At 45.7% G+C, this 125,048-nt stretch overlaps 4 protein-coding genes and 1 long non-coding RNA gene across 8 annotated transcripts; 4 read left to right on the forward strand and 1 right to left on the reverse strand.

Annotated features, from left to right (window-relative positions):
• Positions 1–1,670: 1,670 nt before the first annotated feature.
• DENND11 (DENN domain containing 11) lies at positions 1,671–12,997 on the reverse strand. Its single transcript, XM_035342954.1, has 9 exons — positions 12,706–12,997; positions 7,854–7,953; positions 6,639–6,797; positions 5,781–5,934; positions 5,383–5,521; positions 4,795–4,926; positions 4,434–4,584; positions 3,872–3,940; positions 1,671–2,734 (listed from the first exon to the last, which is right to left on the reverse strand). The coding sequence occupies exons 1-9, from the start codon at positions 12,950–12,952 to the stop codon at positions 2,539–2,541; spliced, it is 1,347 nt and encodes a 448-aa protein (XP_035198845.1). The 5' UTR covers positions 12,953–12,997; the 3' UTR covers positions 1,671–2,538.
• A 1,903-nt stretch (positions 12,998–14,900) lies between these two features.
• WEE2 (WEE2 oocyte meiosis inhibiting kinase) lies at positions 14,901–28,529 on the forward strand. 3 transcript variants are annotated; one of them, XM_035315729.1, is made up of 12 exons: positions 14,901–14,964; positions 15,357–15,728; positions 18,623–18,822; positions 19,691–19,739; positions 22,570–22,742; positions 23,387–23,508; positions 24,350–24,496; positions 25,206–25,307; positions 25,624–25,709; positions 26,606–26,776; positions 26,875–27,017; positions 27,743–28,529. In XM_035315729.1, the coding sequence occupies exons 2-12, from the start codon at positions 15,396–15,398 to the stop codon at positions 27,897–27,899; spliced, it is 1,683 nt and encodes a 560-aa protein (XP_035171620.1). In that variant the 5' UTR covers positions 14,901–14,964; positions 15,357–15,395; the 3' UTR covers positions 27,900–28,529. The 3 variants fall into 3 exon arrangements, with proteins under 3 accessions (XP_035171620.1, XP_035171622.1, XP_035171621.1); XM_035315731.1 differs by having other exon boundaries at positions 25,624–25,697; XM_035315730.1 differs by lacking the exon at positions 14,901–14,964 and adding an exon at positions 15,024–15,127.
• A 634-nt stretch (positions 28,530–29,163) lies between these two features.
• Positions 29,164–33,892, forward strand: SSBP1 (single stranded DNA binding protein 1). The gene is made up of 6 exons (XM_035314562.1): positions 29,164–29,223; positions 29,644–29,704; positions 30,792–30,932; positions 31,355–31,442; positions 32,276–32,364; positions 33,729–33,892. Exons 1-6 carry the CDS (start codon positions 29,200–29,202, stop codon positions 33,770–33,772), a joined length of 447 nt encoding a protein of 148 aa, XP_035170453.1. The 5' UTR covers positions 29,164–29,199; the 3' UTR covers positions 33,773–33,892.
• Positions 33,893–40,525: 6,633 nt separating this feature from the next.
• Positions 40,526–114,722, forward strand: CREB3L2 (cAMP responsive element binding protein 3 like 2). Of its 2 annotated transcripts, none has more exons than XM_035343107.1 (12): positions 40,526–40,721; positions 80,480–80,696; positions 95,100–95,266; positions 96,901–96,988; positions 98,787–98,968; positions 99,607–99,753; positions 101,452–101,510; positions 102,899–102,967; positions 110,123–110,222; positions 111,005–111,131; positions 111,819–112,044; positions 112,894–114,722. In XM_035343107.1, exons 1-12 carry the CDS (start codon positions 40,614–40,616, stop codon positions 112,967–112,969), a joined length of 1,566 nt encoding a protein of 521 aa, XP_035198998.1. In that variant the 5' UTR covers positions 40,526–40,613; the 3' UTR covers positions 112,970–114,722. The 2 variants fall into 2 exon arrangements, with proteins under 2 accessions (XP_035198998.1, XP_035199009.1); XM_035343118.1 differs by having other exon boundaries at positions 98,790–98,968.
• On the forward strand, positions 41,491–44,924 carry LOC118176248. The gene is made up of 2 exons (XR_004755315.1): positions 41,491–42,199; positions 44,668–44,924. It is a non-coding gene; the product is annotated as an uncharacterized LOC118176248 (long non-coding RNA).
• Positions 114,723–125,048: the final 10,326 nt, after the last annotated feature.

Here is a 125,048-nt window from a genome sequence, read left to right on the forward strand (position 1 = left end):
CTTGCTAGCAACCGAAGACCTAGTTTCTGAAAAGCAGAGGTTAGATAAATGCTAAATAATAAATTCAGGGGGTTTTGCTCAATGGGTTCTAGCAGTGCTGTCTTGTAGCTGTGATGTTCTGACAGCTCCTGAACATGGTGTTGTAATGTAGTTTGTTAGAAAAACTCTTGACTACTGAGGCTGTAAAATCTCAATGACATATTAAAGGTTTGTTCTTACTCAGTTCAGCAAAAGAATTACTGATATCAAGGAGAACAGAAAGTCATTAACAGCTGATCACAGCTAAACTGCATAGAAAATGTAGAGTTGCTAGAGACTAGTTTCAGTTGTTTTTTTAACTTCCTTCAGACATTAAGACACTACATTTTCCCAGGGGTCTTCACTGCAGACACCTTGTTAAAATTAAAGTGGATGTTAGAAGGCTTGGAGATTGTGAATTGCTTTTATACCAGAAGCATCAATTTAAAAACAAAGCCTTTCCTCAAGGGGAAACAAACAAACAACAAAAAAAACCCTGACCCTTTCATTACACAATGTTCAGGTCCCATTTTTCTCTCTGTTTTTCCCTAACCTTTTAAGGATGAACATGTTACAGTGGTGAGCAACTGGCAATACAAGCAGCAGCATGTTTTGCCCTGTAGGAAAACATTCAAAGCGCTGAAAAAGCAAGCAGGGAAGCAACTACTCAGATCACAAAACCATAATATGCTGAAGCTCATACCAATGAACTGTGCAATAAATCTTGTGAAGCCTCTGGTCCCACATTTCACTAAAACCTCTGAATCCAGAGCAAGCAAAAATACCCCTTTGCTGCAGCTAGCTGTCAAAGAATAATGCCAGCCTCCCTCCTTGAGTGAGAAAATCCATAGGGGGTCTTCCTGGATTAAAACTTGACCTGTTTTAAATAGAATTGGCAGGTGAGACTTTGATGGTTTGGGTGCTGTCTCATTCTATAAAAATGCTATGGTAAATGTACACACCAACTATAGCTTGCATTTCTACAAACTGCAGAAGGGCTCCAAAGCGCTGAAGTCTCTTACAGTAGAAGCAGCAGCTAAGTAGGCATGGTGAGAGTTCAGGAAGAACAGTTAGCTTAAAGCTGATGCTACTACTGGCCAGAGGATTTGGGACAAAGCAGTATGTCACACCTACAAGCCACAGTACCGTTCTTGGACATTGCGTGGCAAAGGGATTACCCTTTACAGATACTGCCTTTCTGGAGGGAACCTGGCCCTGTATCAGGTGATTCCTATCTTTTCACAGTACAAGACTGAGGAATGCTATTCATCTGATTCTACAGCTCCTCTGCTCAGGAAGAAAAAGGCTTGCTGTTAACCATCACTTCTAGCCAGTTAGGAACAACAAATTCCAAGGGAGCCGCCTGCAAACCGTAAAGTTGTCCCAGCTGGAAGGTCACATACTGCTGTCTGTCTCACACTGAAAGACAAGGACAGTGGCAGGCAGTGCCAGAGGCTGCTTGACAAAGGATTGGCAGACAGTATTAACTCAAAGGAGGGGCAAGTACTGTCTGCTACAAAGAAAGGGCTAGTGACGTTAGAATATACTTAATTCAATCCAATCCTGCCCAGCTTCATCTGAGCTGAGACCGGAGAGCATAGTGACTGCAAGGTGGCTCAGTGATGGTGGTCCCTCTTCAATGCGAGACCGTCTTGCTGGTTTGAAGATTTTAATCCAAAGCAGCAGGTTCAGTACAACTGAAAACCAGAGGAAGCGGAAGGAGGGATTATGTAGAGATGGTGCTCTTCTCCAGCCGAGAGATAGGGAGGTACAGTCTTTGACAGTTTATACCACCTCCAGTGCTGAAAGTGAAACCGTGCCGCTCTGGTAAGCAAAGTCATTAGTTCCTGTAGCACCCCCTCATCCCAGAATTGCTGATGCCATTGATGAGGAAGGGTGGCTTTATTCCAATTCAGCTGCTGAAAGCTGGGTGAGGGGTGGTTGAAGGAGTCCTATTCTTTATCATTGGTTTAACTGTCCCCACCCAAAAGCATGGTGGGACAGGAGATGTTTTATGAGACCGGGCCACTAACAACCTGTGCTGAAGCTCTCTTCGGTCCCCAAGTAGAAGAGGAAATGATAGGATGTTTTTTCCAGTCAAGTCTTGAGAGCTCAGCAACAGCATTTCACATTGGTCCCCATCAGACAAAGTGCTTTCCTGAAGTCCTCAGCCCTCAGGCATCCAGACTAGGCCAAAACTTAGCTATCACTGGCACCACTGAGGGTTGGTGCAGAGGTTCCACTGGTCCTATCTAAACAAAAAAAATACAAATGACAAAGAAGCGGAGATGAAAACAACAACAACAAAAAAAAAACAACTGGAGCAGGAACTTCTTGAGGAAATCGAGGTGGTAAAAATAAAATCACATTTTGTTGTAAAATTATAAATACTTTCCATATAAAGTTATTAAATAAAAAGAGATCTGTCCAGTGGCTGTGGTGAGTTCCAGTGATGCTCCTAAGCAATGTCTGATAGTCTTTAAAAAGTTATCTTTGTTCCCCATCTCTCTGGCCCTTGGTTTAAGTGCAGCAGGGGTTGTCAATGACTAGCATAACATCAATGCCATAGACTTCCAGGAGGTCCATTAGGAAACTTCGATCCCCTTGGGGATCCAGACCCATGCCTCGTGCGTGATCAGCTGTCAGTGTCTTGTCCTGGCTGGCTGACACTTCCATCAGGGTCTGAAATATCCGGTTGTTCTGCTCCATGAAAAACCTGTAGGGTAAAGTAAGCTGAGATGATGGCATTGGACCCCAAAAAGACAGCATATTTACCAAGCAGGCAGCAGAGCCCCAGAATCATGTTTAACCCACTTTAAGCACAGATCCCACCCTGTTAGGTGATACTGTAGTAGGTTTCTATCCACCCTATAACAAAGGGTAGAATAAACAAAGCCGTAACTTTTAATTTACAGTGGTGCTTTTGTCTGGTTGATTTACAGCAGGCATTTCACTTTTCAGAAGAAAGCCCCATTGTCAGCTAGAGCTGACAATTACTTTGTGGTAATTAAGTGGGTATATCAGACCTATAGCTCCGTAAAGCAAAGGAAGAAACAATGTTTTTATCCATCTAAGTAACCCGCTGGGTAAATAAATTCTCCATTATTGGAGCAGAACACAACAAAGGGAGCTACTTCTTACGTAGTGCTTTCCTAGGAACACAAAAGGCTTTTCAAAAAGGGTTCTGACTACATCTGTACGGCTCAACAGCAAGTTCTGCCCTGACAGTCCCTCAAACAATTTCATCCTATAACTTCTCACCTGCTGCTACAGCCTGTGAACAATAGCAATGGGCAGTGGAAGGCTTCAGAGGTGGTACAGGTGTGGTTTTCATCTCATTCTGTACCTCGCAGTCTACACCCAGTTCTGGTTCCTCTGTTTCCCAAGTACAGAGCCAGCTGCATCAATGGGCTAATCCTTCACGCTCAGGTCTTATCTCCATGCTGTACCTCCCCCAGTGCAGCACAGTGCCTGCTTCCCACAGACACTGCATTCCTGAGCCAAATGTTTCTCACAGGAAGAGTCCTACGGTGTTTATGTTTTCAAAAAATGGGAGGGTATTCCTGCATTTCTGCTTTTTAAGTTTCCTTTCCTTTTTCCTTCCAGCACTTAAGAGTCCCTAGTGGAGACAAACATGGCTGCCTTTGGCTTCTCAAATTGCAAGGGGGGTGAGCTGAAAAGAAGAACCAGCTTGGCTCTTGGATCCCTAGGGAAACACAGAACTGACTATGGAATTGTGTTAACCATGGTGTCTCATAATATGCTACAGTAGTGCAACTTGCAATCAGTGAAAGATGCTCCCTAAACACAACAGTGAATGGTGACCAACTAAGTGTTAGACGTATCCACTTACAAGATGAAAAGGTCCTCTTCACATGAGCTACAATCCTCACCCACTTCTTGAGAATACATTAACATCTGCCTGAGAGAAGGGAGACAAATTAAACGCACGTGCCTCCAGTGAAGCCCAAAGCATTATGAAATGATGGTTAACAATGAAAACCTCACATCCATTTCTTGGTGACAAATCAGATTAGCCCCATTGTCGCAGTATCTGGGGCAAGGGAGCCTTTATAACGCAATGGACTACAAATCAGGTTACAAGGGTAATGTTTTTGGTTCTGCTACTGATCAGTGTTGCATCAACAATCAGTCACAGAATCACACTGCTTCTCTTCCTGCCTTCTGTCTGCTCCACCAGTTCACTGATGGAATGATCAAATGTATGCAGAGTATTCAGGGACTCTCATACCAGCCAGCTACAGTGGAACCAGAATCAAAGAGATGAGTTGAAGCAGTGGAAAACTTGAGAAATATTAAGAGAAGGTGGCAAGTACCAAGGAGCAGTGTCCTCTCTATCCCACGTAGTACTGCTCTGCTAACAGAACCAGGACCACTCAGATCCCTAGTGTTACCTCTGGTCATTGAGCCGTCGGTACTTCTCCTTGTCAGCATTGTTAATTTTCAGGAGTGGTTGCAAATGCTCGTGATGTGTCTTCACATTCTGGTTGTCCACATAGACATCATAGAGATCCCGTTTCTCCTCAAAGATCTTTTCTGTTGTACCTGCCAAAATCAGAGAAGATTTTTCAGAACAGCATGTTGCTTTCCCTGCAGACCAACTGTTCTCTCCTGCCTTTGCAGACAGTCATTCCATGCACATCTTATCTTCAGTTTTAATTTGCAGTCCGGTATCTCAAGACATTTTGCAGCCTTAAGTTTAAAAAGTTTTAAAAAAAAAAGTTTAAAAAGTTCTGCCTAACCCATCATACTTACAGGCCACATATGATACTTCTGTCTCCAGCATTTCTATGTCTGCCACATTCACATAGAAGAACGGTTTGGACTCTGGGACAGTTCCTCCAAGACCAGGTAGAGAAACGTTGGCAAGGCAACAGCAGCAGTACACTGCAGACAAGAGGAGGATGTACTGAGATGCTTTCAGTAGTCTCTGCAAGGGCATTACGAACCCCGCTTACCCGGTTCTCCCACACGCTCCCATGTAAACAATGGTTAAGGCTTTGAAATACTTCTGAACACCAAAACTTCTCAAGTGGGAACATCTTATCTTGGATAGGAAATAACCAGCTCTCCCACAGGAATCTCATGTTCTGGATCCCACAGATTCATTCAGCAGTCTTATTTTCCTGTGTTTGACAGCCCCAGGTATGTCCTTACCCAAAAGGCCTGCAGAAAAGCATTCTGTAAGAAATAGGTAAATGCAGGCTAAACTGTATCTCCACAAGGAATGGTTGTGATGGATTTTTAAGACCTGCATGATGTCTGTACCCTCAATACCCACAAGCATTTCTGCAGTTCTTCAGCCTACTATATAAGAGCTCTGTGATGTCCCTGGAAACATACCTCTGTAGCAGACAACTCCAACTGGGGGCGGTGAAAATATCAATATGCGCTTGCGCAGCAGGGCAAACTTCCAGAGGACAAGAATCTGCTCACCAAAGAATTTGATGAACTGAGACATACAGCCAGCAGGGTGTGTGATCTGCAGGTGGAGGGAAAGGAAAGAAAACAGCTCAGAGGTGAGGCAGGGACACATGCACAGATGTCTAAGTCTGAATGTGGGAGCAAGACCAGCACACGGCAATGAGAGAACGGCAGCTTCGAACAGCCCAAGTAACAAAATCTCATCTAAAGCAGCCTACAAAGTGCTGGGGTGACTGCTTATGTAAAGAAGTATGAGACACCAGCAAAAAGCAGCAGCACACTGCACATTCCTGCAAGCCTCAGAGGCCCTGCCTCACCTTCATCTCGGGGTACATGTATCTGTGGATGGACGGCAGCCAGTGGACAGGCTGCTGGGATGTGGCAGTGCCCTTGCCATCAGGGAGAACTCCTTTCTTGTCATCATAGAATGCCTCTAGATGGGAGTAGTGCCCTGGCATCTCCAGCTGGTGTCTGGAAAAGGAAGGAAAAAGATTTGTAGTGTCTCCAGACTCTGCTTATTTAGTGCCTTGTCCCCAGGCAGTATCTGCTTTCCTACATAGCAAAGGAGCCCCAGGTGCCTCTGTTGCACAGACTGAACCTAGGAGGGCAGCCTGAGGGTCAGGGGTAACACCGACTTTCAGCCCAGTCAAAGAACATGGGCAGGACTGAAGCAGATGGTTGGGGATTTACGCATAGGACTGATCATGTTTCAAAGTACGTTCAGGTAGGAACAGCTTTCCTTTCTACCAGAACCATTTTCCTGGCCAGGCCCACTCAGCGCAGCTCAGGCATACACCTGGCCAGGATCACCGTGACAGGCTTTTTTGTGAGCCCTTAGAAAAATTGTTTTCAAAAGAAGAGAGAAACTTGTCCTCTCAACAAGAGGATGCTAACTTCTTGTGCTCTCTCCTGACAGTTATTTCCCCACTGTGCTTCAAAATAAGTAGGGTTTGGATAGCATTCCACTAGGCTGTTAGCAACAAACAGGCTGCTGCTAAATGGGTTCCTTTTCTCCTTCCCCACTGTGAATTGTAACCCTCTCTCCAGTGAGCCTGTCATTCACGTTATAACTTGACATTCTCCCCACGTCCTCACTCCCATCTAAAACCACTCTCCATCAGGGCAATGTTACCTTTCCCTGGGGAGTGGCCAGCCCCATACCCAAGGGAACTTACCTGACCTGATTCTCCAGGAAGTGCATGTACCTATAGAGCAGGGTATAAGAAGGGGACAGAATCCCCACGGACTTCATGCGGGCACCACGCTCTAACTCGCTCTCCACGGGCATGTTGGCAAAGCAGGCCAGGCCAAAACAGAGCCCTTTCCGGAAATAACTGGGGACAAACATTTGACAGAAGAGTTAATGTTAAAAGATGGGAATGAACGACAGGCATCTATCTATGTCATCACCATAAATACTGATTTGGGAACACTGTTCCTTCTTTAAGAAACCCCCTGAAATCCCACCTTGCTATCTGAAAGGTTAAAGGCTGGCCTTGGGTGTCTCAGCCTTCTCAGGAACAGGACAGGACATTTATGGCAGGAGTTCCCAGTGCCACTAAAGCCCCTAGCAGCCACGTCACAGCGTGGAAGCCAGCAAGGAAAGAACTCGGAAAGCCAGTTGAGGATGCAGGGCCCAATTAACACATTGGTCTTTTAAGGAAGAAAAGCCTGCAGTGCATGGAGTTGTGAGTAGTCTAGCTACCCAGTCGTATTTTGGGTGCCTGCACATGGAAGCATGCTCTAACTAAGCGCAAGGTTAAGTCTGTATGTCTTTGAGAAAGTAACTGTCATTCCTGACCAAAAGCAATGGTGTAAGTGCAGCTCATTGCAAAACCTTGCTGCATTGCAGCACTGGGCTAGCAAAAGCATGAGAATGAGAACTAGCCATCAGCCTTTCCACTGAAGGAGGAGAAGAAAGTAAGTGAGGACCATTTACCACAACATTTAAAGAATCAAAAGCACTGACAGAATTAAGAACCACAGCATTTCTAAGTTCTTTTTTTCTGCAAAATCCTTCCTATTTCAGTTCTGCCATTCTCTCTCCTTCACAGCAGGTCTCTGCTGACTGTCTGAAAGGTTGCAATGCAGTACAGTTTGCCCAATAAGCATTAAAATTTGCACATCACTGAGAAGCTGGCCTTCCCCATTCACTGGCTGACCTCCACAGCTCAAAGCTGTCGCACAGCAGATCCCACATAGCTCACTGTATTTCATACCTTGTTGAGTGAATCTGATCAGTATCTTCTGCTTAGCTAGATACGGGTTAGCTGCACGGCAGTGCAGGAACTTAACTTCATAGGTGGTTATTTTCCATGCATGTCCTGAATCAAGGGATGGTGGTGTAGCTGTTCAGCTCAGAATCAGCAGTACAGCTTCAATATACTCACATGAAGTCTGACTGGATCTTATGGGACCCGCTTGCCATGGATTTGAATTCCACGCCTTCCAAATCGATATCTTGAGGTAAACACCATTCCACCATGTTGCCTGCAAATAAGCAAATTTATTTGAGTGAAGGTGGATGCAGTGCTCATTAGTAAAGGGTCAACACCAGCAATTGCAGGTTACTGCTTTTACACCACTGGGATGCCAGTATCACGGAACCAACACAGCTCCTGAACTCCTTAACTACTCCACTCCACTCTTGCGAATGTTACTTGTTGCAGCACAACACCCAGACCTTGCAAAACTTTCCGAGTTGCTTTGGAACCAAGTGGTATTTTATGGGTTTATTCTTTATGCACTATCAGAGAGCAGCTACCATTCTGCCCCACCGGGCACTCCAACAGTGGACAAGGTGTAGCACTAATACTGTTCCCTTCAGGCTGTCTACATGAGTAGCTGATACAGACAGAACCCTAAGTATGGACTGCTGCTCTTCAGGGTGAGTTTGTTGATGTTGCTATGATCTATCACAGATCTCCCTTTGGCTATTACAGTCAAACAGGAACCCCCAAGCCAGCATCCTGATCGTCACTACTCCCTAGAATTTCTCTCTCTCTTTTTTTTTTTGGAAGGGTAGGAGGAGTTGGATAAAGCTTTATTTGGAGGCCGGGGAGTTCCAAGCACTGCAACATGTTTGTGCAGAATAACCACACAAAAAGCACATGAATTACAAACTAGATCAAAATTAGCAAAGGCCTGTCACCTGACAGCCCAGCCAGAAAGCATGCAGTTCTTCAAGAGAAAAGGCCACCTGAGGGGCCTGATCCTGGAACAGATGATACCAGAGCAGTCACAAAAGGTCCCTAGAGCTGACAAAGTCGTGCCTTGCCACTGGCAAGTTTACCACAGATGAAAATGGGCACTTTTCAGGCTTTTCCATACAATTCAGAGCCTAGCCTGCTCATCTGGACACAACTGCTGCAATGACGTGCACTAGGCTCGGCCCCTGGTATTTTAAATAGTATTTTCATTTCAATGAATTTGAAATAATGCAACTTAGTTTTAAAAGCAAATGGGAAAAAAATATATATATATATTTGGTATAAAGCAATGGAAGATGCAGCACAAAGATGCTTTCAACTGGCCCAGTCCTTCCTCCTGCCTTTAGGGATAAGCGTCTTGCATGGACCCAGCACGTACGTTTGAAAGGGCCCTGTGCTTAGCCCAGACTTTTAGAAATAGATGCCTCATGTTTAAATAGCTCTATTTCTGAGGCCTGCCTCTTGTGTTATTACTCATCCTGCATAAGTATATGCATGCAAACTCGCACAGGAATTGGGTTTAGCTGCTGACATTTAAAAAAGGCTATTTTTCTTCTCACACAGATATTGTATTCAGCAGACCTCCCCCAGCCCTGCCTGGCAAGGACTTCAAAACACAGCAGCCTAAGTGCGGCAACCAGAGAGAGTTTGCATCCAGCTAAGAGCTCCCAGTCCCCGAGCACACCTCTCCCACGGCGCCGTGCCAGCTGGGGGGCGGCAGCAGCAGCCTGGTGACCCCGGGCACAGCCGCGGGAAGGCTCTGCTCCGAGGCACCGTCGCCTTTAAGAAGTGTGAAAGGCTGGCAGAGAAAGCCAGTGACATCATGGCAGCCTGCACGGTCCCCTGTAGGCTTTGCATATTATATATAGATGTTGGCTTTTGTTGTGTGGGTTTGTTTTGTTTTTAAAGGCACAAGACCCTTCCTTGACAGAGCAAGGAAGTACGCCCTTAAGGCTGTCACCTCTTAACCGCAGAACTGGGGTTAGGGCTAGATCCTCTCTTAAGCCTTGCATCACAGAGAATCACCTATTGGTCATCGGTTATATATTAATACATCAGTAAGCAAGAGCACCACTGAGCACAGGAAACTTTGCCTTTGCTCAGTTTAGTCAGAAGTACTACTGCAAAGAGTTACACCATTTATTAGAGGCAACGATGTGGACACGGCTCAAGCACCAGGTGTGCTGCAACAGCAAGGAAGGAAAAGACGTCTTGAAACAGAGCCTTATCCTATGCATACCCATGAAACCTACTTGCATATCAGGTAGCTTTTTTTTTTTCCCGGGATCTGTCACTGGGAGCTGACATAAGCAATCCACACCTGTGCTCCTGGCAGTTCCTCACGCCACCTTGCCCTATGAATGTACTGGCGACGTGGCAGTCGGAGAGCAAACGCGGGGATAAAAAAAAAAAAGAAAGTCAGTGGTGAAACAGCAGAGCAAACAAAGGAGAGACTTCACCCAGATGCAATAACAACTGCCAGCCTGCATGAAAAACAGGAGGGAGGAGAGTAATGCAGAAAAACAGGAAGCATTTCCCTTCCCTGGGCGTAAAGCAGCTCTCGTGCGCACAGGAAACTTTCCAAGTGAGAGTCAAGCAGCGCTAGAGAGCTGGTGAGAGGTTGTGCCGAGAGACAAACCTGGAGATCTGGAGATCTCCCAGCACCAGGCCAAGTCACAAACTGTGCTCTTCGTTTCTGGTGTGCAAAGTTAGGGATGTTCTTCCTCTTTTCCTTGTCCCTTCTCTCCCCTGGACTTTTATGTCCTTGCAGAAATGATGACACTTGGTGGCTGCAGTGTAGTCATCACCTGGCTCTCCTCACCGCTAGGTATTTCCCAAGGTCTTTAGGGTCTCCAGCCGTGCAGTGCTACTGTGCTGTGCCAGGACAGGAGAAGCACAAAGCGAGACCTAGCAGTATTCTGGCTCAGTTTCCCAAATGGGAGAAATGCAGGACAGAAAAACAACACTTTTATGCTTCCTGGTGGAACATGAATTTCTTCCCTCGCTTCCTCCCCCATTACTCACATCACCCTGTAAGCCAACAGACTGTGCAGGACCTCCACAAGGTTGTCTGTCACCATCACAGAAAAAGGGATAAGACAGTTCAGCCTCTTTAACGGTAATCTGACAGAGAGGATGTGGCCATTGACTTCACTTCATCTTTCTTTATCTTCCCACAGCAAAATGTATTGTCCTGTTCTCTTTTGCTTGCTTTACCCAAGACAAATATGAGTCTAGCAGAGCACATGAGCTGGAGCCTAATGCCAAGTAGGTCACACTAGTGGATGTATCCCCACTGCTGCCCAAGATAATCTCGGGCCTCCGGTTACTCACTGCCCGAGAGAACGTGTGTACCAGGAAATTCAGTTTAAAGTCATTAAAACACCTTGTGACTGCGCTCTTTGTGGGGCAGCGTTTGCACAGACCAGGTGCTCACACTTTTTCAAGTCTCAGGACATTCCCAGCTCGTTATTCCCTTAAGGAGACAACTGCCAAAGGGCAGGGAGCAAAGAGAAGGCAGCGTGGCTGGCTCCCGGGCTGCCACCATTCTGCACTTAGCTCGCAGCACATTAATGCAAGAGCTGTCCTTGTAATAGCCGTGAAAAGAGCTCCCTCTCAAGTCCCACAGGTTTACCATGCTGGAAGTGGGGTGACCACCACTGATCTAGACGCTGCCTCTGACCCCTAGGTTCAGCCACTCGCGCAAGCAGAGCCCCAGCGACACTGGGACCGTAACAGTGGCCTCGCAACCCCACAACCGCCCTTTGTGAGCCCAGCACACACACCTGCTAGAGGCACTGAGCTTGTCTGCTTCAAGCCCTTTTAATTTGGGAGGGAACCTGTTGCAGTCTTTATTAGCTCAGTTACAACATCTTCCTCCTACAGTCATGTAGAACTGCCACTGCCCACCTGTATTTGAGCAGACATCACCCGGTGCAATCACCCTCCCAGCCACCGCCAGGAATTCTGCCTTCCTGAGCGAGCCACCGAAGGACGTCTGCTGTGCCTCTCGTGGGCAGGACCAGCCAGGTTTCTGGCTTGGACAATGAGCAGATGATCACCTTTAAGTCACACAGGGGGCCCAGGTACTCTGACACGCACTGCACAAGTCCTTCACGAGATGTGATGCAGTTGACCCAGGAATTCCTGCTCCCGGCCCAAGCAAGTTCATACCACTGCAGCTCCAAGACCTTTCTTCTGAGCCCACATCCTCCACGGGGTGGTCTGCCTTCCACCTGTGATGCTGAGATCTGTCGATGTGTTCCTCGCAGCCGTATCGTGCTCCTTACGTTCAGCACCGGTACCAAATCTTCCCGGACTTGGCTATTAGGAGGCCGATGACGCCCCGCACTAACTGCACATCAGATGTGCGAAGCGCTGTTTCCCAACTCTCCCTGGCCTTCTTTCAAAGCAACAGCTGGCTCAGACAAACTCCTGAGAAAGCTAAGCTTCCTGCCAACCAAGAAAATCTCACCATTTTGTAGAAGGCGCACGCTGTCACACTGACAGACAACCTGCTGCTGCCGCGGGCGCCCAGACCCTTCCTTGTTTTGGATACTTAGGACAAACACCTCTCGCTGGGGAGATGTCACCCACCTCATGTCAGGTGTGGGCAGGTCAGGAGCCCGTGACCCCCAGGCTGTGTGCCTGGCGCGGTACGGGACGGGTACGTTTGTGGAAGCCCCTTGGTGTTGGGGCACAGAGCCCAGCTGTCGGCAGCGCGGTGCTGACACTTGGGTCAGCCCTCATCACCGCTTCCTAGGGATCTTCGGGTCGGGACGGGGACGCGGTCGGCTCTTTCAGGGCCCTCCCTTCCAACACCCCAGCCCCAAAGCACACCAAACCACCCAGCTTTACACAGATCCCCCCTGCCGGGTCTGCCCCCGGAGGGAAGGGGCAGCTGCTCGCGGGGCTGGCGGGCAGCCACCCCCCGCACCCCCCGGCCGCTCCCCGGGCTGCGCCTTCCAGCCGAGCCCCTCGGGCAGCCGTGCGGCCGCCAGGCCCCGAACCGCCCCATCCCCGTCCCCCTCACCCGTGCGGGGGTCGAAGGTGACCACGAAGACGGCCACGATCTGGTCCGGGTCCTCCTCCGCCCGCGGCGGCCCCGCCGCCTCCGCGCCTCCCCACGGCGCCGCGCTCCAGCCGCCGGCCAGGCGCCGCCCGCCGCCTCCTCCACCTCCACCTCCACCTCCTCCAGCATCGGCCGCGGCCGGCGGCGCCCCCACGGCCGGGCCCTCGGCCCAGAAGAGCAGCGGCGCCTCGTCCGCCCGCTCCACCATGGCCGCGCCGAGCCGAGCCGGGCCGGGCCCAGCAGCGCCGGGCCAGCGGGGGGCGGTGGCGGCGGGGCGGGGCGGGCCGCTGCGGGCGGGGGATGCCGCGGGGAGCGGGCGGGGCCTGCCGCCGGGAGCTGCGGGTTCGGGGTTTGGGGGTTCCGCCCCTTTCTGCGCCCCCAGCATTCGTGCCCCGTGAACTGCATCTCCGGCAGCTCCCGTGCGGAGCGGGCGCTCGGTGTGACGGAGCCGAGCGCAAGGTTACCTGCCGGAGCTGCAGGCGGCGGGGGGCAGACGGAGGTGGTGGGCAAAGGGGAAAAACAGCCCTGCACAAAGAAAAAGGGGAGCTTCTTTCTCCCCTCTCTGGCACCCGCGCAGTGTACAGACACAGCTGCCTGGCCCAGTGGGGGAAACAAATCCCAGATACGAGCCCTGACCCACCCGAGCGAGGCGGCTCCCAGCCCGCTTTGCTCTGTGGTGCCGTCCAGCAGGAGGGAGCGGGCACGGGACATCGTTTGTTGGGGGTGTGCAAAGTTCAAAACCAAGGGCCACGTCCTCTGCTTCCTTGCTTCACCAGATCAAAAAGACCTCAGCTCTGAGGGAATATGACTGTCTGAGCAGTAAAACTCTATTTCAACAGAAAATGAGAAAATTTTCCTTCTAATCAAGGGCTAGGAAAATTGTCTCCATTATCTTTGAGTAGTCCTCCAGAAAAAAAAAATATTACGTGAAAATGTGGTGGCTTTTAGTTAGATGCAAGAGTAACGAGTAGAGCTTTCTTCACACTCAGTCCAACTTTCCTCCTTACACCTCACATTCCGCCTCAGAGGAATGGCTACCCGTAAGCCCCTGAGAACAACAAAAACAACAACAAAAAGGACAAAAAGGACAGCAGGACAGCAGCTGTGCCGTGGGAGAAGTGGGTCTGCACGGCAGCAAGAGCCTGGAAGAAATGCTGCAACCTCTGGGCCAGATGGGAGCTGTGAAAACAGTCTGAGTGCCTGGCACGTCCCAGTACCGTTTTGGTGGTGTGTATCAAGTGAATTGCTGGTCACGGTCTTAGCAGGCAACTTCAGAGACCTGGATGGCCACACTTTTAATTTAAAGGCCAGCATATGAGGGCTGATTGACCTCAGATTGAATGCCCCTTTATTTCCTGGAGGGAATTCCCCTGACCTGTGTACTGAAAACTACACGGCAATGCTGACAAGCCCCAGTCTCCTGGGCTGTGACTGCTTCCACTTCCTGCATGTCCTTCCAGCAGCTCTCCTGATGCTTAGAGAAAAGGCTTCTGTAACCTTGTTCCCAGCTCACTAAAGCTCGTTTAAAGCTTGTTTAAAATGCAGACTTCATCCTGCTCCTGCTGAGTGACAGCAGACCACCTGTGTGTGCCACTGGTATCGGCATGGCCAGTGTCCCCCTCCTCTCCCTGGGCACATACGTGACACCTTGAGATGGGAACCCACAACGAGACCCACCTATGGTCCCTCACGAAGTCTAGCACATTATAACTTAGGCTATGAACCTCCCAGTGCAGGCGGTAATGCTTTCCAAACTAACACGCGTCTAAACGCAGGAAGCCCAAATCCAGACCTGAGGGCCCGTCCCCATCAGACTGATCGTTTACGTAAGCTGAGCCCACGGAGACTGCATCCCCGTGGGATTAACACGAAGCAGCCTGGCTGTCAGCAAACATCACCTCCCCGCAGGGCCGGGAAGCTGGAGGAGGGAAGAGCGTGCAGAAGCAAGGAGATGACTCAGAGGGAGCCCTGGCTCCCTGCAGAGCTGGCTGCAGGCATGGCAGATCCAGACCCACGGCAGATCCAGACCCACGGCAGATCCAGACCCACGGCAGCCCCCCAGCAGCCCCCCAGCCACCAGCAGCCATACACAGGTGCTGCTGAGCTCCAGCTGCTTCCCATTAGCAGTGGGGCAGGTGTGGGGTGGTTATAAATGCACAGGAGGAGGGCTCGCTTTAAGGTGTTTGGTAACAGCTTAGGGATCCCTCTGCTTTTACAGCTGTAGGTGGATTGGGGTCTCCTTTTCTGCTTGAGGAATTTGGGGGGAGGGGGGTGAGGCTGTCGTGCTTTGCTCTGTAGGGTTTGGTAGCTCAGTCTCTGTGATGGCAGTAGTTGATGAAGTGCTGGTTGCTGGAGAACTTCCCTTGGAAGCTCACTGGGAAGGGTAGTGACTTCTGGGTTTTACTTGATTTGCGCCATCAAAGTGGAATTCAAAGCTGTTGTTGTCCTATGAATGATAGCTGAAAGGATTTATAGTTAGGAATTCTGGGACAATCCTTAATCAATGCAGTCAAATGTTAGTTATGTGTGCCCTGAGGGAGGGGACAGTTACTCTGCTTGTGTAAATAATGCTGCCTTCCTCTCCCTCTGCCCTTCTCCCTCTAACCAAACAGGCCAGGATCAGCTCTATCTGTTCCATTTCATATGGTGAAATGGATGACTGGGACAGCAGCGATGATTTCATTCAGAGGCTGGACTTTTCCAGTTGTGGAGAGGAGGGTGAAGACAGAAGTCTACATGAGGAGGATACCCTGAGCTCCAGCCCTCTCAGGAGCTGCAACTCCCAGAAGTGGCAAGGGGAGAGCCCTCTCCCTGCGACCCCTCACAGGAAGCTCAGTGAGATTTTCCTGAGCAGAACAAAAGCCTGGGTGAGTCCTACCCTGAAGTCTTCCATGGGTGTGACCAGGAGCTGTGGAAATGCTGAGACACCGCTGCACATCACCTGGAAGAAGCTGCAGCTCTGTGACACCCCACATACTCCCAAGGTAATGTCACCCACCTCTTTGTCTGGGTGGGCAGGGTCTGCGGCATCCCTGGGGTGGTGCTGAGTGTGTGATGTGGGGAGTCTGTTCTAGCTCTGTAGAAAGCATATTTTTAGTGCTAACCCTTGTTGGCCTTCTCTTCTGTTAGAAACCTGGACCGTGGGCTCCTTAGCTATGGAGTGATTATTCTGCAAGTGTGAACACAAACCTGTGTGTGGGAGCAGGTGTTTTGACTCTTTCCAAGCTGTTGTTGAAACTACTTAACTGGTATTAGTTCAGCCAGACTTTTTTTTTTTTTTTTTAAAAAAAAGGCACCCATGTGCTTTGGCTTCCTGTGCGTCCCTCGTGCTCTGCTTAGGGCACTGGACATCTGTATCATCTCTGTAGAAAGCATGCACTGTGCTCCCAGAGGGACAAATGCGCCTCTTCGAGGTGCTCGTTGCCCCAGGGGGAGCTTGGAGGCAGGCAGCTGCCCACACTGCATGCTCTGTTCAGCTCATTTTGGGATGAAAGTGGATTTTCTCTTGAAAGAGCACGTTGAGAGTGATGTTGCTGCTGGGGTGTACTTTGTCTACTGAAGCTGGAAGACTTCCAACCAGCTCGTTGTTCATTGATGTTACTTCTCTCTTCGTGTGTAACTGAGCTGTTTGGTGATCTTGGGGAAGGCAGGAATTTGTTCTCAGGGCAACAGATCAGTGTGTGATTGTGGAGGAAGACTAGTCCATCTTCCTCTGCATTGCTCTAAGATGTCATTTATCTACTTACCTGGCTTGTTGGGATAATGGTCTCAGCCCCCTACTTTCCATGAAGCTTCTTGTATAGAATATAATACAACTGATCCTGTCTTCTGTGAGTGCAAGTGTGGACTTGGAGCCAGCCTCTCTATTCCTAAATATATCTTGTGTGTGCTGGCTTCTAGCATTCAAGATGTGTGATGAAATGGAGCTCTTTCAGGCCTCACAACATTCCTCCTCTATTGGTAGGCCGGTTGCTCCTCTGCTGAAGTAGCACGTGTCCCTTTAATACTTCTGAGCTAGGATTTGACTTCTCACTTCCATCAAAGGGCTTCTGTTTCTGCTCCCCTCCAGAAATGTGGCTTGGCGGAGAGACGGGTGGCCCTATGACCACACATGACCAACTACATGGCCATAGGTACTGAGGAATGCCCTGCACCTCTCCAGGGGGAAGTGGCTCTAAAGGGCCTCACTCCACTTTGGTTTCTAGTAAGCTGCAGTAGACAGGCTCTAAGGGCCTCAATCTGCCTGTGAGGGTGGCTGGGAGCACTGATCATGGAACATTTGAAGGTGGGAGAAAAGGTATGAGCAGAGCCACATCCAACTGTGTGCAGATGGGCCCTGGAGTCCCAGCTAAGGTGTGTGGCAGAGCAGGCACACAACCACATGTTGTGTACATACCCAATCCTCAAACACATTGCTAGAGATAGCGATGATAGCTGCCTTGCTTACCCTGTGTGTTAGCAGCTGCTCTTAGATGGTGTTACAGGAGACAAGTCTGGTTATGGAATAGAGCTCTAGTAAGGCAGATGGAAACTGCAAGCATGCAACAGCAGGCTGTGATGGTATTCTATGTACTCTTCTTGACTTGTGGCTAGACCAGATCGTAGCCACAAGCCTATAGAGCTTCTTGGCTCCTGGGTAAATTGGACTTAACCATATACTGCTTTTGATACATCTGTATGCAGAAGCTTTCCAACCAAGAACAAGGGTATATAGATTGGAGCTTGATAAAGTGATCAAGATGGACTTTAGGGTTATAATAACCCAGTAGCTGAAATTGCCAGTATGGTACTGAAATAGAGGAATGTCCCAGAAGTAACTATATCCCTCAGTGCAGCATCAGTTAGGCCGATCCACAATACTGAGTGCAACTACCTTTTCTTTAGAAACATCAGGACATCAGGGAGGGGTGGGAGGAGTTCTAGATATCAGTGAAGACGTGGCTCCAGAATCATAAGAGGCAACTCTATTGGATCAAAAAGACAGGTAGAGAGTTCTGGATTCAAAGGCCTTTCTAAAGGCTTTCCTCTAGGAGAAAGAAATGTATTAAAAACTCATTTGGACTTTTTACTGCCACCTTAAACTGAAACAAGTCAGATGCAAACTGAAAAACTAGGCTTATTTCAAAAAAGCTGGTATCAACTGAAGGGGTCAAATATCACAAAGCTGGTTGATTTTTTTTTCTATTTTTGGATAAAGATAGGTGTTTTTCTTAAGTTATGCTTTACTTGGGGGCAGGATTTTAACCTGGTAGACTGAAAACTAGTGGCCTGTCTTTTGTGGGAAGCTGGACTAGACTATACAGAGGTTCCTTCTGAATTTCACTTCTAAAACTTTAGTTTTGTTTCTAAAGGGGACCTGTTCTCTTGTCACTTTGTCAGTAGCGATATCAAAATATTTCTAACATCTTTCCCATCGTAATGCTGCTTACTGCTGAGGAACCAGAAGGAAACTCAGGTTGTGTCCCACCTTATCTTCCTGGCAAACCCGTCCTGACCAAACTGATGCAACAGTCCGGGTTTGATGAAATTGTGTCTTCCGTGTTAATGCAACCACGGTGCAATTTCTGTGGCTCTGTAGGTGGGAGAGATGAACAGCTGGTTCCTCTTGAGGACTGAGCTTGTAGAAGCGTCTCTGCAGCCCTCACCCAAGACAGCAGAGAACAGTGAAATAGCTTGGTGAAGATCTTAGCATTTTGTGGAAGAAGAATAAAACTGTCAGGGCTAAGTCAAGCATGCAGAGTTCTAGAGATTTCCCTGTCCTGAGGAAGGGAGCAGAGTTCTCCTTTATTTACAGGACAGCAGTAATTTTATTCTGACATGGTAGCAACAAAACACACTTTGGCTCATCTACTGTTTTTTTTTTCTCCCCTCAATACAGAGCCTGTTATCAAAGACAGCTTTCCCTTCGTCTGGGTCAAAGGTCCCACCCAAAGGCTTCCGACATCTGAGATTTACTCCTGGCGCTGACTCAGATGACTCTGCCCAATCTTCTCTTGTCAATATTAATCCCTTTACACCAGAGTCATACCGGCAAATGCTCTTTCTTCCTAATGGCAAGCGGAAAGTGAGAGGAGACATGTAAGTGAACTGTTCTTAAATAACAGGTGGGAAGGAGTCTGTTTGAAGGAGATAAGCAATGAAGGAGACATCTAGTACCCAGACTTATTTGCTAATGATGAATCATCCACTTCAGTAGCACGTACCGATGGAAAAACCAACATCCTCAGACATGAGAGTAATAGAACAGAAATATGAGTAAAACCAATAGTTTCACTTATTCAGAAATGTAAGTGAGGGCTCAACAATTAACCTCAACATTTTGGCTTTAGAAGAAAACTGCACCTTTCTTCTGACCATAGGCAGGGGGGAGTTAGATTGGTTTCTGCCCATATGGACTCAGAAGATGCACGTGTTTGTATGTAATATCGATTGTTAAGGTGGGAACTTGCTATCATTGACCTGCAAAAGCACTGGTCCAAATCTGGTTTGAGTTAGCCAACACACAAACTTAGTCAAGTACATGTGTACTACAATGTTTATCTTTCATAGCCCCAGCTATAAGAGCACAGAGGCTTCTCCCTACCCCCTTGAAAGCACAGCAGGGCAGTTTTTTCCATCACCTAAGAGCTTGTTGTGCAAGGTTGTTTTCCATGTATCTTCACCAGAAATAAGGTAGCCGGCAGAAAGGTGCCCTGAATGATGCTTGTGTCCTGTGGATACTACAAAAACTGATATATGGAGGATTTTTCAATGGAGACTTCCTAGCATGAGTCTAAAGTCTTTCAGGCTTCACCTAGAACCTCACAGCATACCAATCCTTTGCATCCTTTACAAAATACATCTCTGGGATGGGATTTGATTGTTTTGTGAAATGTTTTTATGTCAAATCTTAGTTGGTTGTTGGACTGAAGTGATGCATCTAGACTTTCCTAAACTTCTCTTATAGGAGGAATTCTGATCCAAGAAGCCAGTTAAAACAGGGTTTATATACCAAGGTGAGTGCTTCTGCGTAATCTCCTACAGAGAGCACAAGATGCTAGCAAAGATTTGGTGCTTTAAATTTATTCACCTATTTTTAAATCATGGCATTGTGACAGAAGATGGGTACCTCTGATAGAATCATTCCAAGCTGGATGTATGATCTTAACATTTAAGATAGCAAACTTGGAAATAATTCTGGAAGGAAACTTGCTAAAGCAGATCTGAAACTTTGACAAGTGATCCTAAGACTCATCTATTTTGGTCAGTAGGTCATTCTGGGAACTATAACTTGGGCTCCTTGCCTTGGGGGTAAAGTAATTACTGTGTTGCTATATTACTGAATTACTGTAAATAATGCCAGTACCTTTGTGGTTTGAAGAAGCAGGTGTTTTACCATAGTTATGAACAAGTGTACTGAGCATCCTCGGCTGTAAAGGTAACATGGGTTCTATATTACAAAGAATATATGTACCTGTACTACAAAGACTTGGGCTGAATGGCTCTGGTGTGGATGAGTTTTGAGATCTGAGTTTCAACTGCAGTAGTCACAATGGTGAACTTCTGAAATGAGACAGCAAATTTTTTATTCACCTTCCATAGGCAAATGTTGCTGTAGTAGCTCTCATCAGGTGAGCTAAGACAATACTTCTACTGTTTGAATACCACAAACAGCATATTGTGCTAGGTAGCAACCTTTGCTACTGTGTGCAACCACTGAGAGGAAAGCTGAGGTAGAGGAAAAAAGGGACTCATCTAGAGACAAGGGATAGTGTCAGTAAATGCTACCTACATCCATGGCCCTGTGTACTTTGCTATAGCAAGTATGAAAAACAAGGTTTCACTGGCTGAAAATCCCACTCTGACCAGTGCACAAATGAGGCTCTAATGAGGCCAGCTGTGAATGGGTGTTAATCTGGCTCAACACTGAAGCTTTGCTGGCAGTGCTGGAGAAAGAGCTCAGCGTACCCTTGCTGGGCCTCTCCCTGCTGCTGCTCTTTGCTCTACTCCTGCTGGTCTTTGGTGTGGTGGGAGAGCTGTGCAAAGGGCTCTGGGCTTCCCCTTGCCCTGGGCTTCCTTGTCCAGCAGTGTCTGTGCTTCTCAGTGTCCCTGATAAGACCCCACTATGGGTTGTGTAGCTACAGAACAGCAGGCACTGCCTTAAAATGCAGAACCAAACTGCCTTGCTGTTGCTGATGCCTGTGCTTTGCTGACAAACCTCTGTGGCAGGCTGTGTTGGCCTGGCTGCATGGGGCAGGAGCAAAGTCTTGTGTGCCCCTGGCCATGTTGGCAGAATTGGGTACAGTTGTTCTTCCTTCTCCATTTTATCTGGGAGAAAACCACTCAGCCAGGTGGCTTCTGGATCACATCTGTATTCAGGTGTGGCAAGAAGCTCCATTTTCCTCAGCAGCACCTCTAAGTAAACATCTCTTGTGCAGGTAGGTGGAACTGTTCGTTTTAACTGTGAAATATTTAGGCTTACTGGAAGAATAATGGTACCCTCTAGCAGAGAAATCTGGTACTGCAGAAAAACCGTAGTTCTACCATGCGATGTCTGGGGCTACCACAATTACTGTTTTCTTTAGATAGAAGCCTCAAATAACTTGACTTACTGAAATGTTAATTTGCTTCAATTATTAGAATGAGCATGTTACAGGTATAAAACTACTAGGATTTGAATTTATTTCCTGAGTTAAGGCAACTGTACATTACAGTATTTTATGAAATACAGCCTGTTGTGAAGACTTACTGCTTCATATGGGCCTCATCTTACTGGCTGTAGGAACCAACTCTTTACCTCTTTGCTTTAAGGTCATATCAGTCTAGCAGCAATCACAGCAGTGCTTTATTTGGAAAGCAGTCCAACACGAACCCCCATCCCTGTAAGGGATGCAGGATGAGGAAGAAAAAACAGCCCATTCTCTTGTTCACTTCATGCTCCACTGCTTATCTTTTCTTCTTTGCTTACCTCCCCGTCCAGTAGACATGACTCTACATGCAGTACCAGCATCTTCTATTTCCCTGGGGACTATAACTGTAGCAATAATGTTCCAGCTGCTCTGCAGGCTTTTAGCCCTCTGTGGAAAAGTGGCTCCTGGTGAGGAAATAGCTGGAAATACAAATACTGAGACCTGATAATATGCAGTTAGTCACAGCTGGTACATCAAGCCTGATGAGAGCCTGGACTGATGCAGAATGCCCTTGCTGCAGGCATTCTTGCCTAATAGAGTAAAGCAGCTCTTGTGTTACTGGGGCTGCATTAAACTAAGGCACGGAGTTTCTCCTGAGCCTAGAGTAGTCATACCTCTTACTGAAACCCAAGCTCTGTACGGGAGTCTGGCTAATTCAGCAATAGTGGATGTCCACCTATCAAGGCTGGTAACAGCTCTTCAAGGCTGCAGTACGTGGGCTAAAGACAAGTACTTTGTTCCCCACTGTGCTTCCCTGCCTGACTCCATCAGCCATGGGTCTAGGAACTGGGCAGGGCTGCAAGGAGAAGAGATGATGGCAATAACCCAAGGGTGCTTAGGTGTGTACAGCCAACTGGATTCTTTCCCTACTCCTTAGCTGTGACTTCTAACTATGGCTAGCAGGTCATGATTTAAAAATAAAACAAAAATCTTGGCCAAGTCAGGTCAAGGTGGCCTTTGTTAGGTGGCCAGAAAGAGTGCCACCTCTTTGAGTGGAAGGACTGGAAGCATATCTGCATGTGTATATAGAATCTAGAATGGGAGAGGGGGCAAAATGGGAGCTCTGTGTAGGTAAATGCTACACATCTCTAAAAACATGGCAAATGTTATCTGACTTTCAACTCACACTGTCTCTGCTGTTTTTATGACCTTCTAGAGATGTCCTCTGAAAGAGAGCAATATGGTTTCCCGCTACAAGAAGGAATTTCTGGAGCTAGAAAGGATTGGTGTGGGAGAATTTGGCTCCGTCTACAAGTGCATCAAGCGCCTTGATGGATGTGTTTATGCCATCAAACGCTCCAAGAGGCCTCTGGCAGGATCCTCAGATGAGTGAGTGTGCTAGCTAGAAACTGTTGGTTGAAATGATGGATGTGTTTTTGGGAGTTGTGATGGGAAAGGAGGGAGTGTAGACCTAAAGCTATCTGAGAAGTGTGGTAGGAACAAAAGCTGGCTGCTGTCCCACTGACAAGTGGGAAGGTGGAGAAAGTTACCGCTTTAGGTCTGAATGTGAATGTCAGAAGAATCCCCAGGCATTGTAAAGCAACATGGCAACTTACTAAGCTCCTCCGATCCATACAGCCAGTCTGTCTTTAAAAAACGTGTTAAACAGCTCATCTGTGGCATTGCCCTCCCCTGCTGTGCAGCCTTCCTTCATCTGTATTGACCAGGCAGTTGTCCTGCATGTTGACATACTGAAGCAATGGGTTGAAAGCTGCCTCTTTGTCTTCAATAAGACTCATTCAGTATTTCTGACAGCTACTCAACCAGTTTGTGGTGTTTCTGAACATCCCTTTTAAGGGCTGGGTTTTGCTTCAGTAGGTGAAAGCTAGTCAGTCTGCCAAAGCCCAAGGGAAAGTCCAAAATACTTCTGCTTTCCCTCTCCCAAGACAGGCTACAACGTAGGGCTCTTTTCGTGGTCCTGAGCAGCCCCTGATGCCCTGTCCCCAGTACTTTTTCTGTGCATGCTTCTCTAGGCAGCTGGCGTTGCGTGAGGTTTATGCTCATGCTGTCCTTGGACACCACCCCCATGTTGTGCGCTACTACTCAGCATGGGCCGAAGACGATCACATGATTATCCAAAACGAGCACTGTAATGGTAAGAGCAGCGCTATTAAAGGCTGAGGTGTTGGGACAGGTGCACTTGAGATGAGTATCTTTCAGTCCTCTTGGCTAGGAGAAAGGCCTCATCAGCTGCAGAGGGCTGGAGTTAAATAATGGGGTGAACTGTTCACTGGTGCTGCGAGCAGGGTGGTACACTCATCCAAGTTTGCTCTGGCCATGTAGCTTGTTGGGAGATGCTGGAAAAGACACCTCTGACTACCAGAGGAGCTGTGAAAGGCGGTGTGTAGCTCTCCTTGCTCACCTGGTGTTGCAGTCTAGCAGCTGTGATCACTGGTGACAGCAGTTTGGGGTAATAACTCTAAATCCGGTGGAGGTAACCATTAAACATGGGGATCACTTATGTATTTTTGTTCTAGTGAATGAACTTTTGAGACTAAAGGAGAAGTGGTGAAAAGAAAACTGATGGGGAGTGAGGCAATGGTATTGGCTAGTTCTGTGAAATAGCCAAGCTGCCTTAATGGAGACCTAGAGAATTTCCCTGCTTTGTCAGATGTTGCGCTCTTTAAATTACCACTAGAGGATGTGGGATTAATTTCATTGCTCCGCTGTTCATATACCTGCTTTATGCCTGTAAAGATGACAAAAGTAATTAACCTTTCCTCTGTAGACTTGCAGCAGCAGCATCAGGGTCAGCCCTTCTGGTGCTGTAAGTAGAACTGCAGTTGCTTAGTGCCTGGCAGGCAGCAGGGTGCTCCAAGGCAGTGGGAAGGCTGGTGCCAAGTGGTGATATCCAACTCTGAGAAAGTGCTTTGGTCAATAATTTATATTCTAAACATGCTACTCCATAAAGTCTTTGTCTGACTATTTTCTCCTAGGTGGAAGTCTCCAAGATGCACTGCTGGAAAATGCAAAACGTGGACAGTATTTCCCTGAAGCAGAGCTGAAGGAAATCTTGTTACAAGTCTCTATGGGGCTAAAATACATCCACAACTCTGGCCTTGTGCACCTGGATATCAAACCTAGTAAGTGTAGCACTCTTCCTTTGCACTGAGTGCTGCGGGCTGGATGCATTAGTGCCTTAAAAAAAGGAGTATCTTGCCCTAGAAAGTGAATGTCTTCTGGATTTCTAAGCTTTCCACCACTGTGGCTCTAAACCAGAACCTTTTCAGATAGTTGGCAGGCTTTAATTCTTATGATCCTCATAATCCTGGTTTGTGGGAATCACTCCCACTAGTGGAGCAAGTAGGATTGCTAAAGAAGATGGGAACTTTATTTGCTGCAGTTGTGTTGCACAGTGCTCAACCTCTGTGAGAGCTGGAGTGAAGTGAATATTTATTTCTTCTGTATTACACTGGGGGACAGAGTTTCTGCAAAGTATAGTAACAAGCTTTCTTCTGTGCAGCTGAGTATGGACATATCCACAGCAATGTTTCCTTCGCAGTTGCATAGCTACATCCCTACAGAGGATCTCCTTTTTTGTGCTGAAATCATGCTCCCAGCTCATGGAACAGAGGGAGGGGCAGAAGAGTTGATTGTCCCGGGATACTTTATGCATAAGATACAACTGTCCTGTCAGTTGTACTGCTGAATATATAAGCAGAAAGCACATGCATGATTTCTCTGGCTGCAAAGCTTAGCTAGGTTGACAGGTGGGATTTCTACAGAGCTGTTAGACTGACTGCTGCAGTCAGATTGCTCCAATAATAGTTGCTAAACCTCACTGTCTTGCAGGTAATATCTTCATCTGTCACAAGCTGGCAGTTGAGGGCCATGCTGGGCAGGAGGAGAGTGACAGCGAAGATGAATTCTCTTCTGGTGTGATGTATAAGATCGGTGGGTTTTTTGCTTACTTCGACTTAAAATTAGGGCTGCCCATTACTGCTTGATATTGCTATGTCCTAGTTGCTGAAGAGATCTGCATGCAGAACTGATAGCATCATCCTAAATACCTCTTGTACTTCCCAGAACTAATTCCTCTGAAGTGACAAGTCTTGGAAAACTTGTTGGCTTGTTTCCAAACCCAGATTCCTGTGCAGAAGCAGGCTTGTTCTCTTACTCTGTTTCTGATTACTCTGGTGCTCTTAAAAAGCTGGCTTTTGTTGGAGATCTGCTCCTGACTGCTTTGTTGGTAACTCTTTTTTTGTTTTAGGTGACCTTGGCCACGTGACATCAATAACAAACCCCCAAGTGGAGGAAGGAGACAGACGGTTTTTGGCCAATGAGATTTTGCAAGAGGTAAAGTTGCTGGTGGGAGGACAAGGCGGTGAGCAAGTGGAGAGATCAGCTATAGTAAAATCACTATTCTGATGCATTCCTCATCTTATCTCCTCTTTCCTGTGCTAGGTCTGGTTGTGAAATCAGTGAAGTTAATTGAATAGTATAGGCTTGAGTATTGTCCTAACATACTTCATACTGTTCTAATGTGCTTCAGAAGTGACTTCGGATTATCTCAACTATTTTACCTGTAGTGGGTAAAGGGGACAGAGTCCATTTCCCGTTACATATCCAGCGGACATAAACTGTTGGATGTGACTACTGAGTAATGTATGCATCCAGGCAAATGCTTTGCATAACAAACACCAATTAGGTAGGTAGTTTGGAGAGGTAGGAGGCATAGCTGAGGAGTTACGCACGTCCTCTTCTTAAACCTGCAGTAGTTCTGTCACTCTGGCCAGTGAGCAAAAAGGGAGTCGGTATGTAACAACCAGCTTGGATGTGTTCACCAGCTCAGGTACTTAAGTAACACTATCTTCCTGTGCTGCAAGTGGATGTAGGAACGGTTTGGTCAATATATCACATGCAGCCTTTGGTTTGACTTGGGTATGCCTGTCTTACTGCCTTGTGGTACAAGCAAGAGGCACGTATTTGTTAGGTGTCTGTCCCCTAGGTTTGCTCTGGTGATTCTAGTGTGGGCTGCAAGCTCCTCATGAGTGGGTGAAAGCTAATGTGCCATTAACAATTAACCAACAATATGACAAAACTAAAGCAAATTACTGGCCAAAATTTTTATCCTAAAGAGGAGGAAACTAACTGGGACAGTGAAGGCAGTATCATATACTTGTTTAGCTGCTGTTTTTTGAGCTGGTATCCCAACACCTGTGGGTATAATGAGTTTTTTCTTCTCTCTGCAGCAATACTGCCATTTGCCAAAGGCAGACATCTTTGCTCTGTCACTCACAATAGCTCTAGCAGCAGGTGCAGGACCACTGCCTCACAATGGGGCCATGTGGCACCACATCCGCCAAGGGAATATCCCATTGATCCCTCAGAAGCTTCCCAATGGCTTTCTTGAACTCCTCAAGGTGAGTAGGTAGCCTTGACAGGGTGGGGATTTTTCCAATTCACATGTGATGGGGGAACTTTTAAACCATGAACTCCTCTGAACTCCTTTGCCTTCTAGCTCATGATCCATCCTGACCCAGTGGAAAGACCTTCTGCCACAGCTCTTACTAAGCACCCAGTTCTCCGTCCTTCACTTGAAAAAGCCGTGCAGCTTCAGAAGCAGCTAAATGTGGAGAAGTGTAAGACTGCCATGCTGGAAAGGTAGGGCTTGTGTGGGCATGAGGGAGAGAAGACAGGTCTGATCACCAGGCTTGAATGTAGGGAGGCAGTGCTGGGAGACAGCATGCAGGAACACTCAGTTAAAGTGCCTGGAGCTGGAAGGGCTGTGAGGCTCTAGCTAGGGACTTGCAGTGCCAAGGCAGCTGTGGTTCACATCTGGTTTTGAGATGGTGGCTGAACTAGAGCAGTGAACTTGCACACTTACTACAACCATGAGTGATGGAACATACTGATACCATGTGAGGCCAGATAAGAAAACTCTACTGAACAGATAGTGGTCTTGCACAGCAAGCTGAGAAAAGTACATGCTCTGGGAGAATGGCAAGCATCAGGGAAGGAAAGCAATTGAGAAGAAGCATATACCTTTATTAGATACCTGCTGCTTGGAGTGACACTGATCTAAGTTTTACCAATGCAAATACTGAAACAATGTGGAGGGGGAAGATTGAGGTAGGGATTCTTCATGCTGGTGCTGGTCTGTGTGTTCAGTGACCTGAGGCATGGGCTACTTAAACCTTTAAAGTTGATCCAGTCAGGAACAGAAACTGTGGAGAAACCTATAGTACTCTTTATGTCAAACCTGGTGTCAAAAGTAACCATTCAGCAGAACTGCAGTAACCCTACTGTGCAAAATTGTTCACAGATGATGGGGATTCATACATAATGTAGTTTTCTTCCTTTCCTCTTTTTTTCTCTCTTCTCTGCAGGGAATTAAAAGCAGCCCGCCTTGCCCAGACCCTCATGAAGGACAAGCCCTTAGGAAGTGCCAAGCTACCAGAGTCTGAAACCTCTTCTAAGCGGAACAGCAAGCGCCTGGTGGGAGGGAAGAACAGTCGCTCATTTAGCTTTACTTTGGGTTACTGAATTTCTGTGTTGTCCAAGAAAATTCTGGCTGCTGAATGGCCCTGTGAAAGCAGAGGGTCTGCCCAGACCAACACCCCATATTAGCTCTCCCTGTTGTATTTCTTGTTTCCCTCATTGGCTATGATGAGATGTTGGCTGAGGAAAGGGAAGAATGACTAGCTCACAAATATAAGGTGTGATTTAAGAGTATTTTCCTCAGTCTTACCTGTTAATTTCTTGTGTAACTGGTCTTGTTCTAGACTATTTTCCCATACAAGGGGAAGGATGGCATTTACTTCTGCTTCCCTTTGTTTAGATGGACCCTATTATTGATAATGTTTCTGTGGTCTTAACACTCTGGCCACCTGTGTACCTTTCAAAGGAAATCTGGTTGTACAAGGAGTACAGCATCATTGAGGGAGGTGAGAATAACAGAGCTTTAACTACATGTCAGGAGGTAGACCTGTTACATAGCAGTCCTGATGGACTTAGGGTGAATTTGGAGCTGCATTTCACTGAGGGAGATAGAGTGAAGGAAGTGCTTTTAGTTAAGTGGGCATTGCTTGAGGAAGCTGAAGGAAACTTCCCCTCCCTTAACTTTCAGCAACAAGCATGAAATTGTGGAACTGAAGTCGATAAGCTTTAGCAGAACAGCTTGTGAAGCACGATGTGACTTATGTTGATTGGAAAGGACTTTTTGCTTGAAGTGGGGGGAATGGCTTCAGTGTGTCCTGGCAGGTGGATCTGTATCACTATTGCCATTCTGGTCTCTCACATGGAGCCAAAACCTGCCTGGACTATCCAGCTTGCTACCTAGATGGGGGAAGTTAGAAAGCATTTAGTGTTGTCAGGCTTTCCTTTGTTTTGGAGTTGCCTATGTGAAGTGTGCATTTTAATGTATAATAAATCTCATCCCCCTGCTAAATGTAACTTCCTGAATTCTTCTCAGTCGCATGTCTAGCTGAAACAGCTTGATGTAGGTGGTGTCCTGCTAGGAGGGAGAGCGTGAAGCGATAACCCTGTCACTTTCTGGCTTCGCTGAAGCCAAGTTTGTGCTCAAGTGCTGGTACAGCCGTGCCTTTTAACCTCTTGTCCCCCTTTAAAAACCGAAACGTGCAAATAAAGATTTTAACTCTTCCTTTTACTCAAGACCGAGTGACTATTTTATTTCTGTTATCTTGACTCTTTGGAGGGCAGGGGGTGGTGCTGCGGGCCGGCCCCCTCACGGCGAGGCCCGGTTCCCCCCGGATGGCGCAGCGCGGCCGCCCCGGCTCCTTTCCGCTTCCGGGCCCCATCCCGCTGGCGGCGGCAGGCGGGCGGCATGCTGCGGCCGGCCGCTTGGCAGGTACGGGGCGGGGGGAGAAGTGGAAGAAGGGGGGGCCGTGCTCCGGGAGAGCGGGCCCTGGCCCTTGTTAGCCCGCGGTTTGCGGCCGCGGCGTGTAAGGGAAGGCCTGCCTTAGGCGTGGGACCGCCTCGGGTTGTCTGCGTGCGAGTCAAGGGGGCGGGCAAGCACAGCGACTAACTCTGCTCTGCAGATTTTCCTAGGCGGCTGTCAGACACTAGCTTAACAAAATAGTCTTCGAATTAACAAAATAGTCTCTGAATAATCCCACTGGCTGCATTTGGTGGAGCTGAGCTCTTCCCCCAGCCGCCCCCTCCCACCCGCGTTGCTGGAAAATGTGATTGCAAAATCTCTGAGGGCTCAAACTGTTGTATGGTGTTCGTACTTCGTGTCTTGGAGACTAATACCTGTCTGTGCTTTCAGGTGTTTCGCCAGTTTGTAAGGCATGAGTCCGATACGGTTGGCTCCTTGGTACTTGAAAGATGTAAGTAGCTCCTGTGTGTTGAGATAATGCTTAGCTGGTACTCTTTGGTTTTTGGCTCAGGTTTAGAATCCCTGAAATATGCCAGGGAGTAACAGGAATGAATGATAGCTCGACCGTAGAAATCAAGAATTGGTCGTTTCAAACAAAGTAGCTTTCTGTTCTGGCCCATGTCAGGTCAAGCAGCACTTGATGGGGAAAACCAAAATGCCCTGACAGAGTACAACCTGAAACAGGAAGGTGACCTTGCCTTATTAGTGGCAGTGAACGGGGTACGCTGTTGTGCTTTCCAGCACCTGCCTCGAGGTGCATCCTGTGCTTGCTGCTTGGTCTTCCGTGTGTCTGGGATGCCTGTCTGGGTGCTGCTGCCGCCACACCAGGCGTAGGTTTCAGAGGTTACTCTTCAGTTCACATGTTCCTTGTGTAAGAGTGGTGCTCCAGCATCTCCAGCTTTTTGCCTTGAACAAGGAGGAATGCATTGTGTCTATCCACCATCTTTTTGCCTTTGAGAAGGAGAAGGAATAACCTGTGTCCATCCAGGCCTGTGTTAAAATTGTTGATCCCATAATTCAGAGGATGTGGTGTAATAATGCAATGTTTAAAATAACGCTGTTTTCATTATGAAAAGAACAATGAAATACTATAGTTAAATAAAAATCAAGATATTTTTAAATTAATGCAGAATAGTCTTAAGTCACTTATGGGTGTGTCTGTGAAAAAGATGACTAGAAAGAAATAAAAGCCATCTTCCTAAATGAGGTTATTCAGCAGTGATAACAATAATGAATTAGTAGCCACTGCAGAGCCTGATTTGTCAAGGTGACAAAAGCTGGAAAAATGGTCAGAAATTGCAGGAAGTGATTGTTTAGTGATTGTTTTGTTCTTTGACAAAAGCTCCTGATCTACAACTTGCTGAGATTAGAAGGATCATAATTCACCTGTGTAAACCTCTTTGAAGTCTTTAATCTCTTCCTAGTACTGCAAATGATTGAGTCTTTAGGGGGTTGTCCCATCCTCAGTAGTGCATCTTCTCTTGCATTTACTCTCTTGTTTCAGCCATGAACCGTGTTCATTTACTCTCTTGTTTCAGCCATGAACCGTGTTCAGTTACTTGGTCGGGTTGGACAGGACCCGATCATGAGGCAAGTGGATGGAAAAAATCCTGTCACCATATTTTCTCTTGCGACCAATGAGATGTGGCGAACAGGAGAAAACGAGGAAGCCCAGGGAGGTGAGTCTGCAACCTGCTTCTGCCCTGGTCTGTGGTCACATTTGCATGTTCAGTAGCGCCATGCTTTGTCTTCAGGCTGCTCTGTAAGTCTCTCAGGTGCAGAGAAGTTGCTCTGAGGTCAGTGAGGATGCTGGTATGTGTGTATGTCCCAGACTCATCCTCAGCAGCATGTACTGAATAGGGGTTTGCTTGTTGACCCTCGCCTGGAGGAGAGGAAAGCACTGACTTAGCAGTTCTTCCTCATTGGGGTCGCCAGAGGTGCTTCTCTTCGGACACAGATGAGTGGAACACTGAGTGCTAGTGTACTTATATTCATTAAATCACTTTTCGTAATTTGAGAGCACCAACATGTTGAAACTAACTTCTGAGGCTTGCCTGAAAAAGAGGATGTGGCATCCGACTGTTATTTTTCTGTACCTTAGGTGATATCAGTCAGAAGACAACATGGCACAGGATCTCTGTCTTCAGACCAGGCCTCAGGGATGTTACGTATCAGTATGTGAAGAAAGGGTAAGTGAATGCGGTTGAGCATTCAATGCCTTTGTAATCAGTTGATCTAAGAATTCATAGAATCACGGAATCATTTAGGTTGGAAAGGACCCTTAAGATCATCAAGTCCAGCTGTCACTTAACACTACCAATACCACCACTAAGCCATCTTCCTTAAGTGCCATATCCACACAGCTCTTAAATACCTCCTGGGGAGGCAACTTCACTGCTTCCCTTGGCAGCCTGCTCCAATGTCTAACCACCACCATCTGTGAAGAAATTCTTCCAGATACCTACTCTAAACCTCCCCTGGTGCACCTTGAGACTGTTTCCCCACATCTTGTCACTTTTCACCTAAGAAAAGAGAGACACACCTCACTGCAGCCTCCTTTCAGATAGTTGTACAGAGTGATGAGGTCTCCCCTCAGGCTCCTCTTTTCCAAACTGAGCAGTCCCAGATCCCTCAGCCACTCCTCATAACTCTTGCACTCTGGTCCCTTCACCAGCTTTGTTGCTCTTCTCTGAACATGTTCCAGCACCTGGTGTCTGTCTTGTAATGAGGGGCTCACAACTGAGCACAGTTCTCAAGGTGCAGTCTCAGCGGTGCCACGTACAAGGGGACAATCATTTCCACGGTCCTGTGGACCACGCTATTTCTGATACAAGCCAGGGTGCTTTGGGGCTTCTTGGCCAGTTACGGTGACCCGGAGCCATACTAAGATCGAAGTGCCTTGCAGTAAGCTAGCAAACATGCTATTCACAAGTGATGCAAAAGCCTGTGGATTCAGAATCAAATATGAAGGAGAAATGAGTGGTTTGTTTTTCTGACCAGAACCAAATTCTTGACTTTTCAGTTCTCGACTCTACGTTGAAGGGAAATTAGACTATGGTGAATATACAGACAGAAACAACGTGAGGCGGCAGGCAACTACAATTGTTGCAGGTAAGGAACAAGACACCGAAGTCCACTTTGCATCTTTAAAATGGAGAGGGAGAGGGTGGAAGACCTTTGAAATAGAGCTTAGTTTGTCTTCATCTTCAGAATCCATAGCTGGAGAGTGTCAGAGAATGAAGAGGCTCTCTTCAGTTTCCAGTGTGTGCCACTAGATGTCCTCTGGCACTGCCTGTGAAGAGACCAAGTGAGAGCATCTAGTTGCAGACTATTGCATAGTTTGCTCACACAAACCAGTTGGTGCAGCAGGCAATTACTGTGTGTTTTAAGAATGTTGGCGTGTAGTGCTGCAGGTCAGGCAGATTTTTTTTTCTAGCCAAAGCAGAGCTCATCTAGTACTTTTCTCTTAGGTTTGCTGGGGAATTTTTTCTTCCTCTAAGATAGGAGGCTTTCCTGACCTTAAGGGCCCCTGTTTGTGAAAGATTTTTCATTGAGAGGTAACAGAATTTAAAAAGACCTCAGTATCATAGCCAGTAGTGGTAAGAGCACAGACTGGACAGAGTAGTGTTGTCCCTTGGGTAAACAAAGTGAAGAATAGAACTGGGAGACTGAACTTTTTCCTTGAGTCTTTAAATAGCATGAAGATAGCCAAGGACAGTTTGGTCCTACTCTTCTACTGTTGGTAGAGCAACTGTCTCATGGCTTTTGAAGGAGGGCTGAAATAACAGAGTAGTAAAGCAAACACTTCTGTTATACAGTTGCATCTAAAAAAAAAAGTAGCCAGAGGAGGAAAAGGAAAAAAAATATTCAGGATGTTTATATAGTTCAGTGTCTTTAAAACAATAGCAATCAAAGTTTCGCATGAGCAGTTCCAGCTAGCAGTGCTATAGGCTGGAGGAGAGAAGGAAATCCTCGTTGTTGTTGTTGTTTAAAATTAGTGTTTACCCTAATGATTTCTTGTTAGTGTTCACAATCCCTAGTCTCAAGATGCTTCAGAAACTGGGGCTTGATGAAATATTAGTACTATAAATAATGATGAAATAATACTGTAGTCCCATGGGCTGATGATATGATAGTGCGTAATGAAAATGAGAAAATAAAAACAAAAGCTGTGACTGATAGAGATCATCGTTAAAGAATTAAAAAGTTATTTTAAAATGTTTTTGATAACTTTGTTCAGCAACTTTTTATCACATTTAGCAGTTATTTCATAGCGTGTGGTTATCTTGAATTTTCAGCCTTCTGGGGAGGTAAAACAGGAACCCTGTATTGGACAGGGTTCTATTTTGTGAAATGTTCTGTTCTGAAATACGTGTCTCTGCAGCTTATTTTTACAGAAGTAGGTTGTCTTTGTGGATGTGCAGGTGTGCCACAGGGCAAAACAATCTTGAAGTATAAATTCTCTTTCTTTTCAGATAACGTAATTTTTCTGAGTGATAATGTGAAAGAAAAGGCATGAGGTCATTAGTGCTTGGACTGAGGCTATTTCATTCCTTGTGCATCACAGTGCTTCATAATTCTGCAATCATGTATATTGCTGTAGTTTCTTTAAAAAATAAATAACATGTTTGATACCCATTATGTGTGTGTTCTGTTTTGTTTTCCTGTGTGCTTTCTCTCTATTCATCATCATCTCTACTTGGGAACTTTTTGTTCTTAAAGGATAACCTAGGAAGCTATGTTAATGCTTGAGCTGATGAATATGTAAGTTGAAGTTACCTCTCCGAATCTCCACTTTCAAACCTTATATCCTCATCTGCCTTAATCATTATTCAGCCTTTGACATACTGTGAGTCCAGACATCAGCACTCCCAACCCAGTACTGTGTTAGGGTGCTATGCCTGCCCTTTGCCATCAGGCAGAGCTGGCAGAATGACTGCCTTGTCTCTCCCTTAAGGGAGGCCAACGGTACTGTGAAAATCATTCCTGATCCAGGGTTCTCTTACTGGCAGAGTGGTGGTTATTGTGCTTTGACTTTAAGTATCAGACTGAACATTATTAGTGTTTCTATTAAAAAAAAAAAAAAAGGCTAAAAGGTGCTTCACTGTATTACATGGGGAGTGGTAAAATTCCCACAGGGAAATGAACAGGGAAAGGAAAACGTATGGGGTGACAATTTCCTGCCTTCAAAGCTGTTGGGATTTTGTATCTCATCTCTCCTTGATTCCAGTACAAAGCATGCTTGTGTGTTTTTTCAGCTCTTCCCCCTATAGAATGGTCTTATGCTCCTCTTTATGAGCACTGGCAGTACTACCAAAAACTTTCATTTTGGCATTTACTTCTGGATGACGTTACTACTTCAGCTAGTATCCTGGTCCCTATCGCTGGCATACTGAGGCGTTAGATGTGCTTAGTTCACCGTATTATCCACATGAGAATGTGGTATCGTCTAAAATAGAAAGTTCAGATTTGAATTCCAGTAACTACTCTTTGTTAGATCTGAGCCTGCTGGGAGGCTCCGATCTGTACTGATGGGGGAAGTGCTGCCTCTTCTCTTAGTGCAGTTGTCTGTGAGAGGAGTATGTCAGCCTTTTCAGAGGCTGAAAAGAGCAAACATTTTGTGGTTAAACCTTCAGCATGCATTAAAGCATAACTGTCCCAAGGTTGAACCTGGCAATGAACCTGGCAATTCCCACTTCTTGCTGGTTCTTCCATCTCTGTACAAAGTTGGTTCAGCATAACATACTGCTGTTATTTTGGTGTGATCCCATGTTGCTCTCCCCCCTTCAAGCCAGGCCAGCAGAAGTACAGTCATGCAGGAATGTGATACTCATTTCACTCTCAGATGATATATTACAGAAAAGCACCTAAGGTGAGGGACAGATCTTTATGAGAGAGAGATGCAAGCTCAGCACTTAAGTATCAGTCCTAAAATCACAGGACTATTTTTTTTTTTTGTCTAAAGGAAGTGCTAGGCAGAAAATACAAGTCCTTGTGGTGTAGGTAAACCCACTGTCAAGTCCTAATAACACAGACCTCCAGGTGGTTCTAGGGGTGGCAGGTAGTAAACTCCTCCAAGGGTGCTTGTGGTGCTTGATAACAGGTTACTGCAGCATGCAGTACTTTCTGAAAAGGGTGACTAATAGCAGGGTTGAGTACGGATGCTGGAGTAGAAAGTGGCATTGTTGTTTTCCTCCTCTTACAGGCGAGACAAATGTGAACTTCCATGGGGTTATTGTGATGCTGCACTTCTATAGTAGTCATCCAAACACAGCTTGTGTTTGGTCCATGCAGAAGCTTCCTGGTAGCTGAAAGCTGAGCTTCCTCTTAAGTTTTCTGAGCTAGGAGGCCTGGAGTGAATGTGCTAAGCCTCTGTTCATTTAGCAATTGCCTCCTTATTTACACCCTGCCGTGACAGTGGAGCTCAACACTGCTTATGACTGCCTGCTTTGGAGCTTGGGAACTGGCTTTGTGCTCTCAACTTGGAGTACTGAGGTGGCAGTAATGGTTACCTTCACTGCTGCACCTGCAGGTCCTGGTGAGTGCTGAAGGGCTCATCCTAGTCTCTGCCCGTGGCTCAGGATGGAGACAGAGCTGAGCAAACACAAGGTATACGACTGGGTGCCAACAACAAAAAATATTTGCTCAAGAGCTTCAACTTTTCTTGTTTTTCCAGTTCTTCTACTTAAAGTCGCTGATAAATTTTTAAAGATTGCTGTGTTGTACCTGCTACAAAGACAACACATCCACCATGAGAACGTGGTGTTTGAGAGGCCACACACTGCCTTGATTGTTCACCACTATTTTGCAATAGGGTAGATTTTCCTTAGAGACACTACTAGCAACTAACAGAGCAGAAAGAACTGGTGGCAAATGTTGTACATTCATACATTCAACCCTGCCTTGCAGCTACTGGGCAACTTTAATATGTAAGTGAGTGATTTGGGTTATGAGAAAATAAGGGGTGAAATCAACATTCATATAGCAGCTGGGTCTTTTTTATGGCTAGTTACTTTCTCTGTGAGGAAATGTTAGAGTGGAGTGGTATCCACCAATTTAAATACAATGATACCTTGTTTATAGCTCGGCAATATTTTTCCATGCTGTCCCTTGGTGAATGGCATTCAGCTTTTGATTGTCCCTGCTAACCTCTTGTGTAAACTGGATCAGGTAAGCCCTGTTTGCTTGCAACAGCTGGGGCATTTAGGTATGTTTGACCTTCACAAGGAATTTATGTATTTATAAAGGTAGATTGGAAGAGGTAAAAAATAGAGATTTCTTTTACATATTTGGAGCATTTCTTAAGAGAGCTGAGGCAGAGCTACTTTGGTCAGTGAGGCACCTCTGTGCCTCTGAGTTATTTCTGTCAGTCTAGTGCAAGGTGTAGGAAACCCTCTTCTGTGCTCATTTCAGTGGCTGTAGTTGTCTGGTTTGAGGAAAATACCACAGGCATTGTGCCTGTTAAGAGCTTTCAAAATACCAGACAGCACAGAACATATTTAATTGAAGTGTGACATGCATTTGATAATATAGATACAGTCCCCCCCGCCCCCAATGTACATGGTACCTTGAGGGCTGCTTTGTGAAGCAGGACTGGATGTCTTTGGCTGAACCAACTTCTCTTGCTTCTGGTTCAGGACTCAGTTTCTGAGGAGAGGATAGCAACATGATTAAATGTGACGGAGGGCTTGGACTAGTACAGAATTGCTAGAGATTTTTACCAGTGGGTACCTACTTTGACTTCTGTCAAAGCCAAAAGGTGTGACCGGTGTCTTGTGTGAAGGGGTGGGTATTTGGGTCCTGTCCCAGGGCTGCCATAAAGACCGGCATTGCGTGTGGGAGCCTGGTAAAAGCTCATGCAGAGAGAATTGCGAAGGCAGGAAAGCTGAATTAGCGCTTTGAGAAATCCCTAGGTAGAGGAGGGAGGAATATTCTGGTAAAGGGATCTTGTGTTTCTGTCAGTGTACCTATTATGTGGTTTCAGCAGTGGGCTGTCTCCCGTACTGGCAATCCCACATCTTTCACGAGTATTCATGTCAGGGAAAAAAAAAAATATAATGCCAGGATTGTGGGAAGAAAACTTCGCTATTCTCAAGCACACCTTCTATTTTTAACTGAAATTTCTGTGGTGCGAGCACTTTTGCAAATAGTTAAGTATGTCTGTACACACAAGTGAAAATTTGGTGGCTGTTCTGACCAGGTCCTGTCCTGTCTTCTCTTGGTGATAGTGAGTTTCTTCACATGGCAGATCTCACTTACACAGTAAATTGCTTTGTTAGTGTCAGTAAGTAATGTGTTTGCAGATGACAAATATGCAAAGAAATCACCTTTCATGGTACTTCTATGAAGACATCCACTTGTGGGAAATGTGTGTTGGTGCATGTAAAATTTTTCTTCTGCATGTTGCTTTGTCTCACCTAAAAAATCAGCTTGTTACCATACTTTGCAATTTCAGAACAGTCTCCAGAAAACATTGTGATTAGAAATTGATAGCCTGGTTGTTCTCTGTGTTGTTCTTAGTCCTGAAATTTGGGCCCTATGCTCTTTGAGAGGTGTTAATTTTGCTGAAGAAACTCACCTGTTCTACATATGGCCATTTTCTATGGTTTTTAAGGGGTAAGATTTTTCATTTGTAGATGTTTTTTTTTTTTAAAAAAAACAAGCATGCAGTTATTATCCTTTTATAGGATAGGCTCTGTTGCTATTTGTCCTTTTCTTGTTGGTTGACTTTTCAAACTTACCTGAACAAAATGGCTTTAGAAAATGGATGGTTATCTTGATCCTGGTTGTCACAAGTCAGAAAAATGTCACTTGTAAATATTTAATGAGCCTTTGTGCAACTGACCCGATCAAGAACTGAGTAATGATGCAGTCACTGGAGTGACTTCTGTAACCCGGATCTGCAATGGAAAGAGAGCACCTTTGCTTTGCCAGGCTGAGACTTAACTTACAGGCTTGTATTGTTGCTAGATTTTTTTCTTTGATATTTAAAGTAAGTCATGTTTGTTTGGAGCTCTACCTTCTTAATAGTCGCCTCCTTCTCAGCTGGTTTAGTTTTCTGTGTGGCTTTTCAGTGTGGGTTTTCTGCTCCTCACAGAAAGGCAACAGAAGAGTGAGTAAAATAAAGTTGAGCTCTCCTCTCTTCCCCTCAGCTGCATCTCTGCATGCAATAAAACCCCACCTTTCCTCTTCTTGTAGCTTGATGGTCTGGTTCTCTATTGTCCCCCTGTGTTGGAGAGTAGGTTTGAACAGAGTTCAAAAGACTGTGGTGAGGAAAAAAGGGTCTTATGCAAAAGGAGAGGCTGAAATGCTCAAAGAATTAACTGGACTGGAATTTAAAACTGCTGCTAAATCTGCCCAAAGAGGAAAGTTATGAAACACAGAGAAACAGCCTTGATTTTCAGCATGCTAGTAACTGTTGAAATCTACTGTTGAAAATCCTTCAAGTAGTATGGGGAAAAGTTAGGAGTATAGCTGTGTCTGTATAATGTTCTTGATGTTTCTGTCTTTCTGTTTCTGTTGCTGTCTTTCCAGTGTGTGTGTTTTCAGGTACAGAGTCAGTTTGTGACCAGTAACGCACAAAGCATTGGAGTGCTGTCCCATGTGTTGATTAACTAATATCCTCTGGACAGGATTACTTTTCCTCCACTTTTATCTCCTGCTTATTGATGCCCTGTACGTGCTGCCAATTTTTAGCAGAAACTGTCTAGTACACATTTCTTTTCCCAAGGATAACTGGTTCTGCAGCACAAAAACTTCAGTGTGGTCTATATGTTGTCACCCCACTGCTGGGCGAATTGGCCATGGTTCATTACGAAGTTCCAGGGAGTTGTTTTAGAAACACTGAAGCTCAAAAATATACTCTTCAACACTAATTTCAGTAACATGGCAGGCACAGGACGCCTAGTTACCAATGTCTAGTTATTAGTTACTGATGTCATGTTTTAGTGTGCAGCCCCACAAATGGGTAGTCTCTGTGTATTAAAATATTTGTGGCCAAAAGAAAATCTTCCATAATGTTTATGAGTACTTGGCAGCATTGTGTACCACAACAGCAGCTGTACCAATGTCTCTTACAAGGGAGGCCGTAGGCAGTTGCAGAGGGGAGAGGGACACACTTTGTGGGATACAGGAAATCATTGGAAAAAGCAGAGGGCTGCTTGTCAGTGCTTTAACCAAGGGGAAAATGATGGAGGTACTTACGGTGCAACTTTTAACTATTTATTCCTGAGACATCTTAGGATGAGACGCTTCACCCCAGTGCTCCTGGTCAAAGCCTGTCCTCATGAGGCCCTTGGCCATCGCACGTGGAGCAAATGAAGTTGCAGTCACCCAGTGAGCAAGTTCTTCCTTCTCTTGAGGCTGCTTTTATTTTGCTGGCTTACTAGGCAAACACGCCTCTCAGTAATTTAGGAGGTTTATCGTGTCAGCCAACAGGATGGGGGAGAGCCTCTTGTCCAGCCGGTTATCACCAGGCCCCATAAGCTCTGAAAGTAAGAAAACATTAGATGAACGCAGGGAGGCTTCTGGACAAGGAACTGACCTTTACAGGGCTCACCGCCGAGGGCTCAGGGCTGGCACAGCGTAAGTTCCTTGACAAAGTGCCAGGGCACTGGGGCTGTACCTCCGGGCTGTACCTCACAGCTTGGGGGTTTGCCTTGGGCTGTGAAGGTGCTCCTGGGCCGCTGTGTGCCACCAACGCTCCCAGTAACTCCTTTCATGCAGGGACCTCGGGCTGTGGCTGTGAGGGGTTTCCCTTTGTGTTCCTGCCCGCACAAGGCGGCTGCTGTTAAACTTTTTTGTTAATCTTCTGTTGTTTGATCACGTCAGAAGAGGATTGATGAATCTCGTAGCGTTGGCCCCCACCACACCGCCCTTCCCGCTGGGCGCTGTGACCCCCCCGCTACTTTATTTTCCTCAGGGGCTGCCCCGGCCCCCCCCGCGCCCCCTCCCGCTGCCCTCAGCCGGGGGCGGGCCTCTGCGCGGCGGCCGCAGTCTTGTCGCTGTCCCATTGGCTGCCGCTCCCGTCGCTCCCACCACCCCCTCCTCTCCATTGGCCGAGCTGGGCCGCGGGAGGCGAGTCTCCGCACCCACGCCGCGCCCTGCGGGTCCCCGCCCACATTCCGCAGCTGGAGCCGTGCGGGCAGCCGTGCGGCGATTGGACCGCGTCCCTCCGCCCGCCCTCTCCTTTGGCTTCCCATTGGCTGCTTCCTCCGCGGGGGCGGGGCCGGGCGGGGGCGCGGCGCGCAGCTGGCGGCACGGCCCCGCCCCTCCGGGCACTCCCGGCAGCGGCGCCGGTGGCGGCGGCGGCGGCCCCGGGGAGCGGGCGGGGGCCGGTGGCGGCCGGTGGCGGTGCCGCCATGGAGGCGTGCGAGGGCGGCGAGCAGCCGCTGCTGCTGCTGCAGTGGGACCGCAAGCTGAGCGAGCTGTGCGAGCCCGCCGACCCCGACGCCCTGCTGGGACACACGGTGAGCGGCAGCGGGGCCGGGGACGGGAACCGAGCCGCGGGGCTCCCCCCGCCGGGGGGTGGCTCGGGGAGGGGGACGACGGCGGCCGGGGCGCTGCCATGGGGATCCCGGTGTCCGCAGCCCCGCGGAGCCCTCTTCGAGCTGCTGCCTCCCGTGCTGGCGGGCTGACATGGGGCTGGGGAGGTCCCCTCCGCCCCCAGTTAGTGCCGCCCCCAATTAATGCCTTCTTAATTAGCGCCCTAAATGAGCTCTTCTGCTCAGGCTGCAGCACGCGTCTTCGCCTCGCTCCGTGGAGCCTGCGGCGTGGTCCGGGTGCAGGTGACAACGCGCGGAGCCCCGCGGGCCTCCTGCTTTTCCCGTCGTTTCTTGGGGTCTTGGCTTCGAGCGCTCCCTCCCCAGCCGCGTGGCTCGCAGGAGGCAGCGCGTCGCGGGCCGCCCGCGGCATGGTGGGCTTGCTTTCGTCGGGAGCAACGTCCTGCCCGCGGCTCGGTCGGGTGGCGTGCTGCTTGGGTTCTTTGGGCGCTCGTAAAGAAAGGGCCGCCTTAAAGCCTAATAAAAAGCGTGGCAGCAGTTTGCCTTCTGTGTTGGTTTTGGAAGCACTCCAAATGAATCGATCGGTAAAGAAAAGTAAAAGCAGCAGAGAGCCACAGGTGAAGTAAGCGTAGCGGGGTTTTTGGGTCTTCAATGGGGAAAAAAGTTTCTGAAGTGATCGCTGTTTGGGGAAGAAAAAGCACGTGTTTCTGCTCGTTGAACTTCATTTCTTTTGGGAAGTGCGTCCTGCTGTGTGTGCCGTCATGAAACAAACTCTCTGTTTACCTCTGCCTAAGAGTTCACAGGATCACTTAAACAACAGCACCAAAAAAACCCTCAGCAAGCAAAACCAAAACAAAAAAAACCACCCACCCAAAAAAACCCTCTGCATGAAACATGTTACCCCCCTGCCTGACGCTCCCCGCCTGGGAGGACCCGTCTGCCCCAGCTCTTTTCTGCTTTTCGTGAGGATCCCAGCCTCCTGCCCTCTGCCAGTGCTGTCGCCATCGCAGCCGAGGAGCACGTGCCCTGTGGCACCCCGTAGCCACGACTGAAGCTGTGAAGTTGGTTTCCTACCATGGATGAGCATCACCATACGGGACAGACCAGCACCATTGAGCGGGTCCCTTTCCTTTCGCAGCCAGACCTGCCATGTGCAGGCTGGCGAGGGTGGAAGTTCCGTGCCAGCTGCCTTTTGTGTATTTTAAGTTAAATTTTAACCTTTTTTTTTTTTTTTTTTTTTTGCGACTGCGAAGGCTGCTCGTGGATCTGGTGAATTTGAAGCTAGCAGGCAAGCGCAAAAGTATGCATATGCTTAAACACACAACCTTTACTTTAAACTGTTCCAGCCCTAATTGCCAGGGCTGAAGTCCAGCCTCCCGGGGACTTAAATTTCTCTTTTAACAGCTGATGACTTCACCAGCGCCCGCAGCAGCCTTGCTCTGCCGGTGAGCTCATTGCCAGTGCTGGGAGAAACCGCTGCCTCGGGGGGCTCCGATCCGGGCCAGGGTGGGCAGCAGCCCTTCTGGCAGCTCGTTGGAGTCTGCGTGCTTTATGGTGGTCACCTGGATGCCAGATAGGTTGCAGCAGGGTGTTTTTTTCCAGAGCGGTTGAGTTTCGCGTGGAAGAAAAGGCTGAAAGGCTTCCCCAGGGTGTGCTCATGGCACGCGTGGTGTATCTGTGTATAATCTTCATCTGGCCCGTGGCTTGCTGGGGTTGTGTGCTGGTAATGCCATACCCTAGCATTTTGCAAGGCATTATAAGTTTTTTTTTTTTTTCCTGGCAGTCAACCAGAAAGGAAGCACAAAGCCTGCTGCAGCCCAAGGGGAGCAGGAGCACGGCCAGGCTGCAGGCTCCTCACCTTCTTGCCTGCTTCCCTTGTAATGCTCTCTGGCTTGATCTGGCAGAGCTGCACGGCTCCTAGGTCTCTGCCGGGGCTGATCCGTGGCTGTACGCGTCCTGGCATCACCGGTGGAAATGCCACGTCTGGTGCAGATGGAGAAGGCTGTTGACAAACGCGCTGTGAGATGTCAACTACCGGTCCCCTTGCTAGAGGGCAGCTGAAAGGCAGATGCTTCTTACGAGCTTTGGACGCTTAAAACCTCTTTATTTAATCCTGGAGAGGCAGGCTTTCTATCCTTTCCCCCTCCATTTTCATGTTTTTTGGTGTTTTTAAACACATTAGCTACTTGCTGCTTCAGAGTAGCCCAAATTGCTCGCCCGCTGACAGGCCTGAACATTGCGCTGGCGGCTCATCATCAACAAATTGAAATTCCCCAAACGCCACGGTGCCAGTGCCGTTTTCTGAGCGGTGTTAGAGCTCAGTAAGCCCCTTCCCATATCTCCAAAGGTGCTTTGGGAATCCCACCCTCAAAGCACACGTGTGCCACATGCTTCAGGGTGGCTGCCGCCTCGCAGGGTGGCACACCTCGTGCCGTCGGTCCCGCAAGCTCGTTGTCGTTGCCTGTGCCCTAAGATAGGTCAGGGAAAACCTCGAGCTGGCCTTCTTTCTTCAGATTATAAACTGCCCACTGCAAGCTTCCGAGCCCCACCGGGAGCCTGCGGTGACTCATTTCCTCTGCCACAAAAACACTGGGGGCTGTTGCTGGCTGTTGCTCTGCGTTCTGATGATTTCTGCAGAAATCGGGCGTCTGCGCGAGCTGCCGTGGATTGCCTCCAGTTTTCAGAGCACGGCAGTGGCAATATTTAATTTAGATGGGATACAGTGCTTCATTTTTATGTGCTGTGTGTATTTAATTAAAAGCTGTGGTTATCGCAGCGTGTGTGGATGCAGAGCTGGCTGTGCCTTACTCTGTAGTGGTTGCCTGTACATAAGGTGGCTCTCTGTAAAATCTGGCGTTGATACAGGCTAATCCTTTTTTTTTGGAGGGGAAGGTAGTCTGTTTACTTGAAAGTGGGATTAGCCTGTTGCTTGCTCATGAGAAAACTGAAATCTCTCTTTTTTCTTCTATATATACTTGCAAATGGAGGATCAGATATAAATTTTTCACCTCAAATTATCTAAAATCAGTACTTTCAGGGATTTTTTTTTTTGCCATACTCGTCTAGCAAAGAGGGGAAAACATGAAAGTGGGATTCCTTTTTTTAAATAGTTGTATACAGACTTTGCACAAAGTGTTAAGTTTTGAGAATAGCTCTCCATATTAAAAGCTTCAGGGTCACAACTGATCAACAGCAGAACTGGTTGTACTTGGTGCTTTGCGCTGAAAATCATTTTTTCCCCCATGTTTTCTTCCTGAATTTAAATAAGAAAATCATTCCTGTTTGCCAAGGGCCATGCCAGGTCCTCAGAATGGATTTAAGCAATCCACAGTTCCTCTGAAAGCTGAGATAAACACACATGTGATGCTCTGAAACTTTACTTTTTGTACCCTTCTATTTTCTGTCAGTTAAAATTAGAAAAATAAGCGTATCGAGTTGCTGGCTGGTTTCAGTGAAGAGCTTGATCTGCCGTGAGGACGGCAGCTGGAAAAAATGTTAGTCTGTCCCAGGACTGACTTTGGAGCATGGTCGACAAGAATGAGCCAGTGTTTAGTGTATGAAAACACTACTTTTTGTTTCCCCCCTTGTGGAAGTGGCTGGTCTGTGCTGTCCTACGTAAATGTTGCCTTACTTTGGAAGGTTGGCTGCTGTTAAGTGTGGGGCCGATAGTGTGTGATAGCCGGGGTGAAGGAATTTCATTCACGGTGCTACCAGACAGTGCTTTCCTGTGTCTGGAGCTGCTGAACTTTCCTGCACGGATGGTGGGAACTTGTGCTCTCTGCAGATCTTTGTTCATGCTGTCAGGAGTCCCTTCTTAAGGGCTCTTTCATAGCTGGGGTTAAGTAAGTTTCTGCTAGCCTTTGGGGGAAAAAAAATAGTTTTTTATTAAAGAAGTCTTTTCTCACTCTTTTAGGAGCATCTGTGCCTGTTGAGGAGGCCAACTAGCTGCAAATCCCGGCTGGGGTGGTGTCCTCTGGTCGGATCTCTGTCCGTCTGGCTTCCCATGCATGGCTCCAGCCGCAGCAGTTAGCGTGCTCCTCCTCCTCCGCAGCTCTGCCTTCGCTTTTGCTTGTGCTCTGTCAGAGCTGATCACCTCGTGCCAACAAAGACAGACAAAATAAAGATACAATAAATATGAAAATAAAGAGGCCGCTGGCCGGCATACCAAAAGCTCTGGCAGTCTCTTTCCTTGTCCTTGCTTCTTGCTGTGTGGCTGTCACCTGCACCAGTGCCTGGCAAAGGCGCTCTGTGTCCCGTCTGTCTGACAGATGTGGAAGGGAGGTAGCTGCTGCAAGCATTGCTTCTGCTCCTCAGGAGCTGCTGTCTGTGGCAGTTCCCTGCTGCGGTGCTGGGTGGGTGCCCTAAGTTTCCCGTGAGACTTTTTTAAAGTGGAAGGGCTGAAGGCTTACTCCCTGCTGCCAGCCCTTCATTTCTGACCACGCTCCTCCTTCCCTGCATTCCATAAAGTTGTTCCCTACTCACTCTGTAGTGCTTGGTGTAAACAGCCATCACCTCTTCCCTCTGTCCCGGGCTGCTTCACCCCCTTTTGGAGAAGGGTCATTTTGTAGGTGAGGCTTAGTGACTATGGGTAGCCACCTTTCTTGATTTTCCTAGCACTGTGACATGTTTCACAGGGGGATCAGCCCATTCAGACTGAGTTTACAGGGTCTAACTCCTCCCATTCCCTGCTGCTGCTTTTTTTTTTTCCCCACGAGATATGGACTTGGGGTGCATCCTCCAGTGATTGTCTTGTAATAGAACTCTGCACCTGGCTCTCCAGGGAAGGCATGCTCATTTCTGCTGTTGCTCCCTTTTCATCTCTCCCTGAATCATGCAGGTGAGAAATCAGTGCTGTCTGGATGCCCTTTGGCCGTGTTTTCTCTGAGTGACAAGACCAGACAGTGCAGTTCTGCACCTGGACGTAACTGCAGGCTGTTGTGGCAGCTCCCTGGGAGCTCATCCAGTTGAAAAATGACTTACTTGCAAGAAAGAAATTAGTTTTCAGTGGTATCAGTTTCCCAATGCAGCTTGCCTTGTAGCAGCCCAGGTCCTGGTGCTGAGGTGAGAGGGCAGGTGAGAATGCTTGGCTGGGGACGAGGGTGGTGGAAAGGTGTTTTGGGCTAAAGGAATGTGCAGTGGGAGTCGTCTGGCCAGCTTCAGGAGCGTGTGCCTAGGTGTCGTCCTGGTTAGCATAAGACGTGTAATCCTGATAAGAGTGTGTATATTTATTTGATACCAGCGGGCTGTTTGTGTTTAAAAAGAAAGGGGGTTACCTGGAGGAGGCAGATGCTCAAGGGTCAGTAGGAAGAGAGGTTGTGTGAGAAGAGCAATGGACAGGAGGGAGGTTCAAAGAAGCACTCGTCTTGGACCTGGCCGATGGCACCGCCACGGTGCTGCGTGTTGGTGAGAAGCAGAGGCTGCCGTGGATGCAGCATTGTTTGTCTTGCGTAAAGGCAACAGAAACAAACAAGGCGTGCAAAAAATAATCTTGGCTGAGAGCCATGTTTTTCCTGGCAGACTTATTGCTCTTTCATCTCACTTTGAGTAATAGCCGGTAAGGAGAACAGGTCAAAAATGGCAAGGTTTAGCAAGGCTCAGAGAAGGTATGGAGTCCGCTTTCTGTCGCCTGAGGTGCTGAGCTCCCCGTGGCTGGGGCTGCTGTTCTCGCTGTTAAGTGTAGTTTGTGACCACAGAAAGCTGAACTGGGTTGTAATCTCAGTGCTAAGTGCATGCAGTAAGGAAGTGAATGCTCTGTGAAATAAGGACTGCTTCCTCAGGAGGGTGGTTTGGGAAGCAGGGAAGGCAATGGGAGAAAATAAGGAAAGGTTAAATGGGATAGACCTGAATTGCTAGAGCTGTCCCCAAAGCTGACACCTGTCTAAACTTGTAGCTTACTAGTGCCACTGACGTTCTTGTGCCTCTGCTGCGTCTTGGAAACTACTCCCTTTTTTTTTTTTTCTCCATCTGCCCCTAACTAGCTTTCAATCTTGTGTGTATGATCCGGCTCTGCTGTGGTGACAAGCAAAAATCTGAAGGAAAAATGTGACACCCACTTCATCTCTTTCCTCTCTGCCAAGAAAAAACATTCCTCCGCAGCAGTCGCGCTGGGGCTGGCCTTGTCGTCCTGCGCAATGTTTGTTGTATGGGGTGAGAGACCAGGCCGCTCTTAGGGCAGGGCCTGGGCGCCAGGAGCTTCTGGCCTCCTTCCTCCGCCAGGTCTGATGTGTCCCAAGCGAGGGGCACGAGGGAAGTGAACTGGTGTTGGTGGAGGCTTCACCCAAAGCTTAGGGGTGAAGAGCAGCGTCGTTGATGCTCGCTTGGTGCTGAATGTGCTGGGTGAGCTCCCATCGTGTAGCTCTGCCAGGACAAGCCCTGGCTGTCTGGAGACACCTGGCAGCGCTCATCTCCCAGCCCTTGCTGAAGGTGTGCTCCCTCGGGCAAGATGGGCTGATCTTGAGCACAGAGGGGACGTTCCTGCAGCCTTGTTCTGCACCAAGGGTGTTGAGAGTGCTGCAACGCAAGCAGGGGCTTCAGCCATGGCAAAATGCTTTCAAGCGTGCGTTGGTGTGTGAAACAAGGGAAGTATCGTGACATTGCTGAGATTTGGAGTATCCTGTTTGGTCTCCCTCCGCCAAAGTTTGGATTCTGTGATGGAAAGGTCTGTGGAACAGAGTGGAAAAAGAGCCAGACTCTACACCAGCGCATGGCAGGATGAGAGAAAATGGACATAAACTGAAGCGAGAGAAGTTTGGACTGGTAGTAAGGAAAAGCCACTTCACTGTGAGGGTAACTGAGCACTGGATTGGGCTGCCCAAGAGGTGCTGCCACCTCCATCCTTGGTAGTTTCCCAGACCTGGCTGGATAAAGCCCTGAGCCACCCGGGGTGAGCTGAGTGCTTCCCCTGCTTCGGGTGGAGGCTGGGCTGGAGGCCTCCTGAGGCCCCTTCCAGCCTTTACTTCCACAACAGTCGTGAGCCCAAGGGACTGCGTTATCAAGGTACTGCCTTGGGAGGCAGGAGTCTGATCCCCAAGTTTTCCATGTCTTCATTAAACTACTAACCAAAGGAGACCACCTGGTTTTGCTGTTTTTTCATTAGGAAACTGATGTTCCTGATGAACATGGTTTTGCAGAAGCATTGCTTCAGTTGTGGTGTGTTTGCTTTTTTGCAGTTCTAATTTGGGTTCACTGAAATGGGAGGAGGAAACTGCACCAAGTTCCAGCTGCCCTGCACAAATGACTGCTCTATGTGTATGTTTTGCTTCTGTGTAGCAAACGTGACATGCAGGGTTGTGTGTTGGACTTGGGGTTAGTTTATGCACCTGTAATTTTCTTCAAAATTTTCCTGGTAAAGTTTTGTGCACCATACCTCCTTGCTCCTCTGTTGTATGATATGGCTGTGTAAGAGCCTATACCATTTGCTTCAAAGCTCTTTGTCCAACCTAATATCTGTTAGGATCGTCTTCTACCTGTGTTGTTTCCTTGTCACGGCTAACCCAAAACGCTCGTTGCGGGCAGAGACCACGCCGCATAGTAGTGCATGTGACTAGCTAACAGGGATTTTTGTAGACATGAAAAAACAGCTAACTGAAAAAAAATAAAAATAAATCCAAATACTAATCATGTCTCTGTTCCTTCTTCCCCACAGTCCAGCAATTACCATCATGCGCAAGGGGAAGCTTATCCCAAGGCTGCTTTTTTCCCAGCCTCCGATAGGTTCTGCTGTGAGCCTCGTTAATCTGCTTCCCTCTGACTCTAACTCTGTGTGAAAACGTGTGTTCTCATTTCTGGTGCTTCTAGCACACGAAGAGGGGTCTGCCTAAGTGTTTGTAGAACCAAAACTTAAGAGCAAAATGCAGTGGAGAACTGATCTGCTCCTCCTGCCTTGTCACAGCAGAAGCAGCAATGGGGCTGGTGCCTGTGGGGAAGGCCTCTGATAGTATGGCCGAGATGCGACCTTCATGAGGAATCAAGGCTAAGAAGGATGTTATTTCTAGACAGCTGACTTTCTTGAATCTGTCCTTGCTAGCAAAAGATGAGAACAGAGGAAAATATGGTATCTGAACTGTCTGTTTTCATACCTTGTAATATGAGGCAGCTGCTGACCTTCTACAAACATCTGCCTTTCTCATCTCGGGTGTAACTGGCCTCGTCATCAGCGCTGCCTTTGTGTCTCACTGAGCTCCTGTCCCTCACCCTCTCTCCTCCACGTTCTCCTCTCCGTAGTCTCCCCTCGTGCAGCAGCACAAGTGGTCTGGGGTTGGGGATGGTGTGGTGTTTGGGGGAGGCTGGCAAGCTGCATTTTTTTTCAGAGAGCAGGCACAAAGCATAAATATAAAGGAAAAGCAAGCTGAACCTGCCCATGCAAGGCTCTGTTTGGGGGCTCTGGTGCTCCCTGATGCGCTGCTGCGAGGGCCATGTGTGCTGCAAGGGATGTCCATGGCAGCTGGCCCCGTGTCCTCTGCCTGGCCTTGGGGACATGACTTGTCGAAATCATTTCCCCCTCAGCTCTGGGGACCCACACCTGCATCTCCTCCTGCCCCCTTCTCCCCCGGCACCCCGCTCCTTCCCTCCTCCACACGCAGAAGGAAATGAAGCTGGGTACCCAGGGCTCGTGTCCCCAGCCTTGGAGTGACAAAAGCTCATAAGGGAGCAGGGAAGGGAGCGAGCTGTTGCCTGCACTGCAGAAGGCCTCCAGATGTGCGGTTTCGTTGTGCCTCAGCCCTGCCCTCGGGGTGCCCAGCTGGCTTGCGCCGCCGGGAGCTGGAAGGCTGCGCTCAGGCACGGCTCCCCAGAGAAGCCAGTGTGGCCGGATTTGCCTTGGCATGGCTTTTAAGGGGCGAGCTGTCTGGATGCACAACTTGCCTTCCTCTCCTGCCTTGGTGCCTTGCAATTTTGTTTGGTTTTGCTCCTCAGAGCTTTCGGGGGATGCTTTTCATTTACAAACAAAGAGGACCAAAAGAGACAGAAAAGTCTTGCTTTTGTCCTTGCCCAGGGTGGCTTGTGGCTACTGCTTCAGCTGTCCTGGTTTTGTGCAAAATTTCAGCTGGTTTCCTGTCTACTGTGTTTATCTGCTGAAAAAGTTCTGCAGGGAGTCTGCTCGGGGAATCGGGAGCGTTTTCCTGTGGCCGTTACTTGATTGTTGGGTTGCTACAAATATTTTGCAAAATCACAGGGGAGAGGGGGACTCAATTTATGCTCCTTTTTTTTTTCTTTTTTTTTTTCTCAAATTCAAACATATCTGCAAGACCAAAATCAGAAGAAAAGTGGCACTATAATACTGAAAACTGTGTAGTAAATGCCTTATTTTTTAAAAAATAAATTAAAGGCTTTTTGTGTCCAGAACATCTTTTTTTAGCTTTCATGAAATAGATGTGGAAGAGAGACATATGGACAACCCCCTCCTCAGTAGCTTGCTTGGAGCAGCTTTCTGGCAAGATTAATTGAGGATAATAAAAACCCTACTTGATTTTAAGATGGAACTTCGGTATTTATGAGGGACATTATGTGATGTGGTGGGGTGGGGCTCCAGGGAATCTCTGAAAAAAATGATTTGATTTTGCATTTCAAATTTGCAGGCATTTGAGGGAGAGGAAAAAAAAGGAGGTTGGAAACAGAGGCAAGAAATGGGAATCTGCAGAAACGTGCATTGCTGAAGACCAAGGGAAGAGACAACTGAAATGTTATTCAGTGCAGGAGGTTGTAAAATCTGTATTTCAAAGGAGCCTGGGTCGTAACTGTGGATGGCCAATTAACTACGCCACTGCCACAGTGGTGATTAAGGCCTTGAAAAGTACAGTTTGGGGAGATGCATGGAAACCTGCGTCTTGTAGGCGTTAGTATGTGACGGGTTGGCTGTGGGTTTTGTAGTTCTCGACACCTGGATATCTGAAAGAGAGACTAATTTGGGGGAACTTGAAGAACAGCAAAAATAAGTGGCTAAAGTAGCTGGTTTGTGAGGAAAGATTAAAAACATTCAATATGTATTGCTTTGGCAGGTGTTTGGACGAGGATGTAGAAGTGATATGATGAGAACAGTTTATGTTATGTTCACACTAATATTATAGAGGCTTCTTTCTCAGTTTCATATGAGGGTGAAGTATATACAATTTTCGGTATCAATACCAGAATAGAGAATCTGCAAAAGCTTTGGTTTCAGATGGGGTTCTTGTAACACAAAGGTAATGAATATCATTGTACTCCCAGGAAGATCTCTTCAGAGCTCTGTGCTTGGAATAAAATTACCGTTATTGTGAAGGGGTATATGAATCTTAAGCTATCATTATCCTGTTCTTTTTTTCTGTTGATGTCCTCTGAAAATATCTTTCCTCTTTTTGCCCCAAGTAATACTCACAGGGTAGAGAAGAAAGGAGTAAATAACAATCAATGTAAGGTAGACTTGGTGAAGCAGAGAAGAACTGATAACGATCAGCTAAGAAAACCAAAGGGAAAATGCAGTGCTGGCAGGTGTAAGTGTAGAAGAGGGACTTTTTTTTTTTTTTTTAAATGAAAATGAACCATTGCCAGTAATCAGGTTACAGAACTCCTTGAAACCAATGAATCTGGAAATCCAAATAGGCTAAAAGGTCCCAGAGGAGAAGTTTGGCTTTTCCTTAGGTCATGCCATCGTGGCGGAAAGTTTGAAAATGTTAAATTGATTAAGTGAAAGAGTAACGAGAAGGAAGTAAAAAATATACACTGGGAAACTTGGTACCAAATGTCTTAAAATATAGAAAAGCTGTTGTAGGATCCTGTAGTTAAAGTAGAAGGATAGAGATATCCTGCTGTCCGGGATTAAATCATTTTATGAAAAGCACATACAGTCAGATGAACGATGTCTTTAATTCTTTCAGATGAAAGGTTTGAAAGCAAATGGAAACCCTTTGGAAGTAATTGGATATTTATTTCATCGTATTTTAAAAGCTTAATGTAAAATATATATGAAATTAAAGGACTGACTCAAAGTAGTTGCTAATAGACGGTATCAGAGGATAAATTTGTTGGGTTCTGCAAAAAGATACCAAGCAGGAGGTATCTTGTGAACCAATCTTGTGAAAAACATGGAATGAGAATCAGCAGCTGGACTTCAAGGACCATCGCATTCGAATAAGAAATTAGGCTGGCATTTTAGCAGAGACAATCACTGCTGAAACAAACTGCAGGGATAGCTAGTGGAATGGTCATTTCTCAATCTTTGTAGTTCACCCGTGTGCTTTTCTGGAGGTTATATTTCAACAAAGGGCAAATTATCAGACTCTATAAGACATGTTGGAGGGTCAGACTAGGAAGGTTTCATAGTCCTTTTCTGGCTTTACATGCTATAAAACTTTACTACTGTACCTGTTGACTCTGGGTACTGCAAGGCAGAACACAGAGCAGCAGCACACGTAGTGACTCCTTTTATCTGTCCAAATGTATCAGCATTTGGCCATTCACCGAGACTGCACTGACTTCGGTGAAGTTCAAATAAACGTTTTGATTGCTTTGAGCTGTTTAGAACTGCTTCTGTTTATCACGACATCTCTTGGCACATAAAGAAAGGGGACAACACACAAAACATCTGGGAAAGGGTAAAATGTCGTGGTAGAGAAAGGTGTTTGTCCCAGAGGTCACTTATACGTATGCTCCCTTGCTGGAGTCAAGTACCAACTATGGCCTTGTGTTCCCCGTACCTGACTCGGACGGACTTGCTAAAATACATCTGATCCGTGTCAGTCTGTCCAGGATCTTCAGCCCTCACAGGTGGAAGAAGTCTGTTCTCGTAAAGGCAGAGGAAAGGAACAAAGCAAGTACGATGAGAAAGAGGAAAAGCCAGTAGGTTGAATATATGAGGAGGTGTGGGTAAATACCCAGACAAAAAGAAGGTTTCTAGCTTTCATTTTAAAAGTAAAGCTAGTGGAAGGTGGCTGCTAATGTGATCACAGTGGTACCAACTGTACTGACTTTTACCCCAGTTTATAGCAGTGGAAGATTGTTGTTGTCCCTCCACCTGTTTTGCTGTGATACTTCAAGCCTATGCTTTGCTCCACCACCACCTGGAGGGGACTTAAAATCCATTGCCTGTGGCAGATTTTACCTTATTGCTGCCTACCCAGAACCTTTGCATTGTTTTTGTGAGTCCAGTAGTTTGGTTTTCTGATGTGGAGTCAATCTCCCATATTTTGTAGGGGACTCTGTTTTAATTTTGGCATGCAGGTTGAGACAGAAGGAGGAGAGTGCCCTGGATGTTTGAGAAGGGTGAGAACTTTTTCTTCCTTGACATGCTCTGTATTTAGAGAGCTGGCAGACAAAAGCTGCTGCCTTAAACTGCTTTCATGGTATGGCATAATCTTTTCTAGTGGTAGTGCTGTTTTGTTTAGCTTATTTATTTGAAATGTGGTAGTAGAAAAAAATACTATATTTGATGTGGACAGCAGGTATGGTTTGAAAAACTGTATGAAATCTGTCTTGGAAGTACAACAGTCACCAGAAGCATGCTCAGCTTCTTTAATGCAGTGCTGCTGCTTCTCTGTTTGGCACTTCCAGTGCACCTGAGAAGTGTTGGTGTGGAGGGAGCTAAGCTCATGAAGCCCTTCCTGGCTTGCTGCTGAGCATCAAGTGTCCTGCAGGAGAAGCACTTACAACAGGTCTGCTGGGAATGCAGTCCTCAGCTTGGAGATCCTCTCAGTCTGGCCAGGTTGGCATGCCGCTGGGAATCACCGCTTCCACCCCCTGGAGGACAAAACAGATGAGTAACCTGAGTCCGTCAGCACTAGTTAATCCGTGGAGCAGAGGAGTCGTTGTGCCATTCTGTGCCATTCTGCTGTGAAGCAACGACCTGTGGCAGCAGGGCAATAAGACAAGATGGATGCAACACCTCACCTCTAGATGCCTGTAGCCTCCATGTGTGCTTAGCTTTCTCCTGCTATGGACACATGGTAGGTTTATCTTTGGTAAGCTGCCTTATCTCGTTCCTGCTTGGCATATGTAGTGGAGCTGAGTACATCACAACAATAGGAACAGCACTGCATGGTTGGCAGATGAGGAACAGATCTCTTTTTGGGCCACATGTGCCCACACAGAAACCATATGGTGAGGCTGCTGCCGCCTTCACCGCTGAAGCACCCACTTGGGAGCTGGGCATTTGAGCTACAGCCAGTGAAACGGATCAGAAAAGATGGAAATAAAAGCAGAAGATAGTTGTAAAGTTCTCTTTTATTTTTCCTCCTTCCTCCTAAGAACAGGAGTGATTTTAAAAGACTCTGACTTCTCATAGTACTGCTAGAATGCCTTAGAGGGAAACCTTTTCAACTAGTTGCCCTCTTAATTGAGCCCTTTTAAGGCGCTTTCAGGCAGGTGTCCCAAAAATCTTGATTCATGCTTCTGCAGAGATGTCTGGCTAGAGGTCTGGTGTCTGAGCCAGGCAGACTGCGCTGCACCAGTTTAGTCTAGCAGCAGGGAAGGATTGTGAGTCAAAGGCCCGGGAGGTGATCAGAAGTGAGCGAAACAGATTCCAGAGTTTTGGCCCAGGCAGGGGTGTGAATAAACCAGACCAGGCTGTAACTCCTGTGATGTGCAAAACATACCCGAGAGAAATGGCCGTGCAAAACGGGTGCTGAGAAATGGCTTGCTGAAAAGGTCTGTAACAAGAAGATGCTGCAGTGTCCGTGAGCTTTGAGGTCACGGTATAGTTACCCAAATGTGTCTGTGTGCCGCCTTGCTTCAATACTTGCGATAAGCAGAGTTATTTGAAACGTATCTCAAACTGGAGAGTTTTTTCCTCACTGTAAGTTGTACGCATGCAGACGCTTTTCTTTTCCTTGGGACTTTGGAGTGGAGGGGGCCTGGAGCAGAAATAGCCCAGGGGGTTATTTATAGCTAGATGCAGTGTCTCGTAGCAACAGAAAGGAGGTAGCCCTCATGGTTTTCTGATTTCTAAACAGATTGTCAAGAATCTCTGTAAAGTGAAAGAGCATGAGTAACGTAACCAGTGCTTTCAGGCTTCTGACTGTGGCTGTACAGCAGTTCCATCTGCGATCCACAGAGACACCTAAGCCCCAGCCGTCAGTAAACACACAGACAAAATTATATCACTTTTCCCTGAACATGCTGCAAGTCAGTTTAGCTGGGGACTTGATGAAGGCCCAATTCCTTAAGCATTCCCTGTTTCCCCCCTGGTTGTTTTGAGGGGAGGGTGCCTGGCGTTGCATCATTCCTCCGAGCCTGTTCTTGGAAGCTCCGTGCAAGCCCGGCTGCTTCCAGTTAGTGACGCGGCGCTCCGGGAAGCCGAGCCAAGCCAAACAGGGATGTTCCCCACATACGGACTGAACGACAGGGCCTCTATACTAGGACCTGGCAAGCAGTCTGCAGAAAGGCATTGTATTTAAATGCTAAAGACCAGCGTTAACTTCTTCGTTTTCCTTTTAGTAAGTAATCTTTCCTTCCTAGTGGTGATGCTCATCAGAAGAAAAAGAAAAAGGTGGGGAAGGAAGGAGAGAGTTTTTCTCTTCCTCTCTAGGGAACACAAAGATATAAAATGCTCTTCATAGTTTTATGTGAGAAATAGCTCTGCCCCATTTAGGTCTTTTCTCCACTATTACCTAACACATTGCCTCAAACTTTTGAACAGGCTTGCATAAAGAAGTGCCAGTGTAACAAGTCCAGGGAGCAAAAAGGGCTTCTAGTATTTCACTAGGAAAGGATTTAGCTGTAGGACATGGTGAGGGACACCAGGGAAGGGCAGAGAGAATTGAAACAGAGACTGAGAAATGTGCATTGCGTTAGCCAACTCCTGCCCTAGATGCTGTGACATGCAGGGGCATATTTGATACCATACTGCAGAGGGGCATCGCTCCTGTTCCTGCCATTGGTACACATTTTGTTTAGTGTTACTGTGCATAGCAGCAAGGGAAGGTGAATACTTTGCTCATTAATATTGTGGGGTTCCACTAGATGGAAGCCTGTCTGAAGAAGAAAGCATGGAGGCATGAAATACTTTGCAGTCCATCCTTATATATGCAAAGCTTAAATTGTGATGTAATAACTGTTTATTAAAATCATTCCTGTTATGAGTTTTTGGTTGTTGGTAGCCAGTTCGGATCCTATAGCAAGCTAGAACAACATGGGAAGTACCCTGCTGCTGAACAGAAGGTGCTATCCAAGTTGCCTGGCTGTTTTTCCTTAGGCATTGTGTAGATAAGCCCTTGCTCAGAAGACACAGATTTGGTATCTGGTGAGAGGGCTGGAGCACTAATGCTGCAGCAGCAGTGACATCCCAGTTTGTCATGCCGTGTAAATAGTGAGGGAGGGTTTTGTTGCTTCTAGGGTACATCTGTGGTGTGGGAGGGTGGTTACAGACTCGGCTGGCTAGGGGAGGGCGGCTGAGCGAATATTTCACTGCAATTGTCACAACTATATATGGAATACCAGAAAAAAACACTGCAGTGGTCAGGCTGCTTACCAAAAGAACCTCAGCTGAATTTTCTTTTCTAATTGCTTCAGCATGTCTGGATCGTTTCTGTAGTAAGAAACAAGTCAAGTACGTTGTATTTGATGGATTTCAAATGGTCTAGGGACCAGTAGATCGTTCAGTTGGAGGCTCTCTGTGTTGATCATAAAGTACTTTGCCACCTAGTCAAGTCTTTTCCCGTGGCATTTAGGAACATCATAGGCTGGAAGCAGATGTTCCCTTCAGTAGGGAGGGATGACACACACGAGTGCTCACACTTCAGAGAGGCATTATTGCTAGTGTTCTCCTCGGGCTTGTGGTGGCAGCCTTGTAAATACAGCCTGCCGGACTGATCCTGATGCTTTAAAGGAGTTCTGACAGCTCCACCCATCAGGGGTTTCAGGGTTGTGGTAAGTAGCCTGCAAAATCATACTAGGCAGTTAAACGTCGTTGTTGCAACATTTTAAGAGATGGTATGTTCTGATCAGGATGCACCGCAGCCTGAGAAGTTTCAGGCTGATCCATGAGCTCACGAGGAAAGGGAACCACGCAGAGGTCTGTACAAGAGAGAAGTTCAGCCTGGAGATGCGTTAGGATTACGCAACACAAACTTGGACAACATGAAATTTCCTCAGATGATCATGGGATGACAGTGCAGTGAAATTGGCCTTTAAAGTTCATTTTCACACACAGAAATTTTGTGAAGTTGTTGACAGAGCTCAAATCACTCATCCTATGTTTGTAGGAATTTATGAATTGTAGGGAACCTGTAAAGATATCTACTCTTTGTACTAGTTTTGGTTCTTTTTGGGGCTAGAGAGGACATCTGGGTTCCTGCCTTATAGAAATCAATAGGTCGATTTACATACCCTGGTACAGGAATATTCCAGTTCTTGTTTCAATTCCAACACCAAATACTGCTCTAGTTTGAGAAAGGCACTTGAATTGCTGTATCCGGAAAATAAATAAAGAAGTTTCTCAGTGTTTTGTTTTATGGAGTAAATACAGAAAAAGAAGGGTTGTCCAAGTTGTTAAGAAAGATATGTTGCAAGAATATGGGTCTTATTTTTGCTTTCCTTTACTGTGAAAAATGCACTTTGAATAAATTCTGTGGAGCTGACCTCAGCCAGAATGGGCTAGTTGTTAGAATCATGTCACAAATTACATCATTCTTAACACCTGTAAAGGGGGCTGTGCTTTGTGCAAGGCAGTGCTATTTGTAGGGAACAGCACCAGGTTTGTAGCAGCTACAAGGGCATTTCCCGTGAGATTCTTCCCATCCACTGATTTTACTTCTTTTGGAGGAAAACTCCTTTTGATTAAGTGATACGCTTGTTAAGTAGGTCTGCTACTTGTTTTGCCTTGGTGGGAGCCAAAGCCTGAGCAGAGCAAGACAATTGTGTATGTGGAAGCTGGTTTCTTCTGATAGCAAACTGATGTGGAGATGGTGCCCATGCAGGTAGTGGGTCCAAAAGTGGATGTGGATGAGCATCTACTTCCAAGGAGAACAAGCCCTACAAGATTTGACTAGATTTTACCCTGTTGTCAGTTGATGAATATGTGTGTTTGCAACACTTCCCATGAGTCAGAGCTACAACTCTGGCTTATTATGAATTTGGTGACATAGCAATGAAAGCTTGCTGGAAGGGTCAAAGGCTGTGGGAATGCCTACAGCTAAAAGACAGACCCCAGGTGCTGAGAATTTCTGAGAAGAAATTATCTGTGAGGCAGGCTGCCACTGTAAGCAATGCAGTTTTGAGAGGTGGGTGAAAAAAAAAAAAAGCCTGTTTTCTTGGAAAAGCTTGAATTAATGCAGCACTCAATGCTTATGTTACTAATGAGCAGCTGTGAGAGATCTGAGATGCAGGCTATTGCATTGGCTTCTCAAGTGAGGTTTGTCCTGATCAGCCACACAGGTCAGAGAAGGCAGGAATCATCCTTGGGAAAGAAAGCAAAGAAACAACCAAATAACTTTGATCAGGTGTGCTATTCTGGGAACACAGGACCCCTTGTTGACCCCTTTAGATCTGCTGACATAACTGAACCTGGATTCATACTGCTCTGCCAACATGGTCTATGCTACCTTGAATACTAATCTCTGCAGATTATGCCTGTTAAATAATTTTATCTCAGAATTTCAAGTGACATAGCAACACTGGGATTTTCTTGGTGAACCTCTTTCATGAGGAGTACCAGTGCTGCAGGATGTTGAAAAGGACTGGACCACGCCAATTGGTGAATAGATCCTCAGGTCAGGATGTAAGAAAGTGCATGTGTATCAACCCCTTCAGTATCTGAAGTATGGTATGATGGCTTCAAACCCAATACCGGAGTTTGAACATGCCTCTTAGTTGTGTTCAGTCTGAGTTTTGGTTACAGAGCTGGAGTATCTGAGTAGCTTGCATGCAACTGCCCAGACTTGCTTGGTTTTCATGATGAGCTCTCATGCACTGCATCTGGGCTGTGTTAAGCCTCTTGAGCTGTAAAAGACTGGTTGCCAATGCACATTGTGTAGCTTGATACCATTATAACACTCCGTACATGCGAGATTTTCACGTACATGAGATTTTTCTGAAACGTGTTCTTTTGTTTTTACTGAGCTGGTCTGTATAGCGTGAGAGCCCTGTTTTTTCCACCACTATCAGCAGAGAAAACCGATTTCTCAGAGTTTTAAAAGGAGACTGTAACACAAAAATGAGGGTTAGGTAAGTCTGTGGTCAAACAGGATGGAGGGTGTCCTACCAAAGCCCCCAGGACTGGGCCTAAGAATAGGCTGGGGAGTGTGCTGCGGCCTGCCTTATAACTGCTCCTCTCCCCCCTCCACAAAAACAAAGCACGCGCACACACCAAAAAAAAAAAAAAAAGACAAAAAGAGAAGCCTTAAAAAACCACCCAGCCGGGACAGACTGAGCCAGTGAGCCTGCAATTTAAAAAATCTGCGTGCTCGGTCCCAGACATTCCTGTAGCTGCAGGCTCGCGGGGTGGCTGGGCCCCTGGCTGGGGAGCGCGCATGCCTGGGCCCTGCCGTGGCCAGGCAGCCCTGGGGGGCTGGCAGGCACTCCTGGGCTTCACCTCCCAGGGGTGTTGTTCTTTCTCTGTGAGCAGTGAAATTGGGTTTCCAAACTCCTGGCGCTTCTCCTCTCCCCTGGCTTTTGGTGCTGACCCCAGCTCTTTGCACAAGGCACATGCGAGCCATCTGTGCCGGGGGAAGCTACCTCAGCGTAGGAATTTCACACTTTTTCTCTGTGTGTACTTTATAAGCTAGGGCCAGGCTGCGCTAACGAAAGAAGGAGCCTCAGAAACCCGTGTGAAGGGGAAAACGAGCGCACCACCCCGCGCTGGGGGGGGCTGGGCCTGAGGCGAAGCCCCCTGGGCTGCGTGCCGCCTGTGCACAGCCCCTGCTCTGTGTGCCGGCGGCGCTGCCACAACAAATGCGCCTGTGTTTCCTTTTGGGTTGGTGGGGAGGGAGCAGAGCTTGCTGCCAACAATCAGGCTTTTCAGATCCTGGGGCCGCTGAGCCTTGCGTATGTGTGTAGCTTTGGATGATGTAAATCCAGGGGGGTTTAGCATGTCAGGTGATGTCAGTTGGACATAAAGCACGGAGTGGTGCAAATAGGGCTGGGGCTCTGCTTGGGGCTTCCGTGCGGTGAACTGTGGGGATGCTCCTTGCTCTTTCTGAGGACAGTAGCTCTTTTTGTGTCTGTGCTCCAGACAAAATAGCTCTGAAGCCACTCCGGTTGCATTCTGTCCTGGTCACTCTGCTGCTTTCCAAACCATGGATTCTCCTAAGGGTGGTGTTGAGTGTGAGAGATGTTGTATTTACTTAATTTGTTAAAAGAGATGGCTTCAAAATGGAGCTATTGGTGTTGCTCTAAAGACTGAGCAAAGGTGAATGACTGTATCATTTTGAGTATGGAGATTTTTTAATTCAAAATGCACTTTTTAAAGCATGCCTGCTGATGGCCATAGCAGGGGAGTTTTGCCACCACCTCTGGTTGTCTGTCTTTCATCTCTGCTGGAGACTTCCCCGGAAGAAGGTACCTAGGCCTTATGAGCTCTTTTTTTTTTTAGTTTAAACCGCTGAGGAAGATGAGTTGGGCACCTTGTCCCATCCTGTGTGCAGAAATGACTGGGGTGAAGATGTGCTTCTCCTTGCGTGGGTGTGATAGTTCTGCAGGCAGTAAATGGAGCAGGGAGCAGGAGGGCAAAGTCATCTTGAACCAGGGCTGTTTTTGTAGATGTTTTCCAGAAATTGTTGGTGTTCTTTGGCAGAGATGGACGGGTGTGGGTATCCCAAGGCTGGGCAGGTATCATATACAAAATGCACCTTGGGTGCCTCTGGGTGGCTCTTAGCGAAGCGTCATCCCTGTCTCCAATATCCCCAGGGCTCTCCCCATCACAAGTAGAGTGCTCTTGTGGCATTATTGGCAGAGAGGCTTAAGGAGGTGAATGAATGACTGCATGATCTCTTTGCTGCTCCAGGTTATTTTGCCCATGATGAAACTTGGGTATCTCAGCAGAGGAGTTTTGCCTGTGGCTGTTCCTGTGCTAGTAATGCAAGTGGTGTCTGGGTTAAGAAACAGTCATTGCCAGGGAAATTTAATCATTGAACAAGATGATAAGGAGCTGCGTGCATTCCTTAACTGCTCTTCTGTTGTGCCTTTTCACCTCTTTTTTTGCCCATCTCATCACCAATGGCCTTAGCCAGGTCAGTACCGTGGTTCTCACAAGTACTAGCAGGCAGCTTCTTTGTAGTCCTTCTTAACTGCTTAATTTCTTCCCTAAACAAAACATCAACTTCAGAGTGTACTAGGAAAGCATCTGAATACACATGGTATTTGTCTGATGGGCATCCCAGAGCAATGAGAAATTTCACACGGTTTGGCTGGGTCAGTAAGCCAACTTGCTTATTACTGCTCTGGTTGCACCTCCTGGAGCTGTATGGTAGCAATGCTGCCTGATAATAGGAAGCTTTATTTACAGTGCATTATATGGTATGAAAAATCAAATTTTTATTCCTGCAGTTTTAGCTTTGTGTATGGCAGCTGTCTTGCCAATAAAAAAAGCCATGAATACAGATTTCAACACATGAAAAATGTCTGCTTCTCAGTGTGCATCTCTATTTGCTTCTTGAAATTTTGAACGTTGGTTACCATCAAGATCAGAGAAATTGCTTAAATAAAAATGGCTAGAGCACTAGACCTTTAAAAGCATATCAAATTGTCATGGTTTTATTTGATATTTGCATTTTGGGTCAGGAATATGGAGTTTGAATTGCTATTAGCATGGACATCTAGTCTAAATCTATTTCCAAGTTTTAGCCTAACCTCTCGTGACTGGCCTAGCAATTCCTTTCAAGAGGGGTATAGTTTTGGTTGGCACTGTGTGAACCAGAGACTGGAGCAACACCAATGATCTCTTCTATTCCTTCCCTCCCTCCCACTAACCTGGCAACTTCTAAAATATCACATACGGTCATTATACTGAGAGCTGGATGGTCCATTTAAATTTCTATTATCTCCATCTGTTTGCAGGCTCTTTGCTGTATGGCTGACTTGTCTCCATAAAGCTCAAACTGGAAGCCGGTGTAACTGGATCCTTTTGTGGAATGGAACTATTAGGCCCTTCTGTAAAATTGGCTTGTGGGCTCCCTTCACAAAGTGCTGCTCTGCTGCCCCTTCTGAAGTGTTACTAGATACTGTTTATTGAAACCTTGGGCAAATAAGTATGATTGGTAGTGAGGAAAAGAAGGGGAACTACCCTTTCTAAACACGAGTTGCTATTCCTCTGCGTTGTCCTACCCTGGAATTCCTGGTGTCTATATACTCGCATCCCGAGACTGTTACAGAATAAGTACGATTCAGCTTATGGAAATCCCAGAAATGCTGAATTTCCGTTTGGCATTAGTGCCAACTGTAGTCATTTTGACTCCTGCCAATGACCTGATCTTCCCAAGCCACCTGAAACTGCAGTTCTCAGTAGAACCAGAGCAGTGGTTTTCCAGCCCTTTTTTGTTTTTGTATGCTGAACACTTTTCTGGGGAAGTTTGCGGACTCTGCAAACTTGAACTTACTTGATGTTGTTTAGTTTCCTTTGTTATCCTTTGTAGATCTTGTAACCACAACAGCAACAAAAAACCCAGAGGAGAGTGCTCAGCAGTACTGAAAATGAGAGGGTTTTAATTCTGGCATGTCTAAGGGTCTTTGTATTGGTTCTGCACAGACGAGGCATGGTCACTGTGGGCCTTGATTTATAGCATCTGGCGCGGTTACTGAATTTAGCTGTAGCCTTTGGAGAAGACTACAGCTAAATAATATCTCCATATGTGTTTGTTAATTTAATGTAATGAATAAAAACACTGTTTTTTATGAACTTTTTGATGGAAGCTTAAGATACTCCATTGTGACCCATTTAACTTCAAGTACCATTTTCCATTCTTTGGGACAATCCCTGTCTAGATCTTCTGCCATGCTGATGCATGCATGCCCTGAGAACCTGATTTTGTTTCTTTTAATGATGCTGAATTTCAGCAGTGTGAGATCACAGTGAGATTGTGAGATCGCTGAATGTCTGCAGCCAGCTCCAGCCCCAGCAGAAAGTAGCAGTTTCAGGATCACTTTTTTTTTTTTTCTTTTTTTTTCCTCTTCTGACTACAAGAACCTTCCTGGTATCACACATTTGTTGGTGTACCTTACGCAACGACTTTGTGTAAAATCCACAGCAAGTTTCAAATTCCTCAGGAGTCCTGCAACGTTTCGCTCTCGTTCCCTCCCGGCCCAGATGGTCTGTAGCAGATGCTCGCTGGAACTGTTCCGCAGCCAACGGTGCCGTATGAAAAACGAAACTATATTTAATATACACAGAGAGACATGCACACACAAGTATATAGCTCTGTGTGTGTGTATGTATGTGTGTATGTGTGCATAGCTTTAACTGTTTTGGGGGTTGTGCATTGCAGATAAGCAGTGCAAGGTTCCCTCATGTATTTGTCTGGCTATATACCTTTCTTTTCCTAGAACCAGACAGACTCATTTGGTTCCAGGAAAGTGTTTTCCCTCCGCCAGGTGCTCTGTGCTTGAGCTAGCAGAAGGCATAATGCCGGGGGCTGTGCTGGTTGGGTGATAAACAGGGTTTCACATGGCTGTGCGTTGCAGCTGGCTCGCAGAACGCATGGAAAAAACATGACGTCCTACACTGAAATGAGAATTGTGTTTTGGTTGTTGGTGTTCGGTCGGGAAAGGGGCCTGTTGCTTCATGGTGATCCTTTCTATGTGTTTTGGCTGATAGGCGAGCAGGGGTGCCTGCCCCCTCTCAAATTCAGCGTGGGTTCGGGCTGCAGATAAGTGAGTGGGATGGGCTGGGAGGGATGCTGGTGAGGGGAGACGAGACTGGTGGCTCTGCAGGCCCGGCAGGGCCAGGCTGGAAAAGGAAAAGAACACTATTTTCTGCCTTCTGAGCCTTGGGATAATCACTACACAAGCACAGGCCGAAGGGTCAGCCTGTGGGGACGTGGAGCCAGCGCTTGCTGGATGCTGGGGTGGACGTCTGGGAGGGCCGTGTGTCCGTCCTTTCCGCACGGGCTGCGCCTCTCGGTCCCTTTCCTGCCTGCTCATCAGGCGCTGAGTTGCCTCTGAATGGCTCGAGTAGCTTTTGGCTACAGCTCGCACAGGTCTGCATTTGCGTTGGCTGGGATAACGCCAGGGAGCGATTACATGTGCCGGTGCTTATGCAATGTCTGAAATTTCCCTCCGCCCGTCTCTATCCCCAGGACTCTGGCAAACTTTTCTGGCTGTCTCGGGAGAGTCATCCTCTGCACCGTGCGGTGCGCTCGCTCAATATAGCCAATTAATTAAATCACAGCACTGCAAGGGAAAGTGCCTTTGTTTGTGCATTAGCATTTGAGGGATGTGGATTGGGAAGGGGTGCGTGTGTGTATGTGTGTGTGTGTGCTGGCTGGAGGCGTTGGCTAGAACGCAGTTCTGCTTTTAGTGCCAGAAACTCGCATTGCCTGGTGGAGTTAATCCTGTAATTAATCCCTGAAACAGGATGAAACTCCTTATTCCCTTAAATGCTCCCTCTGCTTCCTCTCTGTCACTTGTTCACTTTTTATTTTTATTTTTTATTTTAATTTTTATAAAGAAAAATGTTAAGGAAGCTTTATTAAGCTTTTATTTATTAAAAGCCCAAGGTATCTTGTTCTCTAGGTGCTTGAATTGGGGATGCTTGCATTTGTGCTCTCAGGTTCAAAGCAAAAATAAAATAGCTTGCCTCGGATGATCTCTGCTATGGACAGCCTTCTGATGCTGCAAACTCAGCGTTTGGAAAGCAGGAGAGGCTGTTAAAGAGATGCCCAGACATGTGCAGCTTTGCTAACTAGGAAGTGTAAAGGAGACTTTGAAAAGAGCAATTGCTGAATGAGTTCCTTTGAAATCGCTCCCTCCACGTGGAAGCTTCCTTTTAATTCCCCCACATGCCCCGGCATTGCCCTCACTCGGCTTGCTGGGAACTCCCATTGCCACTGAAAACAGGCTTCTATCATGCGTGGTGTGTTTGGGAATTCACTGTGGGATCTGAAAACGATCACAAAGCAATCTGCTTGTGAGTCCTTGCAGGTTGTCGCAAGTGTTTACTTATGCTTTGGTACAACCGCAGCTGCCCCTGAGGACAAAATCCGTATCAAAAGGGTAAGGAACAGTTTGTATGTGTGGGTGTTGCTGGCTGATTTTGTTTTCAGTCTCTTTGATTGAGAAACCCTGAAGTCCAGTGCAAGCCTGCTGAATTTCTCATCTGTGACCCTCTCCCAGCTCTTTTTTGGGTTGCTGCTCGCAGTGCCGTGGCCAGCAGCCTGCAGTGGTGGAGGTGTCCGCAGCTGCGGGGTGTCCGCAGCCGTCCACCAGACCAGCTCGGGTGTGGGGAGCAGCTCTGAGCCACTCCTACAGCACGGCTCGGGAACCCAGCCTTAAAAATAAATGAAGGGAGAAGGCTTTCCATGGGCTGGTGCCACTTGCCTTTGCGAGTTGAAGTGCTGAGTTTATCGAGTGCTTTGTTGGGAGCTTGCTCCCGAGTGGGTGGGTTGTGTGTAGTGAACAACCTTTGGTCTTAAACCTTGGTTCTTGAACTGTGTTACCCGGCTGCCTTCCTGATAAGGATAGCGAGTTATCTGGAGTGGAGGAATGCAAAGCAGCATCAGCAGGTTTCCCAGCTCTGAGTTTGCATTGGTTTCTCCAGAACGTGCTGCTGCTCTAGTAAACAGCCTTGTTTTGTTGCAAGAAGGCCAAAGGAAATGATTATGATTAATTAGTTTAGTTTTATGTAAATTATGGATTGTAAAACTTCCCCAGATTGTTTCCTGTTTGAATTCCTGCATATCTTAGTGGGGAAACCTCCAGTCTTGGATTAAGGATGGCTTGGGTCAAAGAATTCATGTTGTTCCTTGATGGTTATCCTACCCCACCTTTTTTTTTTTTAAATATATATATATATATATATATTTAGTGCCCCTTTATAACTACTATGAATGGATCTGGCTTCAGCTTATAAAGTCAGTGGTGACTGATCATCCTTCCTTTTTCTTTTTTCTTTTTTTTTTTTTTTAATGTTGTGTTCCTTTATAAGCACTGTGAATGGATCTGGCTTTAACATGTAAACTTATCTGCAAGCTGGTAGGGCCATTCTCCAAGGCTTACTCCCAGTTTCAGTAGTTAAAGTTCATGTTCTGCATTCATTTCCTCTTTGACAAGCTAAATATATTGGTTTCTTCTTCTGTTACTTGTTTTTGCTCTGAGGCAGGATTTCCAGCTCTGCAGTGATTCTGATGGTCCTCTGGAATTCCCTGGCTGACCAACATCTTTTTTTTTTTTTTTTTTTTTGAATTTGGCAGTACAGGACTGGAGCATGGCTGCGGCCAGTAGCAGCTTCATTCACAATGAGCATGGAGAAAATAAATTCCTCCTTCATATGCCTCTGACCTGGGAAGTCTCTTAAGCCCATGTGGGTTGTGTGCTGGGCGCAGACGTGCAGCACGTTGTGTGACTGCTGTAAGGCTGTGGAGCAAAACTGTAGCTGGGGATCAAGCCTTATGGGGGACTTCTTTTAAATATGAAGCCTCATTTAATATAAGAAAGAAAGAAAGAAAAGGCAAGAGGTTTGCATGTTAGGCAGTACTGTTACGTCCCTCCTGTTCTTTGGCTATGGGGGCCAGGCACCGGTCTCCATCTCAGGATATCTGTGAGCATCCCAGGGCTGGTCCCAGCACTGCGTAAGGCAGCAATGCTCTGGCTCTGGCCTAAGGCATGAGCTGGGCTGAAGGGAGGGGAGGGCTCTCCTGGTGCAGGAATTCCTCCCCAGGCCCCAAAGCTTGCAGTACCTGCCCAGCGGGTGCTCCTTTGTCCACTTTTCTCCTGCGATCCCAAGTCCTTTTTGAGATCTCCACTTCTGATTGTCCACTCGTCCATCAGGCGAGCGTGACTGGGGGCCTTTCTTTCGTAGCAGTAGTATTTTTACCTTTGGCTTTATTTAAAACACGATGCTTGTTTATGGCCACTTACCAAGTAATCTGTGTTTTGTTTTTGTGACCTGACCTTCTCATTACTCACTGCTCCTGCTGGAGCTGTGTTATCTGCAGAGTTCAGTGGTTGTGACTTCTCCTCTCAGGTCACTGATAAAATAGGAGAGTCTGGGGCCAAGAGCTGATCCCTGTGGGAACCCACTGAAAACATATGGCGCAATCTATTGGTTTATGTTTCACATTGAAAGATTTCTTATTTATTTATCCCACTGAATGTGTCATCTTGACTTCATGTCGCTGTGCCTTCATTTTCTGTAGAACCATATGAGTTGCCGTACCAGAGGAAAGGTATATTAAGCTCGTAAGATTATTACAAAAAGAGATAACGTTTGCAAAGCTGGATTATAAATGACTGTGGAATTATAAGCATAAATTAGACTTCCTTCCCTTTTGTTCTTGGACTCTAACTACTCTCTTCCATCTCCATATCTTCCCTTAGTCAGGAATGAACAGCAGGTAGGTTAATTTGCTGTTACTTCGGCTGCCTTGTTTACACTTAAATATTTTTGTGTTTCTACCAGTCCATCAGTATTGTCTCTTGCTGAAAATAGTTTCAAGAGCTCCTTAGCAGCTCTGCTCAGACTTTTCAGATGGAGGCTTTCTAGGCCTGCTAATTAAAATGGTCAGCTTTGAGTAGCTGTTGTTTTTATCTTCTCTTTCGTTGTTGTTGGGCTGAAAATCAGTTCATTACCATCCTGTGGGATGGCTGTATCATCTGTTATTTCTCATATAAAGAGCAGTAATTCAGAACCGCCCCCTCCCAGGAGTGTTCAATTAAACATTTTGGTCCTCTCCCCTTCCCCCACATAACTTCAGCCAAGCAATTGCCCGACATATAATTAACATTCTTCTAGGGCCTAATGAGCTCAGAAGTGGTCTTGTTTCCCTCCGAATTGTATTTTCTGTTAACTCTTTCCTGTTTTCTACGTCCTGATGTATGTTAACTCCCCTTAATATCTCCTTTCTTCCAGTAGCCTAAATATGTAAGTTTTGTGGGTGCTCTGATTTCCGTGGTAGGCAGGGTTGTTTGCCTCGTATGGCTTTCTCTTCACCTGCCACGGAGAGTTGGCAGGGTTTTTTGTTGTCGTTATTTATTTAGACATATGCTGAAGTGTTCATAAATGATTTGCAATCCACATAGAATCAGAGGAAAGCCCGGGTTGGAAGGGACCTCGGAGATCTGGTTTGACCTTGATGCCTTCTTGTTTAAAGGACTTCTCCTGGGTTCTCTTGATCCTCTGTTGTACGGGGACAGCTTGAAGAGCTCGACCAGCTCTTCAGGGCTGCGGAGTATGGGCTGGAGGACATGAGTATGTTTTGTGTGGTTTGTTGCAGGAGAAGGGTAGGGAAATTTCAGTGCAGTTGAGGTTGGGCTGCACTGCCGACGGTGTTCCCGCAGCAGCATGCCTGCTTCCCCGTGACCTGGGGATGCAGGAACCCAGTGCCATCTCCTAACATGTCTAATGTCCTTTCTGAACTTGTTTCAAGTGTGGAAGAAAACAAACAAGCAAACAAACAAACAAAACAGACTAAGTCCATAACAGTGGCAAGAACAGATGTTTTGTGATGGGGGGTTTTAAATGTCAGGGCACAGAAGTCAGTGACACTTGGCAAAAATATGTAACTGGGGATGGAGGAAGGTCTTGTGTAACCTTAGAGTTCTACGTATCTTTTGTAGATTTATTTTATTCCTTTTGAAGCATGGTGACTTTCCCCTTCCCCATCCTATTGCATTCCCTGTGCATGTCTGCTTTTCTGGCTCTGTTGCTCCTGTGCCTCTGTTCTGCTCCTCCCCTGGAGCCTTTGCCTGTAGCTTGGAGCATCATTCCCAGTTCCCAGGAACTCTGTGTCCTGAGAAGTGATGCTGCTTGGGAGCAAAGGTCTGGAAATTAAAGTTTGATGTCCAGACCTTTGTGAGATGCAGGGTTCTGCAGGGAACCGCAGGAACAGTAGGAATTCTGCTGTGGATGCCCCATCCCTGGAGGTGTTCAAGACCAGGTTAGATCAGACCCTGAACAGCCTGATCCTGTGGCTGGCATCCCTGCCATCTAGTTGGAACTAGATGGTCTTTGAGGTCCCTTCCAACCCAAGCCATTCTGTGATTTATGATGCTCTGCATGGGGGAGGGCTCTTGGAAGATGCTGCAACGCCTGCTCATAGCCAAATTAAGACAATGCAGGTTTGAAAGTCTCACCTGTATCATGAAGTCTTGTGAAGACAGAGACAGTGCACATATTACTACATAAGTTGTTCCACTAGTCCCTGTATCTCAGGAAAGCACAGAGAACGAAGCTTACAGACTTTGTTTTGGTTTTTGTTCTGTTTCGTTTTTTAAGACCGTGTGTTAGGATACAGATGTTGCCATCTACTGCTATTTTAAGGCCTGAACCTTGATTCAGAACCATTCCTTTTTTTATTATTATTATTTTTTCTTTTTTTATAAATAAAGATGACTGAAGTAATGTTTTCTGGCTCTGTGACAAAGGAATTGTTGTAGGAAATTGGAATACTGACTGGCTCTAAAGTATGGGGTGCCTTAAAATAATGTGTCTAGACAAATGCCGCGCATACTTCTCCATGTATATTTATTTTATCTCGTTCACATCCTGTCTCCTTGTTTCCTTTCTCGCTACAGCTTTCAGTACAGTTTCAATACAAACTGCTCTGCCTCTGACACAAGTAATGGCAAGTGACCCCCACCTCTCCCAGGGTGATGTAATGCAAAATGCATCTTCTTAGAGGGAGGGTGCCCGAGTGCCGGTGTTGATGAAGGTACTGGTCCATACGAAGCGGGCTATTTCTATGAATTTCTTTGTGGATTTCTGCAGAATTACGGATGTACTGGTGCAGTGCATGTCTTGAAGCCTCCAACTCATGGTGAGGAGGGCCACTGGAGGCAGCTTGAAACGCAAGGCATACTTTTGTGGGGTGGGTTTGTACAGAGTTGGCTGCTTCAGTGCAGCTCTAGTGTCATGGCTTCAGGTACAAGATAGGGACAGTCTTCCCAGGTGTTTTCACTAGTCATATTACTCTGCTTTCTTAGCTTCCCAGGGCAGTAGCTGTGTGGACATGAAGCATAGGGCATAGTTGCAAGCTGAAAGAGTTTTGATGGCTTTGGAAGGGCTCGGTTTGATTATACCCCCTGTTGGATGCATACAGAGCTGATACTTTGCCACGGTGCAAGTTTGTGGGAGGGATGAGAGGTATATCAGATCAAAACTGAGGATGTTTTTACGGGAAGCAAGGTGTAGGACTTGCTTACAGGTAAGGGGTTCTTTAATGTGATGGTTTGTTCCACTGTCTGGCTCGATCACATGCTGGAATGGGATTTGACATCAAACTGACTGTCCTAGTGCACAGTGCTTAATGTGTAACGCTCCGCGATAGCAACACAGAACACAAAGTCCTGCCAGCGTTGTTTCTCTTTCTGCCTGATAGTAGATATCTGTCTGATAGAGGGGGCAGCAGTTTCTGCTGGGCAGGGTCTAAGCCCCGTGGCAGCTGAGGTCATTGTTAGCCAAAGGCTGCTGATCCTTGAGCTCTGATTCAGGCAGGGCAGTTCATCTCCCAGGTAAGGTGATGGGACCTATGGATTTCTTCACATGTATTTTGCAGAACCACCGTTTGTTTATTTATTTATTTTTTCTCCTTACTCTGTGATCAAGCACCTGGTTTTTGTTTTTGTTTTGAGCTCAAGGAAGGATTACGTGTGTGTGGTGATCATTTTGCTTCTAAGATATTACATGCGTCTGCAATGTTAACCATTATGTCTACGTACATCAGGCAGCACTTCATAAAAGCTATCATGTTGTCCACGATCAACTTACGGAGTCACTTGGAGAGAGAGCCTGACTCTTCAAAAATCAAGAGCATTTAAATAAACATTTAGGAGCTTAACTTTGCGTCCTTTCTTTTCCAGCCTCAGCTTCCATACTTCTACTCTTAAAACAAGCACACAAAAGACACCCCTCCCTCCAACTAAAAATGCATTTGTAAAACAAATCCTAATAACTCTTCAGTGAAATAAAACGCCCACTCTACTCTTAAGCTGCCCAATACCAATAGTAAAGCCTTACTTATTTTATAATAACCAGAAAGCCTTAATTAAAGACCTGAATTATGACTGTGGTCATAATGTAGGTCTGCAGCTGCTGCTAGGAAAAAGAAGGAACGATAACCTCTGCGAGCTGGATCTCTGCCATTTAAACTTCGCAGCCCTTAAAGAAGTAAAGTTCTTGGAGATTAAAATAGCGACGTTTGTTTTAAATGCTAAGTGTCCTGTCAGTCACGAGTGGCAAGCGAGAGCGTGCAGCGAGCTCCAGCGATGGAGCAGAAGTTGTTGTTTCCTACCTACACTGTTCAGACTAATTTAAGATCCTCCTTTGAAAGATACTGGTTTGGTCCTTAGGGAGGAGGCTGCTGGGAACACTTCAAACACGAAAAAGGCTGAGCTGGGGAGCATCTGTGCTCTGCAGGAGCCCTCCGCACTAAGGGGAAGCTAGACAAGGCGTTTCGATGTTGCCCTGCTCTGCCAGCACCCGGTGCAGCGTGCCCGCTGGGGCGGTTGTTTCTGGGAGGCTGTGCCCCTGGCCTGAGGCTGGCAGCTTCAGGTGTTGCTTGGTGTATGGGGATGGTAATGAGACTTTGTGGGGCGAGCAGATGAGCGAACTGCCTGCAGGGCAGGTTACAGCATCTCTGCTTTAAGTAACTGACTGGCGTGGTGTTAGTCTGTGATGGGGAGAGGGTTCTGCCCCGGTGTAGTCCCTCTGGTTAACCCCCGTGACTTCTGATTTCTTCCCTTGGTTATTCTTCTCTTCTTCCTGCTATGTAAGTCGTCTTTAAGATGGGTACAAGGCTAGTGGTTCTGTTTGAAATGCAAGGATTATTATGCTGGCTGTGGCCTTTACAAAGGGCTTATTTGTGCCCTTCAACAAGCCATGCTGATACACGAGGACTGAGGGAAGTTTTCCTTGCTTTCCTCCCCTCCCATCTTCCTGATGCGGGAAGGTGATAAATGAAACCAAGTGCAGTGTGCCCAAATGTTTTGAAATAGTGCTCTAATGTTAAGGCCTATCTGTGTGTATTTAAAAGGAAACCAAAGTAACTGTTTTCTTTCAAAAGTGGCAATAAGTTAAACCAGCTGTGCAATGACAAAACGTATTATCCCTGCTGCCTAGCTCTTGGGCAGCTAACAAGGCCATAAATGCCCACTGGTGAGTTGTAAAATTTGTATACAGAGATTTCAGCTTGTCTGAAGGCTTTCTTTCACTGCTTGTTTTTGGCTAAACACTGGGTGGCTGCCCAGAAGACACTAGTTAGATGCAAAGCTTGCAGCAAACCTAAGTTCCTTCCAAGGAGCCAGTAGGTGCACCAACCCAGCACATTTGAGTTAGCTCACAGCAAACGTTTTTGACTGGCATTAAATGCATGGAGCAAAAACGCTGGGGCAAAAACGAAGTAAAACAAACAAAACCAACTGCATCTGTTCGGTTCTTCACGAGATGATTTTAAAAAAGACATAACTGGTCTGCTTAAGCGCCTTGCCTGGATGCCAGAAACCACCAGAGACACCAATGACTAAGGTTTGGAAGCTCAACTACCCTCTCTGTCCAGGGTGAGTCACGTCAGCTGGAGGTGGCAGAGGGAGGCTTGCTGCAACTCTTGGCATTTTGGAGTCTTGTCAAAGGCAGTCCTGTCAGCCAGGCTTGTCTCGGAGCCTCTAAAATCACTCGATAAAAAATTGTGGCCATGCTGCCCGTGGATGGAGTGAAGGGCATGGGGAAAAGTGAGGGAGAGCTTCAGATTTCTGTAGTTCTGCAGCTCGAGCTGGCAGCCCAAGAGCTGATTTATGAGACAAATGAAGTGCATACCAGTGAGCCTGGTGTTCGAGGAGAAAAATAAGCAAACAACAACAACAACAAAACACCAAAAAACAAAAATCCCTTAAATAATGAAAAAATCTGTAGTTGAGACAAACAAATGAATATGTCTGACTTGAGTCCATAATCCAGACACTTGCAACACAAAATTGATAATGTTTTTTGTGGTCTAGCCCAGGGACCCAAATGGGGAGCCTTCCTGAAGGGCTTCCAGCTCACTGAGTCAGTGCTCTGGTGTGCTGCCCCCTGTGAGTCACTCCTCTCTGACTTTAGCTCCTATGGGGAGGGGAAATAGAAAAACATGCACCCAGCCTATTGAAAAGTTAGACTAGGTCCAAGAATTGTGCACTGGGGGGAGGGCAGGGGAATGTGAGAAGGATTTTCCTATTTTAAATGGCTCCCGAGAGGCCCGTGCTAGGAATGAGCAATAGCATCCTTTTCTCTGTATGCAGACACTGGGCTTAAGAGACACTGAACTTCAGGGTTGCTTCTCACCCGTGCCTCGGCTGTGCAGGGGCTCCTCCTTTTTCTTTCAACTCCTCTTTACTCCTAGTTATTACAGAGTTTAATTTTATTTTCAATTCCCTCTTCAAATCCCAAATTCTTCGGAGGAGGACAGGTTAAAGAAAGTGAAAGAATATTTTTGAACGAGGAAAGGCGAAGGAATAAATATGCTGCTTGAAAAATCCCCCATTAGTTAAAAATAAATACGCTGCTGCTTTGCCGATTGTCGGTTGGAAATACTTGAGTGTTTGCAATGGAAGTGTGTGCATGCATGTGTGCATAATGGGGTGGATTATAAGATTTGCTCAGCATGAACTTCAGCATTTCCAGCTGTGTAACCTGAGCAAGTTGGGAAGATGTGCAGATTTAATTACCATGTAAATCCATTAGCTCTGAATTTCCTGGCATTTGTTTTGCTGATGACACAACCTGAATGTTATTCACTTAGTGTTTTTTTTTTTTTTTTAATCCATCCATATTTTTTTTTGGTGATTAAAATGAGTAATTGCTGGTGTGAGACTCCAAATGATCCTATCTGCTGTTATGGTAGATCTCTTTGCTGTTTTCAAATACTGATTGCATGTTACTCTTCACATCCTCCTGCAAATGAGGCAATTTCAGTGTAGTCAATGACTATATAGTACAGAATTTTATAGTAGAGTAAAATAATTAAGCAACTATTCCTCTGTGTCTTGGTTTTCTTTTTTTTTTTTTTTTTTTTTTTTCACTGTAAAAGATACACACCTAGAAATCTGAGGTTCCTTCTATTTGTCCTTGGCAGGTACACAAGCCAATCTCTGCTGTTTTATCAGCAAGTTCTAGGCATGACTAGTGGGCACTGTTTACAGTCCTCAGTCTCCCTGTTCTCTGCAGTGGCTGTGTGTAAGACATTTCTCCTGCCATCAGAAAGCCCTTCCAGCTATTCTGGTCCTTAATCAGGCCAAAAGGGAAGGTCTTTGTGTCTCATTTAAGAGTGAGCAGTTAGATGTGCCTGCAGTTGCATGCTTATTAATACTATGGTCTGTCCAAGAGGTCTTCTGGGGAACTGAGATTTCAGCCAGTTCAAGTATGGTCGGATGACTTTTTTTTTTTTTTTTTTTTTTTTTTTAAAAAAAAAAATACCAAAAAAAACTGGTGTCTCTTTTCCCTTATTCTTCTCCTTCCCCAAATTAACACATACTAAAGGTAAGCACCCTGGTATATCAAATTGTGTAGCGTGCAGCCATCTGCTCTTCCACTCTTTTCCCTGTGGGGGTGCTGGTGAGGGTTGGCCTTGATTCTCTTTCAGCCCCCATCTTTGGAATCAGTCTTCTGGAAAAATACTGTGTTGCTGCCAGGTCGTCCTTCATTTTTCATCCTTGTAAGAGCAGTGCAGCAGGAGCTTGGATCTGTGCCTCGTAACAGTGATGTATCAACGCATCCTGTGCCAGTAGATGAGCTTTTCAGTTCCCTGAAGGGTATGCGTGAGTGAATTGTGGAGGTGAGGCTATAGGGGGCTCCATTGGTAGCTCTTCTCAAAGCTGACAAAGATGAATGCTACGTGATCCAAGCCGTGGCTGTTTGGAGAAGAATGTGTTGGCCAGCTTACCTGCTGCAAACATAAAGAATTGCCAGAAGAGGAGGAAGCTGAGGAATGAGATGTACCTGAAAATCTGCAGAGTTCGTGTTTGAATCTTATGTGAAAATGAACTGATGCCCAAGTGCCGATGAGTGCTGAGAACAGTTGTTTTGGTTGTTTGGAAGCTGGCTCATACCTCCAGTGCATTGCTGGTGAACTTGAAACAGAAAAACCAACTGCACCACCAGCAACATGTCTGGGAAGAAAACACCGGTGTTGAGGGAGCTTTTTAGAAAGTGCCTTTGAGTTGGGGTATGCAGAAAGTCTTGGACTTCTCTGCTGCATCCTCATCATTGGTAGGATTGTGTATGCAGTCCTCCATGAGCAATGTCTCTAGGCATGATTCTGCATTAACTGGAAAGGGCAGGTCTCTGCTCTAGGCCCTAATGTAGGTGCTGCACTTTCAAACTTAGGCAGAGCTGTGTGTGGTGCCTTGGACAGCTCTTGCCGTACAACCTAGTCTAGAGCTGAGCCCATTGAGACAGAATAGCATGTATTTGCCATCTTTAACAACTGGCACCTTGCCTGGATGCCCCAGGGCTTGAAGCCTTGTGTTAACAGCTGTGACTCCTAGTCAGACCTCCTCAGCTACCATATAAGCAGCTGCCAGATGCTTGTGAAATGTGCCTTTGCCTCCTTGAAAAGGAGATGGTATCTCCATGTAGCCGCTATTAACCAGAAATGGTGCTATCTTCTGTGATGCTCTTTTATCTCCTACGCACCTTTGATTATACAAACCATGAAAGATCTGCGGAAGAGATGATTCCCTCATCTCCCAATTAACTTAGGGTGAGAGAGGAAACTGGGGGTGGGGGCAAATTCATGCCTGGGGTGTACGTCTACATCCCTACAAATGGGGACTGGTTTGTCTCCCCTATCTCCGTATGTTCTCTGTGAGCACTGCCGTGTACATGATGTCCACTCTGTTTATTCCTTTGGTACAGAAGTAAGGATGCAGTCCCTGCAGCTCAGACCTTACAAGTGGTTAATATTGGGCAGTTTTTTACCCACAGGCCAATGGTGGGCTTCACTTTTATCCCAAGTGCCTGGTGGACAGAAGTGATGCTCCCACACGGGGAGTTCCTGTTGTGGAGGGAGACGTGGATCCCTCCAGGAGCGGCAGGCCTGCTGCCCTGACTCGGGGAGCAGGGGGGAGCAGAGACTCTCAGGAGGGGAATATCTTAAATTTGTGGTTGGTTCTCGCCCCAGCACATTGCATGTAGGGCAGCTTGCCACGGGATTGATTCTTGAAGAGCATGGCCTGCCTGTAGGATTCGTTTGGAGTGTGGGGCATGGCCGGCTTGTAGCACTTGGCTGGCAAGCAGGGTCCTGGAGCCTGTGGTGGGCCAGGGTGCCGCTGTTGCAGCTCCCATCTGGGATATCTCTGCTGGAAAACCTTGGGTGTACTCTTGTGGGAAGCACATAGGTCTCCTGTTTGACACAGTACATTTTCCAGGCTCAGCAAAGCATGTCACTTGATTAATAATTTAAATGTAGTTACGGAATGTCGTCTGGGGTTCTCGGCCTCATTCCTTTTTTAGTGAGTTCTTCGAAAGCCATTTTCCTGGGCACGACTGTTTCATTCTTAGTCCTGATAACGTGACACCTTGAGCTAACCAGTGCTAGCGCTGCTCTGGTCTGCCTTCAGGCAATCTGCTGGAGAAGTCAGCCCTCCCGTGAAACTACCGAAACCTGAGTCTGTTTTACCTCAGAGATGCTCATTTGAGCAGACAAGCAAGAAAAAAAAAATAATAATAAAAAAAAAAATTGTCCCTTAGGCAGAGCTAAAAGGGGCTTTGTCTGGCAGGAACAGTCCGACGCTGTGAGAGCTGCAGCCTGCGGCTCACTTGGCCTGCAGCCAAATAGGACTTTCTAAGAGCTATCCAAAATCCACCGCGTGCCCGGATGCAAGAGCTCTCTCCTGTTTGCTTAGCGCGGGGCCGATGTCTGTAGGTGTTTTGTGTTCCCCAGAAGCACCTGGCTCATAGGCGGGAGCCAACATCCAAGCAGATTGGCGGTGAAACTCTGTGGAGCTGCAGCTTTCTCCCTGCAAACGCGAGCCCTGGTGTTTTGTTTGTCTTTGCAGTGCTCTGGGAGGAGGGGAAGTGGAAGATAAGGTTATGACTGTCCTAAATCCACGACTTTTTACAGAGGTTAAAATCCCAGCTGAACACATCTCTCTGCTCTGTGGGGAGGAGAGTTTAATAATTCAAGTGGACTCCTTGTACCAATGTATCTGTAATTAGTGCTGTCACCGGCAGTGGTGTGTGAGGATAGAAGGAAGCTGGCAACAGAGCTGTCTGCAGAGGCTTTTGTTTGTTTGTTTGTTTTCTGAAAAGCACTTTTTTCATGTGAGTGTTCTTTTCTCTTTTTAAAGGTAAACTTTGCTGGGGAAAGATGCCAAGTTGAAAGCCGCAGACAAAGGATTTCTTTCTTCTTCAACCAAATGTATATTCAGTTTCTGGCAGTGTAAAATTCTCCGTTTCCTCCCGAAATTGCCCCTTCTTGTTCCTGAGTGCAGGGGTGGTTGCTGCAGTATCAGAGTGGCAGGCTGTTGGGTGGTTTTCGGCTCTGGAAGTGGCTGTTGATGACTGCAGTGTGTGTGGAAATAGAGGGCAGAGCGAGAAGAGGAGGAGGGTTGGAGGACGTGCCTTGGAAAGGTACAGGAGAGCAGTTTAGGGTTAGGTGGAAACTGTGAGGAGCTGGCTGCCTGACTACTAAAAGCTTCAGCTGTAGCTGCTGCTTAAATGCCTTTTCATTTTTAATTTTAAAAGCAAATGGGGCTGCTTTCAATGAGACTATTGTTTTCTTAAAAAAAAAAAAAAAAAAAGGCAAGATAGCTTCATGTGTTCACTGCAGTAGAGAGGTGTATATACAAAATATTCCTGTGACTCAAGCAGTGTTGTTTTTTCTAATGTCCGAGAAATCCAGGTCCCCCAAAACTGTATCTCTTCACTGAGTCCAGTCTGGCTTGTGGTCCTTGTTTGAGGCTTCTTTGTTGATCAGTGTTCAATTACATCACAGACCATTAAAAATAAGATGAAAACATGATAATAAAATGAAAGAACCATTTGAAAAATGGACGGACCATTTATTTGCTGTCAGACACTTCTGTTGTACATGCACGTTCTTTTCTTCCTCACAGCTTGCTGCTTGTCAGCTTTGCAGCTGCAATTGGGAAGGAGAAAGCACACATGTTGAGGAACACGTTGAACTCCCTTCCCTACCCCAAGGTCCTCTTTTTGTCTGGTTTCGGGAAGTTAAATGTTTGTTTCCTCTGTTGCTTTTCCTGAAATGGTTTTAGGAAAAATACCCACTTTGAAAGAAAAAAAAAATCTAAACTAACTTTAAGCAAGTAGAAGAAGTAGATAGCAATTGGTACAAATTTCTTCATATTGAAGCAGTAGTATGTAGAAGGCTAACAGAAATCTTTGTGTGAATTTGCCAAAAATAGCTGAGTAGCCTGTGGTCATTTTGTCTATCAGCTGGGTCTGTTTTAATTTAGAACAACTGAATTGTGTCAGACCAAGTCAGCGCTTAGGTATGATATTTTCCAGGGTGACATCCTCAGGTTAGATGCTGCTGCTGGTAATGTAGCTTTGTCTTGAAACCAGTGTACAAATGCTGTAACAGCCCCTTTTCAGCTTATGTTAGTCATCAGTCAGAGTAATGTATGCAGGAATTAGATAGAGGGAAATGTTCTAGCCAGTTTTCGGACAAAATGCAAGCAAATATAATTGACACTTACTACTAGCCTGAAGGAAAAGAAGCATGTAAACTATGGGGAAAAAGGTCTTCCTAAGCAAGGCACTGCTTTTTGTAGGTTCATCTTTGCCTTTTGTCATGGTAGGGAAGCATTACTGTCCCTTGTTCACACTTTGATAGCTGCCTAACCTGCTTTACTTATTGTCCTTAATGCTACACGAGGGTATTCAACTAATCCTGAGCATCCTTTCTCATTCTGCTTTGCTTAGTAGGGAACAGTAGTTTATACATTTAGCCTTGCAGATACTGGGAAGCAGCCCTGGATGTGAAGAGTGAGTCCTTGGGTATTGAAATTAAAATAAAAATGGCTTTCTAATGTGGTGATGACCTTCTTGCTGAGTCGTCTGAGAATTTGTTTAGTAGAGCTATCATTTACAGCAAGTTAACACAAGACTATGAATCCATTTTGCCATTTGTAAAGGCTTTATTTTAGCTAGCTTGTTGTTTGCACATAGTAACTGTGGTTCTCTGTTTGTTGCCTTATGTTTAGTAAATATTTTCTTTTCCTCAGTGTCTGTCAGAATTGACTGAAGCCTTTCTAATTTTGAAAGAAGTTCCAGTTAGCATTGGTGAGCATCTTGGAAGAGGCGCTTGTGTCCCTTCAAATGTATCGTGGGTTCTGTAGGAGAAGACTGAGCTTACTGTTTTCCAGCATCAAGCTTTGAGGTCACAAATGCTGCTGGAGCTGTGCAGTGTGCATGCGAGAGGTGTAAGCATGCTGCTTCCCTCGTGGATTCATGCAATATTGACTAGTTTAATTCTTAATTTAGCCTACAGGAAGTCAGATCTTGAATTTCAGTGTTTGTTTCTGCAGGAGAGAGTGAGACGAAGAGCCAAGATCAATACTGCCTGCAAAAACAGAGCAAATCAAACAGACTTAGGACTGTGCCCCAGATGACAAAGACTCCTATATAAAATGGTAGATAATGCCTGATTGTTTGGAAAAGCTCATTATAATTCATTGTACAAACATTTTTGTACTAAAATAGAATTCTTTGTGTGAATAAGATGAGCAAGAATGGTGTCTTGCAATGCAGTTTCTTGGTCTGTCCAAGATGCCTTCTGATATTTGAAATGAAAACAGAAAGAGCTGCAGAGTTTTTGGGTATTGATGGGAACTCTACTGGGGTCTCAAGGAAGAAGATCACGACCAGGAGATGTGGTTTGTGCTCATTTTGAACAAGAAACAAGCGCAAAGTTATTCGTAGTACAAGTACACACAGACATACCATGCATTGTCGGTGTAATGCACCCAGTGTAATAAATAAAGTGGTAATTAGTACTGGCTGGCAGGAGCTCCAGCTGTGGGGCCTAGAAACTGGATGAGTGCTCTTGTCCTAGCTGGAATGCTACTTCTGAAATAGATATATAAATTAGCCAGGAAATCTAGTGCATAGCAAATGCACTGCTTGCTTGTCTGGAGACGTGTGGACCTGTTTTCCTAGAGCACATCGCCTGTTCTGGGCAGTTAGAGTTGTCATATGTGGTCACCGAGGGTCTGTGCTGGTGTACGTTTCCTTTTTCTGCTCTGTGCTTCAGTGAACATTAACCCAGTATGTTCTATTCCATACACAAAGCGTTCTGACAATAAATCCCGTAGGATCTCTCACAATGTCTGGGTGACGTGTGGTAGCACATTGGTGGTGGCATACGGAACACCTTTGGTGCAAAAAAGGAGGTTGCTTCAGGGCACGGCTACTGTGCTTCTATTTTCTGCTTTTGTTGTGAGTTAATCACAGACCTTTCTGTTTCAATGTATGCCTACAAGAGGACAGCTGTTCTAGCTGTAGCTTTTCAACTTGAAGTAGCGATTGTAGCAGGAGGTCTTTAAGCAGGGCTGGTAGTTCCTGCTGCTGGCTGGCACAGCTGCCTGGTGCAGATACTGGGATTGTTCTGATCAATGCTCTCATGTTGTTGACAAGGCAGACAGGCAAGGAGATAGACTTATTCCCCCTTTTATCTCCACAGCACTTCACAGAGTTCCTGGATGAGTTCTCACCAGATGTCCTAGGCCAGCTCTTGAACGATCCCTTCTTGTCTGAGAAGAATGAAGTGATGGAGGTGGAGCTGTCTCCAGCATCCCCGGCGCCCCTCATCCAGGCAGAGCACAGCTATTCCCTGTGTGGGGACTCCCGGCCCCAGTCTCCCCTCACCCACATCTCGACTGATGACAACTTCAACGAAGGTAGTACTGATATGTGCAAAATTCATGTTGTTCCCCTGATTCCTTGTTTGCTTGCCATGGTGGTGGAGTAATGAAGTGTTCCTGGTGGGGTGGTGATGCACCAAGGGTGCCTGTGGACTTTCTGTGCTAGCTGAGATACCTACAATGAAGTCACAGAGGGGATTGCTTTGATTTAAGCCTGTAGGCATCCTGGGTAAAGAAACTTGTCCACACACAAGGAAATTTTGCTTGGTGGAAATTACTAACTTCTCACTGTCAACGTACTGAATGAAAACCGAAGTGTTCATCCAAAAGAAATGGGATAAGGTCCAAAAATACACTTGTTTCCATGTATCCAAACCTGTGGTTGTTGAAGGTAAATGGGGACCAATAAACAAAACGAGTGAAGTGTGGGTACTGTAGAACATGGCATGTAAGGAAAGGATGAGAAGTCTTTTCAGTCTTCAGGAGAAAATACAGAGGGGAGATCTTACTGCTGTCTACAGCTCCGTGATGCAAGGGTGCAGAGAAGACAGAGCTGGGCTCCTCTCAGAGATGCACAGTGATAGCACAAGAGTGATGACAGAAGTTGCAAGAAGGGAAATTCCAGTTGGATGCTAAGAAAATATTTTTCACTGTGAGGGGGTCAAATGCTTGAACAGGTGTCGGAGTCTGTCTTCATCTGTGGAGGTATTCAAGGCTGAGCCAGAATAGGCCCTGCATAATCTCATCTGAGCTGGCTGTGCTTTGAGCAAAGGATTGGGAAATCTGATCTCCACAGGTCTCTTCCAACCTACATCACTTCAGGTTTCATAAAAAACAACCCCCTCCCTTTAAACTAACGTTATTTTTAGTAGTGAGTATGTGGAGCTTTCTGGTATCACCAAATGCTCGCTCATTTTATTTTATTTATTTATTTATTTAAATACATGTGCAGGAATGCAGCTTCAGGTGCTCCAGTCTTTAAAACTGTCTTGCTAAAGTCTTGTTTCTTTGTTTTTGTTTGTTTCTTTGTTTTTATACTTTTAAGAAATGAAGAAAATTAAGGTAAAGAATTAAAAGCATCAAGAAGCCATTGGTGATTTTGTGAAGACACTGACTGCAGCATTATAAATGTTGCGGGAAATGGTGATGCACAGGATATGATGAACACTGCTGGCATTTTTTAGCAGTCATGTTTAACTCAGCTGTTATAAACATCTGAAGGGGAAAAAAAGGGAAATGCAGGAACGGTGCGAGGACGGGATCCAACCTGTTTGTTCTGGTACGAAGATACCTGTTGGCAGGGAGGGGAGTTCAAGTTAAAAGCTAATGCTGGTGGAGGAGCAAGGACAAGAATAACTGGCATCTCTTAGGAGTACTCACCATGGCAGAATTTCACTCCTAATAACCTGTTTAGCTTTACAGTGAAATGCTACATTTCTAGTACTAAGCTACATGGCAATAAAAGGCAGAGAGAGATTAGTGCTTATGTCTAAGCATTAACAGGCTAAGCTGTTTATGAAGATCCAACAGGTCATGAGTTTTCAAAGGCTGACAGTCTTGTAGTCCAAAACACGCTCTTCAAAGAAGGCGGGGCCTGCTGCAGATTTCACAAGTTTGGCTGCATTTTGCTGAGGACAACAAATAAAATCTGTGAGAAGGCTTTTCAAGGTGAGACCAGGTTTTTAGAGATGGTCTGGAAACATGATCTACATAAAACCTTCCATTTTTGTATTTCCAAACTGTTTTATGTGAATATCTTTAATACATACAGGAGATGATAGAAACTTTTACTGTGGCAGGAGAACAAACACAAGAATCTTCAGAAAGCAAGCTTCCCCAGAAGTTAACAGAGAGAAGCTCCAAACTAGGCTAAAAGTGAGGGGAGTTTCCTTTGGGGAAAAATCCTGAAGAAATTCATACTGCTGAGACTACTGGGTAATTAATAGAGCTCTAGTCAAATGATATTTTAAAAAGCCAAGAAACATTAACAAGTGGGTTTAAAAATAGAAAATGAATGGAAAGTTATTTCATCTTCTGCTCATTCTGCAGTGTTTCATAAGAGAGGAGGAGGAGGAGGAGGAGGAGGAGTTGTTCTTGGTGTTTGGGATTCTATTTAATCTTCACCCTGGAATGACTCTCATGAACCTTTCAATACGTATTGACTTCAAAATGTTAAAGCTCAGAGAAATACTTGAGGAAATCACAGTATTACAGTTAACATGGATGGCTGAAATACATATCCAAATTGCATCATGCTGATAATTTTTCAGTCCTTGAGCCCACGAGTGGGAGAGAGAGGTAGTTTGCAGGTGGCAGTACTGCAGGATTTGGTGCTGAAGATTGAAAGCATCTTCGTGGTTAGACAGCGGAGGCACACAATGCTCTTGGCAACACTGGTGAACTCCAGTTCCCTTGGCAGAGGGGCTAATGCAAAGAATGTGCAAAAAAAATCACCTTCTCCAAATAGCTACCCCACTGGGCAGATAGCTGAGCTCTTACTGTTGTGTTTCCGTGATCCTTTCCATGGATCCAGCCCTGCAGGACCAAGGGTAGAAACGAGGTTCTTGCATGGGCCTGTGCATGCATGGGTGCTCACCTGGGGTGAGAGTGGTGCGAGAAAGGAGATGGCACAGAGTGGTCAAGCAGAGCTTGGATGCTGTTTCAGAGCTTCACATTTAGGTCCAGAGGACAAAGGGTCTGGGGTTTTGTACAAAGCATGTGGTAAACAGGCTTTGTTCTCGTTTTGCAGTAAAGTCAATAACATTTCTTCTTTCTAACTCTCTTTTAGACCCTTTCTCCTAGCAATGAGTGCTGGTGCCTTGTTCCCCAGGGTGTCTAGCACTGCTGACCCCTCTGTCAGTGGGAGTTTATGGGCAGGCAAAGAGGGGGAACGTGCAAGGGGAGGGGAAAAGGAGGGATTTCTAGGGCTGGACCCCTTTAGCCTGTACAACTAGGTAATACGTACTTGCAAAGGCACCTGTTTTGGTCCCTACTGGAGTTGTCATGCCAGCAGCATTCTATCAATGTAACCTGGAGCTGCTAGCTCCTTTCCACAAAGGTAATGTCTCAAGTGCAATGTGCCTCGGTATATTTAGATGCCAGCTGGCTTCCAGTGCATCGCTTCTTTTAACTCAGTGCATTTTAATTGCGTGAGACTAATCTGCTGCTCAGCCCTTGGGTGCCATCTGAGAGCTGGAGGTGGCTGCCGAGCCCCATGCTGGCCCAGCCTTCGGGTAGGACAGGAGGGAGGAGGATGCCCCCACAGAGGGCAGTGGGGGGCCGGGAGGGTGCTTTTTTGACATGGGCCTGGTGTCCTTGCCTGCCTGTTTGCCTTTAAAAATAGCCTGCAGTTTGTTTCCTTGGCAGTGGGTGCATTGCAGATGGTGGTTGTGGGTGCATGTCATGCAGCCCAGCCAAGGCTGGGGGTTCCCATGGGAGTAGCACCTTGAGGCAGCTGGAGCAGGGTCCTGTTAGGCAATCTTAGCTAAAGAGTCAAAAAAAAAAAAAAAAAAAAAAAAGCAACAACAACAAAAAAAACAGTGCTGGAGGTATAAAGCCTCAGCCTTGGGCTCAGCTCTTCTGAGAAGTCCCATTGACTGCAAGGTGAAAACGCTTATAAATGTTCATAAGATCAAGGTCCAGGCACCAGTTTTTCCCAGTTAGTCGTTCTGACCTGTTTGTATTCAGAATATTTCCCTGGCTTTATGTAGAAGAGCTTTTTCAAACACTCACAGGTTGTTGCTAACATGTGCACTCACTGAAAGCACCAGTCCCGAAATCTCCAGCTTAAGAGTGCTCTTGCAGGTGTAACTATTTTAAAGCAGATGTGTGCAAGACATCTGGTACGTTGTTGCCTTTTTTTTTTTTTTTTCCCTGAGAATCTATTCTTATATTCAGTTTTGCATAAACTTTTAAGACTAAAGATACTTGAGAGAAAGATTTATAGGTCTGCTCGTTTGCAGCTGGCTGACCATACACTTTTGTTTGCTGGAGCTGGTGAGTAAGGATCCTGGCTTGGGAGGGATCCAGGGGAGGGCAAGAAAGGAGGCTGCACCCCAGGTACTGACAGCACTGCTGGTGCTGCTGCCCCTCTCACAGCAGGTTTCTGCTTTCTGGTTGTGAGCCCCGGGTTTTAAGACATAACTGCAGAGTAGCTGTGAGGATGCATGGCGGGTTGTTATGAAGTGAAAAATGCTTCGTGGAAGGACATGAGGAAGCTGGGAGGGGAGGCTGAGAACAAGTCTGGTGGGAAAGGAGACTTCTTGGACCCATTGGGGTCTTTCAGGGCACAGGTTTGCCTCCAACAGTTGTAAATGGTTAGGGAAGAAAAGCTTTCTGTTACAATTGGTGCATGTCTTTCTCCAGTTGTCTCTGCTGCGGTTGGAAAGGCAGGCCATGGTCAGCCAGCCAGCAGCAAGGTGAGCCAGGATTTTCAACAGTGATTGTGATTAGCCTCCTGTATGGCTTGGGGTCCAGCCCTGCCCTCTCTGCGTTTGTCGTCTGCTGTAGGGACAAACTCCTTGGGACAGCAGCTGCCCCTTCTTTTGGACTTGTTAGGTCAGGAGGTGAAAACCTACAGGGCAGGAGCTGCAGCATCTGTGTGGGGCTTTTAATCCTCTGGGATAAGCTACGGTGATCAGGCAGTGGCTAACAATGGGTGCATTTGGGTTTTTTGTTTGTTTTTCACTTGGTGAGCCTTGCAGAGGTGAGAGAGTGAACAGCTGACTAGTCCTTTGCTTGTTTTTTTCTCCTCAGATGGGGGCCAGGTGGCTGGGTGCCTTCCTTTCCTAGTCCCCTGGAGGCTCTGCTTCTGAGGCCTGTCTTGGTCCCCACCTGCCCTCCTGTTCATGCTTTCCTTCTCAGGAATGCTTTGAAGTTGCACTTGGATTTGAAGCAGCTTGCCTTGGCTAGAAGTTTGACAGTGATTTCTGCAGAAATAGTGCATTTCTATTCTATGCTTGCCTGCGCCAAAACTGGGGCTGGCCCCAGAATATGACCTGTATTGTTGCGTTTTTAATTTTTATTGCTGAGGTTATGTTTTCCTGCAATGTGCTTTTAAAGCCAAAATTTCCTTGTAAGCTTCAACTCAATCTCCCTACATGGTCTGCAGAAGAAAAAGAAACACCCACAAAATCACTGTGCATGGCTCCCACTTCTCCAGTGCAAATAGCCTGGCAATGACAAATCCAGCCCTCATCCCAGACAGCACTTTGTACAGGGCAATGCTTCCTTATCTATAGTCTGCAATGTAGTCATCTGTTGTGCGCCACCTTTTTGCATAGGAGGTACCCGTGGGCTCTAGGCTCAGAGAGAGTGGTCTTCATACATTTTATATGAATATAAGTACTTAATAGATGTGTGTGTACATATAGTATATGTATAACTGATATTTCATATATTTATTACATGTATAATAGGCTATATGTATATAGTCTATATCTATATGCATTGTCCTACTTCAGTCTGTTTTTCTCCCAATACCAAATCCATGGGATATGAGCAATGGAAGTGGAATTTCTTCTATGCTGGGTTTGTCCAGTTCCCTTTTCTTTAAAGAATTTAATTTGTGTTTGGAAAAGATGCTGTGAAAGCCATACTGATAATTTTTATGAGTACATGCCAGTGCAACTTGATTTTCACTTGTTTTTTCACTTTTTTTTCCCTGTGTGGATTTTTTTTTTTGTTTGTGTATTTGCTTATGGGGAGGAAGCTGTTTGGTGATGATATCTCGTATTTGAGTGATTTTTGTATGGAAAGCTCGCAATTGGGCTTTATCAGCATCTGCAGTTCGAAAGGATGAAAATACTTCTGACCTTTTATATGTCTGAGGTCCAAAATCTCAATAGTAAATGATGAATCAAGCCTAAAACTTCTACTTCTGCATCAGTGTGTCTGAAAAATGTTAGGTTTGATTTAGAGGTAGGCATTCTGGTGTTCACTTATGCTTACTGTTATAACTGAGAACCGTATTTGCAGTCAGACCCTCTTTAGCTTCCAGTTCCACATGAGATCTCTTTATGGCCTTTTCCCTGCTGGAGTACAGAACCATCTGTGCTCAGAAACCTCTTTCCCCAGGTGTTTGTAGGCTGTGATTAAGTTCCCTCTTGATTTCTGCTTGGAGACAGTTTAAACGAACTGCACTTTGGTGCTGCCCTATATGGTGTATCTTCTGGACACGGAGCTATTCTTGCATTTCCTTTCTAAACAAAGGAACACTTGCAGTTCCTTTTCAAAACTCTGTATAAAGTGACTGTGGGAGCTGATTTCCCTGGAATAGTTTCCCAAATGATGAATATTAGGGGAATACTCCTCCCACTTCCAGTCCTGCTGTTTCTGGAACCAGTGATCTCATTCTCTTTTAGCTGTACTGTTGCACTGGGAGTTCATGCTCACTTAGTGATTTGCTGTGAGCATTAAGTCCTTTTCATGTGCGTCAAAGCCCGATTGCTGCCTTAATGCAGATGTGCCTTCAGAGCATCCATGTGGGGAGAAAAATTCAGAGTGCCGAGAGAGAACGGTTTAAATTGAACACAGGGCTTCTATGGGTAATTTTCACATATCTGGGGAGAAAAATCATAATCTTTCATAGCATGTTACACTGTCAAGCTTTAAGGTTGTAAAACCCAGTCACCACCTTAGTCTGTGCCTCTTGTCAGTACGTCAAATATTCTTTTTTTTTTTTTTTTTTTTTTTTTTTTTTTTTTTTTTCTGCTGACCTCCCTGACAGTGCAAAGCATATTTTGCCTAGAAAGGGGACGGGAGAACCTAGATAGGGATTGGAGTGATTAGAAAGACTGAATTTATCTTCTTTTATGGTGGCTTTTGGTTCTCAGGACAGTTTCTTGTCAGGCATGAGCAAATCTGCAGAGGCAATAAAAGCCCATTTGCGGAACATTGGCTCGGCGGCTGGTGTTAGAGAACTTGCCCCTATTTCAGCATCTTGCTCCCATGTGTTAAGGGTGATGCTATAAAAATAACATTTTTCTCTCTGTAAACAAAATAAAAACATCAAGAACTGTGTTTTTGTGCAGTCTCAGCCTGGAGAGTGGTTGAAGCAAAGCCTGTAACCCTGAGATACCTCCTGACTGGGCTTATGTGAGAAGCTGATTCTGGTTTAAGAACTATGAAGTTCTCCCTGGAAAAGAGGGTATTGACCTTGCTTTCTTTAGGTGTGGGAGGAACAACGTGTCCCTGTTTCTGTCCTAACAACTTTGGTGGTGCTGCAAGTAATGTGAGGGGCTTGGGTGACTTCTGGGCCACTTGGAGGGGAGGAGCACGTACGGCTGGCAGTCCTTCGTTAGATGGTAGTAGGCCACTTCTGCGACATTTGTGTATCTCTGCTGCTTTATTTTGCTCTATATTGCTCCCCCTTTATTTAATTTCCCCTTCCTGGTGTTTTAAGAAGTCTGGCAGTCAAACAGCATCTTCTTTGTGGAGGCCATTTCAAGGGCCCCGGTGTCATTATTCGGGACCGCTGCCTGGTAAAGCTGTCAAAGCAAGCGCTTGTCGTGGCTGCGGGCTCTCGCCTCGCTGAGGAGAGGAGGGACTCGAGTGCTTCAGGTGCTGTGAAGGGAGCTTGTGTCTGCTGAGGGGTTACACGAGCCCTGGCCTGGGGAGGACAAGGAAGCAGTCATCCTGCTGCTGGTGGGTCCAGGCAGAGGGCTGGATGCTTGGCCGAAGCACAGCTTGGCACACACGGGCCTTTGGTGTGAGCGTAGCTCCTGCTCTGACCGAGCGCCGATTATTAACGTGTGACGAGCACTGCGCTGGGTGGCACTGCGAGGTCTGTCACGGACTGAGAGGAGGAAACTCGAGCCCTCTTGCTGAAACCCATGAAGCAGCTGAAGAGGGGAATTTTTTAAATGGGAGCTGGGGAGCACTTGGAGTCATTAGGGATCTTCTTGTGTTACCCTGTCCCGAGTTGTCTCTTCTGACAGACGTGCAAAGCACTTGGACGAGCGGTCTGTTGCTGTCTCCTTAAGCTTCCTGTTCCATCCCTCTCTAGCCATTTTGTCTTTTCCTTGGAAAGTGAACTTTGAGAAGGCAAGGACAGTCTCTTCACTCTGCTAATGCATAGAAGGATAACCCTCGATGCTTCTACGTGTCTTACATGCAGGCTTGTCTCAAATGACGATGCAGCACATGCATCTTTTCTTTGTGGTTACAGTCTGACATGGTATGCGTTGTTTTTCGGTTGGGTTTCTTTTTTTTGCCCATCAGGATTAGGTTCTGTTGTACATCCTTCACGTGGCTTAGTTTGCCTAGTGGTGCTGTCTGCCTTTTTACTGCAGGAAAAATGTGAAAATGACGGTGTTTTGCTGAATGCTTGCATTCTCATCACTTGTGTGGGTACGGGTGGAAATGTGTAGTGCATCTCTAATTTCATTTCAAATACAGAGCAAGTTCCCGATTCAACTTGGCTATGCATGCAAAAAGTGCCTCTGTTACACTCTTCAATGAATAGTGCTGAATGTGAGGAGCAAGGGAAGTCTTTTTAGTTATTTCATAAGCTCTGTTTGCACATCTATTGTGGAGGGTGAAATTCAGTTGACATTGGAGAAGACTTTACATTTTCTGAGGAGAGGAGTTGGTATGCTGGGTGAGACTAAAGAATTTGTATGTAAAAAGCAAAGCATAATGTTGGATAGAAATAAATAATTAAAAAAAAAGGAAAGGGAAAGCCAAGGAAGAAGTAAAATGTTGTAGGCCATCAGAGAAATGAGAGTATCCCAGAAAGTGGCACATGGTGCTGTTAAGAGAATATGTCTAAATATATAAATGTACTTATGTATGTGTGTGCATGTTTTTTAATGAATACAGAAGTAGTATATATTATATATATATTAATATATATATTAATCCCGACATTTATAGGTTCGTAACAGCCTTTTAAGCACATCTAGGAGCAAAAGTAGTTCTGTCTTTTTCTCTAAGTTCCCACAGCCTCCTAACTGCTGTAGCTTCCTGGCTTCTTACTTCAGCAGCTGGCAGCTACCTGAGAGCTCCGTGGAAGAGTTTTGACTGATTCTCATAGAAATGGGACCTGATAAACATCTTATAGCAAAGCACGTGGGTTGCTTTATTTTGTTTTCCTTCCCCCTCTAGTTCCAGGACTCTTCACAGGAAGTATTGGCAGCTGAAAGGACAAAGTTAGGAATCTGTAGAGGTGGTATTTTGGTTGCTGCTTAAACACAGCCCTTTTTAGTTGTGTATGTTTTTCACATGTACTGATTACTGCTACAGCTGTGATACTTAGAGGAGCAATGAACTCCATCTTTGTTGAAAATTACCATTGTAATGTCTGGGGTGGGCAGCATAGAGAGAAATTAAGTATTTGGGTGTGTTGTGTGCCAAAAGCCAAGCACTTCGGCGTGACTAAATCTTCATAATGGGTTTTAAAGATCTTAAGCTTGCACTGAGCAAGATGTTCAATGATCTTTTCCCTTTTGGGTGTAAGGATCTGGAGCAAGGAAAGGAAAAAGGGAAAGTCCACTTGTAGTATGTTGGGTAGGTCCTACTAGCACCGTTCATCTTAACTGCGGATGATTGAACCTGGGGCAGGATTAGGGGCTCTAAACTAAAGGTGGAGGACAGAAAGGGTTTGCTTGCTACTTGGACAGTTTGAGTAAATGTACACCGTGTGCAGTAGTTAAACATACAATAGAGAGGGAACTGCATCTCATTTTGAGCTTTTTCTGTGCTATTGTATATACCAGTTCTTACAACACATTATTGTTGTACCTGGGACCAAGCAGGACACATGATAAGTTCAGCTGGAAAAGTCCATATTTAAAGCTGTTCTTAACAGTGAGAATTTTGTTCAGTACACTGACTGAACTTGCTTTGCTGCTTTGTAAGGCTTCTTCCTTTCTTCCTTGTTTTGTTGCCTTTTTTTTTTTTTTTTTAAAGAAGGTAGAAGATGCATGCTAAACAAGAGCCTGCAGGAAAAGTGAGGCAGCTGAATTACCAAAGCTTTCTAAAGAAATGTAATTTTGGTCTTGGACGTGGGAGATCTTAGATGCATGTCACAAACTCTCGGGTACTGTGGTGAATTGTTTTTCTGGATACTTGATTTGAAATGGAGGGTTAACATGCAGAAGTGCTAGATGCTCACAGCTGCACCTGAACTCAATGCATACTGTTTTGATAAAGTACAATAACAGTGCTAAATCATCTTAAAAATCAAATTTCAGTTGTCTCCAGTTGGTCATTTTAAATTAATAGATACTTTTTGGCCTTAATCTCTCCATGGCTCACTTGAATTTTCAGAACCTCTGTGGAAATTAATTCCAGTTGGTGAAGCATTTTGATTGTTCCCTTGGAGGGAATTAAACAACTCTGTAGGAACAGAATTTGAAATGTATTTGGTGTTAAGGGAGTGCTGTGCACTCTGTGTGTTGGGTAAGGTTCAGGTGCTACAGAGAAAGTTTTTGATCACATTGGGAACACTGCTATTTTTAGATTTATATAATATGTAAAAGCACACTGATATAAACCTTCATAGGTATTTCTGAATACCAGGGTGCTTTGCAACTGTAATGTTCAGTTTACATACTCTGTATGTGCAATTTAACAGTGCTAGTGCATTGCATGTAGGATCTTTAGCTGAGATTTTGCAAAGTATATGGATAGCTTAAGCCAAAAGGCCTGGCATCCATGGACTTACTGAAAAACTAGGTGAAGGGGAACGCTTCTCATCTAGAGAGTCACTGCATGACAGAGCTGTGAAGTTCACAGGAAATTTCATCTGGGCAAGGGGGTCCTAGCAGTCAGGATCATTTGCTCAGCAGTGAACGTTGGTGTCAGGGTTTTGAAGGCTGAGAAGAGATCTTTAACAGCCAAAGTGACCAGCTTTAGGATATGGATTTTCCTTAGTCATTTGGATAGCTAAATACCTCGTTCAGGCTTTCTTTTCTTATTATTGAGTGGTTTGCAGTGTTATTTTTTCTCATCTTGGCAATGCAGTGCTGTTCTGTCCGTATCCATCCACAGCACAGTCACCATGGGCATTTTCTCAGCCTGTTGTTTTGGACTCTGTCTCAATAGTTCATGTGTGCCTCCTAGATCATGACAGATGTAAAGATGAATGCTCACCTTCAACTGCGACTCCAGTCGTCTACTCTTACAACAATGTCTCGTTTGGTTTGGAGAAGATGCCACCTTTCTCCTTCAGTGCGTATTTCATTTCAAGATTTCATGGGCACCTCCTTGCTTGTTCCCATCGTCCCATAAACCTTCTGTCATGGTTCTTCAGACCCCTCCATCAGAAATAATGTTGTCATGAAGGCTGTGCCATGCCTTTCAATATGACCAGCATCGTGTAGTCTGGTCAATTTTTCCCGTGTGCCTAAATGTATCCTGTTTTGTGCAGTATTCTCTAGGAGTTGGAGGCAAGGGCTCCTTGTTCTGCTAGTGCAGGGCTTGGCAGAGTAGACTAAAGCTCTTAGGGGTTGTTAGAAGAATAAAAATAAACTAATAATGATTTTCAGGTAGTGTCACTACTGTGCTCAGAAAGGGGAGAAAGGAGAGGGAGAAATGTCCTCGCAGCTCTCCTGCCTTGAAGGAGAGATCACCGGCGACTTCAGGAGCTGGAAGACATCAGAAGAAAGTGATTCATTGGTGACCAAGATGGTGACTGTGTAGCAGGGGCTTGGAAAAAGCTGGGAGAGGGGAGTGTTGAGGTGGGATTCAACCAGTGTGCTGCTCCATCACTGGTTTTCAGAGGGTTCATCGGGAATGACAGCTATCACCATGCATGCCTAAAAGGCAACCTCAAAGAAGAGTTAAATGCAGTCCTTCAAAGTTATCTCAGTGTTAAATGCGCTGTGTTGCTGTCTCTGAAAACCATCTGTAACCCTGTGAACTGGTTAGACTGGCTTCAGTGCCTCGAATAACTCGGAGCAGGTAGTGCGGAGCTAAGTGGCAGTGGCAGGGACGTCAGGTTTGTCGGCACAGTCAGGTTCCAGGGAGGACAGAGGCAGGCTGAAGGCCAGCGTGTCTTGGTGCCTTACAGCAGCTGAGCCCTAGTGATGAGCCGGGGGATAAGAGGTGATAAACATCAAAACCCGCAGCCTTAGAGGACGTGCTCTGTTTTGCTGGGCACCCATGGCTAGACTTCTTTTCGATGTGCATGATGGAAATCTCACAAAGTTCAGGGCTAATTACTTGGTTCACTGACAACTGTAATTTAAAAGTAGCCTGCCCTCCCAAAGGGAGGCTGAGGAAGCTTACAGACGCTGCGGGCACTGCCACAGTACGGCTCGACCCCGAGGTGAGACAGGCAGCAAGCAGAGCCTCCACGCAGTACCGTGATGGGAAGGCTTTGGCAGAAGTTATCCAAATAAACATCCGAAAGCTGCATTTGCCAAGGGATTCTGGATTTTCAAGCAAACTTACCCCTTTAAAACTCTTATCTGAATGATCTACACACACCAATCAAGGCGGAGTCCACCGAATATTTCGTTGCAATTGACAGAGAGGGAATGGCGTTTTTGTGTGTGTAAGTAGGGAGGTGCAGGAGGGAAGGTGGAAAGAGAGCAACGTCCTCTCTCCTGAGTTAATATTTAGACAATGCTGCCTCTTTTTTTTTTTTTTTTTTTTTTTTTTGTCGTAAATACTTCTATTTTTATAATTCTGCGTTTCCCGGAATGCTTCGGGAGTAAGCCTTTAACAACTTAAATACGGTGCTTAGCCCTTGCTGTACAGCTACTCCCCTTGGCAGAGCTGGGCTGGCAGTTCTGGAGCGTCTGATTACAGGATACGTGTTTTCATTTTTAATCCCTCGGTGTGCCTTCACTCAGATTACCCCTTTCCCTGCCAGCGGCGGAGGCTGGGTCCCACCACAAAGCAAGGACCAGCCCTGGCGCTGTGCGTACCTCTCCCATCCTGCAGTCGCTCAGCGCCTGCGTGCCGCCCGTCTGTGTGGTCCTAGCGGCAGAGGCAGGCAAACACGGAGGCTGTAAGACTGCTCTTATTTCTGTTACCCACCTGCAGCTGAACTCTGGTGACATCTCACCAGCGTGGTCCGCCGAGATGTGTAGAGGTCTTGTATCAGCCTCGCAGGCTGTTGGTGGCGTGGCCACAGCCCCCTGGCTGACTCCCACCGTGCTGGTGTGGTGTCCAGTTAATGTGAAGCTGTGTTGCTGGGTACTGACTGCACTCCTCTTTGTGCGTTTGCTTTAATTCCATACATGCCATAAATACAGCGTATGAAGGCAGGAGAGCGCTCTGAAAGGAAAATCAACAGCCTTTTCCTTTCCGTATGTTTGGCCTTGGGTTCCAACTGCTTGATTTATGGACGTGCCTCGCACAGCTGCTGACGAGTTGTGGCAGAGGACCGCGCTGTATGCTGCTGGGGTGCAGTACAGAGGGCTGGGGTAATCTGCTGCAGGAGGAAGGACCACCATATGCAACTGAACTCCAGCAGTAGGAATGGGATTTTTTAAAGGTAGAATTGCTACTGCCAAAAATACATCTACCTTTTCTTTTTTTAATAAGGATGTTAATGGCTGTGGGAAATTGCTTTAAAGATTGAGTCCTGAATTCTTGATCCTCTGTCGTACTTTAAACCCAGGAAAATAAATCCTGTTTCTGGAAGCCAAACATCTTCCCTCCCAGTCGCTACCCCATGAATGGAAACGGAGCTAGCGACTTCCCAGACCAACCTTCTTCCAGTTCTTGATAATGCAAGACAAACTGTTCAGCTTTATTCGGTGAAGGGTCGTGTGGCTTTCTGCTGATCAGTGAGCTTGCAGTAAGTGGGGCTGGGGCCAGTTCTGCCAACATATGGCACAAGTTTCATTGCTGCCCATCAAAATATGCATCCAGTGCTGTGTCCCCCAGGTGCTCTGGGGAGGAAATTAGTGTGATCCCCATGCCACTGGTGCTCCTGTGAAATCATCAAAGCCACTGCCTTCTTTTATACTAACTAAATGAGTCATTGGGGAAAAACCTTTGAGAAAGTTGAGAGAGTGTAAAATCCTTTATTCTTACAAGTGTAATGCCACCACTCCAGGTATGTGGTGACTGCAGGCAGCGAGAGGAGCAGAGGGCTGGCTAAGCACTACCTCTGCAAGGAGGAATACAACTGAGTCAACAGGCATTAGCGTGTGTAGGACGTGGCTCCCTGGCTGCTCTGCCCGAAGGCTTGTTTAGTCTTGCTCTGCTGAGTGTTAGCAGCTTTCAGCAGTGTGCAGTGATTAGTGCTCTGTGTCTTTCCTCACTGCTCCTCTCTGTATCCTGGGGCGAAGATTAGGTTACAGCCTCCAAACAGTTGTCTGCATTGACTGGGAGCCGAATAGTAAGGGCAGAGTGTTGCTGATGGACTGAAATGCCTTCTGTGTTTGTTTCCCTTCTCTGGAGGAGGGATGACATTATTTTCGTTTGTAGTCTCTCTGTCTCTGACCTAAACATGTGGTGTCCAATTTCCTTCCCTGGCAGGTGACCTGGAAAATGAGGAATGGTGTCTGGGTACCGAGCTGACTCCAGCAGCAATAAAGACTGAGCCAGCGTTGTGCGAGACGTCAGGCCTTACTCCCTCCGTCAGTCTCACTGTCACGGCCACCTCGCTGGAGGGGGAGCAAGCCGAGCTGCAGGCTGATGCCCTGGTACTTGCAGACTTTCTCTTCTCCTCTTTGTGCAATTAGGTACAGATTCTCCTAGGATGCTACGTGCTGGTGTGGCCTCACTTTGTGCCAAAGGTGTCAATCCAGGGTGCGCTGCAGTCAGCTTTAATGTTTCCTAATGCTTGCTGGTGTCCCACTACTGCTGTAAGAGTTTGTGCTTCGAAACTCGTATCTGCATCTTCAGGTCTTAATGATTGGATGCACAGCTTTCTCTTCTATGCTAGACCATGCAAAAGCCTGGGGCTGATGCTTTTTAAAAAATATTTAAACGACCTCTTAAGAGCCAGTCCCACCTAAAGTGACTAACCCATTTGCCCTATAGAGTCTGACAAGCTAAATGTCTTGCTTTATAAGCATTTAGCTCTTTCAAGCAAGTCTAAATGACTTGCTTTAGTGCTGCACCTTCCCTTCATCAGGGTGAGACTCATTTGACATAGCTGGAGCGTTTTCCCTTTCGCCTACAAAGTCACTTTTGCCAGGCCCGCCAAGCTTTGATGTTTTGAGGTGCTGCTGCTTTCACTCCAACCTTCCCAGTAAGGCATTTGTGATCCCTTTCTGACCACGGCTGGAGCAGCCAGTGGGCATTCACAAGGGCTTAGTTTGGCTGTTTAGGAGAATGAACTGCAGCAGCTGATGGCTCACCAGAGCTCCCCATCAGTGGAGAAAGTACTGTGACAGTTCTTGTTCTCCAGGGTGTGATGGCAGCCCAGTCCATCTGGAGCTAGAAAATGTTGAAAATAAACATTCCCACTTGGATGTGGGTCAGAAATATGTGCAACAGAAATTGTTTCATGAGAAACTGGGAAAACTGAAACAGAACTTTCCCATAGTCCTCCTGTAGCCTGCATGTACTGTCCCCAGTACATAGATAGCCTTGTTGTAGCTCGGGGTGCTGATACTACAAAGAGCATCTTGGGACTAACTGGTGGGTCATTACCATTACATGGATTAGTTACACAGGTTATTCAGAGAGATTCTGGCCACACTGAGCATGCTGGCGTGCCAGACTGACTTCCTCAAGCCTGGGGATGTAGCATTCAGGCAGACTGGCCAGGAGCTTGGCAGCCTTGTGAACCAGCCCTGTCAACAGGGCAAGTCAGATGTCCTCCAAATGTCTGTTGGCCATGGCTGTCTCTGTTCATTCTCCTCCTAACCATGAAATGAAGCTGGGTCTGACAATCCAGGGCTCAGTGAGTGACACCTGGATCTCGCTCGCAGGTGACAATGGCCTTGAACAGGCTCTCACCCTCTGCCAGGAGCGTTTCTGTCTGTGCTCAAGCTGGCTGTGCAGTCCGGCAAATCCTAGCGGCAGCTCTGTTGCTAAGAGAAGTAATTTGAGTGGGTTGCCTGCTAGCTTTCAGTCTGAAATGTCATCTCTGAGGCGTAATCTTTTATTTAGCTAAATATAGTAATAAGAAAAGCCAGAGCAGGACTAGTCAGGGCAGCGTTCTCTGTAGCCTGGCTTAGCAAAACTGTGTGAAGCAGTTCAGGCTTTGCCTGTAGCAGAGTAGGAGAGGGAAATCTCTCCATTTATGGAGAAATCATCTTTGTATCCTTCTATAAAGACCTTGAGAAGTGTGCTTTGGGTTTTCATGCTGTTAATTTCTCTTTTCTAGATGAAACCACTGAGCCAGAAAGTGCTTCCAGAGATTAAATTGGAGCCCCATGAAGTGGATCAGTTTCTGAATCTCTCCTCTAAGGAAGGTCTGTTAATTACCAACCCAACACATGCAAGGGAGATGACCAGAATGTGCGATGAATGTACTTTACCCTGATTAAATATTTGGCTTCCTTGTTTGCCGTGTTAAACTTTAGGATGAAGCTGTTGCCTTCTAGGGATTTGACTCAGGCTGTTAAAAAGCCAGCTTTTCTGACCCATTTATATGTTCTTTTTCTGTTTTTGTCTGAAAATGATCTCTATTTTGTCTCTAACAACCTAACAATTATGCAGTTGCTGAAGGGAGCTTGAATCCTTAAAGTACGGGATTATTTAGGTTAGGAGAGAAATCAGCTTGAGGGAACTTAACTGAGGCATAGAAAATATGAAGAGCACAAGTGGAAACTTGGCTGGTTTTAACCTCTTTGACCTCTGCTGCAAAAGCAAGGAAGAGAGTGTATATGAAATTAAGTTAAGTGCATCTGGTTTTAGCATATTTGTTGCAGTTCAGGTTTAAGAACCACCATGGTCCCTTTGAACTATATAAATGAGGGGGAAGGAGTGATGATCCCTGCCTCAAATGTAAAACATGGATTTGTGGCATATAACCTATTAACCTGGAAAAAGTTTGAAAGAGCCAAATATTTTGACTGAAATTTAAGAAGATCACTGTATCTCAGTTAGGAACACTTGGTGTTCTGTTAGTAAATTCTTTTATGTAGACAGGTAGATCTGCGCTAGGAAGAGAGGCAATTGACTTAGCAGATGGAAAAAAAGGCTGTATCTTAACCCGAAATATAGATGGGATTGCTCAATTTGTGAGATTAAGGGCATTAGTGTTTTACAAGTGTACATCTGGCAACCAGAGTTAAGATGCTAGCCAAAAGAAACTAATGTGTAGTAACTTTTTGTTACTCTTTTTGTTCCTTCCTCCCCCACCACCCATTTGATCTTCTCAACTCAAATTTGCAAAGCGTAAAAGAAGTGGAAGGTGGAAAATGGAACTCTGTATCTTCCTACTCCCAGTTGTGATTACTTTAAATTTATCTCGGGAAAAATGAGTTAGTGGACATCCAAAAGAGCCATAACTACGTTGTCCATGTAATCTGAGTAGGTGAGACTGCACCGTTTCTCTTGGTCCAGACCCCATTTGGTCATAAGCAGCACTTTGCTTGCCAGTTGCAGCACAAGTGCTGTTGGCTGCAAGTACAGTAGAAGTTTGCTTATGGCTCTGGATAACACAAAGTGAAAGAGGTTCCTGCGGTGGCTACCTATGCTTTTCCTGCTCCATCAGTATGGCAAAGCCTTCACTGCCACAAGGTTGTTACTACCTGCCAGTTGTGCCAAACTAGATCATTAGGGGCTAAAATATTTCTTTTCTTACTGTTGATGTAACATCTTGGGCATGTTATCTTCTCTTGAAAAATACTGGCAATTTGTTAAATCCATAGCAAGGTTGGGAAAGGCTGTTGTTTTTGGAAAGACGATGCACTGGCTCAGAGCCCTGTCTGCTAATGTGGTTTCCCAAGTAGTGTACTTGTACTGGAGGTTTATACTTAAATCTCAAGGCATTTGGAGAAGCTGAAGGATAGGTAGAAATGATTGGAGCAGATGAGCAGAGCCCTGCTTTGTCTGTTGAACCTAAACACAGCTGCTGTGTTTCTTGCCTCCTTTGGAGACCTGCATGCTCTGAAAGTTTTCCAATTTTCCTCTTTTGCTTGACCCATCTTTTAGCAGACAGTCCTAGCCCTGGAAAACTGGTGGTGGTGGTGATGGCAGTGGCTCTAGTGCAAGTTTACGTTAGCACCTCCAAATCTTACATTGTATTTCTCTCTTGCCATTCAGCAGTCGACCCCCTGCATTTGCCTCCAACCCCTCCCAGCAGTCATGGCAGTGACTCTGAAGGAGGTCAGAGCCCAGCTAGGTCGCTCCCTCCTTCAAGCCCGATCCAGCTGCAAGCCACGGCTAAAGTCACATCGCGCACAGGTTCAGCGCTTTCCAATTCCCCTCTTCTGACTGCACCACATGTAAGTTGGGCTCAATTTTTCTAGATTTTTTTAAATTACTGTTTTTGCCATACATTTACTAATTTCTGTTGTTCTTTGGATGCACCCATCTCTGGTCAAAATTGCATATCCAGCAATTCTTGCTCTCTTGTCCACCCTGTTCCCACAGGGAATGGTGTGTGCCTCTCCTCTGACTTGAGGCAGGGTTGAGCAGTATTCGGAGATTTCTCCCATCATGGGTTGTGTTTCACATTAGCACCCAGCTCTGCTGAGTTAACTTGTCACTGGTAGATCTGCATCTGTCCTCTTGTTGCTATGTCTTGGAAATCAAGCGGTAATTTTTAGGGAGGGATTTTCAGCAGTGCTTCTCATTTGTCTCTTTCTCCATTTGAGCCAAGGGGAGTTTTACTGTTGGCCTCAAAGATGGGCTGAAAGCAACTGTTTAGAGGCAATCCTGCCCCAAAGGTTCAGTCTCTGAATGGAAGCTATCTAAAAGGTCTTCCCCTTCCATTCACTCCCAATTGCAAGAAACTGCTGGCTTGGTAGACAGAGTCCTCTCTGAAGTGGGAGAGCTGCTGACTCGCTCTGTTCCCTAACACCCCTTCTCTAGGGATGCATGCTCCTACTGTGGTGTTATTTCATTTCTGTGACACTTGCAGAAATTGCAGGGGACTGGCCCGCTCATCCTGACAGAGGAGGAGAAGAGGACACTGATAGCAGAGGGGTACCCAATCCCTACTAAACTGCCCCTGACAAAGGCAGAGGAGAAAGTGCTGAAGAAAATCCGCAGAAAAATAAAGAACAAGGTAAATAAATGTTTGTTTAGTGATTTTGCTTGGTTCATACCTACTCATCCTTCATTAATTTTTTTTGCAACATTTCAGTAGCAATGGTCTGTAGTACCGTTGAATGCTGTAAGATGTCTTTTAACAAAGTATTTTTCTTTGTTCTTAACACATCCATCAAATTGTCTGCCACTGTGACAGTGCCTCTCTGTCTAGGTATTTACCTGAACACATGAACAATGGAGTATTTAGTATTTAGAGTATCAAGTTGCTGTTGCCTGACTCCATTTTAAAAACAGTACAATCTTTTTCTTATGGGTAGGCAAAGACCTCCGTGTCCTTTCCATGGTGATGAAGGTGTTCTTTTCCACCATTTCACGTTTTAAAGTCTGACTGTGTATTTCAGCATTCTAGTCTTTTGATCACTGAATTCCATGACCTTTAGATGAATGGTTGATATCAAGGCTGTGAAATGCCTTGCAAGTCTTCTCTTTCTCCCAAGATGGCAAAGAGCTAGTGATGGGGAGGAAAGCTTTTTTTTTTTTTTTTCAGACCTGGCAAATTTTCTTGTTCTAGATGATATTAGCACATCTTTGAAGGTTAATGCATTCTGTTACTGGTTTGGCAGACACGTGTAAATTTGCCCACAATAAACTGAAATTTGGTCTAATATGATTTTTCAAAAATGTTTAAAATTTCCTTATGCATTTTATGTACCACCTTCATATAATTACTCATTTGTATTGGACGGGATCGTTGGAGGTCCTTTGGTCCAACTCCTTGTTGTGAAGGCAGTCAGCTTAGGTCAAGTTACTAAGTGGGTTGTCCAGTCACATTTTATTGTCTGAGTGATGTGTCCTCAGCCTCTCTCTGGGCAACCTGTTACCATATTAGGCTCTTTTTCTGGTTAAAAATAATAAAATAAAAGCTTTATGTCTAATTGGAATTTCCCTTGTTGTAACTTGTACTCAGTGCTCTTGTCATTTTTATATACACCTGAGAGGACTCAATTCATCTTTGTTTTAGCAATAGGATTCTCTCCTTATCTTCTTAAATCTGAACAAATCCAGATTTCTTTGCGTTTGCTGGTATGCCATGTGCTCCAGCATACTTGTTACAGCTGTGGCCATCCTCTGGACTTGCTTCAATATACCCAAAGTATTTATTTCAGAGCCCCAGACTTCACATGGTTCTCAGCTGTGGTCTTGCGGATGCTGAATAGAGGGGAAGAGGCACTTCCCTTGACCTGCTGGCTACAGTCGTGCTAACATAGCCCTGGCCCTGGTTGGCATTTTTTGTTTGGGGGGCACACTGTTGACTTATATTTGTCTGGTTGTCCATGAGGATTTCCCAAGTCGTTTCTTCTGCAAAGCTGATCTCTAATCTATGCATGGGTTTTTCCTCTCCCAGTTGCAGGATTTTCTCCTGGCATCATCTTTTAGCATTTGACCTAGGATATTCTCTTTAGATGAATCGGATCTGCTTTTTAAGGATAGTTCTGTAAGAGCAGAGTGATCTTTTTCCTACTACTGAGAGGGAGCAGTCTTGCTTCAGGATGTGGAAAGAGACCAAGTCAGTGCTTTGCTTGCCAGGAATAGGGATGAGAACAGTACTGAGGCTTGAATCAAATAATGTCAGGGCTCTTTACCAGTTTATTAATTCATCTCTGCTGCTTTTTTTCTTTGCAAATATTTGGTGTTTTTCTTCCCTTTTCCTTAGATCTCTGCCCAGGAAAGTAGAAGAAAAAAGAAAGAATACATGGACAGTCTGGAAAAAAAGTAAGCCAGCCTCCTTCCTGTTTCAAACGTTCCAATAGCACTGGTTCCTGCAATGGGAAGGGATCCAGCTGTTGATGCTGGGACTGTTTCGTGCACAAAGTGCCAGCTGCCATCTCGTGGTTGTGACTGAGAAAAGGCCCTTCTTCTGGCTTCTGTGGTACATGTGCTGAGATGCTCCGTGCATAACTGTGTCTATCTCCAATGCTTAGGTAACGTGCTGCCAAAGACCTTAAACCTCAAATAAGGCAAGACCCATCTACTACCAGCCTTTCTCTTGTGTAACTGTGTTGGTCTAGTGGGTGGGCAGTGTCCAGGGAAAGGTAGGGTCAGAACGAATATATTCTGTCCTCTAGCGCAGATGGAGACAGAAATTGGAAGTGGGTGAGTCAAGACTGCTTGGGAGAATAAGCAGGACTCAGGAAAACAACATGTGACCAATTGACTTCCTTTAACAAGAAGGAGCCAAATCCCCAGTTAGTGATTTATATCCCAAATTAATCTTTCTTCCAAGAGACAAGTATCCTGGTATTTTTCTTACGCACTTCACCAGATGGATCTGCTAAACCCTGTGTACCATCGTTGGTGATATCCTTGATGAAATTTCCTTTTGTTCTCCTTATGTCTTTATGGAGGAGTTTTGCTTTCTCAAGGTTTAGACTCTTGTGAAATTCTAGCATACATATCCAGATATGAAAGTATTTCCCTTTACCTTTTTCTTCTGAAAGCTATTCAGGCAGGTCATAGTTGTCTTTTAGGAATCCCATATTTTTACTTAGACCTCATATGTGGCAGGTCATACGATAATCCCCTTTAGTTAGGGGGGTTTCCAGGAGCAGTGAGGAAATGAGCACTCTTTTGGAAATGAATCTTCTGACTTAGTAACCTCAATACACTTGAAATTCAAGGATTTGATTTCCGAAACAAGGTATTTGTTAAATTATGTGGTGCCTCATCCTAGAAATGAAATGCACACATGGAACACCCATGCACAAAATAATTGCTAACAATACAAATAGAACATGTTCAGTGACTTTTAAGCATCTGTCCTGTGGCCTGATGCACAGAGAAACTTGGAGCAGGGTCTTTGCCGTTGCTATTTCAAGGAGCAAAAAGTAGTTACAGCTTATCCTGAATAAGCTGCACCTGCTTGGGTTGTAGTTGAGCACTGTAAGCAGATGCTCTATAGCGAGGAATATCTATTGCAATGTCTTCTGCACCTTGAAGCAGGATTAAAGCTTACGACTAAAGTTAATTGGTGTAACTTTTTGTAAATGCAGGCAGAGTCATAGAGCTCTCTCTATGAAAGCAAATTTGTTTTGTTTCAGAATGTCTTTAATAAAGGACTATTTTTTTTTTTTTATATTTGTCTTTCCTTCTGCTGTCTCCAGAGTTGAGAACTGTTCAAATGAAAATAGTGAGCTGCGTAAGAAGGTTGAAGTCCTGGAGAATACTAACAGGTAAGGTGTGAAGGGAATAAAATAAAACTGCAGCATGATTTTACAGGGAAAAGGAAAACACAAAAGTTAAGAGATCAATCGAAATGTGAAGAATAGCTGTATCTGATCTGATTAGTGTCAAAGAAAGATGATGGAGAACAGTTACCATGACAGTGCAGCACAATGTAAAATACAAGGGCTTTGATGTCAGCTGTTACAGTGTCTCCTAGCCTGTGGTGTGTTTGATAAACCTTTTAGTATTCTTCCTTGAGCTCTTCCACTGCCCAAGGAAACATGATTACTGATAGATAACAAACAAAAGACTGCAGCCAAACTCTCCAAATTGTCTTTTGTCTGTGAAAGACTGCTGTGACAGGAGGCTGTGACCAGGAACATGACACTTGTAGAACTTACTGTTGAAGCTCAAGAGTCAGTATTAGTTTGTTCTGGACTACTAGGTGCCATTGCAGTTACTGTAGGCTGTTCTGATCATCTGACACTCCAGAATATCTGTCATTTTAGGAAATACAGCTTCCTTTGGAGGGGGAATCAGCTTCTTCTCATTTCTTTATTTCTGAGTAAATGGGTGTCTCAGTGGTGACTCTTAAAGGATACGTGGCAGAAAATGATCTAAAGCAGAGCTTTGAATTGGATGTTAGCTGAGAATGGAGCGTCAGTCATGGCTTATGCTCAGCGTGTTCTCTGTTGAAGGCAAATTCCATTGAGTAGGTACTAGGTGAGCCCACTGGTAATACCTTCTGTTTAGAAGCATTTGAAGTGATGGTCGCATATTACCACTAAACATGATGGTAGCACTGAAGTGTGGGAGGAAACTTGGTTTTCAAGATAAGACCCACGATCATGAAAAATGGCCCCAGAGCTTGTCTGGCAGCCAATGTATTGCTAATTGAGTGGCATGTGTTGTTTCTAATCTCCGGATCCAATCTCTAATTTCATGGAGCCAGACCCTGTAGCACTGTAATTTGCTAGAGAGTGTCTCCCACACACTGCTCATGCATAAAGACATCTGCTTGTTTGAAGAGAGCCAAGCCATTTCTGTCCCTCCTGTATCTTCCTGCAGTGCGTTATGTAAAAGAGCCAGGAATTGTTCTGCAGGTGTGGAATAGGGTTCTTTCTCTTAGGATCTGTCCCAGTAGGTGCTGAAAACAGTTGCTAAAAGGGGGGTGCAGCTGTGGATGATCCACTCAGGGACAAGATGTTGTCAAACCTTGAATTGTTCTCCCTAGTTTGGCTAAATTTGGCCAGATTTACATCTCTTGTTATGGATGAAGTCACAAGAATGGCTTTGTTAATAATATTTTCCGTTCTTTTAGACAGGACCGGGGGGGGGAGGGAGGGGGGGATTTATCATCTTCTCTGTTATTTTATGACCTTAGTTCCCTAAAGCTAACCGGTCTAAAATATTTACCTACCTACATGATATTATCTCTGAAATCTTCATATTCTGGGCATATGGGATGAGTTGCATTGTTTTCTTCCCTCTGCACGAGCATCAGTGCTGATTTCTAATCTCCTGCAGAGAAACAGATGTTCCTGACCCTCCTCACAGAAATTCTTGTATTTCATGGTGGTCTGGTTTGGGTATTTAGATGCAAACTGTACCTAAAAACTGTTAAGGCTGCAAATCCAAGTATTGGGAAATTTGTAAGAGTGCCTGCTTTCATCAAGAATGAATTATGTAACACCACTTTTTTTAAATCTCACCCCAAAGAGACACTTTCTTTCATTTAGTGTATAGCTGTGTAAATGTCTTGTTCAGAGAATGATTCCAGGTCCTTGCTTAATATACATAATCCATTTTTCTACATTGAATTCAAAATGACTGGTTTCCTCATTGGTACATTGCCTTGATGTGTCATCCAGAAATTACTCAAATGTTTCAGAACTTGTCTTCATAGCATCCTATAGCTGTTACTTTCATCTCATATTCATAGTCGGGGATCGAAGCTCATAAAGAAGTGAAGGTCAAATTATGCGGTGCCAATTTTATTCTTGGATGCCCAAATTTAAACATTTAGGACCTTATTTCTCAAAGTTCCTAAGCACACAGTCATACACACGACTTATTTAATATGCTCAAATCAGAGCCCAAGTTGACTTCAGATGCAACTTTGAGTGTTCAATGTAGTAAAAAAAATGAAGACCTCATTGACAGTTTCATATGAAAGTAGATCTCCAAGAGTTAGAGCTGATTTTTGATGGCAAAAAATTGTAAGAGTGGAAAAAGATTACAAGAAAACAGCACTTTGTTTACTTGTAAAGTGGTCATGCATTCACTGTGGATGAAAACATTTTTTGTTTGTTTGTTTGTTTGTTTGTTTGTTTTTCCCTTGTTGGAAAAGTGAGCTCTAGCTGCTCACCTAAAAGTTTGTGCACGTGTATGTGCAGACAGTCACTATTGCGTTTTTATAGTCTGGAGCTGAGGGGAGCTGACAGGCAATTTCCAACACGTGCAACTATTGAGCAGCAGAATTTTCTTTCAGTATGTGCAATCAGTTTTTCAGAGCATGTTGTTACTCTATATATAGAACAAATTTTACACAGATACATACCTAGGACTTCAGGGAAACCCCGCTTACATTTCAAAGTCTGGCTCCAAACCATGGAAGCACCACAATTTTTTGCTTAAAAAAGTAGCATAAAAATTTTTAGAAGAATCTTTCCCGAGAACCTGCTTTAGCTTGAAATTCTGGGTCTGGTAAGATTGGATGTAAGAGGTGGAAATGTGGTCAAAAAAAATTGCATCCAGAAGAATCTTCCTTGACTTTCATGTATTTTATAAGGCAAGGCAGGAGGCTGTGGGATCAAGATGCGGGGGAGCTTTTAGTTCTCATTAATGTGAGTGGGTGACAGCAGCATTTTTGGCATCTTCAGTATTAGAACACTGGCATATGTTTCCTCTCCTAATTTATGTGACTCAGTGCCTTGCAAGAAACCCATCCAAGTTCCTTTCTAAGGAGTTTTCTCAAAACTACAGGAACACATTATTATATGCACGTCTCTTATGCCTTGTAGCCACAAGTGAGCAAGGATCTCATCGTTTTGGGTAGTGTCCCAACATGTTGAGCACTGCTGTCTTAGAAGGGTGCAAGAAGAGGCTAACATCAAGAGTTGAATCGACTTGTCCCTGTCACCAAGAAGGCTTGATCCATTTACACGGTGGCACTGGGACTGAAGACAGAAACTGCCATTAGTCTAGGCTTTTATTGGGGTCCATGACACCAGTAGCTGTGGCTATTTGGGCTTAAAGAGACAGAATTGAAACACTGGGTACTGTATGTATGACATGTGAGAAGTACTTTTCTTTATCAATTCTGTTAAGTCTATATTTATAAATAAAAACACTGATGTTCACTTTTCCTGGAGAAGTAGATAGAAATAGGATCCAATTAGCATATGGTTGAGTGTGTAAATATTATTATCACAAATAGACAATCACAGAACCATAGAAAGGTTTGGGTTGAAGGGACCTTAAAGACCATCCAGTTCCAACCCCCTGCCATGGGCAGGGACACCTCTCTCCAGACCAGGCTGCCCAAAGCCCCATCCAGCCTGGCCTTGAACACCTTCAGGGATGGGGCAGCCACAGCTTCTCTGGGCAACCTGTGCCAGTGCCTCACCACCCTCATAGGAAGAATTTCTTCCTGTCTAATCTAAACCTAGCCTCTTTTAGTTTGAAGCCATTACTCACTGTCCTATAATTACAGACACGGCTCCCCAGCTTTCCTGGAGGCTCCCTTTTAGGTACTGGCAGGCCGCTGTAAGGTCTTCCTAGAGCCTTCTCTTCTCCAGGCTGAACAACATCAACTCCCTCAGCCTATCCTCATAGGAGTGGTGCTCCAGCCCCTTGATCATCCTTGTGGGATGCATACAAGTAGCTGCTGGAGTTGTTCAGGTAGAATAATGACTAGCAAGTTGATTTACTGACTGATTTACATGGCCATTCATTCATTTGAGGCTGATAAATCCATTTAACCAAGTCTTGTTTCAAGAAGACAAGGATCTGGATTTACGTAGCAGACATCTTGCACTTCACTTCAGACCACCCCCATAACAGCTGACAAAGCTTGACAGCCTTGGACCTAACTTTATTTTGAAAGCAGCAGGGCAGTGCTGAAGCAACACTGATGAAAAAATGCTTTTTTTTTTTTTTTTTCCCTTTATAATTCAAAACAGAAAGAAATGGGATTTTTGTTGTTGTTGGATTTATTTTTCCTTTGAGGTATTCTGGTCTTTAAATGAAAACCTTACTTTGGGGTTTGCTTTGGACAGGCGTAGAAGTACTCTGTGTGTAGAGTTGAAAGAAAGAGAACATTTTTCTTGCTTTTTAATCATTAATGATAAGTTTTGTGCCTCGCAAAGTAGATACGTTCTCTGAAATACAACAGCTCAAAATAAACATCGCTTCTTTCCTCTAGAAGCCATTTGTTGTTATTTAAATCAATGTTGAATTTTAAATTTAAATACTGTATTGAGGAAGTTTCTCAGGTGGCTAGGTCCTGCAGTGAGAGATTTCCTCTCCTTACTGAAACCATCACTGGAAGCAGGGGGGAAGCCTTGACTTGTTCCTCACTCTGGTAGTGAAAAGAGACCTTCTGAAGATAATTACGTGCATGCACACATGCAAACAAGACATCATGGGCAGAGTGGATTTGCTGGGAGCGCTGGAAAGGAGAGCAGGAGTCTTCAGTCACTTTACAGCTTTCCTTTGAGGTGCTTTCCTTGGCAGGGAAAAGCGTGAAAGCACATTCACACCTCCTACGGAGGTGACCCTCTAATTGAATATCACTGGGAAACGTGTCAGACACAGTGGAAAATAATCTTTGTGGGTGCAAAGCCCCTTATACACGCTGCCATGGGATTGTATTTTCTCCTGTTAGGATCTAGCCATTGGCAGTGTGTTGCAGTAAGAGCATTCTTGGCCTTCCTGATGATATTTAGAGGAAACATCTTGGTATAACCCAAGTCCTTGTTTTTCAGAGTGGACAACTGCTCCTTAATCCTCTGTTCTTAGTCCAGACCATCCCTGTAGCCATCCAGCAACAATGAAGGCAACTGGTGTGCTGGAAAGGTCTTTTCACCCTGGAATCCAATCTTCCAACATTTCAGATTCAAATACCTACTTAATTATATTTTCCGAAACAAGAGTGTTTTGGTGTCAGCTCTCTAGGCCCACTCTGCCCAGCAGGTTTTTAAATTGGACACAAAAAGGCAGAGATGAGCAAAACCGAGGAGAATCGCCTCTTCTCTGTTGATACCCTCGACAACCATTAACTGTTTTCTCACTGACGCCTCCACAAAAAGTAGAAAGAGTGATCTGCGTTTCAAGTCTGCTGCTGCTGCCAGCCCCCAGGCTGGGGAGGAGGAGAGCTTCCTCTCATGCCTCAGAGCTGTTCTCTGTCAATCCCCGTGACTCAGGCCTGAAGCAGGTTGGGGGGGATTTAGTCTTCTGTAATAGGCAGAGACTGCAGGGTTAAAAAGGCATTGCTGTGTAACATGGCATAAGGAAGGAATGCTATATGTAGCTTGTTCTGTGCCAGAAGATGATAGGTAGCATGTGTGCAAGTCTGCGTGACCCCTAAGCCATGAACTAGATGGAAGGGAGAGACGGGGGAGAAATGTTAGCAGGGAGCAGGGCATTAAGCTGATCTCATCTGTGTGATGGATGCTGTTTCCATCTCTCAATTTGCCTGGGGTCTCTAACTGTGAATGAAGGACTCAAGAAGAAAAAATGAAATCACTTTCTTCTTTTTAATAGGGAGTTGCAGAATAAACTGTGCTCTCAAGAGCATGCAAGACATCCTTCTTTAATAAGTTGGGAAGGATCTGCTGGCCCAGATAAATGTGCTGTAGTGCGTTGTGCTCATTTCAGAATGCATTCCTGAAGTCCTTGAATTCATTAAACCCTAATTAGCAATGATCATTGATGATTAAAAAAATCTATAATAATAGGCAGACAAGTATATATTGAGCTGTAAAGGCACCTCTGGGTCTGTCCTACAATTAGCTTTTAGCTGGTTTGATCTTAAAATAAACCTTCTATTTTCTCTGACACCCTAACCTTGCTTCTTGCTTTAGCGTTTGACGTCATGGTCACCAAAGCTGTTGCCTGGAGTTTTGTGAGGGTTACCCTCAGCCATAGGTAGTGAGATGTACAAGAGAAGCAAAAAGTAGAATTGGAAACAAATGGCAAAGTTGACATCTTGAGACAAAATAGTACTATATTTGACTGTGATGAGGACAGGCATTTGGGTTACTCCTTCTCTGTTAAAAAAGCTTTAATGAAAACAAAATGGAAACAGTTGTGAAAACCCTATACCAATTATTCTTTGAGATCATTTCCATCTTGAATGACTAATATCCCGACTGTAGCGTGTAATGATGCCACAGCAGGAGAAAAACAGACAGAAAGGCAGAAAAATACCTTCCTGGTCCACGACTGTTGACTCCAACCAGAACAGAATTACCATTGAGGTTACCTCTGAACGGCACCGTCAGAGTAGCTGCTTCAAGCAACTGTGGTTTTTGTAAACTCCTGGAGGATTTAACAAATTGCAGTAAAGTACTTTATTTAGTAAATGAAATTATGGGAAAAGAAGCGTGTGCTTTAAATCCCTTTCTTTGAAAATGAAGCAATTCACCGTACAGCGCATTTTCATAAAAAGGGGGTAGACGTATATACCTCTACCAACAACTACAGCAACAACAAGCTTGCTTTTGCACCATTTCAAATAATGGTGAAGCTCCCGCTCAATTCATGACATACAACCAGGTTATATAAGCAGCCAGTCACTTGCATGGAGAGAGTTGCAGTTGTTTGTACACTTACCAGAATTGTTTCCCATATAAACCCTGAAAACAGTTTTTATTTGTAAGAGCTTTATGAAAAAGGTAAAGAAGTCATTGTTCAGGGACATCAGCTGAGGGAAAGGCAAAAGATATTTTTGAAAGATTCATTGCTAATGCATGCAAGAACTTTGTAAAGATTAAAAACATTCCTTACTTCTGATTTCAAGGTGGTGACTTTGATTATCTGTACCTTATCACAAGTGCTAAATGCATTATTGCCAGGTGTGGAATTTGAAGCAAAAAGCTGTTTAACCAGCAAGTAGATCACTACATTTGATGGTCATGTCTCTTGTCTTTGCTTTCCAGAACACTTCTGCAGCAGCTGCAGAGACTCCAAGCCATAGTTGCTGGAAAGGTGTCCCGTTCATGTAAGGCAGCTAGCACGCAGACAGGGACCTGTCTTATGGTGAGTATTCCCTAAAACTGGGAATTGTAGGGGAATGAGATTCTGGAGGAGACTGGGCCTGTGCTTTTGATGGGGTGCTGCAGTGATGAAAGAAGCAGCACTGCTCCTCTGAGTAACCTGTTTTACTATTTCCTACAATTTTGTATGTGAGAAATGGTGTCTAGAGTTGTAAAATGAAAAACATGGGTGCCCCTTTGATGCTTGGATTTTTAGATACCAGTAAAAATAAACCTTTTCATCCAAATAAAAATACGATTGAGGCTGTAAATCTACCTCTCTCCTATTTCAGTAATATTTGTCAGGATAAGAAAAGGGTTAGAATGAAGCTCTTCCCACCTTACACCCAGCCAGCAAGTTCCCTTTATGCTGGTGCTATAAATTGATGGAAATGATATTCAAGGCCTATGCTGTTCTCATCGGCTGCCAGCCTCTCTGTCACTTTGAAGCAAGACTGGGGCCAGCAGCAGAAATAACCTCGGAAATTCCCGACAGTATCTGTAAAACACACATGGTGGTTGTGTCTGCTTTTCAACTTCAGGAGTAAATAAGGCAACAGGCCAAAATGACAGCAGACACTGAAAACAAACCCCAGCATTAAAGCACTGAATTGTTCTTGTGTATGTACCTTTGCTAAGAGGCACTGAATCTAGTGATGAAAATAGCCTCAAGTCTTTTGTTTCAGAAAGCTATCAGATCTGCCTTCTGTCAATTTTTCGTTTTGATGTTCGTGTATGGGCCAAGAGGTAGGGCAATTAACCTCTTCTGCCTCTTCCCTTTGCCAGATGGTGGTGCTGTGCTTTGCAGTAGTTTTTGGCAGCTTCTCTCAGAGCTATGGGCCATATCCTTCTGCTACAAAGATGGTGTTGCCCAGGCAACATTCCTCACCAGAGTCCTACACAGACTCCATTGGTAAGTGACAACCACCTCAGTCTTGCTCTTTGGCGGTTGTTTTCCACCCCCATCCCCAAAGCTATCCCCAAGCACCTCTTGTTTTTCTGCTCCTTAGCTGGCCATGCATTGATATAGAAGAAGGATATACATATATCAAAGAAAGATAGCTTGGCAAGGTGTGCTGATGGCAGCAGATTTCATAAAGATGTGTAAAGCCTTTCTCCCCTAGCCTGCTAGGTACTTCTGTTTAAAGCCTTTATGTTTCTGTTTGAGGAGCTAAGGCTAGTAGTCTGTAAAAGGTAGCAGGAGAGTTTGATTTCTGCTCTGTACCACTTGTTCATACGGTCAGAAAACACAATGGCTGTCAGCTGGTGCTTCCTTTGCCAGTGTCAACTAAGGGTCCAAGGACTGGGTGGGAAGCTGTTAGCATTACATACCAGTTAAGAACGAGTTCCATTAAACACGTTATTAAAGTGATTATTTCGTTTTGCTCTTGTTCTGTGAAGAGTTCAGAGCTTTTTGATGCCTGTCTGGACCACTGCTGTGGTATCTTCCCACAGCTTTCAACCTACCAGGTTAATTGCAATGAAAAGACCTTTGCAGCTCCAGTTCTGCTCTGATTGTTTCCGTTTCCTGAAATGACCAGAGCTGTTCTCTTTGACCTGCCTCCTTCTCATCTCTCTTTTGCCTTCTGTCTATATGCAGTGAGATCAAGGAGTCTGCTAATATATGAAGAGCCTCACCAGCTGGAGGAGTCGTCAAGCCCGATCTCCTTTGCAGATCGAAACGACAGGCACGCAGACACCTCCAAGTACACGGCGCTAGCTCTGGAAGCTGTGCCAGGGATGCAGCAGGATGATATCATGGAGTTCACAATAGCCAACGAGACCAGGCTAGAGAAATCAGTGCTGCTGGGCCTGCAGCAGCACAGGTGAGTGCCGGATGGGCTGCTTGTGAATCAAGAGTTTGGACTCTGTCTGGAGAGCTTATAGGCAAAGGTATTGCTACTCTTGTTGGGAGAAGTGATTGCAACAATATTTTAGTAACAAAGCTGCCAAGCTCAGTGCTTCTACCAGAAACATAGCCCTTGTAGGCTTGTTAGTTATGCCTACTCCGCTTCTTTAAGCGCTTAGTTGCATGTCTCCTAAAGGAATAAGCTTTTACCAGTTGGGTGGAAGTGTGAGGCTGTGACTCAATGGGCTTTGTTGAGGTTAGGGTGTGAAGAGCTGGAGCTTCTCACTGTAGTGATCTTACTAATGCATGCTGCAGAAAGTTTGCAGGATTCAGACTTAAAAGGCAAATCTATTATCTGAACTTCATAGCATGGAGTTCCTTCCTTCATTTTTTAATTTTTTATTTTTACCATGAGTGTGTGTTTGGGACCTCTGCAAAAAGACAGATTCACTGGTTTAAACATGTGGGTGCAGTTTTCCTTCCACTGTACCTTTGCTTGTCCCACCACTGTCCTGTTGGCTCAGCTTTTAGTCTCTGCTAACAAGCAGTAGCAAGCACACCAAACGGTGGAGGTGGGTTGTGTTTAGAAGTATGCTTTTCAGAGGCCTAGGTTGATCCTTCTGAGCATTTGTGTCAAAGTTTTACCCAGGGCCAAAGAGATGACTAATTCAATGTGTTACCGTACTCCAACTGACGGGACCTGGTAAATACCGAGCGCCTTTTTAGCATTAGCCAATTTGAGCAGGATATGTGCTTTTAAGAATGACTATCTACTAGTGTTAACCTTTGCTGTTGTGTTTTTTTTTTCTTTTTTTTTTTCCTACAGAGTCAACTCTGAAATAGAAGGAAATGAAACACTGAAGATAATTGAAATAGATAGAAGAGTCAATGCCACCTCTTAAAAATAAAAAGGCCTTTTTTCTTGACTTCCCCCTTTCCCACATATTTGCAACCAAAGTCCCCCTGATTTGTCATCCTCAGTGAACCAAAGCACAAAAGAGAGGGAGTTCACCAAATTCTGCATTGACTGGTGAGGCTGTGACTGCAGATGGGATCTCTTGTCTTGTAACTCATTTCCTTACTTCACACACAATCCCTCTTTGCTTTTATTTCTTTCCTGTCTGATATTGCAAAGGCAGGATTGAATTATGATCGCAGAAGATACCAGCAGTGTGCTGATGATTGATTTGTGTATGTATGTCTGTGCTTGCATGTACACACCATCATCTGTGCACTAAGACATTTGGTAAAAGAGTGGAATATGCAAAACCAATGCGAGCATGTGGGTGATGGGATCCTTGGGAGAAGGTAATTGAGAGAAACAGGAGAGGCGGCACGATGCTGTTCAGAATCTAGCCACAGCTCCATGCCTACTGGTCTGTATTATTTGAGCCTTTTGGGGAAGATTGAGAAGCATAAGCTTCATCTTCTCTGAAGGCACAAGAATGGGCCCCAGTTCTGTTTTGTGAACAGCATAGGCAGGAGAGGGGTGGGCAATGTTGGTGCTGAATTGTCCTCCCTTACATCTTTCACTCTTCTCCCCACCAACCCCTTTGTCACTTAGTGAAGTAGCTTTTTCTTTGGGTTGGAAGCAATCCTGGTAGGCATCTCTGCTGCTTCCACCCATGTGGAGTTCAAGCAAAGATCAGTCATTGTCTTGTCACACTTTGTCTGTGTGGGAGAATTAGACTAGTTTAACTAAATCTATTTAGAAAGCAGGTTTTGTTAACTTCATGCAGTGTTTTGGGTGGATGTTCTTTAGTCTGCTTAAGGCTAATCTGTTTAGTTTGGATCAATTCCTTCCCAACAAACTTAATCAATATAAGGCTTAAACCAGAAGTGCCTCCTGAGAGCACCGTATGGATTTTATTTATTGGCTTCTAGATGCGTTGATGGAATTTCTCATGTAGACCAGGTCTCAGATTGTCCTGTGTTTTCTTTTTCTTGACATCTTCCTGTTACTGTTGTAAATAGTATTTATTAGCTTTGCAAGGTTTTGTTCAAGCAGTCACGGTGAAGAGAATTAACCTTCCCTAACCCTGCACGTGGTCTGGGCAAGCTCTGAAACTGGACATACAAATATCACTGAACACCCATTCCCCCTAGAATAATGTCATGGGTCTCCTCTTCTTATGTCCTTTTCCAGAGATGTGATCTTAGACCAACCGCTTAGCCAAAACGATGTGTACAGTTCAGGCCTGGAGGTGACTGCATGGCAAGACAGTCCCTGACCTGAAGAGCTTATTACGCAGGCAGCAGATAAGGCAAAAGAGGGTTGAGAAAGGCACATGGGGAGGTGAAGCGACTGGTCCAAGTCTAGTGGAAAAGCCAAGAGCCGTATTCAGATTTGATCCTGGTCCAGTACACCTCTTTCTTCACTGTGTTTCCTTCTTGTCCCATATAGCTATTGCCTTTAAGGGTTGTCCTTTTGGTACCCTGCTTATGCCTTTGTCTGAGCTGTGCTTCTTGGAATTTATGGTTGGCATGGCACAGCCAAATCTAGCCCAGGATTTGCGCTGGGTTTTATCTGATTGCTCAGAAGGGCACTCAGACTCCATTGAGGGTGGATTTAATGGGGAAATCCTAATTCAGCAGGCTAGCATAGTTACTTTAGGGTTTACCAGAAGTCAATTAAAAAAAAAAAAAAAAAGACAACAAAAAAAACAAACAAAAATCACACAAAAAATGTAGCTCTTTTTTTTTCTTGTGATAAATAAGGGAAAAACTAACCTAGCCTTACAAGTAATTTTTTTACCATGTACAGTAGATATTTCCTGCAAGTATTCTATTTTGTAAAATATTGAATTTGTATTTTATTACAGCAGCTGCCATACCTGCTCCTTCCTTGTTCTTCATTCTGTTTAGACTTTTTCCCTTTGATATCCCATTTGCTGCCTGCCTTTAGGCCTGACGCAAAGCTCAGTGAAGGGAATGGAAAGAATCTGGTGGATTACAGTGGGCTTTGGATCAGCCCCCACTGTGCCATATTAAAAAAGGTGTTTCACACTAGTGAAAGTGAAACATGTGCCTGATTCCGTGAGCTAATAGTGAGTTTTGGTGTGCAGACACGCTTTCTAGTTTATGCCCTATTCATCTATGCAAGTGCCTTTTTATTATTTTACCTTTGGTGGAAATGAGAGAAGAATGCCACTGTAGTCTATTTTGCAAGATTTCCCTTCTCATCGTGGCTCAGTGTCCTCCCTAAAGCTTCTTTCTCTTCACAGTGATCCTGTTGGGTCCTCTATATCATTCCAGTATCCACCAATGATGTTTGGATGTTTTTCTGGAGCAATGGCTTCACATAAATAATGGACACTGGTGGGTGCCACTGAAGGTGACACAAGGGATGGCTGCATAGTTCAGCCACATGAGGTCAGCAAAGTGACAGGAGAAAGCCAGGACTGACCCTTCGACTATAATACGGCTGGCCCATGTAAGTGGGCAAGGTCGTAGCTTAGAAAATCCCTTAAATGGTCTTTTGATTTTTTTTCAGAGCACCCATGGGTTGAGTGAAACTGAATGCTTAAGTCTTCTGCAAAAGAAGCACCAAGCTGTCAAGCACAACACTGCTGTTAATTGTGCTGCAGTTTGCACCGTGCATAAAGAGGAGGCCAAGCTGCCTGAGCTCATGCCCACTGCCAGTTAAATGATCGCCTTTCATTGCAGATACAGCTGACTTCACTGTCTTAAAAACAAAATTGAATTATTTCCCAACACTTCAAGGACAGGTAGTTTTGCAATACCCAAATAACCCCTCCTCTGAAAGCTACTGCAGTAGTCACCAGTGGAGCTTTGCCTTCGTGTTTGCTTAATTTGGACCTGTCGGTTCCAATCTGGCTGGGAGATAGTCAGGTTTTCATCTGAAGCATTTTAAACTGGCCACGGTTTGGGTCAGGTCCCTGAGCTAATTCATCCAAACCTGTATGGCAATACCAATTTTCTTGTAACTGTTTAATAATCTACTTCTATAATCTTAACTCATCCCATCCTTTAAATGATTTTTAGGTACTCTTGGGAATCTCTTGAGCTAGCACACACATTATTTGTGGATTTATTATCATGAATATTACTCCTTTGGAATAAGGAAATCCTCTGCTTGACTTTGGTATGTTTGTGATCATTTTTTCTTCAGGGGTCTTAATAGAGCAGGTTTCTCTTGGAGATAGTAGGGGCCAAAGTATCTCCTGCCATCACCCCTCTGTAGGCTGTTACGTGATGAGGATCTGCTGTCTCCAGAGTAACGATGCCCCTGCCTCAGCAAGGGACAGAGGATGCAGGACACGTGCAGTCACCCACTGGCCTTGGCGCTCCCGTGGAGATCCAGGAGTCAGAACTGATGTGCCGCAGACCGTGCACAGAGGGAGCTGAACGTGAAAGGCATGGGGAGGAGCAGTGAGGGGTGTTTGGGGAGGATGCTGGTGTAAGTGCTTGTCATTAGCTCAGCCATATTACGTGAGGTCTTTGCCTTCTGCCAGTATGCCTTTTGAAGCAGCCGGTGGTTCCGTGCTGTACAATGACGTGCGTTTGTGGACAGGGCAGGCAGAGGCCTCGTGTGCTGCCCAATTAATTCCCACTTCCACTAGAGGACTTAAGTGATCCTCAGAGCCGTTAGCTGTAACTCTGTGCAGCTTGGCAGTGTGATTTCACACAAGTAATCTTAGCTTTTGGCCCATAGCTTTAAAGCATGTCTAGATCTGTCAGGTCTTTGCTTCTAGGGAGATAAGCTATGAAGGAATGTAGGGCATTATTTTTTATATATATATATATATTTAAGACGTGTCAAGCACAGGGCATATGACAGTTCTAACCTTGTTACCAGTGTGTAGATAATGTTGGTGTTGGTGTTTTGGGTTTTGTTTGTTGTTTGGCTCCTTTTTTCTCCAGGCTATTTATAGTTCTTTGCTGCATTTCTCTTATTTCATCCATACCATTCAATGTTTTCCAGCAACACAGACTAATAATGGATTAGGCTGAGGTTCTTCGGCCAGATCCCAGGTGATGCAGCGCAGCATGCTTCTCACTTACCACTTTCAGAGGCTGCACGTCCATACTGGCAGGGGACCTCTTCGATATTGCCCTGTATAACAGTGTATCTCGATAAAAGCTTATTCTTGATTTCTTTAATGTAGAATCCCAAAATTTCGATTCTTTTTTTATTTTTTTCCCAGCTAAAAATCCCCACCTCTCCACCCCATCCCCCCAAACTATCAGCGGTGAGTTCTGTCTAGACGCATTTAGAATGTGGGTCAAGTAAATGAATGATACTAATTGCTATGTTGGGAGGGATTTCCACTGAGTATTTGGGCTCTAGATTCTAGCTAATGCCAAGAGGCCATTGTACAAAGCCTATGCAGCTAAGAACAGAAGTATATGGAGTATTTTTATACTCTTAGTGACTAAAATATTTCTTTCTCAAGTCGCTAATTAGATAGGGAACATGTTGTATTCTGAAGGTGAAATGGTAGGTCAGTACTTCGTAACTACAAAAGTTATACTAGCCTATATAAGTAGCCTAGTGCTGTGATGCGGCTGCTTTGTGCTGCAGAGTTAAGGATAAACAACTCAAGGGGCTGCAAAGGTGCGAGAACTGACTTTCATGTTAAGGTCTTTATAAATGAGAGGTAAGGATTCAGTCATCGGGCCAGGATATTGTAGCTTTCATAGAGCTGATAAAACAGCAGTGGGCATTCAAGGCTATGCTGAGGCTGTGATCCCTGTCAGTACAGCATGGCTGAGGGGATCAGCATCCACTGGAGACTCCGGGGCTGAGAGGGGGATTGCCATTTGTTTTTGCAATTATTGTGGCAGGCCTTTTCTGCTTTACCAGCGTATACAGCTGAATTGACTTCCTACATAGAAAAGAGTACGTCTCAGAAAACTCATTTGTGATGCTGAAATGGAGTTGGTATATTATTTTAAGCTGTTACCAGCAGTCCCTTCTCTGCCCTAATGCCCATCTCCATACTTTTCCCCAAGAGATGAAACCATATAGGTGAGAATAAAACATGGGAAAGCTGGATTTGTAAACCTGTCTTGCAGAAAAGGTGAAAGAAATGGCAGATGAAAGGACTCCTGACATCCCAGGGAAACTTCCCAGTTCTTAATTCCTTAAAGCAGCAAGGACAGTCTTTTACATTAGTTCCCCCCTTGTTTTATCTTTACTTTTCCTCTTGCTCTTCAACACTGTGCAGTCCTTTTTAGGCAAAATGAATGCTTACCTGACCTTTGTATTGAATGCCATTTTCCCTTCCAACCTGCAGGTAAAAACCTTTCTGCACTTCAGCAGCCCGTAATTAAGGGAGTGGAGGAGGTAGAAGGGGAAGCAGAGGCAGTGGTCGATTTTTTTAAATAGAACTCCGCTTATGCCTGACTTTGCCCCATCAGATTTGAATTCATTGGTGTTGAAGTAATGGCATCTTGCTTTCTTCATTTTCACTGTCAGCAGGGATGAGTGTGAGTGCTTGTGTCTGTGCATGTGTGCATGGTAAGCAGTTAAAAAAAACAAAAACCAAAAAAAAAAAACACAAATGCAGAGTTGTTTCCTAATGCAGTGAGTGTCCCTAAATGAAGGTGTTTACCTGAACGCCGCGGGCGCATTCCACTTGGTGCAACAGAAACCCCGGGCGCTTCTTTCCAAGACCGAGACTGGCTCACATTCCTCAGCAACAAGCACTCGTAAATCCGTCTGTGCATTGCTGTCTGATGTCTGTCGTGTTAGCAGATGTCAGCTGAAAGTTGTTGTGCTGCCCTTTTGTGTGTGTGCACAGACTGGCCTGTCTGTAGGACAGCTCTGGCTTGGTGCAAAAAGAAACAAAAAACATGTATCTAGTCTTCAGGTGTCATCTTTGTTGTGCAGAACTCTGCTTTTGGATGCTTTCTTCTCAAAGCTGTAAGTTAGCCTTAAAAATGGCCCGGGGGGACCAGCGGTTCAGGGAAGAAGGTGAGCTGATCTCTGGGGCTGGTGTGTCTGTGGTGTGAGGACATCACAGCTCCGCTGAGATTTTGCTACACTTTCCAAGGGGCAAATTACTTGATGTTACCCTCTTGAAGAGGAGAAATATAGGCCAAAACCATTGCCCGGGGCCATGAAAAACAAAACCATGTGACTCTGAGTCATTCTGTGTAACACCCCTAAAAAGATTCAGCTGATCGTTCCCTTTCCATCTGTACACGTGAACACAGTATGGGTTTGTACAAACAAATCTATTTTGGGTTAAAAAAAGACAGTGATCCTAATAAAAAAGCACCCCCACCACCCAAAATCCTTGGTAAACTGCATTGGAGCCTCTTCTGACTGCAGATATCCCCGTTCTTTTCCAACAGCCTGTTTAACTCTGTGTATGTGGCCTCTATTTTTGTACAAGCGCTGTCATCTGGATGTGTGCCCACCTGATTTTTTTCACACTGCAAACATGTCCATTGGGTGTAAAGAAATTGCTGTTTTTTTCCTTTTAAATCGTTGGCTTAGTTCTACAAGAGAACAGACTACCTGCTTTTATAGCCTGAACATGTATGTAGTTAAGTATGTTACGCTTTTCGTTTCTTGCAAATAAATATTTTCTGTAGAAAAAGCAAGTGTCACCTGTTTGCTTTCCTGCTGGCTGGAAAAGCTCCGGCCTCCTGGCTTTCCCAAGCGCGGTGCCGAGCGCGGTGCCGCCACCCAGGAGCCCGGTAATGCGGCACGTCGCTACACAGAGAAGGGAAAAAGCAGCAGTGGGGTTTCTGCTGAAGCTGGCTGCCCCTTTCTTTTCCGAAATCACTGGAGAATCACTTCTGTCGGTAACGGGTGGAAGTTAGACAAAGGCTGATGGCGGTTAATTAACGTGGCACTTGAGTGCAGCCATGCTATGCAGCCACATCAAGAGTACGTTCTCGCTCTATAAAAGTGGGATCTGGGCAGGTTGATGCTCGAGGGGGCACTCGCTTCAGCCTGCTGATACCGCTAAAGCATGCTAGGGCCAAACTAATGTCTCTGGGCCAAATGGCCCTGGAAGGTAAGGCCATTCCCTCACTGACTTCATACTGGGTACCTCATTGCAGAAGCTGATGTGAACTCTTTAAGAGCTCTTTCAGCTTTTGCTGTTAGGGGTTGGGTCCTCTGCTAGGTCCCTGGGATAGCTCAGGAGCTTTCACAGCTCTTCAGAAGGCTGCCGTTTCACCCACACAAGTGGTCCAGAAGGGAAATCTAGCCAGCGTTGACCTTTGCTACTTCGAGTAGATGTGGAAAAAGAAAACCCCGCGTGTCTTTCAGGCTGGAGACTCCCTGGCTGTGCTGGCAATGGGGGGACTTGGCAGTGGATGGCCTAGTGCAGGTGTGACTATCACCATTTGCAGAGCTGCTTTCACAAATGGTGCAGTTGTTTGTACTCTGCCAGTTTTCTACTAGGAAGTGGACCTCGTGTACCAGTACCACGCGACTCTACAATGGCAACAAAGAGCTCGTCCTCTGCAGGAAATGCCAGCGATGGAAATAACAGCTCCAATTTTGCTGAACTGGCCATGGGAACGTGACAAATGGGTTTGGTGCCTCCTCTTTGAGGCCTCTTAAAGCAGCTCGTTCAGAGGCTGCGGAAGGCAGTGTACCATGAACACGGGAACACCCTGGCCTGCACTGAATTTGTGGCTGATGCAGATTTTCAGAAATGCCTTGATTTGGGGCCAGAGAGGTTAAGGTAGCACAAGAAATCTGCAGTGAAGTGAAAAATAGCTCTTCTCTCCTAATCCGTACACCGGTGCTTTAACCCAAGGACTGCCTTTGCTGTGCACCACCACTCACTCTCAGAAGAGAAGGAAATTGGAGTACAAGGCATTGTTTTGTCTACACTGTCCTCTTGGTCTGCCCCATCTCACATGCTGTCTTTGTGCAGCGCTGTACGAGAACGGTCTCCAAGGTGGAGCCCGGTTCCTTCATGAAGGAGGTGGGGAGAGAGGGGCTTTGCTTCGTCCTTCTGCATCTGCATCCTGCTCCTTTGCTCTCATCCTTTTGGAGCGTGCTGCAGCCGCTGCCTTTCTGTTGCTGGATGCCCCTTGCTTTCCGAGCAGACAATTTCGCTGGGCAGAGCTATCGATCCAGGGCACTTGTTAGCAGCATCGAGCCTCGCGAAATATTTTTACAGGGAAATCGTTAGACTGTGACTGCTCGTGGAAGTTACCCTCAGCTTCATTTTAGCTGAGCTCAGTTCCTCCGAGAATACCAAATACCAACGGGTGATTAACGACTGCTGAAAAACCTCGTCGGGTCTCAGCATCGCCCTTACAGCATCACACAGCAGGCGAAGCCGCAGGGAGCCTATGATTAAAAAAGAAACCCACGCATCCAGTGGAGAAACGCTGGGTGATGAGCTGTTGTGCTCGCTACCTCTCACCCCTCGGTACGTGCTGTTCCTTGGAAAGCCTGCTCCTGCTTGGATTCAGGGCGCTGACACTCTTCCTCAGGCTCATTCCCACTGCAGGGCAGGAGGAAGGATGCAATGCAGCTTGCACATGCCTATCCCAGCATGGTTTGGGTAGTGCATCTCCATCCTTTGCTCTTGTACAAGCCTCATGCCTATTTTATAATCACACGGACTTCATCAGCCCTGCAGATATTTTGTGGTGGACCCATTAGCAGTGCTCTCTTTCCTTGTTTGTTTGCTTGGGGCTTTTTAGAAAAATGGACCCCATTAGACAGGAATTTAGAAGCAGTGAGAAAAAGCCTACACCTTTGCCACAAAGAAAATTATTCTGCAGTAGTCGTGTAGAGAGCAAGGGCAGGGACTGAGGAAATGAGCCCCTGGGACTAGCCCTGCCCATGGCGTGCAGGGAGCTTGGCCAACTCTTCTCTGGGCTTCAGTTTCGTGGTTGGTGAAATGGGGCTAATGGTGGCTCTCTCCTCTCCGTAAAGATAAACCAAAGACAGGAGATCTAGCTGAGCTAGTAATTAAAAACAAGATCATATTTTGATTCAAATAGTGCTGTTTCAAATAATGCTTGTGTGCCTTGTCTCCCTCTGATCTGTGCTTCAGAAAGTTGAAGCGAATGACTTGATTTCTCATTTTCTTGGTGCTGTCTCACAAGGGTTCAAGCACTCCACACAGGAGCCATGTTGTAAGGAAGGATGTATTTAGCTTTTTATAATTGAGTTAATCTTAAGTCGTATTTGCAAGAGTTGTAAATGTTGCTATATGCTCCTGTTCTGAATAAAACTCATCAGCCTGTGCACACTGGGGTGTTCAGGACAGGCATTAGCAAGCACGCGAGTGACAGAATAAACCTCCTCCTCCTGGCTTGACTCCAAAAGGGTGAAATCCCTCCTTCCTCAGCATTTCCTGCTCCGTTCCCCCATCCACCTGCTGTAAGGTCGCCCCAGGAGAAGTGCCTGGCACCCACCAAAGCTCGCCAGCATCCCCGATGTGCAGGGGGCCCCGCCACTGAGCCAGCTTGAGGAAGAAGATACCTGCTGTGGGAATTCAGGCTTTTGCCAGCACAGCTCTCCCCAGATATTGGCAAAACCTGCTGGAAATCTATCTCTGAGCTCCTCCTTCCCCCCCCAGTACAGCAGTAGGTCTGCAGGTACATCTGTGAGCGAACCCAAGGAAGTTCCTGCTGTTGTTGCCTGCCTAAAACCACCGGGGTTGCCAGCTGTGCCGCAGGTGTGGCTGTGTGAGCAGGGCTTTCCTTCCCCAGTCTTGGGTTTGCTCACAAGCGCTCACATTCAGCGAAAGGTATAGGAAGTTGCTTTGGCACTTCACATTGCAAATGAGTCATGCAAATTGCAGCAGTCGGAGGCAAAGCAGGCAATCCCAGCGCACGGTGGGCACTACCAACGAGCTACCAACGAGCAGGAGCCACATTATGTTTTTTGCTGGGGAAGGAGCAGGTGGCTTGCTGGCGTGGATTTTAGCCAAAGAGAGGGTTAGGAAACTCTTGATTGCTCTTGGGCTTTGCACCAGTGCTCAGGGGCAGCAGGAGCAGTTTGCAGGGGCACAGCCCACGGAGCGGCTCTCCCATGGACCGAGGGCTAAAAGGAGCAGGGCTGTGGATGCCGCACGCTGTTCTGCTCTCCAAGTGCAAAATTCGCGTGGAACCGAAGTGTGTTTGCACGTGCCACTGGCATCTTTCCAGAACAACAGCACATATGGTTCTCAACAACAACGAAAGCTCAAAGGCACTTTAAGTGACTGGAGCAGGGCTTATGGCAATGCTCCGCGTCCCTGAAGCTGGATTTTGGGATGGGTCTGAACAGATCTCTGGTGGTTCCATCCCAAAAGGTTGTAGCTACTTTCTGTGAAAAGAGTGGCCATGTGCTCTTAAATTGGATGCTGTCACTAGCAATACTGGCTGCTAGCTTCCCTGCAAGTTCATCTGGAGGCTTTCTGAGGTCCCATGGAACAGGCAGGGATGCTTTCAGCAGAGCTCCTGCTGGCCTACAGATCTCTCTGCCTGCTGCTGAGAGCAGCACCCGGACCTACTTTTAACAGCTCTGCACAACAGCTTTAGTTTTCTTTCTACGATGCCATGTTTTACATTGTTTAATTGTGCTTTCTTCCACGTGCTTCATTAGTAACTAAAAGTAGTCTGATGTTTGCGGGAAGAAATTTATGTACAGATTGGAGGAAGCATGTGCACATAGATCATGCGTGCATATGGATGGAATATCATTTTGCAAGTTGGCTAAACTTTTAAAATGCTTGAACTGTAGCAAAGAGAGATACTTTTCATCACCCTTCTCTCCTACCACCAGGGGATGGGAAAGCATTGGTTGGACAGCTCGGGGAGCCTGTCGTTACTGAAGTCGAAGGAAGAGAAGGCACACGGTGTGTGCTAAGATTGGATAAGCTGAAACTTTAAATAGGCTTGGAGGAGGAGCAAAGCTCAGGTTTAAAGAGCCAATTGACTGGCTTTAGGCTGGCTCACTTACACCCAAGGTGCTGCAACATCTGGTGCAACTCTGGTGCCTACGGCAGCACGTGAATGCTGCTTGCCTGTGTGCCTTTGGGCTTTGTCACGGGCTGTGCTGGTGCAAAGGTATCACAAAGAGGGAAGGAAAGGGAAATTCATGAAAATGCATGAAATCTGTTCCTGTAGGGCTTGCCTTCTCAGGAGAGTGGTGATGTTCAGGTTTCTCCTCATTTATTTATTTATTTATTTATTATTTTTCTTTCAGCTTTCCATTATTTCCATCCCTTTGCCTTGGACGGGTTTTGGATGCAGAAGATAAGACTCTTAAAGCCTAATTTGTGCTGTAAAGTTTTGTATAGCCCCATACCTTGGCCTTTTCCATTCTTTTTAGTCTCGTTCTCACTGCTAGCTCACGTGCCTAAACAGCACCCGCCTCCGAAGTTTTTCTTCATTCCTCCCCTAGGGTGAGGGGGCTAACGTGGTGGGAGGACAAGTCATTTTGCTATGAGACACTGTGAGGTTTGTGATGGAAGACAGCTCTGTGGGGCTGGCTGTTTGGGCTGTGAGCACGTAAAGGCAGAGTCACAGAAAAAAATAAATAAATAAAAAAGAAAGAAAAATAAAATGAAAAAGAAAAAAAAATAAAGAAAACTAAAATGAAAAAGAAAAAGATAAGTAAAATGAAGAAAACTAAAATGAAGAAAAAATCAAGAAAAAAAAAAAGAAAAAGTAAATAAAGTAAAAGAAAAAAAGGAAAAAAGGGAAAAAAAGAAAAAATTGAATAAAAGAAAACAAAATGGGATAAAATAAAATTAAATGGAATCAATTAAAAAATAATAATGTTTATGTATTAAAACAATTCCCCCCCCCCGCTGCCGGTGTCCCGGTCCCCGTCCCGCGGGGGCGTGTCCGGGCGTGTCGGGGCGTGGCCTGGCCGCGGCTCCCCGCGCTCCGATTGGCTGCCGGCAGCGGGGGCGTGTCCGGGGGGGCGTGTCCCGGCCGGGAGTTTCCCACAATGCCCCGCTGCGGTGCGGCCGCCGATGGATGCTGCGCGCCCGCGCTGCCATTTGCAGCCACCGCGGCTCGCCGGGACGGGGACCG

The sequence above is a fragment of the Oxyura jamaicensis genome, chromosome 1 (genome assembly GCF_011077185.1).
Source record: "Oxyura jamaicensis isolate SHBP4307 breed ruddy duck chromosome 1, BPBGC_Ojam_1.0, whole genome shotgun sequence".
Classification (NCBI taxonomy): Eukaryota; Metazoa; Chordata; class Aves; order Anseriformes; family Anatidae; genus Oxyura; species Oxyura jamaicensis.

Bases quoted from the DNA above. Each gene is read 5' to 3' on its own strand.
- DENND11 (XM_035342954.1), bottom strand. From the start codon at position 12,952: ATGGTGGAGCGGGCGGACGAGGCGCCGCTGCTCTTCTGGGCCGAGGGC. The intron at 5,935-6,638 runs GTAAGTTCCCTT...TTCCTTTTCCAG, and splicing joins TTCCTGGAGAATCAGGTCAG to ACACCAGCTGGAGATGCCAG. The intron at 4,585-4,794 runs GTAAGTATGATG...TGATTTTGGCAG, and splicing joins AGAAGTATCATATGTGGCCT to GTACAACAGAAAAGATCTTT.
- WEE2 (XM_035315729.1), top strand. From the start codon at position 15,396: ATGGATGACTGGGACAGCAGCGATGATTTCATTCAGAGGCTGGACTTT. The intron at 15,729-18,622 runs GTAATGTCACCC...CCCTCAATACAG, and splicing joins ACACCCCACATACTCCCAAG to AGCCTGTTATCAAAGACAGC. The intron at 22,743-23,386 runs GTGAGTGTGCTA...ATGCTTCTCTAG, and splicing joins CTGGCAGGATCCTCAGATGA to GCAGCTGGCGTTGCGTGAGG.
- SSBP1 (XM_035314562.1), top strand. From the start codon at position 29,200: ATGCTGCGGCCGGCCGCTTGGCAG. The intron at 30,933-31,354 runs GTGAGTCTGCAA...TCTGTACCTTAG, and splicing joins AAACGAGGAAGCCCAGGGAG to GTGATATCAGTCAGAAGACA. The intron at 32,365-33,728 runs GTAAGGAACAAG...CTTTCTTTTCAG, and splicing joins GGCAACTACAATTGTTGCAG to ATAACGTAATTTTTCTGAGT.
- CREB3L2 (XM_035343107.1), top strand. From the start codon at position 40,614: ATGGAGGCGTGCGAGGGCGGCGAGCAGCCGCTGCTGCTGCTGCAGTGG. The intron at 95,267-96,900 runs GTACTTGCAGAC...TCTCTTTTCTAG, and splicing joins AGCTGCAGGCTGATGCCCTG to ATGAAACCACTGAGCCAGAA. The intron at 98,969-99,606 runs GTAAGTTGGGCT...TGACACTTGCAG, and splicing joins CTCTTCTGACTGCACCACAT to AAATTGCAGGGGACTGGCCC.